Source organism: Drosophila ananassae, chromosome 2L, assembly GCF_017639315.1.
Source record: "Drosophila ananassae strain 14024-0371.13 chromosome 2L, ASM1763931v2, whole genome shotgun sequence".
NCBI classification, from domain to species: domain Eukaryota; kingdom Metazoa; phylum Arthropoda; class Insecta; order Diptera; family Drosophilidae; genus Drosophila; species Drosophila ananassae.
In genome coordinates, this window is record NC_057927.1 from 23,922,923 (window position 1) to 24,031,127 (window position 108,205).

General features: G+C 39.3%; 2 protein-coding genes and 1 long non-coding RNA gene across 4 annotated transcripts; 2 read left to right on the forward strand and 1 right to left on the reverse strand.

Annotated features, from left to right (window-relative positions):
* The first annotated feature begins 16,513 nt into the window (after positions 1-16,513).
* Positions 16,514-82,687, forward strand: LOC6503424 (ABC transporter G family member 20). The gene is made up of 9 exons (XM_001967418.4): positions 16,514-17,162; positions 48,628-48,874; positions 69,515-69,674; positions 70,171-70,433; positions 70,642-70,735; positions 76,052-76,479; positions 76,693-76,912; positions 81,116-81,293; positions 81,350-82,687. Exons 2-9 carry the CDS (start codon positions 48,639-48,641, stop codon positions 82,102-82,104), a joined length of 2,334 nt encoding a protein of 777 aa, XP_001967454.1. The 5' UTR covers positions 16,514-17,162; positions 48,628-48,638; the 3' UTR covers positions 82,105-82,687.
* LOC116656591 lies at positions 59,140-60,467 on the forward strand. 2 transcript variants are annotated; one of them, XR_004311551.2, is made up of 3 exons: positions 59,140-59,464; positions 59,525-59,663; positions 59,732-60,467. It is a non-coding gene; the product is annotated as an uncharacterized LOC116656591 (long non-coding RNA). The 2 variants fall into 2 exon arrangements; XR_006506904.1 differs by having other exon boundaries at positions 59,143-59,464; positions 59,539-59,663.
* LOC6503423 (protein phosphatase 1B) lies at positions 64,781-66,144 on the reverse strand. The gene has a single exon (XM_001967419.3). The coding sequence runs from the start codon at positions 65,937-65,939 to the stop codon at positions 64,839-64,841; it is 1,101 nt and encodes a 366-aa protein (XP_001967455.1). The 5' UTR covers positions 65,940-66,144; the 3' UTR covers positions 64,781-64,838.
* Positions 82,688-108,205: the final 25,518 nt, after the last annotated feature.

Sequence of the window (108,205 nt, forward strand, 5' to 3'; positions counted from 1 at the left end):
TAATGAAAATTAATGTTTGATTTTCCTGCTCATGCTCGTGGACTCACGTTTGCAAGGCCATCATAATGTGAGCAGGTCGAAATCCCTGACAAAGAGAAATCCTGTATTGTCCGTTCGTTCGATTAATTTTTTTGTTAAGCCAGACAGTTAATTATGTCCTGAGCTGCGAGCTGGCAACTCTACAAGTCAAAATTATAGGTAATGCCCTAGAAGTGAGTGTTAAGTGAGTTTTGAGTTCAGTCAAGTATTCAATTAATTAATTTTCACCGCCCTATAAAGTGTCAGCTGTGCCTCCCGAGTGCCTCCCCATTGTATTTGCTTCGCTTTCGGGATTATATTTAATAGTTTTTCGGGATTATAAATAAATGGATTACCATCTGGAAAGCTTAAGAGATTTGGAGTGTTTGCACCAAACTCTTTTTATGACAATTGAAAGCCTCCACTGGGCTTAGTTCAATTATTACAGTTTTTGCCAGCTGCCAAGAGGAATGGCGCCTGGCGAACAGCGTAAACAAATTAAACTCTGACAAGTTGGAACCATGGGGGATAGAAATTGCTTGCAATTGCAGTTCCCCGAACAAATTGCACTTTGACGGCAAAAGGCAAGTTTTAGTGCCCTAAAGGATGCCGAAAAGGGAAACGGCGGCCCTGGCATGGCCATGGGTGGGGGCATCACAAAAGTGCCCTCCAATGCATTTGACGGTTGTCCCGGGCGACCAACTGCCATAGCTTTCTTTTTCTTCTTCTGCATCTATATCTTTATCTACACAGAAATAAAATACTATAACTCCGTCAAAATGATTATTTAATTGAGGTATTTATTGATAAAAGATATAAGTATAGTCTTACTAGATACCATAGTAAACGGACTATTTGATAAAAATCGTGGTAAATAAATATATTTTTCACTGTAATCTTGTCTCTTCTGTTCATGGCAGGCCAAAAGCCAAAACCGAAAATGCTAAACCAACCTGAAGACGGGAGATGGATGAGTGGTAGCCGTTTTATGGATGCAGCGGCGAGGCAACTCCATGAACAACAAGGGCCGCTACAGCCGTAACAAAAGTCAAGAAAATGAAAACAGGGCTGAGATGAATAGGGGGAGTGTCCATGGGAAGACAGTAGAAATGAATTTCAAGTAAAACGAAATGAAATGAAACAAGGGAAATTACAAAGTTTTAATTCAAAAATTCGCATTCGTTGAAAATACTTAAGCTGCAGCTTTCCAGCCAGGGCATTGGCAAGTGGGCGGTTGGCTGTTGGCTGTGGAGAAATGAGGGTGTGGCACTGCTAGTGCATCAGAGTCTAAGCGGAATGTTTTCCTTTTCTAGGCAGCCGCATCCTTGACTTTCTCCTTCGAGCTCATCGTAACTTACCTGCACATACACCTGGGGCTCCCACCCTGATTCCTTGCGCCTCCCCACCCGTTTATCGTATGCCCCGACTGCACACTGGGCTGAGGCACCACCACCCTTCGTTGGCATTTTGATGCAAAGCTGCTTGTGGGCTGCATTTAATTGCAAATTAAAATTCTGCGCACAAGACTTTGTATGTAAAAGACTGACAGTCGCAAAGGATCCAAGTCCTTTGGGGTCTTCCTCGGCAGTAGCAAAATAAATAAATGTTGCTGGCTGTTTTTGTTTTTGGGTTCAACAGAGGCCCTCGCCCTCCCATTTCACCCAAATTCTGCCCCACCCGCCTCAGCTACTGTTTGTGAGCACTTGGAGCTTTTGTTTTGCTTCTGCCGAGCGCTCGGCAAAAACTTAACACAACTTTACTCTTAACTCGTTTGCCCGAATTAAATGTTCAGCGTTAAAATTTGCCAAGCAAAAAAGGGAAATAAAAAAAGTATGGCCAGGCAGAAAGAAACATGTCAGCTGCGCCAGCGACAGCCGCAGGACTCAGGATTCGGGCGGCAGGATGCGGGAGACGAGAGACGGGCAGAGTGGCAGGACGGGAGACCCAGTTGCACATGAGCAAATTAAATGGTTTTCGACTTCCGGCTGACAACAACAGCACAAATAACAATAACAGCCGGAGAAACGGCTGTTTTTTTCTCATTCATTTTCGTGAATACATATATGCAACTTTATGCTTTTATGGCCTTATTATTTTTTCTTTTTTTTGGAAGGGCATCTGCGGCAGCCTGTGGCGGGCTGTGGATGTTCGCCGAATATGGATTTATAGCTGACAGAGCTCCGAGAGCCCCACAAGCGACATATAAACTGTCACCAAGTTATAAATTAGCCGCCGAATAGACAAATGCCTAAAGGAATTTCGGCGCGTCTACATTACGGAATGGGTATCGTTTTGGGGGGGTGGTTACGCCCTAAATAACGCCCCGAGTACATTCTATAAAACAAAAATGGAAATCGGTCCCCATTATAAATTTTTAAGGGAAACTTTTCACGCAAACTTGAAGCGAATATTGACTATCCGTACATAGCATGTTTATGTACATAATGAATATTCAATATGGGGATACACAGCCACTCACACAGAATGGATTGTAGGTCCATCTTTGATGGCCAAATTGAATTAAATATTTTTGTGGTCTTGTATATTTTTCATTAAAAATTCGTTGGAAATTCTTGCAGCATCTCCGCTCCGCTCCGGCTAACTGAAATAAAAGGGAGTTGCAAAAAAAAGTGGATGACGAAAATCAACTGAAACTGCGGTGGCTACAATAGAGGGCGCCATGGCTAACGGCAAATAGCCACGTTTGCATATTGTAAAAAACCCAGCCAAAAAGGGATTGTGTGGTGGGTGAAAGTAGCTTAGAACTGCAGTTATGCGCTGACAAACTGGCCAAGCTGTGTGATGGAAAAAATTGCTGTCACAACATAAAAATGGGTACCCACCTGCGAATATGTGAATGCACGGAGGGAAATTGGGGACACCTATAAAAGCATATTTTAAAATTAAAAGGTACTGCCTTATCCCTAAAATTTGTTTCAAGATAGGCATAATTAAGTTACTTAGACCCCCAATTTTTAAAAATATATTTTTCTTACAATGCCTCCAGTGTAGTTGATGCATAAAACCGCTTAAGTTTTCACTCAACGAACTGTAAAACTGCATTTGAATAGCGTTTGCCCAAAAAAAAAGTTAAAAAGAAATGCTTGAACCCTAAAACCCAAAAAATAAACCAAAAACCATGAACTTGAGCTGGGGTTGGGTGTGTGGAAACTGCCTTCAATGTTTATAATAAAAGTGCGCGACTTGTCACACATTTAGGACGGTGCTCGTTTAGATTTTTTGCCGTAGATTAAATTTTGATGGAAAGCCGGCTGCAAAGGCAGCATCTGGTGCTGCCTGATGATGATTTTAGTGGCTGCCATCTGTTGTCAAGCCGCCAAAAAAATAGAAAATACCTTCCTTCGGCAATAAAAAAAAACTTAAAAACATCAAGCCAAAAACGTGAACTGCTGACAGCGGGAAACGAACGTGTAGCTACAGCAATAAAAACCGCAAATTCCGAACAAAAATGCTGCCAGTGACGTGACGTCGCTGCTGCCCAACTCTCAATTTTGATAGCCACCGCGGAGAACAACTAAAATCCTCGAGCTGGCTGAAGTTAGTTAGTCCTGTGGCTCGACTGGCAAGAAATACTAAATCAAAATTCCATGCAGGCAGCCGGAAGGGATCTAGGTGGCTTAGTGGGTTGATGCAGTGCGGAGCACATGGCGGATTTCTATTAAGTCAAGCGTAAGGAAATTACTGAAACTACACTTTTTTTATAGAAAACTCACAAAACAATTTTATACAGGTTTTAAAAAAATTTTATTTAATTTTCGATTGATTTATCTTAAAACAAAAAATCATTAACTCATAAATAAAATTATTTGACAGTTTCCTAATATTTTTTTATGCAGTAAAGTCAAGTGTTATATCATTTTTTAAGACCTTAAGATTAGCTTCTTTTATAATCCCTTCTGGCCACCTCTGGTAGTTTCGGTTAGTGGGTTTTTGGTGAGTTTCAGCTAGCCATTCAGTTTGTAAACCGCACAGCGCGTATAAATAAATATTTACAACTCGTTTGCCGCAGCCAAAGGCAACGCAGGACTGCGGAAAGGATACCAACGGAGACGGTGGAACAGCCGGGACCCGAGCTGCTGCTTCAGGTGTTGAAGCGTTCAAGGACCCGCCAACCGTCCCACCCGGCCACCAGGTAATCTGCGAGCTTGAACACCTCCTGCGTTCGCCGCTGCCGTTGCGTTAACAATGCAAACTCATTGTCAGTTTTGTTTTCTTATTTTGGATGGGGAAACGGTTTCTTTGGCAGTAGCTTTCAATGAATTTTTGGTGACTTGTTTAGCGACTAAGAGAGTTTGGGACAGCTATTGAGGAGACTTAAATTAAATCTTAAGAAGGTGGAGATTTTCAGGGAGACTTTATAAAGGTGTTAAAGCTTAAAGAGTTTAATGCTTTTAATGTTGCCACTTCTTCTTTTGAAGTCTTATTTTGGAAAGGATAAAATAATGCCCACAAATTACTGATTATAAAGCTACAAATGAGTTTCAAAGGCAGCAAGTGAAAGAAAAGAGGATCCAACACATTTAAATCATATGAAGAGAAGCAGCCAACAAAAAACAAAAGTGGAATGCATGCACGAGACAAAAAACTTGGCTTTATGAATTAAAGATGACTTCGCCACGCGTTCTGCTGCCAAGCCCTGACAGGGGGCGTGGCATCCAGCACCACTGACAAGGACATTGACTACGGCAAGAGGTGTAAGTGTAGAAGCCGGATCCCCCCGAGCCAGCCAGCACTTCAAAGGGAACGGGTCGTGGAGTGGAGCGTGGAGTCGAGCTACCGGAGCGTGACCAAGAACGCCCAAACCCTGTTTAATGTAAGGAAAAACGCAATCAAAATGCGACACTTTTTCAAACACTTGGGGCGCGGGAAACAATGAAAATTTCATTTCTTCATTTCAACGCATGCTATCGTCCTTAGTTTTCCATTCTATTTCGTTCCGTACGGATATCTCCTTGGTTTTTTTTTCTTTAGCATCAGGACACAATGGGACAGTCGTCCGTCACCAAAGAACAATCCTTAAATAAACTATTTATTGTGCTGCTTCTCTGTTGTTTCTGTCGGGCAAGGACAATGCCGACGCGGGCCGCAGGACTTGTCAGTCGAGTGAATGCAATTAAATTTTTGTGGGGCTTATAAATAAATGTGTTTTGTGTGGCAGTTGAGGGAGTTGCAAATAACTAACCACAAAAGAAAATCAAACAAATCAATAATCCGCAGGGAGTCTAATAGCTGTAGTATTTAATTTTTTTGTCGTTTCCAGAATGCCATCCCAGTAAAGCCATTCAAGCGGATTGTTTTTCGCCATTTGACATTTTAAATTATTTAAGGGAATTCTACGCTAGGCAATAAATATAGAAATATTTGTGTTTGTTTTGCATGTCGGCTGGGCTTCTTGTGCTTAGATTTAAATAAATTACAGCCGCAACTCCCACGCAAAGCGGTTTAAATAGTTTATGTGCAGCATTTGTGCACTTCTATTAGGTAAAATGCATAAATTTCATTTTTCATTGCATACTTTGCAGCGCACGAACAGAGCAGAGCAGAAACAACAACTGCAAATAAAGAAAAACAAGAGCACACAAGTCCCAGCCCATATGTAAATGTGACAGCCCGAATGGTCCACACCCACACACATACACACCCTCACCTCGCCCACACTCACACACACGCTATCGCACTTACACTCTCAACCTTGTGCTTGTATGTGGAGATCTGTGAAATCAGTGCGTGATGAGGGGGACTTGGGGATTCGAGGCTTGAGTCTGAATTATAAGCCCAAAGTAGGCGCGCTGCTTTACGAGCCCATAAACAAGATGAGCCAGGCTGGAATGGAGGGTCACAGAGTTCCTTGAGTGGTGGATGGAGGGGCGGAGAAGCGGAGCGGCAAGACGGTATGGGAGCCACCCATGGGAGGCTTGTCATAGATTGCTAAAGTTGTTCCAGATTTGTATTTCGCTTTCTATAAAGCCATACTAAGCCAAAGAACCTCATCTTTAAAGCCAACTCTTAAAAAACTACGTCATATTTACCAAATAGAAGTTAAAATATCAAAAAAATATAAAGTTGAAACAGCTCTTTGGAACATCCGTGGTTTTTCGTATTTTGTATTTACGTTAAATTTATTAAAGTCACAGCAAATGAATATCCTAGCCGATGAGGAAGCTAACACCCTGCTAAAGCTACTGAATTGCATGTATAAGTCAGGTCAGGTCGGCTCTAATCAAAAACATAAATTCACATAAAAATATCAAGGAGCAGCATCCGCATGGACATGGACATTGACGTTGAAGTAAGGACACCTGCATAATGTCCTTGACGGAGCTAAAGTTGAAGGTTTATGAGCTGAGCTGCACACAAAAATGGAAATTGTCTGCTCTAACTGCTGATGCTCCCTGTTGTATGTACATATAGTAGTAGTATTACTACCACTACTACCCGCCATACTGCCAGAGATAGTAGTTGCTGGGCGCAGACAGCTCGGCACTTAAGCAGACTGCTCAGAAATGGGCCTAACTGCCGGAGACACCAGACGACAGTTGACTCGATGGCTGGCTGGCTGGATGGCTGGCTGACTGGATGGTTGGCTGTCTGGATGTGTGTGCACATGTAATAAGCATAACAACACTAAATGGCTTCTTATGCATGCAAAGGCAAAACACTCGGCCCAGTGACAAAAATTGAGTGCATACGAGCACTACCAAGTGCAGTACCCAGTTGCCATAGCCAATTTCTCTGCTTGGCAAGCTGAAGACAGTCCCACGGCGAGTGTCTACCGCGCTTCAGACCTGCTTCGTTTTTATAGCTCATTTCCTAAATGGTCTGCGGCAGCGGTTAAATGACTTCTCCTGTCGGTCTTTGCAATGGGCCTGTACAGCATCCTTTAAAATTTAATTGAAAAAATTGCACCTCATTCCACCGGTTTTTCTAAAAAAAAAATTCAGCACAAACACAGATCTTTAAAGTTTTATTCGAAATGCATTTATTTAAGGATTTAATATTTAATATTTAAGACTATGCTTTGTCCTTCACTTTATTGAATATAAAATTCTTACCTAAATATCCTTGTATCCATGAAATCCTTTTACTTTAATTTTTAATTCCAGCCCCGTTTATTTGAATGGCTGGCATATAAATCCTTGAAAGCCCCATTTTCCCCATGTGAAATGAGAATAACAAGATACCCCAGCACAATATCCACGAAAATATTCATGTGGCACTGTAGCACTCGCTTATCTTGCAGCTGTAATTCTCTGACAGAGCAATTATAACCACATCTCTCGCGCTGTCTTTTTGGCCGTGGCTATCGCCAAAGGAGATCTGCAACAGTTTTTGGCAGCATTCCGGCTGCACTGGCCATGAAATGGAGCAGGGTTTCGGACCGTTTAGTTCGGTCAATGCGTGTGTAATTCCAAACCATTGGCTCTGCGGTCTGACATCTATGTGATTATATGACGGGATGCGGAGTAGTGCTTGGAGTTCCAGTTTGGGGCCCGGCTTTCGGGGCGTGTGTCATTCGAGGCCATTGTGCAATTGACAGTCGGTCAAATGGGGGGCCAAACAGCCAGCAGGCATTGGCGATTGCATTTCGACTCGCAGCATTTGCTATGAATTGGTCTTCTTGTTTTCGATCGCGAACACACATTGCGCATTTCAATTTGATGTCGTTGGTCGTGCCCGAAAGCTGAGTGATAGCCAAAGGAGGCGTGCCAGGCCTTTGTGGCAGAATAGTCTACGTGCCATTTAACCCCCACCTCCGATGGAGGTGCTTTGACTGAATGCTCCACATTGTTTGGCTCCCAGAGTGGCAACTGAAACGAGTTAGGACTGTCACGGACTGAAGCTTTGCACTGACTGCGTTTGTGCAGTAAAAAATCCATCTACACTGAAGAAGATCTTTTTGGAAACTTAATAAAATATAGATTGTAAAAGTATAAAGAATAAAATATTAAAAAAAATAAAATTGCGCATACGCCCCATGTCTCACAGTTACTTTGTAATTGCCAAGAAAAGTCGTTTGTAGAAAACTAAGCACAATTCAAAAGATCTGGGCATTTTTTTCAAAAACTACCTTATGTTTGTGTGCACATCTCCTCTTACTCTCCCCAAATTTCTTACAACCTTCAAAGTGTTACATAAGATTCCCCTTTCTTTGGATATTCTCCATTTGCAGTTATCTCATTTGTGCGCTTAACTTTTTGAATGCTTCCTTGCAAGGCAGCTGCCCTTTTAGCATATTGCCAAGCACTTGGCTGCCTGCCCAAGGTATCACTTGACACGGGCTGACCTCCGTTTCCCCGCTCACCAGATCTTTTTCGACCCCAACACCTTTTTTGCACACAAAAAACCCAACACTTTCACACACACACATGACAGGTGCACGTCTCTTGGATTCAAGGAATGCTAAAATGAATTGCCGCTTTTGTTAAGATTTCTTGCATGCTCCGTCGGTGCCTTCCACTTGTACTGCAGTATCTGAGTTTTCGTCTCCGCCATTCGCAGGAGTTCTTGTGTAACAAGTTTCACGTGCATGTTTCCAACAATGTCGCCATTGCTGCTGCCATTTCCGCTTCCGCTGGCGTCCTTGGCACCATCCAATGTTCGGACGCGCTTCCTTGGAAAATGCCATGCAAAAACATTAATGCTCCCACCTTTCAACTGCTACCCATTTGCAGCCTTTATCCTGTAGATAAATTGTTGCTCACACCCCAAGGCATTTGGGTACAAATTTTTGTATTTCCTAACTGGCGAGTGTTTGCGTAGCTTTATTCCGCAGAAGTGCAGTCCAACATTCATTCTTATTATTTTGATCATTACTACAAACTTTTTTATTCTGCAGTACGCTTACATGTTATACTGAAAAAGCACTCCTTCAGATTCGTCCCATTTGCGAACTTGACGCTAATGAATGAGCCAAAATTGCTGACTCAGCCATGACCGCATCAAGTGGCAATCGAAGCGCTGTCAATACCATTTTCCGGTCCTCATCCTATTTGGGATAGTTCCATTTTTTCCCTCCCATTTTCCCCACTGCCGAATGCATTTTAAAAATAAATTTTGCCCAACGGTGCAATTTTCGTGCTAACAAATTTATGTGCTCCACAATTGATTTTGCAGTGCAGAGCCGGTAGACGCCATGGGCAGATAAAATAAAAGGTGCTAAATTAGGGACGGAGTGGCCACAAACTGTGCTGCACTTCATAAAATATGAAATTAGATTTCCAGGCATCACATCCAACACGCTCCGGACAGCTCCCTAGGATATCCTTATATACATACCATCCATTCCATCTCTATCCGTTTGCGGGACAGTGTTCAGGGGCAAAAAATTGCTTAATGCTGGAAAGCCAAAGGACTAGATAGAAAGCGGAAGGCAAGTTGGAAGTGGATGCGGAATGGTCATGCTGGAGTCAACCAAGCGACCGACATTGACTTGAATGACTTGACATTCGATCAAAAGTTCGACGGGAAACACCACGAATAGCAGCGGAATTGCCAGCAAAAAAAAATTGAAAAATCAGAAGCCGGACTGCCGAGCGCGACTTGGGCATTATTGAATTTAAAATAGCCTTAAATTTAAGAAAATTAAGTTTTAAAACATATAAATGCAACAGATGCTTTAAGTATATAATGCAAGACTAATTTTATTTTTAATTAAGAAATATTTTAACCGGAACAGTATTTTTTCTAATACCGAAATTTTATTTATTTTCATGTTAAAAAATAACTAAGCCCCAAAATATGTAATCTTATATCAATGGGAATATAAGTTGATAGAGTCGACAATGCCCGAATCGTTGGTGGTGATTTGTAGCGCAGTGAATCCGGCCAAATGGAAGGAAGGAAGAGGTTTCCAAATCGCAGGGAAAGAAAGGAGAAGGTGGCTTTTGGAGAAAAATACAAAGCGCAACGCGCGGCTAATGCCGCTTAATAGTTTTTACATTTTTTTGCCCCGGTCTTTGTTCGCCTGCTTTTCCAGAGTCGCGGAGACATGCTGACTTAACTGGTTTGCCCCCAATCCTGTTGGTCTCCCCCAACACCCAACATCCCTCCACCCTGTCACGGCTCCTCTCCTTTGTTCCATCCATATCCTTAAGGCTGCTGCCGTCTCTCGTTTCCCATCGATATGCTCGTCAATGCTTTAAAATCCAACGCCCCTGTTCAATAGCTGGAAAATGTAAATCCCATTGACTTGGTCTCTGTGTTTTTTGTACTTTCTGTGGGTCCTCTGCTTTTACCATTTAAGCCCAACGCTTTTTGCTGCTTTCGGATCGAAGGGTCACGGAAAAAGCGGGAACTAATGCATAGAGGGCACTTAGTGTTCGATTGTGGCCGAATGTCGTTACCGGCTTGATTTTCAATTTGATTGCATTTAAGCGACAACCTGGCACAAGCTCCGAGTACTTTGTCCTTTGTATTAATATGAGTCGTTGCCGTTAAAATTTATCACCGTCTGTCTGGCTTTTGCTATTCTCGACTCGTCCCGGATCGACAATTTATACGATGATTGATGATTGCCGCCGTCGAATCTCGAATGCAATTTACACGCTTATCACTTGACATGGTCTTGTATGAATAATAGTCAGAGCACAAGCAGCAGAGGATTAAACGGTGCTGGGCAGGTGGGAAACCGAGTCATTCATTCCGAAATTCTCTCTTTGTGGAACATTGTCCAAGCTAATAAACATAAATTTGCGGCTGAAGGGAATTCAAATGTGGGAGCCAAGAGGAAAATCGACTCAACGTGTTGCGATTGTTATTGCCACAAAGGCAGCCGCAAACTGTTCACACCTCACACATGTACAGTGAAAATAATAATTGAAACAAGAATTATGTTTATAAAATCTATGGTAGTCATCCTTTTTGAAAATTTTCGAATTCTACATTTATTTAACAGATTTCTCTCCGTGCAAGCCACACATAAGCTGAATATGACAACAACATAAATATCGCTTCTTGTTGACAACAATCAATCAATATTTATGTCCTCCAGCAGGCTTGTAGCTGGCTGTCAAAACTTGCCTTAGTCTATATATAGACACGTATCTTATAGATACTTTGTTCCTCAAACCCACACGCAGCTGTGATTGTTGGTTAGCTGTTGTGGCCCACTAATGATAATGACAACGGCAATAATAGTCAGGGCACAACAAGGACGGCCAAGGACGAGGAACCTCCGCCTTTGTTCTTTACTTAAAGCCAATCTGAAGCCAGTTATATTTCGGAACTTTAGCCATTTACACTTTGCAGATTTATGTTTATCCGCTCCACGGACTCTGGCTCTTACACTTCGCCCTTTCAAATCCTTTGATTGATGTCCAGACTAAGCTAATTACGTGACTCAAAAAGTGGCCGAAGTGAAACGAACTGATGCCGGGAAGATTCAAAAACTTTTGCCTTGGCAAGTGGGGCAATTAATTGATTATTTTCAAGGGTGCCAAGCAAAGCACTCCACTCGAGGGTATAATAACAATAATAGCCATAATAATAGTCTTGAGGTGCTGTCATCATAATGTTTATAACATTTCTCTTTTTCTTGTCTGGTCTGGTGCTGGTGCTGGCGCTGGCGCTGGTAGAGATTACGCATTAAATAAATCATCAGCCTAAGGGGCGCGCGTTGATGTTCCTAACACTTCAATTTGGCCCAGAGCCCTGAGCTTCAAGCCGAGATTTATTGTAAATAAGCATGATTATCATAGCATCACGTATACGCCATGTTGAACGCGGTGGCAGGCAAACAATTGAGAAAGCCAACGGCAAGGCCAGTATTCCAACCCTAATTACACTAGTTTACAAATTTAAATGTAATCGAGTGAACCTTAAAATTGATGATTGTTTTATAGTAATTTGGGGTCGGAGAACACGAAAATGACATCCGTTTATTTTTCTTAAGAACCGTTTTTGAGATATTTTTGAAAATCGTGTTTTTGAGGTCCTTTTTCAGTTTTTTGGTAATATCTCATGAAAAAAACTGTTTACAAACAAAAAAAGGATATTGATTGACAGGTATTGAAGTAACGTTTACGTGGATATATAATATGTGCAGATTGAATCAAATCTCTGTAATGCACAAGCGAACAAAGTACAAAAATAGTGTCATTTTCGACCAATTGAAAAATTGAAATTTTCAAAATTGAAATTTTCAAAATTGGTCGAAAATTACACTATTTTTGTACTTTGTTCGCTTGTGCATTACAGAGATTTGATTCAATCTGCACATATTATATTTCCACGTAAACGTTACTTCAATACCTGTCAATCAATATCCTTTTTTTGTTTGTAAACAGTTTTTTTCATGAGATATTACCAAAAAACTGAAAAAGGACCTCAAAAACACGATTTTCAAAAATATCTCAAAAACGGTTCTTAAGAAAAATAAACGGATGTCATTTTCGTGTTCTCCGACCCCAAATTACTATAAAAAACACTTTTTTATGGAGGTTCATTTTTGGTGTAAACTAGTGTTATCAGCCCCAGAAAGTGATTATAAACTTGGCCATGTCTTCATTCATATATTTTTTTCCAAGGGACTTTGGTAAAAAAAGAATTTCTCTGTTTAGAGTTGAAGTGCATAAAGGATATGGCAGCAGGCGCAGGTAAATCCCTTACAAGGGCCATCACATATCAGGCTTGGCTTGAATCTGAGACGTTTGTCCCTCGCTTCACGTAACCCGCATCACGGCTTGCTAACCCATCCAATTCACTGGCAGTGGCAGTAGAAGTGACAACCCTGCAGTGTGTCCTTGGCATCCTGCGCCCTATTTCTTCGCGGCCGCCACATACCTCTCCCGTCGGCTTTCCGCATTCCCCCTAAATGATGATTTTAGACGCATTACTGTGGTGCTTAAAAGGCTAAAACGTTTTTGACTTTGAGAGGCAACGTCTGCAGCCACCAAGTCGCCAAATGAAAGCGAGTCTCGCAAATGAAATAATTCTGCGAGTTATTTTTTCAATTTGCGGCTGTTGTGTGTGTGGGTGGTGTACCATTTTAATTGAGCCAGCTTCTTTAATTAAACATTGAAATTTCAAAATTATAAAGTCAAACATTTTAACGTTGGCGGTGTTGGTGTAGAAAAAAGGTGTCTGTCTGTGGCCTTGGATTTCGGGTAAATTGGCTTTCATTTTCCTGCAAATTACTTAAAGAGAGTTTAAGAAATATTAGACTTTGAGGAAAATAATAAGCGGGAATTTAAAAAATACGGAGCTATTTTTTTAAATCTTCGTTGTAGTAACTTTTATTTTTTCTTTAGTTCCAGCTTCTGATTCCAGTGTGTATTCTAGCCACAAATAAATAATTTTATAGGGTGTGCCACATTTATTTCTCTGGGATTTTGTTTTGAGGCTTTGGAATACGAGGAATCCTGCGAATGTTGCGCGAAGGCCCATCATACGCAAATTACGCGCATTATAAGGCTCATCGGCCACCAAATGACCTAGACAAGACCCCAAACTGCTCGTTAGATGACCTGCCCCACGAGGACCGCCTCCCCTTGACCCACTCCACCGCCACAGTGAGCTTTGACGTCGAGAATATGGAACGGAAAACTAAAACGAGCTTCCCTCAAACTTGACCCAGTCCGGGCCGAGTTTTAAAGTCCAGTCCAGGCAGAGTTACCTGTTGCCAGATGAGAACTTTAAGACATTTGCATTTCGGTTCACCCTGCCTTGGTTTTTCTTACTTTTTAGGTTTCCTTTTCCCTCTCATCTGGGCAAACGACATTCATAATTTTTATTTACTCTCCTTTTTTCATTTTCGTTTCGCCTTCGGTCCTTCCCTTTGCATTTTTATACCTCCGACGACACAGCGCGTACCACACTTCGTATACTTAATGAGATTTTTCGCAGACATATTTGCCATTTGCTACGACGACAACGACGCCGCTGTTGGCCAGCGTGTAAAAGTTGAAACCGCAAAATATTCTGTGACGCCGGGAGAGGGGAAAAAAAAGGCGTGGTCGAGCCCCAAAGACGGAATCTTACTCAGTCTCAGTCGTCGTCTCAGCGCGGTTCAATTTGAAAGTTTCCCTTCAGTTAAACCCAACAGCAACAAAAACTAATTACAATCTCAAGTTGTTTTTTCAACACTCATCCACTCCCCCTCTGTACACCCAACTTAAATGCTTTGGCTGAGTCCGAGGGGTGCGGAGGGGCTTGAAAAAATCATATTAAAAAGTGCAGCAGAGCAGAGTCGGGACGCAAGTTTAATTTTAGTTTTTGCAACTATTTTTCGTTCCCAGCTCGTTTCTTATTCTTATTTTCATTCTTACTGCCATCGTCGTTTTGTCTTTATTTTGTACTTGGCACTTTGTGCGCGAATTTATTATTGTTGTTGGCAATTCTCTCAGCTCAGGGCTCAGGACTCAGGGCTCCTTGCAAATTGCACCTCTGTGATTATGGCTACTTGGCATCGTATTCAGGAGCTTTGTTACTCCATTTAGCTATTTAAGTGATTCGAGGGAGGTGAAGTTTTTGCTTTTTGGGTCACTTGTCTGTGTCTAATGACAGCGTTCTCCCTGGGAAATGCACTTGACAACACCTTGACATTGTTCATTAGTGCTGTGCTCGCTTGTTGTGCACGTTCCCAAGACTGTGTCGGCCAACTCGCAATTGGCTGAAGAAAAGACAGCACCAGGCGGTAGCAGCCAGTGGCAGCTTTTAGCCAAAACTCTGGACAGAGCTGGAGGCGAGCTGGGCGGAACATTCTTCAAAATTTGCAGCTAATCTCTACCAGCGGGCTGGCAAGTATTTCCCGCTGGGCCGACCGAATTGAAAGCTCCCCTGCTGGTGGCCTATTGCACTGAAATTTTGGTTATACACTAGAAAATATTATTTAAAAATATATTTTACATTACTAATGGCTATAAAAACTACTATTATAGTTGGTTTATATATAGAATTAAGATCTGAAGTGTTGTCATTTTTTTAATTAACTATTTCTTTCCGTGCAATTCGCATTCAAATTGTGTGGCGTCATTATTCAAAATGTCAATGTCATTTCATTTTTCTCGGGTTCTAGCTTTTCTTTTTCGGTGACACTGCAGACTCGTTTTTTGTTGAGTGAGGTCTCAACTCACTGCACTGACAGCTGATGATTGTCGAAGGATAATGGAGGGGATGCCCCAATGCCTAGGCGTTTGTCATGCTTAGCTGCTACTGCTACTACTCCCGCCTCTGCTTTTGAGGCCTTCTGACAGCTTTTAGGTTTAAACTTTTATCGAAAACTTTCCACAATGGGTCACTTGGCAAGTGGAGAGTGTGGGCGTCGGTTTTAAATTGTAGTCCTTAAATCATAAGTTCAATATTGGCCTGGTCAAACATTTTAGTCACTTCTGTCCCTTTTTGTATTTACTTGCTATTTGCCAAGAGGCCAGCAATGGCCATCAATTTATTTAACAAATGACAAACGTTTTGCAAATCAAACAACAATAACTAATAGACAGTTTGTTTGCCGTTCGCTCGTTGGTTCTTTGTTATTTCAGTTATTTAGTACAAATGGCCCTTCGGGCGCTTATCTTCGAGTCCAGGCCCAAACAAAAGCGGTGTGTGTGGGATTGGGCTCTATCTGTTGGACAGCAGACGGCCGCAGTAATGCACCATCAAAAATATGCGATATAGATACAAGTATATAATATGTATGCATTATAGCTAATAACCGATTTGCGTGCCCAACGCACATAACCAAAGCCGGAGGTCGCATCGGGCGTTGTTATCGTCAGGGCTTTGTGCTTGTGTGGGCCATAATGCACAGTTTGATTATCGTTTATTACATTTTGAGGCTTAAAATTCTTTCAGTGAACTTTGTTACAGTGCCAGGTTAAATGACACTAAAATAGTGAAACAATGTATTATTAAAATTTAATATATTTTAAGGTATAATTTAGATTTATATTATATTGGATCTACTAAAGGTTTTTATTAACATTTATTAAGGAAACTTTATAAGTATGGAGTTAAGTATGGAAAAATCTTAAATTCACCTTGGCGTATACGTAATGGCATTTAATATATTACGTATACGCCACCTTGGCTGGACATTTGTCAAAAAAATCATTATGTAACATTTTAAATTAAAAAATATATTAATTGAAAAAGCAAAGTATAAAAATATTCTTTAATAATTGAGGAATTAAATAATTTTACTAATAAAACAATTTTAAATGATATAAATGATCTAATAGCAGAGACAAAAACCAAGTCAAGCTTATAAAACTGGTCGTTGCTGGATAGCACGGACACAAACCGATCTCCCTCAACTGTTCCCTGCATTAAAATCTTGTGGGAACAGTTTTAGCAGCAGAAGGTAGACCACTCCACTTACTATTTTGATCTTTTAGACGGGCCGCTTAGACAACTTTAAAGTTGGCTTCGTCGGTTCAGCGCAGTCGCAGTTTCAGCCGACGTTAACTTCGGCAGCAATACCAGATGCTATTTTCGAATTGGACGATCTGTCAGCACACTGCCGAGCTGAGCTGAGCTCAGGCGGGCCAAGTCGATCAGTTGGATTCACGTCGTCGGCGAGTTGAGAAGCAAAACGCGGAAACGGTTGAGCAAGCTAGCCGAGAACCTGAGCTGAGTTTCAAGATACCTTTGTTTATGCGCGGGGTTTTTTCCGGCGACCATTGACCATAAATCAGAGCAAATGAGATCGTTGCGGTTGTGAATGAGCCAAGCTTAAATTCGCTGAGATTGCAGTGCAGCTTTCAAATTCATCTCAGTGTGGTAATTTCTGTGCTTCACTTTGTTGGCTAATTGTGCAAGTTATAAAAAAATAAAAATACAAAACAACAACAAGTACACTTCATATTTCGCATGCGCGACGTTTTAAAGTGTTTGTGAGGCGTGTGTGCTGGTGTACGTCTATCTGTGTCCGCTCAATCTTTGCTCAATCGCAATCTTTGGGCATTGCCAAAACTGGTTAACTTAAAGCAAACGTGTTCTTTACGTTTTTTGTTGACTTTGCCAGCGCAAAGCCAAAAGTTAGTCAGCAAATTACAGAAGGAAAACACAGCGGCAACGGGTAATAACAAATTGTGGCAACAGTTCCTGCACTCAGTTGTTTACAACTAAATCCACTCAACCGCAGTATCTGCAACGCCAGCCACTTTCAAGAACTTCAAGGAACACAGGTAATAACCGCTGGCCACTGGCCTCTTCATTACAATTTTAAAGGGCCGAAAATGATGCCCATAGTGGGTTTTCCAATGAGAATTCAAGGATGCCATAAGCCGCAAAAAGATAATGCAGGCCACTTAATTTCCAACCAACAAAACGAGAAAAAGCAACAACTTTTAAAGCAGCTTCGTCAACGACCTGCTCCAATTCGATTTATGCAGCCCAAGGTCAACAGCAACGGCTTTAAAATGCAAACTCAGCCGAAGCTGAATCTCCAAACGTATCTGATGTTGTCGCGTCTTTTGTTTTGCGTTTCTTGAACTTTTCTGCCCAGCACGACTTTTGTTGTGTTTTTTGTTTTCTTAAAGCGCACAGGTGAACAAAGGTGAACAAAAAATCTGAAGACTGTAACTCGTTGCCTTTAAAGAGTCAAGCTAAAGTAATTCTTCTGATACTATTCATATTTTCTATAAAATTAATAAATTTAATTAAAGGAATTACTTATTTATAAAACATTCGACGTCATTAATGAAGTTATTAAATGCTAATGTAATAACTGAAGATAACAATTTATTAAGCAAAACTATGCAGTTAAGGAACGTAATACGCAAACGCCGTAGAATCATTGAAAAACAAGCCTCTCCTACTTAGTTCATTGATTAAATTATAACTAGTTGATGTTTAGTAAATCCGTTTGTTTTCTTTTATATGTAAATATGCTTACAACTTCTGCATGTGTTAACGGGTAATTATTTAATTTGCTGCCTCTAACCGGGTACTTAACCTTTCCAAAATTTACCCACAAACCGCAACAATGAGAGTTGCCACAACAACAATAGCAAATGCAATAACAAAGCGAGCAAAAACAACAATCACCGAGGTGGCCGCATTACTTGGCACAATTAAAACCGCAAAACTCAACTCGTTAGTTAACTTTGACCTGCTCAACAAAAAACGAAAACCAAAAAAAATAAAAGAGTAAAATGGCTTCCCTACACACACAAAGTTTAGCACTGCCATTTAAAGGGCCGTAGCAAAATTTATGCTTAGGCCCTAAAAAAGAAGCCATCAACTTCTGAGTAATTTCTGGATTACTGTGTGACTAATTAAAAATTAGGCAATTAATGTTGGTCAAGGCGTGTGTTTGGGAGGCGTGGCAAACCTCCGCTGGCCCTCACCGTTTAGTTTAATTATTTCACATGAATTGCACAAAACTCGGAGGCAAGGGAGTCGCTTAATAAGGCCTTTAACATTATTGCCAATTTTTTCTCCGGTCATGAGGTAATTTCTGCATCAATAGGTATTACCCAAAGATCATAAAGTCGATGAAAGATATATGTATGTAAATCTTATCAAAAGTTCTTAAAAATCTTGCAAGTCACAGTGAGTGATACGAATTCGCATTCGCGCTTTATTAAAAAGTAAAGTTTGCTCATAACAGCTCAATAGCCCACAATGACTTCCCATTGGCGGTATTGGAGTATGAGTAATGGCATTCCGAATCATCAATGGCAATGGTATCAGCGGGAAATTAAATGAAAGTTTTCCCTTGTTTTTGTTATTTTTTTTTTCCAGTAAATGGAAATTATTCTGCTTAAATTGCTAATTGTTTCGGCCAAAAATTCTAATTAGTGCATCCGCGTTCAATTTGAAGAACTCGTTAGCTGCCAATTGCCGATGGCAATAAATTGCATTTAACATTTTGGCACTTGTTTGGGGCCTTTTAAAGTGCAATTAACGCCACGCTGATGCACAATTATTTATTTTCCAATTGGATATTTATTTTTGTAGCTGACATTTTTTTTGTCGCACTTTGACAACGCTTCGGGGGTTGACTGGGAGGCGGAGGTGGTATTCATTGAGTTGGTCAAGGTGATTCGGCGTTTTGGCCGTTTGTTACATTTGTAAAATTTGCATACCATCGAACGGATGCACTTGTAATGGCAATTGATTTACAAGCCATGTGAATCGATATCAGCGGAATAGCAAAAAATTATTTCCTCCTATATGCGCGTATATATAATTATTCAATTAAACGACCCCACATACAGAACAATTTGTAGCGAACCAAAGGTAACCGCCAATAAAAATATTCATACAAATAAATATATTTTCCTTTTCATTTATATCGGCTTTTTTTTACATTTTCCGGCATGAGACATGAAGCCACGAACGCAATCAAAGTAGGAGCTTTATGGAGCAGGAAAAAAATTAAACACGACCGCCAAAAGTCCGTGGCAAATTTAATTTATTTGTTTGATTTCATTTGCAAAAAGTGTCAGCTTTATAAAAGCGCCATAATAAATGAGCGGCACGTGAGGAGCCAACAGAATTCTCTTCTTGGGAGAAGAGGAGTTTTAACTATTGGACAAGGGACCAATTAATTGTTATAAAAATGATCACTTTTATTAATTGATTAATGAAATTTGGCTATTAATATGACTTGATGCCTAGCTCTTAGAAGGAAAAATACTATATTCATGTACTAATTACATTAAATTGCCCATCATTTTGGCCCGTTAATAAATATCAATATAATCAATTTACACTTTTTCGAGCCACAAATCAGTCAACTCTAATTATTGTAAATAGCATTTGAGCAAGCGCTGCATGCGGAGGAAGTTAAATCAATTATGTAAATACTCCTAACCAAGTTATGAAATATGTCGAAAACGGCCAAATAAAATTGAGTTTGATGCGAAATCAATGAAGCTGGCCATAAACATAAACAATCAGCAGAGGCGAAAATAGATTTTCCAACTCATCGCATTTTTATGCCGCCGAAAATGTTGATGGGAATATGCAAAGTTTCTTTTCTTTCTGTTCATATTTGCATCGTTTATCCGACTTCCTGATAACTGACAACTGACAACCACTAACCGTAATAAGCCACTTGTAAGGCGGCCATAATGTAGATCTATGGGCCAGATATATGCCCCCGTTGAAGCTGCTCTGTTTTCGTATCTTACGTTTGACACATTTGCATAATCTCGAGCAAATCTTTGGTAACAAGTAATCGAAAATAAATTTGCATAACAAATGCCAAGTAAGCGGACCAGCGTCAGTAGGAAAAATGAGCAATAATCTGGGAGCGAGGAGTGGGAAGACTTAGCATTGACGACAGCTCTACAACAATCAATAAAATATATAGATATAAATACACATTGAATATATCCTTGATTGTTTTTTTCATCGATGCGCACGGAAATTTAATCACAATTTAAATTGAAATTCCCCAAAAGCAAAAGGAGACGAAAGGTCGCTTCCATTTGGGCACAAATACTATATATGAAACTGAACAAATTTTTGCATACTTATTTGTATATCAGCAAATAGAACAAACAGCAGCCCCAAGGCTCACTGGCCGTAAAAAATAAAAGAAACAAAGTTACTGTTCTGGTGTATGGTTCTCTATACCGTTCTCCATACTTGGCTCCCGGTTCCGAGTAATTGCCAAATGTTTACGCACATATGTACGAGTAATATTTGCATATAAACAGGCATATGTAGCCGCTTTTCATTCCAACATTGCAACGATTTTTTAGGGCTCCCCCATTTGCATTTCATTTCAAAGCCTGTTTTTCAGAAATCTTTTTTCTTTTTTTTTCTTTTTTTGTGATTTCTGAAGAATCCTAGGGGCATTCAGAATATGAAGTGCCAAACGATGTGCTGTGATTTCATTTGGTAAGCTGAATTCGTTGATGATGGGATTTTTAAACGGCCCAGCAGGTTGGCAAGGTACAAAGTGACATGATTCTCCATGGACAAACAAAATACATATAGAGATTAAAAAAAAATGGATTGTAAACATCGAGAGGACTCTTTATGGATTGGATAGGATTGCAACACTTCAATTAATTTCCCTTTGTCTGCTGTTTAATTGAAAAACGTTCGTACCGTTCATCATCGTTCTGGGTGACTCCTTAAGACACTGTCGACAGATAATTCCGGGTTAATGACTCTTTCCAGTGACACTTGAACGCTTCGCCCCAAGTCAGCAGATGGCTTTGCTATGAGCTTCTGCCACTCTGCCATTCGGCCAAAAGCCGCTTACAGTCCCAGCCGGAGTCTGGCCTTTTTGGTTATGGTGGTTTTCCCAGCAAAAACAATAAAAACAAAAAAGATGGCCAAAACGAAGCGGACCAACTAAAGCAGAACTCAGTTTGCGATTACTCACCAAGCCAAGTTGACTAAGCAACTAAGCTGAGCCATCAGCATGATGAGCCGAAAAGGGCGAAGGAGGGTGGCAGCTTGAAATTGGATCGCAGTTTTTTCTTTTGGCTTTTTTTATTTTTCGGCCATGCTCGTGTTTGTTTTGGACTGAATGCGCTCAACTGTTAAACGGGATAAAATGCAATGCTAGCGCATTTTTAATTGTTATTGCTATTGTTGTTGGCCGGTGGTGTTGACTAAATTTAGTTGAAAATACAGTTGAAAATTTACTCGACTCGACTCTGTTGCGAACCTTGAATATCTGTGCATAATTGGTTGGAAAATGTTTGCACAACGCATACACGGCACTTCGCACATCAAACCGAAACCTAAACCTAAACCGAAACCAAAATCTGAGAGCTCGCATGAGGTCGTGTGTTAATTATTTCGGTGCAGCTTAAACAATAAACAAATAAATAATAATAATAATAATAAATTAAACGCTGGTGGTGGTGAATTAATGTAGGCAAGGCCAATGCATTACAATCGCTTGTGCAAATTTTGAAATCTCGTTTGACCTTCTTCCTTCCTATTTTTTGCTTTGGGTGCTCTCTGGTTCACACGTTAGTTAAATCATTGCCAAACAATTGCAGGCGACAGTCAATTGCCAGCCAACAAACAAATGCCCAAATAAAAGCGAGAAATATAATATTTTGTTCATTGCAGCATCCCAAGCGTTTGTCATGCCCCTTGCCGCAGTCGCCGATATCCATTTGTATATGAAATAATATGTAATACGACATACATAAAAATGCAATCAAATAAATTTGAATTTTCATTTTTATTGGACAACAAAATGGCTTTTGACTTCTGCATTTCATGTGCATTTGACGCTCGCTTGGCTGTCCTTTATTTGCTCTTTTATTTTGCAGTTTGTGTCAGGACCTCGGAGACCCTTTGTCTGAGCCCTGTTTTGTGAATATTTATTTTAGCCAATTAATTGCCATTCCGATTGAGCAACTTCCTTGTCCTCGCCCCTTTGTCCTCTGCCTTTTTTCTCCAGGGACCAGCCGAAAAGTCTTTAAATGTTAAAGGGCTCGTAATTTGCGGAATGCCTGCATATCCCATTCAGGAATATGAATGAAATTTTTTGGCCCGCCAGGAGAAAAAGCAATAAAAGCCTTTAAATATTTACATACTCAGCCAGAAAAGAGCAAACAAGCGGGAATCTCTCAGCGACGTGCGCAATCTCCTCTTCTCATATGCAAATAAATGCTAAACAGTTGAGGGCCTTGAATCCCATCGTTTTTGTGTGCTCGCCACGCTTTCGACTATCTGACGGAGGGCTTCAACTTTTGCAAGCTTACCACACGGCGTATACTTGATCGACTTACCAAAAGTTCAATGTATGCCAACCGGCGGCCGCATTCTTGCTTTGTTTGCTTGTTTATGTGTACTCCAGGGCTGAAAAGTGATTGTCGGTGTCACAGAGATTTGTTCTGGTCCCCCCGGATACGCCCGGATGTTAAAGGATTCCCTCAAAGCCACCATCCCCCTCAGCTTCCCGAAAGCAATGTTCTTCTGCCGGCTGTGTCTTGCGTTTGTCACACAAATAACAGAAACACTTTTGCCCCAGTGTCTATGTCGCTTGTGAGCAGCTGCAGCTGCATCTGCCATGTTATTTGCTGTCTACTGATATCTAGCCCAATCCCAGTCCCATTTTCCCACCCACGCCCACCTCCAGCCACGCCCACAAAACAAGCGAGCCCAGACGCAATGCACTTTATGTCTTGCTGCTGATTGAGGCGCCAGCGTCTGGAGGGCTCGCTGCTAGAACAGCTCTCACACGGGAAAAATTTTAAATAATAGTATTGTGATCCTCCAAACTTTTAGTTTTAATATATGTTTTCAGAAGTCTTATAGTAGAAAATTTTATATTTAAATAGGTAAGGTCAAAATAAGTGAAAAATAAAATTATACAGCGCAAAAGCGGAATATAATTATTTTTAAATGCCTTTATGTAATAAATATAATATTATGCAAATAAGTACGAACTGGTATGAATTTAGAAATTAATGCATAAGTTTCGTCACTTTTTGTTGTATTTCTATTTTGCAATACTTTTTGGTATTTTTGGCGAAAATTCCACCAAATTATAATTGGTTCCAGATAATTTGCATGAATATTTCATTTTATTTTCAGTCAAAAATTTAATTTTATTGATATTCATTTCGTGTCAGTGTAAGTAGGCACTGGTCCCGCTCCTCCCTGATTGTCGTCAAAGCATCACACCGACATCGTCATCATCATTCCCGGTGTCATCCCCGAAGGAGCACCTCTCCCCGGCGCTAATCCCTGTCATGCTCTAACGTCCTGGCGGCTGCTTCGCTTGTTCCTCCCTGTTGTTATTGTCAAGTGCAAGTGTGTCGGTGAAATATGCAAAGACATAAATATTTCAACGTGTTAGTGTGCCGGGCGGGGTGAGAAAAACTGCTCGGAATGTGTGAAAATCACCGAGTGAGGGCTGAAATCACAATGCAAGCTGAACAGTTCACTTTCCCCCGGCTCCCCAAAGTTGGCCAAAGGCGAGGTCGGAATCCTTTCGGCATTGAGCATTCTGTTATGCAATGGTAACTGACCTTAGCCAATTTCCCGGGCATTGTGCACAGAAGATTCAATGGGACGAATGTTGAAAGATTTATCAACTAGCCAGGTAGCTGGGACAGCTCGTACGGTCATAAATAGGAATCGGTATCGCATGTCGAAGCTTCTCGATTACCCGGTAATATATTGGTGTTTATATTTAATTTAATGTCTGTATATAAATTGCATACACTTTGGGTTAATTTGCATTTCGTATTAACCGGTATTGCATGCACAATACGTATACCTGCGCTGACGTATCTACGGCAGCCAATCGTATTTTCCATTTAGGAAAACAACGGTTGTATTCATTGCCAAGATTGCCAAGAGCAGGCTTCAAGTGTCGAGTCATAAGTCAAAGATACGGGAACTTAGCCACACGGGCTTAAGATGAATGGGCACTGGAAAAATTTACATGCTAAGTGCTTTTCGATTGGAAATAACATTAAATATGGAATTTATTAAAATACTCATGCGTTATTGTTTTCTAAATAATTGTAATTAATTTAAAGCTGGTTTTCTACATGCTAACAGCATTACTAAATGCGGTGATTTATTCAAATTGACATAACTGACTTTCAAAAACTATTAATAATTATGGACACTGATAGTGGCTTGAGTAATGGTCTTCGTGAATTTTTACAAATTCATTTTAGTTACTGTTTTCTTTTCGTGTATGAACGTTACCTGATGTTGAACACATTGTTTTGGTAGCTTGGCAATCAAAGTGCGACCTTAGCTGGCCCTCGTTTATGACATTTCTGTTATAGGCACGTTGATTAACAACAGCACTGACGAATTCCGGTTTTTTCGCACTAAGCTGTGACTAAGTGAAAATCGACTGTTGATCTATTGGGTGTCGTCAGCCCCTGCGCTTTCCCCCCCATTTGTTCCACTAATGCAGGTTCTTTGTTTGCCAATTGAGGATGCACATTCCTTGACTGGCCCGTTCCCCTCCCCTTTCACAACTAATACTTAGTAAGCCTCTAGGGGTCGTCTAGTGCTGGCACCCTTGAGTCAAGAGCTTAGCGAACAAAGTCTGGCGTTCGGCATTATATAAGCTGATTGCTGGCTCAATCATTGCACACGGCCAGTAATTGCCCGGCAGTTGCTAATTTTCTTCAGCTCAAAGTACACGAATCAGACACGGGGCATTTCAAGAGCGAAAGTTCACGTCGGGGTTGTCGGCAATTAGAAAAGGTAACAATTATTTAATATCGGCCCACTCGATTGGCTGCAATGTGGACTAAAGACTCTTAATTAACTGCTCAATTTGCACTCGGTAATTAAAGAGCAATCGGTTCACGAGAAAAATATATTTCCAATGTTAATGGAAATCTAAGCCAGACTTACGTGTAAAGGTTACCAAGCGGATCACATTGAAAATTAATCCGTCTAATAAAGTTTAGTGGCTTAATTATTGTTCGATTAAAGTTACACATAAGGTTTCCTTGGCATTAAAGTTGTCATACTGCTTCTGAATACAGTGTATTTAATGTTTTCTCAAATTCTGTTTGGAAATCATGTGAACAATTTTTTAATTAAGGCCGAACCATTCTGCTACCGCATTTCAGTTGCATCGATTCGCTTGCGTGATCAGTTATTTGTCAAAGAGGATTTCGATGCGGTTGCCATTGATTTTGCACGCCATTCCGATACCATAACGTCGCTTCGCATCGCATTGCCCTAAGCTATTGCCCAGGCAACTGTAAACTAGAATTTTGAATTCACAAATTTCAATTAACAACGCTGGCAAATGCGCTGACTCAGGGCCTGGCCAACATCCTAGCCAGAAGGAAGGAAATTGCAAATGCTTCGCTCCCACATGGAAGCTGAAAAATACCACTGGCAAATCGTTCATGACTGGGCGGGTTATGAAATGGCAGGCAGCTACATTGTGACAGTTTAATTGGGCTTGGCATGGGTGAGTGTGCAAGATTTCGCTGCAATGCACTGCACACTGTGTAACACGGAAACCGCTCAGAAGTATGCTATTTGAAATCGGATAGACTTAACCTACATACGCAGTGCTATCCGATTTGAAGCTTTCGGGTTAAAATTGTGCCTTAGTTACCAATTTATTTCAAGAATTTAAAGAGAACTTTATGCACATAATTGCCAATAAAAAATTAATTAATTCTTTTAGTGCTAATTTCAGAATGAATATTATATCCAACAACATCAGATGGCTATAAGTAATGGATTTACATTTTTCGTTGCTTCCATTTGGTGCAGTCTTGTCTATAAACCTTTCTTCATGCACTAGAACAGAATACCCCTCCTGGGCAAACTGGCAACTAATGACTCGTAATAATTGCGGTTCATGTTCGGCAAGAAAAATAGGCTTCATTAAATACAAATGCGCTTAGCAGGAGGCCTAAGGCCTACAACGAATGCGGCCCACAGCCAAGTCCCAGCACCACCGGGCCACCATCAGGCAACAACATCGCAAAACCGAACCAACGAGCATAACAAACGATCTATGAACATTTGCCTCCATCTCCATGTGTAGTGTTGGCCATTTGTGGAGCAACCCATGGCTTAAACATTTTGCGGTTACACCCAGGAAATTGTTTGTTGGATTTCTGAATTATATTTTGCTGGCTGATACAAAATGTAAACCTGCAAACACATATTCCAGCATGTGTGCCAGTCAGTCTGGAGAGTGTGTGTGTACACATGCTTCTGATTAAGTTGTGCCGGAGCTTTTCAATTTTTAGGAGCTTGAATATTATGTGAAAATGGAATTTAAACGCAAACAATTTGTTATTAAACGTTAAAGCCTGTTTGCCTATGCAATTTTCTTCGTCTGCGGCTGAGTACACGAAGCGTATACACAATGTGGCCAAGAGAAATTATGCTAAACGGTTTACGGCTTACAACAGAGCAGCATCGAAGACTGGCTTACAAGAATCCGCCTTTGACTTTTGCCAAATTATTTTCCCATTTGCAGCTAACCAAATAATGTGTCGAATAATTTGTGAACTATTACAGAGGCTGTTAAGCTATTCTACATAAGAGTTGTTACTTTGTACACATACATTCATGGAATCCTTTTTCCACTATTACTAACACATGAGCGCTTTTTTTGGCGCTGACCGGCGAAATTGTTGTGGTGCAAATTTATTGAGCGTGAAATTTTTTGCAAATTTGTGTTTTTTTCCCCCAACGGGTGTAGGGCATGGGCAAAACTGAAAATAAATATAAATATTTATTAGTGAGAGTAGGGAGTAAACAGGCGATCGGCTAATTTCGTGCTCGCGTGTGTGTGTGTGTGTGTGTTTGTGTGTGCGTGGGATCCTATACACATAACCAATCAAATATACATTTATATATATTCCCATGCCAGCAGGCATCTCCTGTCCTTTCTTGAGGCCTTGTCATAAATTTTCCACCTGAGTGTAACTGATAAAAAAGGGCCGCATCAGGTCGATCGTTGTTCCGAGGTTTTTTGTTGACCCTTCAGGTTTAACGGAATTTCACTTTCTTTTGACAATTTTTTCCTTTTGATACTTGTTTCAACCCTTATAAAATTTTATATTAGAAATTAAATTTCTTCGTATAACTCAAAAAATAATTTTTAAATATTTCAATGGTCTTGGATTGAAAAATCATTTAAAATGATATGCAATAACATATTCTTTAGTTTTCATAATTATTTTTTCCTTATGTTGTACAAATGATCATAGTGATTTGGTTGGATATATTTTTCTTAATCAATTTCATTTATTTTTTCACACACCTAATTTGTCTCATAGGTTGCCCAAGGGACCAAATGATCATGGTGAATTGGGTGAATATATTTTTTCCTGATCAATTTCATTTAGTTTTTCACAAACCTAATGTGAAAATTTTTGTGGCGCAAATGATCAATTGAATTGGTAGGAACTTAGGCAAACGGCGTAAAATCGGGGGGGAAAAATTAAAAAAAGTGTATACAGGCAAACGGCGTACGGAGCCGATTTACTAGCGCCACCTATGTGTCAAATGTAAAAATGTGGTGAATTTACTAGCGTCATCTACATGTCAAATTAAAATGTGGTGAATTTACTAGCGCCATTTACATGTAAATATTGACATGTAAAAAGATCGGCTAGTCCTGAAATTTGACAGGATCATGTAGAAAACTTGTGTCGAGTAAAATGATCTGTCAAAGAGTGCTAGCGTTCGCAAATATAAATACATGTAGAAAAAACTTGAAAGGATCATACCATTAGTTTGCCTGTATACACTTTTTTTAATTTTTCCCCCCTTAAAAAAGTGTATACAGGCAAACGGCGTACGGAGCCGATTTACTAGCGCCACCTATGTGTCAAATGTAAAATGTGGTGAATTTACTAGCGCCATCTACATGTCAAATGTAAAAATGTGGTGAATTTACTAGCGTCATCTACATGTCAAATTAAAATGTGGTGAATTTACTAGCGCCATTTACATGTAAATATTGACATGTAAAAAGATCGGCTAGTCCTGAAATTTGACAGGATCATGTAGAAAACTTGTGTCGAGTAAAATGATCTGTCAAAGAGTGCTAGCGTTCGCAAATATAAATACATGTAGAAAAAACTTGAAAGGATCATACCATTAGTTTGCCTGTATACACTTTTTTTAATTTTTCCCCCCCGATTTTACGCCGTTTGCCTAAGTTCCTACCAATTCAATTGATCATTTGCGCCACAAAAATTTTCACATTAGGTTTGTGAAAAACTAAATGAAATTGATCAGGAAAAAATATATTCACCCAATTCACCATGATCGTTTGGTCCCTTGGGCAACCTATGAGACAAATTAGGTGTGTGAAAAAATAAATGAAATTGATTAAGAAAAATATATCCAACCAAATCACTATGATCATTTGTACAACATAAGGAAAAAATAATTATGAAAACTAAAGAATATGTTATTGCATATCATTTTAAATGATTTTTCAATCCAAGACCATTGAAATATTTAAAAATTATTTTTTGAGTTATACGAAGAAATTTAATTTCTAATATAAAATTTTATAAGGGTTGAAACAAGTATCAAAAGGAAAAAATTGTCAAAAGAAAGTGAAATTCCGTTAAACCTGAAGGGTCAACAAAAAACCTCGGAACAACGATCGACCTGATGCGGCCCTTTTTTATCAGTTACACTCAGGTGGAAAATTTATGACAAGGCCTCAAGAAAGGACAGGAGATGCCTGCTGGCATGGGAATATATATAAATGTATATTTGATTGGTTATGTGTATAGGATCCCACGCACACACAAACACACACACACACACACACGCGAGCACGAAATTAGCCGATCGCCTGTTTACTCCCTACTGGAGGCGTCAGGCTCTAAGCACTATCTCGTGTTTCGAGTCTTCTGATTGGTTTTCCCAATTAATTGACTTGTGGAAATTGTGGGAGTGGTTTTCAGGTGTTTCCATTCATGGCTTCAATACATTCAAACACAAGAACCTGTTCTCATTTTTATGGATGAATAGGTTTCTATGATTATTTTAGAGATACAATTTTTAGTCTAAATCTCGCTTTGCCGGTTAGAACATTCTATACGTAAAATTTTATCTTGAATATGGATCCACAAGTAACCTGCGATTTATGCAACATCAATTACTCTCTGGAAAAATTTTTTGGTCATTATGAGGGGTGTGTTGGTATACCCATCCGGAACAAGAAACATTATTATTACAGATTATGTGATCTTGACATACATTCAGATGAGGAGTTGTATGATGAAGATGATGACATAGAAATCTACAGGACTACGAAACCTCGTCGTACTTCATGTTCATCTGATTCCTGGGTTGAGGAATACGTCATTATGAATATGTCGTTATTGAATAAATGAATATATGAAAATATTGAATAAAATAATCACAAATATATAAAAATCAAAGCATCTTGTTTCCTTCTCTTCACTTCTTCCTATCCTGTCTTTCATGGCTCCCAGGTCTTTTGATTGGTTTACTCAATTCTTTGATCTGGAAAATTAGGGGTTGTTTTCAAGTGTCACAACCTGTTTTCAGTTTTCGAGGATCGATGGGTGTCAATGATTATTTTAGGACTCCAATGGTTAGTCTAAATTTAACAGCCCAAGCAGGTTATTGAACTAAACCCTAAAACAGCAAAAAAAAAAAAAAAAAATATAAAAAACCATGAGTCAAATCAGTGTAATATTTGAAGACAGTCAATCGAGTGATGATCTTTTCCCATTGTCAAATCTCGGAGCTAAAACTCTTGAGGAATTATTTGATGATGTGAAAAATATTTCTTTCACATCATTTTATAATATAATCACACCCACATGGGACTATCCAGAACCTTCAAATATCGACCTTGATGATGATTGGATCGTTCCAAACACCCAGGACATTTCCATATTAGAAGACGATGCACCGAATACGCCATGTTTTATCCCAGAGACACAAGATGAAAATTGTGGCATTCCAACATTTCCAGATGACGATAACATTTTTTCGGAATTAATTCAAGATAAAGATTATTATTTAAAATTAATGAATGAAGAAGATGATGCAATATTAAATGAATATATGAAAAATATTGAATAAAACTATACATAAAAATGTCTGGCAAAATAAAAATTTATATAAAAATTTAATTATGGTTTTTTTATTTTTATCTCACATAAAGCATTAATCATTATATAAATGGATTGATGAATATTGATATTTATATGATTTATTTGGATGTTTTTATTCTTAAGTTAATTAATTCTATTAATATCTTGGGATGATGCATTAAAAAATGCAAATATAATTCATCTCGGAGCCAGTACTTTTGCACTTCAGGACAAAAGTAGCAGTTATAGTATGATGATCGAGCTTTTGTGATGCTGAAGTTATGCACTTTTAGAATGTGACGTTTTAATCCATAACGATATTTAAATGAGGGGCTTTCTATACAAAGATCACAAACGAATGTTTCCATTTCGATATTTATGTTATAAACTGATTTAAAGAATAAACTAGAACTCCTTTTATAGGATGTTATGAGGAAAATATTCAATATGGATACAATATACATAGATATAACAAAATGAAAGAATCATTCAAGCATCTCTTTCAGTCTTATTATCAAATGTTACATTAATAGTTGCATTAAAATTTAAAAATAATCATATTGACATCTCTTTCTATCATTTTATTTAAAAAGTATATAAAAATCCTTATACAATGAGATGGGATGGGGTTTTTCAATATTGAAAAGTATAAAAGAGCGAGATCACTGATTAAATGATTCAGTTTTCTTTTTTAATCGACTCCGGGAGTATATAATATTAATCTAATGGTATGTGGAAATATTTTTCATCCAATAAAAGAGCTCGATTCACTTATGTATTATGAACCAAAGTCTTTCTTAGATACTCTGAATGATCAAAAGCCTGTTATTGGCTACACAAAGATCGAGGACTTATGTATTAATTTTGAGTACAAGATCATTGGGTGTAAGATAAAGAAAACAACATATGGAACTAAAATCGCTATTTACTTAACTGGCAAGGATGACGAACCACTGTGGATATTTTTACCAAAGAGTTATGTAAATAAATTTTCAACTAAAACACCATTTAAGAAATTGAAGGAAAATGGAATAACGCATCTAGTATATAAAGGAAAAGAGATGACTAGATATAGCACTCCATTTTTACAATTTATATCAAAAGAGTAATGGTATAAAAGAGTCTATTCCTTATTGTGGATCATCAGTCTTGTGTCTTCTACATAATCCCAAACACCTCGAAAATGTATTCGGATCAAATCAAGCTATTTCTGCTGCAATTTGAGGATATGCTTTTTGAGGAACACCAAAAAAAACTTGAATATCTAAAAGCAACCCTGGAAGATTTGGAAGAAAAGGAGCTCCTGTACTCAAAATATGGATTTCACTACAAAATATGTCCCTGGAGTGATGATGACGCAACTGAGGGCCCCGACACTTGTAATTGCCACAAACTTCCAATATACATAAAGGAAGCCATGGATATTATGATAAGATATTATAAAATAACTAAAAGAATGTATCAAGAACCCGAAAAATAAAAATATATTTTTTATATAATATATAAAAATTTGTTTATTTTCATATTAAGATTATAAATTCATTTAAAACATTTACTAAACATTTTTGAAATTAGCTTATCATTATAGGCGAAATCTTTTGTTTTGAAAATCCTGATAAAACTCTTTAAAGTTTTTCGGTTGCTTTTGTAAAGAGCAAATAGCATACAGTAATGTCCACAGGTATTGGAAAAGTATCCTTGCAATTGCTGTTTGTTATAAGTATATTTTGATGCATTTCTCTTTAAAAATGTAACAAATTCTTTTTTCTGGGGATATTGCCCGTAAGAATCAAAAAATTCAGCCGACTTTTTGTTATAGAAGTAAAATGCAACCCAATGCATTCCTGGTTGGTTTGAATAATCAGTGTTAACCACAAATAATGCTGGGTATTCACTAATTTCTTTTGGTAGTTTATCTGCTGGAAAAACGCCTTTAAATATTTTTTTAGTTTGTTGATTGCTTGAAAGCAAGTTCATGATTTGTATTGTATTCATTTTTAAAGAAGTACCCGAATATTTCGATGTTTATCAATATCAATCATAGAATCGTATTCACAATAAACAAGACATGTTACAGCCTCATCAAGAGGTTCAGAGAATCGTCCTTCTATTCTTATTGTTCCTTGAGATATTAAGTTAGAACAAACACTTGAATTTGAGTGATCCGCAGTTAAATCAAATGCTAATATGAAACTATTTTTGTCAAACATTTCCTTAGAAATTTGCAGACCTCGATCATAATGTTTAATTCCGCATGCTCTAAATAGTAAATTATATGCTCTTGAACTTTGTACATTGTTAGAATTCGAGAAATCGAATTCAAGCGCCTGTGAAGGCACTTGTACTCCATTAACTAATAGATTAAATCGTTGAATTTTAAAGTTTTCAAATTTAAAAGGATCTAATCCTCTATTTCCTGAATATGCTCGGTTTTTTACCATACAGAAAACCAAAAAATTTGGAATTTGCCCAATGACAGCATTATCGATTGATAATGTATTATTTCCTGGGTATATTGTAAAAGATTTTACTTCAACTTTATTGTATGGGTATATTGCATTTTTTGTTTGTAAAACGTGGTGATGAGCTAATAAAATACTGGGGTTAACTACCACATGGTTCATAAAAAGCTGTGCTTCTAATATCTTAAGATTCGACTCAGTCCCGTCTTCCAATAAATAAAATGCTGTTTTTTCAATATTAAAAGTAATACGCAAATCAACATTATTTACAAGCAGCTTTGGTTGGTTGAAAATATCACCATGAACTTTTCCAAATAATTCAACTTTGTTACTATTTTGAAAGATATTTTTAAGAATTAGACAACCATCACTTTTAAATGGTGTTTGAGTTCCATAATTTGGAAAATATCCTTGTGTTGCTAAATGACTTTCACTTGCATCACAACCATAGTTTAAAATGGTTTGTAAATATGATCTATAATGATAATTGTTGTCACTTTGTGAAACCAGAGTATTATTTAAATATACCGATGAGCTTCTAAATATTGAATGCAAAATATTATTAGCAACACCAACAGCATTTCCTTCAATATTACTATTATCAATTTTTTTAAGTTGCACAACAAGTTTTAGGTAAACACTTGAAAGGTCTCTATATGTTTCACCATTTCCCAAACAAACGAATTCAATTGATGATGCACTATCCAATGAAGCAATAGGATTGTATGATACTTCTTCGGTTTTCAAAATACAGCTTTGAGTTGGGTGCGGTGCAAAAAGATCCAATTCGCTTTTCATGCATTCAATGTGGTTACTCATTTTGACTTTGAAAATATATCACTAATTTTAAATTTTGTTGTTGATTTTTTTCTTGATTTTTTTGAATGCGTATGTTTACGTCCTTGCTTAGATGTTAAATGACTGCGTTTTTTTCTTGGTCTCCTCTTTTTATGTCTTTTTCCTTTACCATTTTGTAATTTCGTAATTTTATTAATTGCTTTATCAGATAAATTATGTAGAGCTATTTTACTTTGTTCTTGAATTATATTACGTAAGGGTTTTCGACCTAAATCATTTATAACAGCCTTTCCAGTTTCTGCAGCTTGATTTTTCAATGCATTTATCCCAGAAATTAAAAGTGGTTTAATGTAATTAAAAAGTCCGCTAAAAAAATTTCCAATGCCTCGTCCTTGCTGAACAACTCTGGGTGAAATATATAGACTACCAATATGGCTTAGACCCTCACCACACTGATTTAAATAGTATTGATGATAACATTTCGCCATGATTGATAACTTAGTTCTAATTACTAGTTTCCAATATCGATTATATTTATAGAATTTTTCGTCTTTTTCTAAAATGCAGTGTCAGAAAAATTGGTATAGATGAAGTTTCGAAGGGAATTTTATATCCACTTGAATCTGTTATTAATATAGAAATTTCATTTGGTGAATAATTTTCAATAGGATAATATTCAACATTTCTGAACTGCATAAATTTTTCTCTTCCGTTTGTGAACAAAACTCTTAGACAACGAGGTCTTTTGCTTCCTACACATCGAGGCTTAATAATGTCCGTGTAAATAAAGATTGGTCCGTATTCAATCTCATCCGCTTTCAATGGAGCCGCTTTGTAACGGAATGTTTCAGAATTTACTAAGCTTATAAATTCTGATGAATTAGAGCTTGATTCTTCAGATGTATTTTCTTTTGTATCTCTCCGTAACTTTTTATGATTTTTTCCAAAACAATTATTTAAATATATATCAGTTATGCCAACTTCCCATTCATCAGACATTGTTTCTGGAATGTTTACAATATTGGTAAAAGCACACTTTACATTATCAGGAAATACATTTAAAGAGTCATTGCTGAGCACAGTAACAAAAAATTCGTTTTGAAAAAACATTTTAGAATCTTGACTTAGGAATATGAAATCCAATTCAATTTATTTTTACCAATTTGAATATTTTTTTCTTTACGGTTTGCTCTATGCAATTTTTCTAAGTCATTTATATACTTAAGATTTCGAAGTGGATAGGGTGAATCTCTATTCTTCTTAACCCTATTTCTCAGTTTCAGTTTCTTTTCAGTAGCAGGTCCTTTAATTATTTTTTTATCATCAACTAATGATTTTTTTACTACCTTATCATCTATGAAAGAAGTATCTGTGACGGTTCGTTTATAATCAATTGGAAATGTTGATGATTTTTCAGTTAAATGTTCCTCATCATCACTGGGTAAATCGGGTAAACCACCTCTTTTTAATGATGACTCGTTCTTGTTTCCTTTCGAAGTACTGGCAGCGGAATCTTGCCAATCATTCGTAATATACGTTTGAGTTTCTACATTTTGATTTAATGAAACCGGTGACTTAGATACCGATTGATGTGAAAAAGCTTTGTTTCTCTTTTTATTTTGGTATGCACATAACTCTTGTTGAATCTTAATCCATTTATCAAAATCACTTATTTTTTTATTATTTAAAATTGGTAAAAATTTTATATTTATAAGATCATTACCTCGATCATTCATTAAAAGTTTATGGTATGCATTTGGATGCATTAAAATTACTTTAGTTAGCTGATGCTTGCTTTTAATCATGATTCAATATTTTTCCAAAAATTCCAGAAAGCAATGAGCTTATTAAAATAGGTAAAAATCCTCCCTTTTGAATTAGAACTTTTCTCTTAGAATTTAAAGATTGTTTTGGACTGGAAATATGTCGTAATACATTTTTATACTTTTTTAATGAATTCAGGATATTTTTTGAAATTTTATGGTTTCCTTTTAAAGTATTTAACACAATCTCAGACAATACTTTTACAAGCTCGGAATCACTATTACAAATAATTGCTTTTCGAAGTTTATTATTTGCTTTTTTGAGCACATACAATAAATGTTTGTTCGCTTTCAATCGCCTTATGCTCCTTTTGCAAACCATTTTCATCAGAATAACAAACTGAATATAATGGATTAAAAATCTCAGTTCGAAATCTTAACAGGTCATTTATTCCTTGAGTAAGATCAATAAGTAAATAACCATGAGGTTCATTTGTTACTTCCTTATATATTCTAAAAAGTTCTTGCGGGTTTTCAGGATATATCTGTCTAGCTAAACATTGAAATTGTAATTTATCCCTAGGATTTTTAAACACCACAATGTATTTTGTATTTAGTGATATATCTCTTGTATGGGAAGATTTATGAAATATATTTTGAGTTACAACTATTACAGATAAATTTCGATGATGAGATCCTTTCGTAAAAAGTTCACATACATTTTTATTGAATGCACCCATCATCAAATCATCTAATACCAAAAGTATCGGTTCATTATTTTCATTTTCAATAGATTCAGGAACTCCATGGAAATATTCTATGTTACTAAAATTCGGCTTCGCTTGTTCTTCACCATAACACCATATTATTCGAGTTATTGGATCGCTTATTAGATCATTTCTATCATTTATTAAGTTTTTTAAAAATGTTGTTTTACCCGACCCCGAGGGCCCACAAATAAGCATCGTAAAAGGATGAATAAATTGCGTAAACATATTGATAAAAGTTTTTTATTTTTCAATGTTTATTAGCTACAGGTAATGATTCTATTGTTTTTTTTCCTGATCGCGTTTTTTAGCACAGTCCTTTTCAAAATGAGTATCAGATCCGCAATAGTTGCAGTATATAAGTTGACTGTATCCTTTTTTACTAGGATCATTCCCAAAGAGCCCATCCATTTTTCCAAATCAACTTCTCAATTAAAGATCCAAAATCATACTGATTCTTTATTTAAGTAATTTATACATATGATTCTCCATTAAAATATATATCATAATTGCAGTTTTCTAAAATTATAAACAGTCTAAATAAATTATTTAGAGCACATCTTAGCTTCACTTTTTTGTGAATTTTACAGTTGGTAAAAAAATTTGGATAACATGTAAGACTCTTTCCAATATATATATCGATAATATTATTCGATAGAAACTTGGATAAAAATTCCTTTTTTACTTCACCGCGTACAATTACATTGGCGAACTTGTTAAGTGGCGAAAGTATATCACCTAAGCAGTTATAGGGTATTTCCCCATCCATCCAGTCCAATCCATGAATGTTTTTTCGATGTATATTGTGTTGCTGCAAAGTTTCACTATCCAATTCCTTTAAGCTGTATGGGGGTTTGAAGTGAAAAAAGTTCGGTATTACAGTTCCTCCTGGCATGAAAGCCAATTCTTTAACAAATATTTGTTTGTTATTTCCAACAACATATTGAAAATCTACTATTACAGAATTGCTCCTCTCAAATTTGTTCATTTTAGCCAGAGTTTTGAACGTAAACTGTCTTTTAAGATCTCATCTTAGCTATTTATATACCACTTACATATATACTATATGTAGGTATTACATTATTTACTAGCATACATACCAATATTTATATATATATATATATTTTAGTATATAAACATTATGTATAATATATATATGTATAAACTGAAACCGGTATGCATATCCCCAATGCTTTATAAGGAGACTATTTCAGTTTTTCATTTTAGTTTGTTAATATCAATCGGTTTCAATGGATACGCTCCAAGCTAAAAGAGATAAGGCAACAAGAAAAAAGCAGGAACATGAAGTTATATTTGGTTTTGAATATTTTGTGGCTCAAAATTTAAAGTTAAAATGCGGATTTTCCACATCGAGAAAATTTACTCCAATGATCTGGATGCAGCAACACAAAAACAACTATATTGGCATTGATAAAGAAGAATGGATGCAGTTGCTCACATACAAGGAATTTATACAACTAAAGCTTGATCAGTATGATTTTCTTATGTCTGATACAATTTTGGATCATCCCACTTTATCTTCTATTAAATGTAGTTTTAGATTTAGAAAGTCAGATAAACAATATGTGCTGGTACTAAATCAATTCGGTAATAAAATTGAGATTGATAGTGAGTCTTGGAGATCATTAATACGTCTAGCAATATTTTTTACAACATTTTTATGTTGGAATACTGTTTTAAAACAACAAATAACCTATCTGTACTATAATCATATTATTCCTAAGTGTGTCTCTTTACAAAAATTTGATATTCAATTATCCGATTTAGAAGGTAATTATGATAAAAATGTTCAAATTGATTTAACTCGTTTATGCTTCGAAATTTCTAAAAAAATGACAAAAGAAATAAAAGAAGATGTACTACATTATAAGAAATCATTAATCTCTAAGAACTCAAACGTTAATAATAAAAAATAAGATTCATAAAAATATAAACATGAGTAAACATCAAGTTGTTGATGAAATACATAAACCTTGTAGAAAAAATTTCTTACGTAGAAGATTTGTTCAAAAAGGGATTCATGATACTTGGCAAATTGATTTGGTTGAAATGATTCCATATTCCAATCAGAATGGTGGTTATAAATATTTACTGACTGCTATTGATACTTTTTCAAAATACGCTTTTGGTAAACCTGTAAAATCTAAATCAGCAATAGATGTTGCAACAGTTATGAAATCTATATTAAAAAATTTTAAATATAAACCAAAAAATATACAATCCGATCAAGGAAAAGAATTTTTTAATCATCTCTTTAAAGAGTTAATGAAGAAAAATAACATAAATCATTATCACACATTTACACATCTTAAAGCATCTATTTGTGAACGATTCAACAGAACTTTAAAAAATAAGATGTGGAAAATGTTTAGCTTTAATGGAAATTATCGATGGATTTCCCATATAGATACACTTGTGGAAGACTACAACAATTCTTATCACAGAACTATAAAAATGAGACCAGTTGATGTTTGCAAACAGAATGAGGAGTTTATTTTGAAAACCTGTTATAACATTGTTAAGGTATTTCCAAAACATAAATATTTAGTTGGAGACCATGTAAGAATAAGTAAATACAAAGGTGTATTTCTTAAGGGATATGAGCCTAACTGGACAACAGAAATATTTAAAATTTCTAAAATAAAATCAACTTTCCCAGCTACTTATGAGCTCGTTGACTATAAAGGTGAACCTATAAAAGGAACATTTTATGAGGCTGAAATACAAAAAGTTAAAGACAAAAATGCATTCCTAGTAGAAAAGATAATAAAAAGGAAAAAAAACCAGGTTTTTGTAAAATGGTTAGGATTTGATAACTCACATAATTCATGGATAAATAAAACAGATCTATTAAAGTGAACATATACAAAATATATTTTATTTATTAAACTTAATTTTTTTATTTACATGTTTTTATTATTTACAAGTTACATCTTACAACTTAATTTAATGAATTTAGTATTTCTCTTAATAAATAATGACCGTATGCTAAAGTAAAAATATTATCAATTAATACATATCTTTTATCATCCTTATAATAAAGACTTATTTTATTTATTACTTCAGTGTATAATTGATGCCCTCTACTTCTTATGCATCTTTGTTCTCCGTAATATGTTTTCTTATGTTTAATGCATTCAATATAATCTAAATGAGAAAGTTTTTTTATTACACAATATTTAACCCCCTTAACTTTCTTTATATTAATATCATCATTGGTTGTTTCTACTAAAAATGAATATGCTTTAGCTTTTAAGCCAGCGAAAGAAGTCATAACTTTTCCAGCATTTTCATCTTTAAATAACCCCAATTCTTTATTATTTGCTGGAATTATATTAAATGGATTTATGTTATCATAGTTAGATGTATCAAATCGACTAGGGTTTTCTCTCATTATTTTATAAATATCTTCCTCACATGAAACTATAAATGAATCGGTGTCCATATATATTATTTTTGCTGATGGACATTTAACCAAAAGAAAGTTATAATAATAATCATACATTAACCACTTGGATAATTCAAGCACTGTAAAACCAATATAAATTGGTTTATCATAAAGAATTGAGGTCTTGGTTGATTCTATCGCTGCTAAATTTTCTCCAAATATTTCTAAGCTATGGAAATTATGCATTGCAACTCGTTGCCTAAAGCCTGGTGAGTTTTGTCTAGACTCATAATGAGTTACTAATGAAATATCCCTTCGTTTTTCAACGTTTTCCATCGTTTTTCCATACACCGCATTGTTCATCAGCTTATAAAAATTTTTCTCAAAATCATTTTTAGCTAATTTCCTATGCTTAGTATTCAAGTCAATATATGGTTTTAACCAGTATGATTGACTAAAAGACAGGATTCGATGTACTTTTTTTAATTTCATTCCATGTTGCAAGCATAATTGCAATTGTTTCAAATGAATGATATAAAGTTCCTTGTCAGTCAAATCTGCTATCAATTTTGGAATTTTTCCTCCAGGGGGTATCTTATTTTCAGGACAAAATGGCAAACAATTATGTTTGTCATGAATATCATCAGGATATTCTAGATCTACTTCTAGAACATATCCCGTATCTCCTGATGCATTAGTATTTCTTATATCAAGCAAACTAATTTCATTCTCGCTTAAAAATTCAAAATTAGCATATGGAAGCTTTTCGCTCATAGCCCACCCATATAAATTGTTTGCATCAATATATGATAAAAAACTTTTGGGTTTTGAATTATCATAATTTTTCATGTACTCATTATTTGCATTAGCAATTCTTTGAGTACACTGAGTTAGGCCACCGCGTATCCCTCTTTTTAAAAAATTGTACATGTTAGGATCACTTATTAGATCTAATTCTACTTTGGTGTATTTCATCATAGCATCCCATGAAATAGATGGTGCTGAAACATAATTTACAGGGTCTAGCTTATAAATGTTATTGCATATATTTCTAAAGTTTTCAAAAACATCTGCTAAAATCATCACGTCGCTTTCTAAGTATAGCCTCATGTAGTCTCTTAGATATATACAATTAAAAGATTGCCAAATTTCTTTAGCGAAATTGTAATCATTTACGCTACACTCTTCATCAGTCAGCGTATTGTAAAAATATTCCCTAGGAGGAAGCTCCGTTTCATAAAATTTATCGAAACTATCTAAATAATTATAGGGAAACACTCCTTTTCTCCTCATTTGATTGAATTTAACCCCGCTAAATTTAGATTTTAATATTTTAAAATCTTTGTCCTCCATATTAAGTGCTAATTTTTCTAAACTAGAATTCAAAAATCTGTTTGAATCTATATACCTAATTGAATAATTCACTACACCTTTTTCAAAAATTCTTTGGTTTAATGATATATATAATTCTTTTGTAGATGGTATTGGCTTGAGCTCCCCACCTAACTCATTTATAAATAAATGAATATCATACCTAGACAAGTTATGAAATATTACAGGAAAATATGAATTGCTTAACTTAAAACTATCTTTACATTTTGTATGTATTGGACCTTGATATTTACCAGTAAATTGATTGAAATATTGAACGCGATCGTCCATCTCGATGTGTTCTTCGCAGGCGTAACAATTTCCATGCTCCTGGTAATCCTCATCAGCAATATCAAAATCGTATATGGGGCTCTTGGGTTCCTTCCAATATTTTTGGTAAAGGTCCATGGTCTCCTCTTTTAATGTTTCTACAAACATCTTCATGCAGTCAGTTCCTACAAGTAAAAACAAGAAATTAATATAATTAATTAATTTAAACTTCTAATTTTATATTTGAATTTATTTACCTTCATAAGTCCATAATTTATTCATCTCCGGATTATACTTATGCACAACATAAAAAGATACTGCACATGCAGTATGTTTCTGAATGGGCACTGTGTATGATGCCTCTGGATTATTTGAAACCGTCTGATAATTTTCCAGCACAGCCTCAATATCTGCATAAATTACCACAGGAGGTGATAATTTTTTGCTAAACATTTTAAATGATGATTTTGTGTTAGGATCAGGGTATAATGCTGCCACTTGCCCACACTCCTTTATATTATGGGTCTTATTAGTGACGCAATAAAATTGAAGACAATTTCTACAAAAATATCTTTCCGAATTTGATTTATTAATTTGAGATTTGCATAAAGATTTTATGCTTGTAATGTATGCATAATGCATGCATTTCTCCTTTGGGTTATATATTCCCAATATATCAATATGATTGTTTTTGATCTCTTTGGTTCTAATAGTTGGTCCAATGATTCTACCATTTAATATTTCATAAATATTAATGCTGTATCCAGCATTATTTTTTTCAAAAATTTGTATCCCCTTCTTGGTAATGGGGAAATCTATTCCAGAAAAGTTTAAGTCCTCATGCTCATGCGTTATATGGGGTTGGGTGATATCAAAAACTCTATAAAACGATGTTCTTGTGAGTTTTTCACGAGCAGATTTTTTTTGTGCCGACGTATTAAAGTCTTGTTGAAGATGTCTCATATACGATAAGTGTGCTAAAACACACCACTTAAAACAATAAACGTCATTATTTTTTACGTTTATTAGAGCATTTCTTTTTCTTATGCATTGAGGAGCCTCAACATATCCTGAGCCAGGAAGGTGTTGTAATTTGATAATTTGAATTTCATAAAATTCAAATTTTTTTATCATCCAACCGGAATCCTTTTCCTGGAACTCATCGGTTCTTGCAATTAGCAATTCATTGCAATTATTTAAAAATGCTTCAATTTCATCATATTCATTTTCATAAATTGAAGAATATGGAGTAACAAAATATTTCATTGACTCTATAAATTTATCTGCTTCATCAGTTGGTTTTACATATAAACCATGAACAGATATCATCGCTTTTAGAGCTCTATGTTCGCTTATTCCATGTTTAATAATACTTAAAAGATTTTGTTTGCAACTATTGTAAAAATCTTTTAAACACATATCACTTTTTCCCAATACTTTAAATTTCTCAACGTGAAAACTAGTATTTTCAATTATTGGGAAAATGTTTTTATTTTCCCACACTAGTTTTTTTATTGCAGCTCTATGTTCAGCAGAAGTTAAATGCTCCATTTTATTATAGGAATTATAACTTTCCTTGCAATCCATACATATCGAATCATTGACGTCTTCTGCATTAGCGATTCTAGCTCTTTTTGATGTTGATGGTTGTTCCTCCCGATCGCTTCGTTCAACATCATTATTCACAGATCCATTCTCTTTTCCAGCCTTTCGTTTTAAATGATTGGATGACACGATTCTAGCTCTTTTTGATGTTGACGGTTGTTCCTCCAGATCACTTCGTTCAACATCATTATTCACAGCTCCATTCTCTTTTCCAGCTTTTCGTTTTAAATGATTGGCTGCTCCCTGTTGTCCATCCCCACGCATCACTGTTGCTTTACTTGAAGGTTGTTTAGCCTTTCCAGTATTATTCGCGGGAACTGTTGTTCGCGACCGATAAAACTTGTTACCCGAAGAATTTGAGGATCTCGGATTATTATTCATTAGAACTGCGAAGGCATTTCGCGGGCCTTCGCAAGAATCATAATGAGTGATAAACTCATTAACGGTAATGACCTTCTTGCATTGATCGCACACAATTTTTGATTCCATTTTAACGATAATGGGGTTGTTTTAAAATTTCCGAATAAAAATTTCGAATAAAATGTTCTAACCGGCAAAGCGAGATTTAGACTAAAAATTGTATCTCTAAAATAATCATAGAAACCTATTCATCCATAAAAATGAGAACAGGTTCTTGTGTTTGAATGTATTGAAGCCATGAATGGAAACACCTGAAAACCACTCCCACAATTTCCACAAGTCAATTAATTGGGAAAACCAATCAGAAGACTCGAAACACGAGATAGTGCTTAGAGCCTGACGCCTCCAGTAGGGAGTAAACAGGCGATCGGCTAATTTCGTGCTCGCGTGTGTGTGTGTGTGTGTGTTTGTGTGTGCGTGGGATCCTATACACATAACCAATCAAATATACATTTATATATATTCCCATGCCAGCAGGCATCTCCTGTCCTTTCTTGAGGCCTTGTCATAAATTTTCCACCTGAGTGTAACTGATAAAAAAGGGCCGCATCAGGTCGATCGTTGTTCCGAGGTTTTTTGTTGACCCTTCAGGTTTAACGGAATTTCACTTTCTTTTGACAATTTTTTCCTTTTGATACTTGTTTCAACCCTTATAAAATTTTATATTAGAAATTAAATTTCTTCGTATAACTCAAAAAATAATTTTTAAATATTTCAATGGTCTTGGATTGAAAAATCATTTAAAATGATATGCAATAACATATTCTTTAGTTTTCATAATTATTTTTTCCTTATGTTGTACAAATGATCATAGTGATTTGGTTGGATATATTTTTCTTAATCAATTTCATTTATTTTTTCACACACCTAATTTGTCTCATAGGTTGCCCAAGGGACCAAATGATCATGGTGAATTGGGTGAATATATTTTTTCCTGATCAATTTCATTTAGTTTTTCACAAACCTAATGTGAAAATTTTTGTGGCGCAAATGATCAATTGAATTGGTAGGAACTTAGGCAAACGGCGTAAAATCGGGGGGGAAAAATTAAAAAAAGTGTATACAGGCAAACTAATGGTATGATCCTTTCAAGTTTTTTCTACATGTATTTATATTTGCGAACGCTAGCACTCTTTGACAGATCATTTTACTCGACACAAGTTTTCTACATGATCCTGTCAAATTTCAGGACTAGCCGATCTTTTTACATGTCAATATTTACATGTAAATGGCGCTAGTAAATTCACCACATTTTAATTTGACATGTAGATGACGCTAGTAAATTCACCACATTTTTACATTTGACATGTAGATGGCGCTAGTAAATTCACCACATTTTACATTTGACACATAGGTGGCGCTAGTAAATCGGCTCCGTACGCCGTTTGCCTGTATACACTTTTTTTAATTTTTCCCCCCCGATTTTACGCCGTTTGCCTAAGTTCCTACCAATTCAATTGATCATTTGCGCCACAAAAATTTTCACATTAGGTTTGTGAAAAACTAAATGAAATTGATCAGGAAAAAATATATTCACCCAATTCACCATGATCATTTGGTCCCTTGGGCAACCTATGAGACAAATTAGGTGTGTGAAAAAATAAATGAAATTGATTAAGAAAAATATATCCAACCAAATCACTATGATCATTTGTACAACATAAGGAAAAAATAATTATGAAAACTAAAGAATATGTTATTGCATATCATTTTAAATGATTTTTCAATCCAAGACCATTGAAATATTTAAAAATTATTTTTTGAGTTATACGAAGAAATTTAATTTCTAATATAAAATTTTATAAGGGTTGAAACAAGTATCAAAAGGAAAAAATTGTCAAAAGAAAGTGAAATTCCGTTAAACCTGAAGGGTCAACAAAAAACCTCGGAACAACGATCGACCTGATGCGGCCCTTTTTTATCAGTTACACTCAGGTGGAAAATTTATGACAAGGCCTCAAGAAAGGACAGGAGATGCCTGCTGGCATGGGAATATATATAAATGTATATTTGATTGGTTATGTGTATAGGATCCCACGCACACACAAACACACACACACACACACACGCGAGCACGAAATTAGCCGATCGCCTGTTTACTCCCTACTAGTGAGCAAAGAGCTGTCCCTTGGCCTATTGAATATATGTAAATGCCAAGATCTGGGCTCTGTCATTGACCCATTTCTTGATGGCCCTCAAGTTTTGAAATCATGTTAAGTTGTCCCAAGAATCCTATTTTGTAGCCTTAAATGCCTTTTACTTGTTAAATATCTGAAAAATTTAAAAAGCCCTCCCATAATTAAATAGATATCTGGCTATAAGGTTAAATATTTAAATACCCGTCGAGTGTAAAGTCAGTCTTTTTTAAACAAGTGTATTGTAAACATGTTATTTTTTCTCATTACCGACCCCAGATCAGATCTGAAATGCTTAGCTAACTCTTATCCGGCCGGAAACACACCCACTAAATGCTACAAAGAACGGACCGTAAATTTTTGTGGCACACATTGTACGCACAAATAAAAACGCAGTAAAGCAAATGCCCGGGGAAGATGTGACTCGAATTCCGTGGGGGTTAAACAATTCGGTTATTTACCTGCCTAAAAACAAATCCCCGTATAGAGATACGTGTATCTATGGCTAGACAAGTGTCAGGCACCAGATAATCATTTCAGTTTACAACTTTTTTTGGCTCTTGTTCCTATTTTTGTTGTTGTTATTGTTTGTTTCGGCAAAAAAGTTTCGGCATCCCCCTCGACTCATTGTCGCGCCTGCTTTATGGGCGTAGCTATTGCCATTGAAGTTGCTATATCGTTGTTCCTTTTTATTGCGGCGTTTATATTTGTTGGCAGGAAATAGCTTTCGTGTGCTCACATTCGATAGATACAATCGCAACACGCAACAATTTGCACTTCTTTATGTTGTTGAACTTCAAACTTTGTTTGGGGTCTCCTTTCCGAATTCAGTCCTTTATTTATATAAACATATTTTACTTTTCATGCATGTGCGCACCTGTACTCCTCACTCTGCCCCAGCGGTCCTTCCTGGCGGCTTATCCCTCCATGTGTGCTATGTGTGATTTTATTTATTTCCGTCTGCCTGCCAAGTCGGCACCTGTCCCATTCCCTCTCTCTATCTCGCAGGTACAACTCTTACAAAAGCCCATAAAGATTTCCCGAATGCGGATACAAATCTGTGCAGCCGCCGGGGCTACACGTATCTCACAGATACGCCCCGGGCTGGGGCAAGTTTAAAGGTTTCCCTGTTTCCCTTTCAATCGGATCCGCATTGGGTTTCTGCACTTTTTATTACATTAAAGGATATTCGTGTCGGCATGAAAAATTATTGCACAAAACTTTTATTGTTAACTCCGAGCATCCGAGACACAGTCTCCATTCAAATTACAGAGGAAATGGAAGGTAGTTTGTTGTGGTCTTGGCTTTAAAGTTATTTGATTAAATGTACAAGAGGAGGAGGCAAAAGTTTTAATTAGAGCCTAAGACTAGTTCAACGTCCCTTGGTCATTGGTCGTGTGTCGTGCATATTAATTGGATTAAAATCAAGTTAATTAACATGGAAATCTGAGGGCGGTTGACCGATCACCAGATCCACAGACTCTTTGAGCCTGTGGTTCTCGATGGGAATCCCACATAAATGCAGTTATAATCAGCTTAGCACAAAAGTTGCTCTGACCCAGTTGGCTACCTACATGTTTAAACAATAATTCTTAATTGAAATGCTGCAGGGCAACCCGAACCCGAACGGGCAGCCAACATTAGTAGTGACAGGATTTGCCACAGCCAAGACATAGCTCATGAGTCGGTTGCCTTTGCCACAAAACAGCAACCCGTACCAGGGAATTGTCTGGCTCTTCCTCCGCATCTGCCACGGACCTCTTCCTTTCCCCTTTTTTTTGGCTGCAAGCGAACTGAGCAGAAATTAATTACATTGAAGTCATTTATCAAGAAAGTTTATTTCTTGCAGCCCGGGCAGAGCAGCCGAAAAAGCCAAACTAAAACCAACCCAAACCCAGACCTCCAGACCCCCAAGCCCCAGCCGAAACCGAACTGAACTGTACCGGGGCAAAAATACGAAATACAGAATAGAATCGAAAGCCAGGCCAACTCAACCACATCCCGTCAGTTGCTGTTTCCGTAACTCGGCTGTTGTTATGCTTATTTTTATTTATTTGCCTGAGCCTAGGCCCATTGTTAGTGCGAAGTAAATCAATAAATGGCATCGGGCTTTGGACTTTGTTTCATTTTCTTTCGAATTTTTATTTTTTCAACCATTTATTTTGAGTTTTTTTTTTTGTTTTTTATTCCGGTGAACTGTGCAAAATAATTGCAAAAGTTTTACCCAAGCTGGCAAATTGTTTGCTGCATTTTCGATTAGCAAAATGTCAATTTCAAATGAAAATAAAAAGCAACTACCAAAGCACTTGGCCAAATTGTCGTTAACTGGCAAATGCCACTACACCATACACAGGGGCGAGCGGTTGTTGGTCCGGAGGATGGCAAATACAGGATGCAGGGCATTGCTCCACCCCGTTCTCTATCTCTATCTCTGTCGCTTTCTACCCTATCAGTCGCCCTGTCTCTATCGGCTAGCGAAGCCATTTTCAAAATTTGATTTCGTTCGAGCCAAAAATTGGCAATAGCCAGCGACCAGAAAAGCGGGCAAGGGGTCAGGATCGCATCTACATGACAGCAATATCCATCACGAGGCTAAAGCTTCTGCCATGCTCTACTCGGGCTTGACGATATACAAAAATTGGTTTAATCAACTGTGAAACAACTGCAGCAACGGCAACGACACTAGCTAAAATAGCCAGAACAGCAGCCGGAGCTCCAACAAGGCAAGCAATAAATGTTACAACTTGACCGGGCCAAAGTCCAAGGGCTATGGTGGCCATAAGCGACTGCAGATATCCATAAACTAGCACAAAGGAAGCATTGCAAAAGGACTAAAGTTACACACTAAAAAAGCTTATAAAAATATTTAAAGAATTTAATAATATCTCCAAACTTCCATTAAAACTTAAATACCTTTCAAATACTGAACAGAAGAGAAGAACCTATTCAGCGCTCTTGCGTCGTTGTCCAGGGGTTAACACTATCGATATTAACTTTCCTTGTCAGTGCACAATAACAACTTCAGCAAGGAAGTCTGTGCCAATTTTAGTTTTGCCCGTTTCAGTGTGCGTTTGTGAGCAGAATCTAATATCGATTTACGGTCTATTTGCAGGCTGACACAAAATGGACGCCGCTGCCGACGGAGTACCGCCAACGGCGCCAGCAGCAACAGCGACGACGGCCAACAGTGATCTGGATTTGGCGGCCCGCCGCCGGCTCTTTACTTCACAGCCCTCAACGTTGGCAACACGACGCCAGCAGGCCGTTTGCGTCCGACGGGCCCACAAAATGTACGGCAGCAGCAAGAATCCCAACGTAGTGCTCGACGGCCTGAACATGACAGTGCCCAAGGGATCCATGTGAGTGCATTTCTACAGACAATCCTTAGCGCATCTAGGCTATGCCTTAATAAATCTCATAACACGTATCAGGATTCTTTAAAGGAAGACATAAAGCATAAATAGGTTAATCTTTCATACAATCGTCGAAAGTATCGACCAATTATTATATATATTTCCATTGAAATGATCAAAGAACGTTCTTCAAATTTAGTTTTAATGAAGTAGTGTCAGAAGTGTGACAAACATGGTTGTATTCCTATCTGAAAGGCCTTATCAACATATATAGAGTACTTATGCAATTATAAATACAAATACAAATATCTATTATTGAAAAATTTGCATATTTAAAATGATTTCAAGTCACATATGACAAAATAAACTATAATTAAAATAACACCTTAACCGAACAATATTTTAACCAATTATTTTGCACAAAATGTATTTCAATGAAATCTGGTAAATAATTTAATATTATTTTTTACGTTTTTCATAGCTAACTCTCAGAGTTAGTCTCAACTTAAATGGGCCATCGTAGGCTGTGATTTTATAAAATTTATTTAAAACAAAAGCGAATTTAATTTATCTATTTGGGTCCAACTACTAAAATATTATCCATTTAATTTTATAAAAATTAATTGCTGGAAGTGATTCCTTGTGGGTATTAGAGATCACAAAATGCGGAGACATCCCAAAAGTAACAACACGGTGCGACAGTGAAAAAACACTTGTGAAACGAGATAGTGTAGGTTGTTAATCTGGTCGAAGAGAACTCAAAAATATTTTTTTTATATTTTTGGAACCCTCCAATTTTTTTTTATTTAAAAAAAACCGTTTTTCGGGACTTTTTTGCGCTTAAAAATTCCTGAACGCGTTTTTTTCAACCGATTTCAAAATTTTCGGATGAACAAAAAGGACAAAATTTTTACACCTGAAACTAAAGTTTTCGACTTTTATTCGTGTTTTTCGGATTTTGATGCCAGTTTTTCGGCACAACTTACAAAAATTCGGCCATTTTTGATACATATCAATGTTGCCTCATTCATTCAGAATAAAACGAGACAAATTTCATCAAAAAATTATGAAAATTGGTGAAGTTATAACGCTTTTCCCAAAAAAAGTCAACTCAACCTAGCGGGCGCTTCGGAGGAACAATGTGTATAAAAATAAGAGTATATTGTTTTCTTCTGACAAAAAGTTTGTCATTTATGCCACATATTAATATTGTCTCAATAATACGGAATAGAACGAGATAAATTTCATTAAAAAATAATACAAATTGTTGAAGTTATAACGCTTTTCCCAAAAAAAGTCAATTCAACCTTGCGTGCGCTCCGGAGTACCTGTGTGTATAAGTCAGGAATATGCTCTTCTTCTTATAGTGCTCCCATGGTTTTATTGACTTTTTTTGGGAAAAGCGTTATAACTTCACCAATTTTCATAATTTTTTGATGAAATTTGTCTCGTTTTATTCTGAATGAATGAGGCAACATTGATATGTATCAAAAATGACCGAATTTTTGTAAGTTGTGCCGAAAATCTGGCATCAAAATCCGAAAAACACGAATAAAAGTCGAAAACTTTAGTTTCAGGTGTACAAATTTTGTCCTTTTTGTTCAACAAAATCGAAGATATATTTTTTTTTCAAAAGCTAAAACATTTAACTATTGAAAAACACCGAAAATTTTGAAATCGGTTGAAAAAAACGCGTTCAGGAATTTTTAAGCGCAAAAAAGTCCCGAAAAAACGGTTTTTTTTAAATAAAAAAAAATTGGAGGGTTCCAAAAATATAAAAAAAATATTTTTGAGTTCTCTTCGACCAGATTAACAACCTACACTATCTCGTTTCCCAAGTGTATTTCGTTTTTTTTTTTTGTCGCACAGTGCAATAGGTATAATTAATTAATTTATTCGAAATGAAATATTAAGCTTCTATAATCAATGCCAATTCGAAACAGTAAAGTTTTAAAAATAAATTTGTTTCTATACTGTGCGATTAAATGCGAAGAATTTCTTCAATTTCTATAATGCCAGCATATGTTAATTAAGTTTACGCTTTCCCAAACTAAGCTCTTTAAACTCTTCCCAACGTTCGAAACCGAGTGGGTGCATTCAAAAACAAAAGGAAAACCAAATCAAATGCATCCCCCACGAATACCCAAACATGTGCGGTGACCAAAATCCAAAATCGAATATGCAAATTTTAGTGGATCCGTAGGGAGTGAAATATTGGAACGGGTGGGGGTTAGACACTAACGAAATGCAAATGCAGTTTCCGAGATGGATTGAACGGAATGTGGTTGTTGCTGGGCGATTGCCTGAGTACTGTGTGAATGGCCGCGAAATGTTAGTGACCGCAATTAGCACTCAACACTTGATGACCGAATAGCAACAAACAAGTTGCCAAGCGGCAAATGAGGCAGCAAAGCGCCCGAAGACGACAGACAGAAACTGGGTCAATGTCAGCGCTTGAAAAACTGCCAAATTAACAGGCAGCAACAACAAAAGACGGCGTCCAAAAGCCCCAGCATCCATTGAAATGAAAACCAGTTTTTTTTTAGCCAAGTTCGTAACCAGTTAGGTGATCCCCAGAGTTGCCAGATAAGTTGATATCTTTATGTTTTTGATTTAAGAGCTATATATAATATATTAAAATATTTTTTCAACGACCTTTTGAATTTATTGAAAATAAGCAATATTTTCTTTTTTTTTTTTTTTTTAATAAATAACGTTGGGAATGGGATTTTAGATGGAAGTAACAAGACGTGTCTGAGAATATTCAGACCAGGAAATATATGGCCATGAAATATTATAAAGACAATTTTCAGAATCAGCTTTAATCCATAATAGTTCCTAGAAATAAATAAAGTTTAAGAACTGTGATGTTATTTGTATCAACAACCTTAAAATAAATTCTTACTAAGCGAATTATTCACCTTTTTTGCCCAAGTACTGAGTATATTTTTGTACACTTGGCCTATTCAAATTTGTATTGACAAATATCTTCTACCCAACCCAGGTAACAAAAAATAACATTTCCATCTCTTACAACCACAAAATCGGAGGGGCAATAGTCTGACCGTGATATAACAACTTGCCTTGATGTGGGTGTTTGTTTTGGCCATTTAGCGAGATATTTCACACTGCCTGAGCGACTGACTGTCACACTTGAAAATCCGTAAAAAAAAACAACCACAGGCGAAGACCTGGCTAACAAAAGAGGCAAAGCAGTGCCATCCGTAAAAAAAAGATACAAAAACACCGAAATGAAGAAAGAAAAACTGTCAGCAACGCGTTAGTGTGAACAAGAAGATTTAGCACAAAATATGTCGCCCGGACTCCGACCGGAATACGGAATACGGAGTATGAAGTAGGGAGTACGGCGTGCTGGATTCGGCCTCAGGACTACGGACTACGGACTGCGGATCTGTTTCCACTACCATATTCCCACCCGATTCTCGGAGCTTTTGGGGTGTTCTTGCTGTCAGTCACCACACCCAAAAATCAGGCAGGAAAAAAATTTGAGATTTGTGTTTTTGTTGTCGCCCAAAACTTTGAGCCGCTTTTGTAGGCCCAGCCCAGACACTTCCCCTTACTCCGCTCCACCTACCCTTGCAGACTGACATTTGTTTTGTTGCTGAGTTTCTTTGTTTGCTGGGCGGAAATGGGTGGTGCTGTGGGTGGATTTGGGTGGATGGTGGGTGCCGGTGGCCATTGAGAGGATGTCTGTGTGCTCCGTGATAAATAATTGTGTTTTTCTTGCTTTATTTGCAGTGAATTATAGTTATTTTTTTTTTACCCCACCCGCAGCCACACATATAAAACAGAAATCATCCATATGTATATGTATGGACAAATAAGACAAGTGTAGACAACAATGAACACTTGAAGTGATGTTTGTGGTCTGGGCCAGAGTGTTTGCAAATAAATCACGCCATTGATGCATAAATAAAGCGCAGAAATTACGCGGTCTCTGCAGCGGCTGAATTTATGGCCAACGGAGTGTGTTTGATTTGGCCGGATTGAAAGTCGCATACTGCTCGGTAAAATTGAATTGCGAAAAATGGCTTTTGCAAATGGCAGGCAAACAAAGCCAGAGAGCAAAAATTCAATGGATGGCATCAAATTTGAAGCCATGGAACTGACGAATTAATTTCCATATTGAGTTATCTTTATTGGGGGCTCTCGGGATTTAAAGTTTTTAGTTTTTATGCCAGTTTAAAGAATAGAAAAACAGTAATCAAGAAGCTTGAAGGCTTCTACTCTACTTATTGGGCTGTGTAATTCACAAATGGTTCCATAATCCAAATCTTAGCCCATCTATTTCCGCACTCAATTACTTAAAGACAAAGTGATTTTCTTGGCAAATTGATCAACTAATTGCCGGCCGTAACCTGCACGCTGTCTGGTGCGTGTAATTAAATGTTTTATTTCTCTGACCCGAAAAGCAAAACGTCCCTGAGCAGTAAATAAAACCACAAATTTTCTATTGAAGTCTCGCATCTTTTTCACTTGTTGCTTTTAACCATGATATTATTTGGCTTAACCTTAAGGTCATGGTTCCGTATGATATTACTAAACCAAATAGCAAAATAATTGAACTTTTTAAGAAAATGATTTATAAATTTATAGGAAAAACTAGTTCACAAAATTGGGTTGTTTTTAAAGGCGACTTATTCAGTTTTACAGCCAAACCGGGGCAAATCCGAATCGTCGGATTTCTGGGACTGCAGCCGCCGTTGGGGCATTAGGTGATGATTATGCCGCCAGCCATGGCCAGGTACAATGCCAGCTACAAGAACAACAACTGCAATTGCCGCAGAGGCCAGAGCAGGAGCCGCAACAACAACAGCAAAAGATATAACAATGACTGGCCGCTGCCGCCATTATTTTGACATACGAGAGCCAGTGAGCCAGCGAGCCTGCAAGCCTCGTGGCCTGCCACGGGCCTGGGCGGGAAAAACGGAGAACAATGGCGAACACGGCGATGTTTGGGCGGGGTCCCTGCTCCCAGAACCAAAAGCATTACAATGCTAAAGGCTCGGGGGATCGGGGGATTGGTGGCGCTTCGAGGGGTTGCAGGAAACATGGGCAACATGAAGAAACATAATGGCTGCTTACAATTTGTGAACGAGCATAATGCGAACATTACATCCGCGCCATTGTTCTTGGCCAGCAGCAGCAGCACCAGCCGCCGTCCCACCCATGGGACGGTGTAGTAGGGGACGGGGTCAGACGCGTCCTAAAAAGGGGGTAGGCTGGGTGGCTCAAATTAAATTAAAGCTGTTTAGTTGTAATTGGTCGTTGAGAGGGGTCGAGACAGTTAGAGGGTTTTTCGCCCGGCTGCCTGGAAGTGACCCTTTTTCTGGGTCCTTGATGGTGTCGACTTTTGGTTGTGTTTCGTATCGTTTACTCTCTTCTGTTCTGCTGATTTTTGTTGTATTTTTGGTTTTTTTTTTGTACTTTATTGCACCTACCATGAAAATGGTGAATTAATGGACCATGAGTAACGCTAAATTGAGTTCGGACATGGCCGCACAAAGTCTCATTCACTCGCACGTAATAAACTTGGCCAATGTCTGAGATTTTTTAATCTTTGCCAGCCATTTTAATTGATTGTAAATTGTTATTGAATTATTCCAGAGTCAGGGCCAAGGCTAAGATTGAGTGTCATGCTTTTGGCAGAGTACTTTAAAAATATACCTATCATTCATTGTCACAGTTTCTTGATAAAATATCTGCAGATTCAATTGAAACCAAATCATTGCTTACCTAAGATTTTAATTAAGGATCTTCATGTAACAATGTGCAATTTATCCTGCATTTCAAATCAAGAACAATTACATGTGTTCAATTTAATGGGCTGTGACAAGAGCTCGTTCACCTCCAATTAACCCTCCGGAGAAGCTTATATTAATATGGCTTATTGATTGCGGTATATATACACATATACTCCATGTGATATCATAAACTTTACGCAGGAATAGCCTTTACATGCTCAGTGCTTTTAGTATTTATATCTCAACTAGAGTCGGTAGTTATTTGAGGTCAATAGCAAACTCATTAGCCTATAATTACTGGTCGATGTATGCATAAACACAACCCACATCTAATTCAACGACTTTATAGTATTGACCATCATGACATGCGGTCATTAAGCTGAACACAAAACCTGCCAATCAATAGTTTGTTTTGCCTCATGGTTGGCATCGGCGGAACGCCTTTAGAATTGGATCTATGTTTGCGTAAGAAATTGATTACTTTGAAATAATTGGGTTAGTATCTATCGACGGTATGTGGTTCTACCTCAATTGCATTATTATTATTTTAGTGTCGACCAACTGATTTGTTTTCCCTTTCCGAAATCGACGTTCGACTGAATAATTTCAGCCCCTATCGGTGTGGGGCATTACTAAATTATTCAATGGCTTTCAACGGCAGCTCATACGCCATATTGACCTATCAATCGATGACTGCCTCAGCTGAAACACTTTGTGATTTGCGTATATGGCTATGATTTAGTCAAGGTAAACATAAAGTGCACTGCGGAAATAATATCTGCCTTATTTCATGCAAAAATAATGTAGTTTTAAGCTCAAAGATGTAGCTTCACTTTACTTTTAACAAATATTTAAATATTTTAATATATCTGTTATTTATTTTCTTCCGTGTAACCTTATTTCGAAGTCAAATCATTTAGCCCAACCTCTACCAATTGATAGACATATCACTCTGGTAATTTGTGCCTTGCCACTGGTGTCGTTAAGGTGTTTTCCTTGGCTTATTTGTCAAGTAAGTAAAATGAGTCTAATGAATGAAAATCATGTGGCACGTGGGAGTGGCGTTTTGGGAAACTTCACAATTCAAATTATTAAACCCTTTTCCAGAGAAAACTTAATCTTGACTGACAGCTCTTTGCTGGCGAACCAATTACGGCTTGCTTAATTCCTTAAAAATATTCAAAAGGCAAACAAAAACCCCAAAGAATGAAGCAAGGATTAGTCCCATCAGCCCAAGCCACAACGCAGACGTCTTGCCTATTAAAAAGCGGAAATTAAAATCTTTATGGCAAATGATTAACCAATAGAGAAGAACCAACAGAAGAGGGCCGAGTGGAAATCAGAGTCGAAAAGAAATGTGATGCACTCAAGAAAATATTTCATCCTTACATAAGTTGAAATAAATGGTAGCAAGGATTAAACACACTTAGTATCTTAAACTTACAATAACTACCTTTGTTTATAAATCTCTAATCATAAATGGAGCATAAATTTTCCTTTGATATTTGTGAGATTAAACAAAAATTTCCCGGAATTCCCCAAAACCAATCGCCTTTAAGAATGTTTAAAATTTGTTTGCGTGTGAAGGACTTGGGTTAAAGGAAAATGCCCAACAGCCGCTTCAACGCCGCTGAACTGTTTTGGCATATAATTACCGAAAGTGGCCGAAGGCTTAGCCATCCCGGCCACATCCCTCCGTCGCGCCGGAAGTTCAACAGCCGTTGCAATGGCCAGCTTATTAGTCAAATTAGGCAACCAACTGCGTGTGGGTCGAGGACAAGGGGAAGATACTCCTCTTCCTCATCCCCTCTCGCCCTCAACGAGAGTTTGTTTGCCCATTTAGACGAGGCCAATTGAGGCGTCAAGTGAGTGCCGGAAAACGGTAAGAAGGGAAATGTAAACGGGGCGAGCTCCAACGAGTCTGTAATGAAAATCGATTAAAAATGGCAGAGAGCTCTGCGGGCCCCTGGCCAAGACTCCGCCGTAATGGCAAATTAATTGTAAAGTATGCGTCCATTTCGCTTTGGTTTTTGCCTTCGCCCTAGGACAGGGAGTTCCTTTTCTTGCCTCGTCTTTTTTCCTTTCTCCTGCTTTTGGCTCTTCTGAAGGATTGAAAGCGGCATAAAACAATAATTAATTGATTGAAAGGGCACTGAAGTGCTGGTCGCGCCAGAAGGCATAATAATGTCGAACTCTGATGCCTCCACACTCCCGGTTAAGTGGCATAGAAAATTAGTTCTGCCCAAGGAGGTAAAATGTTAATTTCCCGCATCGTATTTCACTAACACAAGGCCCCACGACTATTGCGAGAAAATGGCTGTTGATCAATATTATTAAAATTTTATTTAATAAACTTAAAGTACGAAAAAAAATATACAGTTTTCAGCTAAAATAATATGTGTCTTTAAAATTATTTTATTTCGTCTTGAAAACATTATCGATTTCTTAAAGAAAAATATAATTGCCGACTTATCAGCTGGGAGGATATCCAATTTAAGCATATTCCGATAGCTGTTTTCGCCGAATTCCTTTCACTGGAAATTCAATTTGCATTGAGGCTGTGACAAGTGCAGGATAACTGAGAACATTCAGCAGAATTTTAAGGCTGCCCTCCCAACGTGCCGAGAACCTCTCGGTTCGAATTGAAATTCAAGCAGCAATTATCCAGAAATGAAACGAATTTTGCGGTGGTTGGGGAATGCTGAAACTGTAGACTGGAGCGTGTCCTGGCCATGGACATTACGTGGGTGGTGTTGGGAGCGCGGCATTTGAGTGTTGGCCGCAATTAGGAGAATGCGACGAATTCAATTTGCTTAAGCCCAGTGGCTGGTGTTGCCGTTACTGTTGGCAATGTTTAAATAATTGCATAATGTCCCCCAGTTCTCCAGGACCTCGTCGGAGATTTTCTTCTCCTCGGTTCTGTTTGCCCATCCATTTGGCGTCGTCAGGGCTGTGATTTTGCGCTTAATTTGCTTAAGCTGCGCTTCATTCTTGGCCTCATTCCTTTTTCCCCGCACATTCTGTGGTTGCATTCGGGTTGGTCGGCATCTGTCAATGTTTATCCGTGTTAACGCTTTTCCACTCTGCGGCCACGCACTTACAATGTCGGTACTTCGCAGTGCACAGCAATATCAAAATGTCAGGTTTCCTTTCTTCTGCATCATTCAGACAGCCAGTCTGGCAGTCATTCAGTCATTTAGTCTGTCAGTCAGTGAGTCGTTCCTCATGCCATGGTGTGCACTGTTGAAAATTAACAATTACGCACCGCAAGCCGAGGAGGAGGTAGTGGCTGAAACTGCGACAGCAGCCCCGTGTTGCGGGTTATAAAAATAAACTATGCCGCAGGCATTACAGCGGAAACGGAAGTGCGCATTAAAAGCGTGCGAGTGTGTGTGGACCCGCAATTAGCAACTCACACGTGCATACCCAGCTATGTGTGTGAGTAATTAAAACGGAGTGTGCGCATTTTGTAAGTTAAGCGCTCCCTCACCAAACTGGCTGAAACAACACACTTTATACAATGGAAAATCAAATTTTTATGTTTTCTTTTTGTTTAAAAACTACATAAATTAACTCTAATAATCACAACTTTAATTTCTAATTTTAAAAGTGCTATTCCCATTTTAATCTTTATAGAGAACTGCCTCAAAAAATAGTATTTATTAACTTTCTGTCAAATAAATCTGTCAGTCCTCAGCAGGTTAAGCACTCAAGCAAGAGATTTACAAAGTCTTTCAGACTCAGCTCTTAGACTAGCTAATCTTAGGATTCTGCCACTATTTTTTCACCCAGATGCCGCTATTATTTTAAGCATTAAAACCCGTATCCCTCGTCAAGCGCATAACTGGAGGCATTCTTTCGGGTTGACCTTCCACCAACGGGGCGTATGCGCAACTTCCGCTAGAAATATTACATAAATGAGAAAACTATAAAGCCATCCACATCCATAACCATAATGGAAAAATAAGCAATTAAATTACCTTGGCTAGCACCTTTATTTATATGCTGCATCGCCCCAGGGCAGCTGCGAAAACAGCAACGGTGTTAAGTATATAATTTGCATTAAATTGAAATTATGTGCGTCAAAACTGAATTTGCATTATTTAGCGAATGCATTTTATTCCCGCATTGTTATGCACCCCTGCTGAGCTGTATACTATGACAAAATGACCTCCGTTGCAATCGCTAAATTGTTAATTACACGGATGGAATCTACGTCGGCAAATTGCATGGGAATTTTCCGATTGCATTCGCATCCGCACGCACAGCTCAATGCGATAAATTTAAATAAATACGTACAACAACCAAATTGCAATAGCGGCATCTAACCGTTTAGCTTGTCAATAGAGCAACACCAGAAACTGGAAATAAAATCAGGGTTTACGACATCAAAAAAGCAGTAATTGGCATATGTATACAATGCATATACGTAGATATATGGCTGATTTTTGAAGCTGCCTCCATGGCTGCGTGTCTCTGGCAATTTGCCTCTCAGCTGATTTTGTTGATTCACGCTACAATGTCATGATTTCATTTAGCCAGTAAACAAATGGCCAAACAAAGTGCTACACCGTGATTTTGCTGTTGATCCCATGCAGAACAGAATTGAAAAATATTTGCCCTCCGTCCCAAAAGATAGCAGAACAAAAACTTTATTGTAATTAAGTGAGATGAACTGATTAAATTTTGAATATTCTCGCTCACAAATAACAATAAAGCATACCTTAAATACGCTTAGCGTCCTTGTGAATTGCAATGTGTGTTTAATTAGATAATAAATTAACTTTTATTCATGTAATGGAAAAAACGGCAGTTAAGTGACAGCTATTTGGTAAACGCTTTTTAAATTTTGATCGGCGCATTAAAAAAAGGTCAATTTAATGAATTATAGGCATTGTTTTTTAGATAGTACTTTATCCTATTGAGGGAGTTCATTTATGCGAAAATATTGTTCAAACCAATTTGAAGCATTACCAAATTTAAAGTCATAAATGAAAATGCCAATATGCGGTCAGAATCAAAGCTTAAAAGTGAGTATTTCAGCATTTTTGATTTGTTTACTCATCTGCTGAGTTTTCAAGGTGTTTTCGAATTTCAGATGACTTTTATGGCGGCTCATCAGCAACTACAAATACAGTTCATGTAATTTATATGGGCTTGGTGAATGGAATTTAGGGATTTATATGGAAGTTAGCGTGAAATTAATGTCTGTCCTTGAATTTTTCATAAAGTGCCAATTCAACAAAAAGTTTGCTCACATACTGGCCAGGACACGCGCTAACCCTCCGATACAGACAGCCACATAGTACATATAGAAAGACAAGGAAACGTCGAAACTTGGCGGAAAGTTCTCTTGCCAAGTGTGGGCAGTGAATTCGTTTAAAAAGCGTCTTAATCAGCAATAAATTCGCAACTAATCAGTGCTCCTATTGTTTGGTGTACTCCAATACCCTCTCATATTAAAGTGCCAGATAACATATTTATAACCCCAGGGCATTAGCAAAAGCCGCACAAAGAAGTTTCCTGCCGTCTTAGGGCAGTATAATAACAAGTCGCAAGAAGCGCGGTGCATATTAAGTTTTTACTGAGGATCTAAAATGCCAAGCTTTCATTAAATATATGGAAACCCACTAAATATATGGGACCCACTTCAAAACTATGAAATACGCATGGAGGATCTATATGACTCCCAGTTAAGGTCATATCTTCGCCAATTTTCATCCGATTCTTGACCGGAATACCTTAACCGACTCTTGGTGGGAATAACTTTAACGTACAAATTGTGAACTCAACATTAATCTCAACTAACATCAAAATAAACATTTTAGTTCGATTGGTTGAAAAAATTGTATTTGAATATTAAAACATATTATTTTAAAATAATTATTAAGGCATATAAGGACTATTTAACCCTCTAGTGCCCAAATTTTCTTTTCCAAGAAAAAAATTATTTTTGGATTCAGTATGTATCAAAATTAAATGTTTGTTTTAAAAAAAAATTTATTTTTGCTCGGATCGAGTTTTATATGACTATATCCTTGGACCGCCTAGAGGCGGCTTTGGGATGATAGGCCAACAAAAAATTAGGTAATCAATTCTTTTGTTGCACACATTTGTTCGTCCACAGATAAGCGTTGGCGCAGCGGAACTTATTGATACTTGTCATTGAAATGAGTCGCGAGCGGTCGTATTTTGTATAAAGGATCATGGTCGGCAGAATCCTTGGAGGGCAACTTACTGTTGTCATTAAAATGCAAATTTCTAAATTTTTTGTGGAAAACGAAGTATTGGATCCTTTTGGACAGCATACAAATTTGTTTGCTAAGTGATATGTTCAATAATAGTATAATAAAACAAGAAAGGAAAGCTAACTTCGGGCGGAGCCGAAGTTGATATACCCTTGCAGTTGAGTCGCAGTCCGCTAGGTGGCGCCACGCAGCTTATATTATTAGATATATAGCGGATCGTATATAGTCGGCCGATCCTTATGAAATTTGGCATATCGAATTATTTTGGCCAAAGAGGAACCCCCATTGAAACTCCCATCCTTTTAACTTGAAAAACAACGAAGTTATAGCATTTCCGATCAATCAGTTATATGGCAGCTATAGGATATAGTCGGCCGATCCTTATGAAATTCGACAAATCAGATTGTTTTTACCCTCTAACTTAAAAAACACCAAAGTTATGGCATTTCCGATCAATCAGTTATATGGCAGCTATAGGATGTAGTCGACCGATCCCGGCCGTCCCGACTTATGTACTTCCTGCAAGGAAAAGAAGGATGTGTGCGAAGTTTCAAGGATAGCTTTAAAACTGAGAGACTAGTTTCCGTAGAAACCGACAGACAGACGGACATACTTATATCGAATCAGGGGGGGATCCTGATCAAGAATATATATACTTTATAGGGTCGGAGATGTCTCCTTTACTGCGTTGCACACTTTTGACCAAAATTATAATACCCTCTGCAAGGGGATAAAAATTGAAAACACTTGAATGGCGTATACAGATTTTGAAGTTCTCCGAGGTCAGGCTCATTAAAGGATATTGCAGATATATCCATGAATAGGTTCATTTGGTACCACAACATCTTTTTGAAAAGCGGTGCTTTTGGATCCATAGTCCAAACAGATCCACATTCAGCTATTGTGCTTTCTTTAACATGAGCAGTATTATGATCAGCAGGCGCTTTACGTTTGCGTTTCTATGCTTGAGGTGAATTGGACGCAATCGAACTTGAGGGTGACCGTTTTGCAAAAGGAGTAGGACTTCCGCTTGAAGTTACACAAATCTCTCCACCCAACATAGACCAATGTCATGGTATCAATGCCAAAATCAATAGAATTTAATAATTTTTTAATCTCTACGTCTGAAAGAGCTGATAACTTATTAACATTATTCAATTAATTCATTATTCAAGCAGTTATTCGTACTTAAATATGTCATAAGTTACTTCCCTTTCTAAATCACTTTATAAATTTTTTTTCCCGAATTGTCCCAAGACCGCCTCTAGACGGGATATTTTATAAATGCAATAAAAAGCTAACGAAAGCTTATTTTTAGTGTGGGTTTCGTATTTTGCGTCCTTGAGACTATCAACAACACGGTACAATTTTTTATTCCACCGGCAAACTATTTATAATATTTAAAAAAAATATTTACATTTTGCACTTTTTACAAAATAATTACTTCATTCGAGTTTCACAAATTTTCTGCTTCAAATGAATACAGCAGCTTGCGCAAGCTCTAGTATGTATTCCAAAGGCAACAAACTTAATTTTTGGACTTTCCCAAATTAGAAACAATGCAAAACCGAGTCAAAAGGATTGAAAAGAATAAAATAAGGGTATTTTTAACATTACCCGTCTAGAGGCGGTCTTGGGCACTAGAGGGTTAAATTGCAGGAAAGGCCCAAGTATGCTCATACGTATGTCAATAAGATTCTTAAAATTTAAATTTAATTATTGTTTAATAAAGTTTATGGTCTTTGAGATAAACTTTTATTATTTGTTGGTAATTTTCAAACATTGTCTCCGTCACTAATTCTCTTTGTGACAAACAGCTCTTTTTCGAATAGCTGTTGAAGTTTTCCAATCCTTTCCACTTGACTGCAATTCAATTTGTGCTTGTTTTCTAGTCGCCATACCACGTAGTCTGATCTAAATGTAATTATTTTACAAATTGTATTATCTGCGGCCATAATTGGGTTTTAACGAAAATTAAGTTGCAAATATTTGGAATTTCTTTGTTGCGCAAAGGCGAGATGGTCCGGTGTCTGGGCACTCAGCGCATTGAACTTGCCATACTTTTAATTATACTGCAAGACAGCCATCGCTGGCCACATGGACACGGACATTGTTTGGGCTGTGCTTGGCTCTTGGCTTAATAAATTGCAATTGTTTGCGAACTAAACTTTGTTCGCCCTCAGCTTTCAGGGGCGCTCCGTTCTGGTGGCCCAGTTCTGGGTGCGGGTTTTGTAATTGGTTCGGTCTGCATTTGACAAAAGGAATGAAATAAAAGAGTCCGAAGAGTGAAAAAAACTGGAATCGGGCGCAAGAAAGTTTAGCATTATGGCCAGCGATGGGCGGCAAACAAAGTTTTTGCAAACATTCAGTCGCAGGGAATCTATGCTCTTGTTTTTCGTGTGCGGTTAACGAAGCAAATAGAAAAATGACCACAGAAAAATGTTGCAAGTGCTGTCGGGCGGCCCAAACTGAAGTCAAATATTTGCAGAAACTTCCATAAAGCCAAATAGCCAGACGGCCAAAAGTTAAAACAAAACTGTATTTGATTTTAGCATTTAATAAGGGATTGTTGCCCCGAAAACAAGGCCCGAGAAAAGTTGATTAAAATGCCAGAAACTAGTCCAGCAATGCTGCAGCAAACTATTTGAATATTCCTACAGATGGGTGGTGTTTGTTGGAAAATTGTCTAAATTATAGGAAAATAACGATATGTTGGTCACTGATATGCAATAGACACGCTGTCAGACAAAGCAAACAAACAAACTGGTAAGCAACAATGCACGAACATGAATGGAGCCGGACCAGGCGAAAGGTCTTCCCAAAAACAGAAAATCCAAGCCCGAAGCAAGCAGGATGCAGGACTGAATAAAGGAGCCAGGACCACATGTTATTGTTTGCATTTATTTCCCACACCCCTGCATACTCTTAATGCACTAAAAGAACGGCCAGAAATGATTGAACTCCAAGCTCTGTTTTATACTGCTGGTGGTAGTAGAACGTGAACTTGGCACATTAATTTGAATTGAAAGGAAATGATTTCTTTCAGTGTACTTTTTCAAATACCCAGTTCACTTGACCAGCAAAAATATTTGGTTAGAAGACGAAAAAGCAAAGCAAAAAACTAAAACGAAACAAAGCCAAACAAATTCTGACTCTGCAACCGCAAGTAATAGGCCATGGCTAAAAGGGAGTCGAGGTAACAAATAATAACCAAGCACTTCCGGATTCCACTCTGAACTCCCGCTTTTTCATCCTGTGCGACTGAGCGACTGGACATGGAATTGTTTAAATTATTTACACAAGCTGGAAAATTAAAATGGACAGCTGCTGTTTGGGGGCAGCAGTGGCAGTCATTGTTATGACTGTTGCAACTGCTTGGGTCAAGTGTTGTGTGTTGTGGCACGTACACGACTCGGAATGGTCTGGAGCGGTCAGGAGTGGACCAGTGAAGTTCATAACTTTTCATTCTCCTTTCGACCATCCTCCTTCGGACCAATTCTATTCCGTTTCCATGGGGCTTATCCTTTGTGGCAGGCGAGTTTTAATTATTAGCATGCAGCTAGAGGAAAGGTCTCAGCCCGAGTCTGAGTTTTATGAGTTTGATTGTTCTTTGGCCCATCAACATTGCGTATGCGTAACGCGTGCGTCTGTATCTAATTGAAAAAATCAAGCATACGCCATGTAGTCCTATTGTTTTTGACGAAACACAAGTCTGCAATCTGAAGGCCATAACGCACAGCTGCTGCCACAATTTCAGACAGTTCCGGCCCGACAGAGAAAAGTGATGATTATAATTATATGAATGGTAGACTGAAAAAATGATGTTTGATTCTAGAGGTGAGTGCTTGGTGGACTTCCTGAAAATGAAATTTCAATAAGTTTCCAATAAAAAAAGTCAATTCTCTTTAAATTATTTTATTCTAACAAAAACATAAATTTAGCGTTCAACATAGTAACTTAGATGGTGTAGTAGTCGTGAAATTCACGTGGCTTATTAGGATACGCCTCCTGATAGACTTGCTCAATAACGTGATATTTCGAGAAAATACCACCGCCTGGAGGTAAATTGTGAATATTGCTAGCCATTCTTTTCATAATATGCACCAACACTTCGTAGTCAAAGATTTCGTTTTTGGCCATGACTTCCCGAGCCATTTGGGCAATATTGTTATCCAAATTCTTATCGGCCGCCACCGCATCCTTATCGATCGTCGGTGCTCCGGGCAGAATCACTATCATAAGGGTCATATTGTCGCGACTACCTTTGTGCAAACAAATGTCTAGAACAGAATTGACAATTTCTGGCAGGTCCCAGGATATACAAAGTCTGGAATGGATAAAGGCGCAGAGGTCGTCATTGGATATCACATCCCAAATGCCGTCGCAGGCGAGAATAATGAACTCATCGCTGGCTAAGCGCTCAAGCACCGTCACATCCGGTTCCGGTGATACCAGCTGCTCGCAGCATCCGCGGGTCAGATCACCTTTGAAGTCATAGTCTCCCATGGCACGAGAAACGGCCAGGGTGCCATTAACCCGCTTTATCATCACACTGCCCCCAGCCTTTTGGATACGATCCTTCTCAATGGCGGAAGTCGGCTTGTGATCGAAAGTGGAAAAGGCCGCCCTTCCGTTTCGACACAACACAGCCCGGGAATCACCGCAGTTTGCAAAATATAATTTCTTCGGGGCAACGAAACAACATATTGCCGTCGATCCTCCGGTCTTTTCCACGCCCTTTCGCATCTCGTCGTCCAAGCGCAGGAAGCCCGTCCGTATCCCCAATTCGATTTGCATTTTTGAAAACTGATCGGTTTTAACGATGGTATTCAGCAAGTCTTCTGCGCACTGCAGTGCTATAGCTTTACCTGCATGTCCGTCGAAGACCCCAAAGTAGGACCAGCTCGGGAAGGCCTCATTTATGCCAATAGCCGCGGCATGTGTGTCCTCCATTTCCATTCTCCAGCCCTGCATGGAGCTGACACAGTACTGTAGACCATTTCCTGTGCCGACGTCGAAGTCCTTATCGGTCTCTGGTTTATCCAAAAAGCCACCCATGTGTATTTCTTAGCCAGCACTTCAAATTTCTTAGTTAATTGGTAGTTGGTTCAGGTCTGTTATTTATATTGACGCTTCTGATTTACACAATGTTAAAAATGTGAAAATGGTTTTTTAATTTTTGACATAAATTCTAAAGCAAATATTTCTTTTTATTTTTTTAGGTTTGGCCGAAGCCAATTAGATCTAGAAGTGATATATAGGCTTAACAATTTCTGTCAGTGATGGAAATATTCGAGCAAAGCCTCCCCTTTTTTCCCTCTTCGCAAATTATCACCCATCTTTGTTTCTGGCGACTGGAAGTTATTTCATTTGCCCATTTCAAGAATCGAAGGCGGGGCTCCATTAATCGATGACAATTCAATTAGCATCGAGTCCATAAACCCACAAAAGATCCCCCATTCACTCAAGGCAAAATAGGGAGATGTTGACTACATCCACCAAAAAATTCGGCTATCTACCAGCATCCCTGCCTTGGCGGACTAAACTGAACCGAACTATTTGGCAGATGGGTGGCTTGGTGTGAGAATTCAATGGCCATAAGAAAAGTTTACCGTTTAATTGGACAGGCAAATAGGCAGCAGGCAGGAAGATGCAGGCAGTAGGGGGCTGGAACTCGTTGAGAGTCTAAATGTCAGTTAGTTTCCCGGCTTCTCCGAGTCGCATTCTGCCGAACAATGAGCTAAATTTTCCATGGAAAACTACTAAGTAAGCTTGTTAATTAAATACGCATTACCGCCCCTGTAATTGCCTGTGACGCACTGCTTAGCAACAACTACAACTACTAATGAAATCCAAGGGGCCAAAAGGTGAGGGATGAGGTAGAACATGGGTGAGATTTGTTGGGGGGCGGACAAGAACTAATTGTTCAAGTCAAGTGCAAAGTTTTGCACACCCTTCCCGCCCAGACCAGCCCAGCCCAGTAGGTTCTGGCTTATCCTCGTTTAGTTTTCCCGCTGCAGTCATCACTACATCAAGGCGAGAGTAAACAACAAACAAAAAATAATGTGATATGGAAGGGACTCTGTTCGGAAAGAAACTTATGCGATCTATTGATTTTCCGGAACAAAATTAAGAACTTTTTCCCTTTTAAATAATACATCATGAAACAAAAATTAAATGTTGCTACGGAATCTGTCACTCATCAAGTTATCGGGTCATTTAATCATGGACAGAAATATAGTAAACAATTTATTAAATTACCTCATGACACATCCAACTGGGAGGAATATAAAAAAAGGGTCGAGTGAAAAAACAATTTAAAAATCAACTACCGACTACCGACTTGATGATGATAGCAATGCAAGCGACGTGCAATTAATTAGCGCATAATTCATTCCCGCCGAAATGCATTCCCCGACCTATTTACCTACACAAATCATCAATCACGGCCCTCTAGAAATGAGTTGCGGAATCCAATGGAGGCAGACTAAATGCGGGCAGGGCAACAGAAAAACAGGGGAAAAAAAGGTTAATGGGCTGAAATATCAACATCAGCCCGGGTCGTCAACGTCGACGTCTGCATCGGTGCTTATTGTTTGCATTGTTTTCCTGTTTCCCGACGAGCACAGCCCGGAGGTGGACAAAAACCAGGGCTTGCGGCTTACGGCTTCCAGCGGCTCTAAAATATGCGCACACCGCAGGTAAACGTTGGTAATTTGTGACTTGGAATGTTTTTCAGCGTCTACTTTAGCGGGTACTGCAAAGTTTTACGGCTCCGGCCATTTCTAACACGACACTCGCCCATTTAACGCTTTATGGCATTGGATTTATGCTATGCGATATGCAAAATGCAATTACATGCAAATGCCGTCTAAAGTAGAGGAATTTACCGCAGGAAACTCAAATAAAAATAGCAAGAAATCTTTATTCAATTCTCGGGCAATTCGAAGGAAATACTTATTACTTATGTAGGTATAGAAATTCAGGCCTTTTAATTCATTTTTAAAGGTACTAGATAAGCTATTTTTAAATCTCCGTTTATTTTTCTTCAAGTTTTTAACTCTCTTAGCTGGGTAAAATCTGTTTTAAATGTAAAACTCAATTAAAGCCAAAAAATTATTCACTTTGCGTTAGTTTTATCTGAGGGTTACAGTTTCATAGAGAGTTTAATCATATCTGGCCCCATTGTCCTACCTGATGCGGCACTCCGCCCCGATTCACCATCCCAGCCTCGGACCACTCGGGTGTCCTTAAGCCGGACAGAGCGGAGCTGTGCTTTTATTTACCCCTTTGGCTTTTGCTTTGGCTTATACAAGTGCAGCTCATCTCCCTGGCGCGGAAACACACACAAATACCAAGTGCAGTCGCTTCGAACTGCATGTTATTCATGGCTAAACACACACACATACGGCCACCTTAACCGACCTCAAACCGCGGCCCCGCACCGCTCTTGCCACACCACAGATACGCCCAACCCACACCCACTCAGCTAGAAACTGGCAACTGCCAGACCAACAATTTTCTAAACTCGCGCGTTGCGCACGTTATAAAAAAAGGCAGCTCGAGTGAGGTCCTTATTGCACTAAAATACTAAGAAAGTATTTAATTTAAAAAGTCTTCAGTTCTTATTTTAAATAAATTAAACTCGGCTAATTATACTTCTAAAAGAAATCATAGACCTATTGAACAATTTGATTTAATTAATAAATAGTTCGAATTTACCAATAAAATTAATTTTTGCAGTGCCATGAATAGGTGGTTTTGAAGTGGGCGGTGGGTGGCGGGTTGACTGGCGCGCTAAGCTGTGCTAAACATTCCCTAAATATATTTTGCAACAGCTCCTCCACACATGAGATAAGCGGTGCACATACCACACCAACCTGAACCCGAACATGAAGATACTGCGGGTTGAAAAACAGGTGGAAAAGTGGAAAGGGGCTGGAGCAGAGGCTGCAATAGGAGGGGCAAAGGTGAAAAGGTGGAACGCAGGGGCTGCCACCGAAGGGGAGAGCTCAGAGAACAGAGCGCACAGAGCAATGAAACTTTTTGCGCCGGAATATTTTTGCAAAACTATTCACAGTTGATTTTTCACCTGATGCTTTTCAGCCTTGTGCCTTTGCAAGTGTCCCTTTCGTTGTGTGAGGAAGGTTGTGTCTATGTGTGTGAGTGCAGCTATAGTGGTGTGTCGGTGTGAGTGCTTAAAATATTTGTACGCCATCCACACACAGAAGTCTCCTCTTCCTTAAAATATCCGCCTCTGACCACCAGAGCCTGGCCTTCTTGGGCGCCCCAACTTAAATACAGCCATCAGCCACAGAGGTTGAATTTTTCCTATAGGTAGGCTTAGTTCCCTTCCCTTTGAAGGACTTCCACCACAGTTGGTAGTTAAGGCTTAAACTTAAAAGCTGTATTTAAATATTGACACAAAAGATTTTAAGCTTCAGAAAGATCTGCTATGGTCCAATGGTTTTAAATGGATTTGAAACGAAAGTGGCTAAGTGATCTTCAAATAAATAAATAGGCATGCTTTATTAGCTCTTCAAACTTTTATCTTTATACACGCACTTTCTTGAGTCACATATACATACATTATGAAAATGACTTTAAGCTTAACTACCCGTGTTCAATTGCAGATACGGTCTCCTGGGCGCCTCTGGATGTGGAAAAACAACGCTTCTCAGCTGCATCGTTGGACGACGTCGCCTCAATTCGGGCGAGATTTGGGTGCTCGGCGGACGACCCGGTTCGCGTGGTTCCGGTGTGCCAGGACCCCGGATTGGTTATATGCCACAGGTGAGTTAACCCGGGCCACACTGCACCTGCTTGGATGGCTGCCTGACTACCTCGCCGCCTCGCTGCCTGGCTGACTGGCGCCCTTCACCTGGCAACTCCTGAATTTTTCATGCGCTTTTTATTGCCCCATGCCTGAGTCGACTAAATTAAATAAACGCAATAAAATGGGGAAAGCACAAAAGAAAACATATACGGTGAAATCTTTTAAATGCTCGATACACAGAACACAAAAGAGCTGGTAGTATGAAACAGGATGAGAAGGATAATTAATATGAAAAAACATATTTTAGAATTTTCAAAAGCTCTTCACTTTAAATTTTTTTAATAAATAAGGGAACCACTTCAAAGTCATCAAGATTTATAGAAAATTGGGGAACCCCTTGAAAGCCATGAAGATTCTGCTCTGGAAAGTAGGCAACACTTTTCTGTGGGCTTTGGGAAATCTATTGTTGCACTTCAGAAATAATAACCGTGCACCATTTTCGGCTTATTGCAGGAGATAGCCCTTTACGGCGAATTCACAATGCGTGAAACTTTAATCTACTTCGGCATCATTTCGGCCATGGCCCGCAGTGACATCGAGGATCGCACCGAATTCCTGCTCAAATTGCTCAATTTGCCAAATGGCTCGAAATTTGTCAAGAATCTGAGCGGAGGCCAGCAGCGTCGGATGAGCCTGGCAGTGGCCCTGCTACATGAGCCGGAGCTGCTTATTTTGGATGAGCCGACAGTGGGAGTGGATCCAGTTTTGCGACAGAGGTGAGCTTATTTTAGCATAGCATTTATTTTGTTTTTCCTATTTCAAGTTACTAACAAAAATCAAAAACTAACTTAAATGTGTCAAATAATAATTATGCTAAAATATATTTTGTTCGATAAGAAATAGTTTTCACTGTACCCTTGGCTATCATCTGATAGCCACCCCTGGAAATATCATCTGATTAACTCTTCATCACTTTGATTACAGCATCTGGGATCATTTGGTGGACATTGCCAAAAATGGCCACACGACTGTGATAATCACAACACATTACATCGACGAATGTGCCCAGGCACATATGGTAAGTAGTAATATCTTGATTCGGTGGGGAAGGGAACGGGTTCCTGGGTCCCAGGATCCCAGGGAGTTTTGCAACCAAGTGTCAATGGCTTTTGGCGCCCACGCATTGTTTGCCAGGGTGATTTATGGCTAGCTGGCACATCTATGTGTAATATGGGGCGTATGAGCAATATAATGCTGCCACTGTCAAGGTGAAAGTTCAGCTATCAGCTCCGCCGAGGGCTGTCAACATGCGGCGCTAAGTGCTTCCGCTTTCCCCTCTCGTTGGGCATGGCAAATTTGTATCCTGCGCTCGGGCGGATGGGGTGGACAGGACGAGGAGGCTGCAACAAATCCGTGTCCTGTCAAAAAAGGAAAAGTCAAAAAAAAAAAACAAAAAAATGAACGGCGAAAGAGAAAAGACCAGGACTTGAATATTACTGGTGGCTGTCTCTGTTGACCCATGGCCATTTCAGGATTTACGAGGCATTTCCGAGCGAGACACATTGCAAAATTTACTTCAGATTTATTTATGCGATGGAGAGAACAGATGGGCACCGTCCTTTGATCGGGGTAGGGAAATATAACTGCGTTAGTCATTTAATGCGTGCTGCAAACAATGAACTCGGCGAAGGAAACAACAAATATGTGTGTGAAAAAGAAAAATACAGGAATAAATCGTGACAAAGCTCGCAAACAAACGCCCATCACAATGGACATTTGGATAGACAGATAGATACACGGCCGGAGCGACAGGCTGAGATACAGACACTTGGCAACACGCACAGGATATGCACACATAAAACAAACAAAATCCTTGCCCAGGGACACACGCAAGCTCAAGTGAAGTGTGAGACGGTTGAATATATCAATGACAACGTTCTGGAAAAGATTGATGTGGAAAGTGGAGAAGAAAGTGCAAGATGAGCCGCAGATCGGCACTTGAGACACTCTACACATCAACTTGAAAGAGTGTTCGCCTACCGTTTAATTTGATTGATTGGATGCCAGGAATTAATCATCAGTATGATTGGATACGCGGAATTTTTTCTATTAAATATTTTTGGGGAATTTGATGTGCGGTAGTATGGTATGCCACTTATTATTATTAAAATTCAGTGAGTAGGTTTCTACCAAATTTCAAGATATTCAAGGTAAGCTAAGCTATATTATTGATTAGTTTTAAAACCAAAAATGAAATTTATCTCACATTGAAGAAGCCACACACTGTGATTGATTAGGTGTCAAAAATTATTTTCTCAAAAAAAACATCCATACTTTACGGTTTAAATTGAAAATGAATTTATGGCCACTTTAAATGCTCCATATCCATACATAATTCATACGAAATCCTTTGGGTCGGATTCCCATAATACAGAAACAATCAGCCAGGTCTTGAGCCTGGGCCCCTCTAACCCCACTTGACCCCCCAAGGACCTAAAGCCAGGCCTAAGGGCTCACATGCTGTGCGGCTGCCAATTGACAACACGTTTCGTGCCCACACTCCTTTGGAAGTCCTTCACCCCCTTGAACCATCCCCCCAAAGGAAAGCTGTTGTCACGCCGCCACGCGGCCAAAAGTCATTGCGGTAAAGAGTTATGGCCAATAAACAAAATCACTGCCAGGAATAGAAAACTCGCCTTTGTTTGCGGGCAATCGACATTCAGCACTTGGCACTTGGGAATGAAAACGGGATTGGGTGTCACAGGATTCTGTCTGACAAACAAAACAATCGACTGGCTCGCAGTCCATAAAACCTAGCACGAGGATCGAACCCATGCCACGGGAATCGAATAGAATCCTGGCTCAGTTAATCCTAGCGTCAAGCGTTGAAATGTGAATTTAATGCGAATTGTTAGATAAAATTTATGGTTTATGGGTTTCACTCGAGCCGGGACTATAAAAAGCTAACTTGCGGAAGAAGTTGCCCCACATCTCCTGTATCCTTGCATGCAAAGCCCGAGGGAGCAGCGGATTGTGGAGCTGTTGTGTCTCTTTAACTTCTGGTGACAGTGTTTAATTGCTCATATTGAACACGTGTCGGCCTGACTGCAGGGCAAACACAGCCAGCTAGTCTAAGCTTAGACTGCTCACGCCTCAGAGGGACAAGAATTCACAAAGAAAAATAATTGAGTCATGGGATTCTTTCCACAACATGCATTAATTATTAAATATTTATATCTATGTCGTTTAATTTTACTTTGATTAAAATATCTTTCTTGAAAATAGTTTTGGCAACTGTAACATTTTTTTTCTTACTGTCAAAGTACTGTGCCCGGCAGCAAATTGCTTTTTCAGCTTTGTCACTTTCTCGTTTCACGCTTTCGACTCAGTCAGCTCAAGTCGAATCCTGGTCAGGGACAAGGATGGACACAGGATAAAACTCCAACTCGGACCAAGGTAGTTATCTGCACATATTTTTCGGCAAAACACTGAGCGTTTTAGGGAGTCTTCTGGCTTTTGTTTTGGCCGCGTTTGTGTCCTTTTTTTCGATGTGCTGAGTCAACAGAATGGCTTGTCGCTGTGGGACTCTGCTGGCCAATCCCTGGCAAAGCAGAGCTCCACTCGACACAGACAGACGCATAAATTTTACTGCACTCGCAGCCTGATTGAGTGAGCCACTCCAATTGGCACCTACATGCCTCTTGATCTATTCTCCGCTTCTTCTACAACCCGGGCATTAAAAATTATTATTGCACTCTTGCCATTTATAAGCTGAAAATTCATGTGGCAATAAAAATTATACGTTGCATGGAGGCAAAAACTGCTATTAGTTTTTCTGCTTCTGCTGATGTTTTGCTCTTGCTCCTGCTCCTGATTCTGATGGGGATGCACTCAAACAAAGCAGGAGTATTAAACATAATCGTAAAATGCGCATTTACGACCAGCCATCGAGTGTGTGCTGAATCCTGCCAGAGTGTGTGCGAGTGTTGTTGAAACTTTGCCGTGCTTAAATTTGGTTATTGTTATTTGTATGGTGCGGCGATTAAAAGTTTTATTTTAATTGAAAAATATTTATGGACATTAAAAATTTGTGAAGCTTTTGCCGTGTCTAGCACTTTATCGTCTTACCAATAACTGAACAGCTCTTGTGAGATTATAACAATTTAATGTGCAAAAAATACATCCAATAAAATATTTCTATTTACTTGAAGAATAAAAGTTGTTTCTGCTTTATGGATAAATTCAGTAAATCACTATGAAACGTTGCGTTTAAAATATTCATTAAAAAACTATTACTGTAACTTTAGAACTGCGGGTAAACTTTTCTGGCAACATTTTTTCTCTTTAAAAATTAAATCCGCCCAAGCAGTGAGACCCACATCACATTTGGCATCGCATTATGACAGGATCAGCGCCTGCACTGGTGTCAGTATTAGAGCAGGACCTCGTCCGCATCCCACCACCGCCAGCATCCTGCGCGAGGTCAACCAACTTGGGCTACACAACAGAATCTCAAATGGCTTCCCGTCTCGCTCCTAACAGAGTGCAGCGCTTCACTTTTTTTTGACAGACATTGCTCCCCAAATTTAATGTCAGCGTTGCCTTTGCCTTTGCCATGGCTCAGGGGAAATTGTTGGTTCACACACAAAATGACAAAAAAAAATAAAAGAAAGTTGTTGAAACAAAAAGACAAAAACCAGGACAAAAAATATAAGGACACAGGGCAGGAAGAACACTAAAAACAAAAAACAAATCGCGTCTATTCCACATGGCCAAAATGTGAAGACAGCGAGGGCGTGACACGAGGGGAGTGTCTCTCAATGTCCCAAGTTGTACATGCAGCACTTTCTGCTCTAATAAATGAAATCAGGGAGCGTAACATTATGTGATGGATATATTGTTACGAGTGCTCTACTTTGCCATTTACTCCAATCCCCTTTGGGGGCGCCTTTAATAGTTAATATTGTTTCGGTTGCATTTCCCTTTACATTGCTGATTTGTTCCTGATTTTGTTCTTTGTTTTTTTTGTCGCGTAATTTTCCGCATGTTGCACTTGAGTAGTACCAGCCAAAAAACGAAAATCCAGGCAGCATGCAACACGAACAGCTGAATAATTGGTAAAGCTGATGAGTGACAACCGGATTAACATACGAATTAAGCTTTCATTAAAAAAGGAACTATCGAACGGATATGGTAGTTGATAAAAAGAAGGTATGGGAAAAAGTTTTCAATTTTTAGAATTCTAAAAAAATTCCTATATTATGCAAAATTATTTGAGCGTTCACTTGACTAGCTGGCACTATATATTCCAGAATAAATTTCGGCATAACCCTCGCCTCGTCGTTCATGGAAAATTCCACCCACAAGCCACGCCATAAATATCATGTGCATTTTTCAATTTTTCAATTTCCTCTGCGTGTCGGGTAGGAGGCAAACTGAAAATTATTTATGGCATGCAAAATTGCTGGCCATAATAATGCATATCACATAGTTGGCCAATAAAATTACAATTGCCTGGCTGGGCAGGAAGCCCGTAATTTAGTTTGCTATTGCAATCCAATTAAGACGTTAATTGGCTCTGAGAAGTCGAAAAGACATAGCCACAACTTGACCATATAGAAGGAGCGAATTAGCCAAACAAAACAGCTCAGGGCTGTGTTTCGGCCCGAGGAAATGAACGATTTCCTTGCTGGCCCCAAAATCAGGAACGAAGCCAAATCAAGCAGCAAAAGTTTGCTAACTAGCTAGTCGGGCTTGTGTGGTTTATTTAGCATAGAGTTTTCCTGTGCAGTCAAGGAAAGGATGGGTCAAAGGGCTGCAGGAGCAGCCCACTCATGTGCATGTCTAATGAAGCCATCCATTTCGTTCGAATTGACGAACAAGCATCGCCATAGTCCCAGTTCCAAGGCAAAGCGGCGGCAAACTTTGGCACCCAAAAGACACACACATAGAGTCCGCCAAAGGACTAAAGGGATGATGATATGATGATGCTTGGTCATGTACGAACACAGAAATCAATTAACTTAATTTTTGCACGTTGCGTGAACAAGGGATTTGGCGAAGGCAACTGCGAAGGCAACTGCGAAGTCAATAAAACTTCATCGACTTTGGCAACAACAGGATGTGCATAAAGAGCGCAAACTTTGACAAAGATTCGGCGACATGGACGAGGACAAGGACAAGGACGAGTGGCCACTCGCATCAAAGTCGAAAAGTTTGATTGGCTCAGCGACACTTTTCGAAAGAACACTTCGATTCAATTATCTTTTAGACAAACAAGGGAGACCGGGATCTAAGAATCTATGAAAGGATGGGACATTTTTCTTTTATTTACAATTTAAGAGAATTATTTCTAAGATTTTTTAAAAATGAATTGCCCGTTTGTCCTTTTCAGATTGGCTTGTTGCGCGGTGGCAAAATGTTGGCCGAAGAATCGCCAGAGTATCTTCGTCAGCAATATAACGCCGAGTCCCTGGAGGACGTCTTCCTAAAGCTCTCCGTGCTCCAGAATATGGGTAAACGACGTCGATCCTCTATTGCCCAGGAGATTGTCGAACAGGTGACCGTGCCGGCTATTTCCAATCCTGCTCTGGATATGTCTGATGAGCAGCATGCCGCTGAGATTTCCGGCGAGTTCGGTGACAACATTTCGATGTCCTCAGCTGCCCGGGATCCGATCAGCAGCACTGCCCCAGCAGCACCTCCGCTGCCCCCGGTCCAGGAGACACCCACTTCCTTTTGGTACAACCTTCATGTGATGCAGTCCCATCATCTGCACGCCCTTATTTGGAAGAACTTCTTGTGGATGATGCGCAACGTTGGGTAAGTGATTCCCAAAAGAAAAAACACTATTATGCCATTAAAACCCATGAATCCCAAAAACTAACCTCCGCACAAGTTCAAGGCGATTATTTCCCGATACCCATTCAGATAATTAAGCTGCTTATTTTGCTCTCGAACTAAGCTTCTCTTGTTTGTGCCGTGCAATTATTACGTACTTGTGCTTAACGAACAACTTTGGATGCCTTTCCACAGGGTGATGCTGTTCATTGTGGGCCTGCCCGTGGTGCAGATACTGCTGTTCTGCTACGCAATTGGCCATGATCCGACTGGCATCAAATTGGCTGTGGCGAATCACGAGATGAGCGAGGAAATGATTATGCAACAATTCTGCCCAGTGCACACCGGATGCAATCAAACGATGCTGAGCTGCCGTTATATCGATATGCTGGTCAAGAACAAGAGCATGGTTGTGGTAAGTGCAATGCAAATTACCTACTCGAGCTACCACCCCCTCCCTGCTCTTATCAACCTCTAGGGACGAGGTCGAACAGTTGCAGTTGCAACTCTCAGCCCGGGGGTGCAATATCAGCTGTCATTGGCTTTTTGGTTAAATTGTGCAGTGCGAAATTTACAATAACCACTCATGTTGCTTATTCAGGTCCGATCCCAATACGCCGGTCCAGTTAGCCGGACCTGCATGTCCTGCAGGTCCTGTCGGCCACTACTGTAATTTATTTCAATTTGTGTGGACAGCCGAGTGGCTCCCTCTGTTGGTCGCAAGCCGGAGCCAGAGCCAGAGCCGCTGCTGCTGCTGCTACTGCCACTCCTTCTGGGGGAGCTGCCGGCTCTTCAATCTACAAAGCACACATCATTTTGCTCCGCCACACTCCTAAATCACCACCTCCAACATACTTGGCTTTGTCTTGCTCCATTTTCCCTGACAGTGCTGGCCATTTGACCTTTTTCTGAAGTATTTCTCAGTAATTTATTAAAGAAATGTAGCTGGTTTTATGGAATCAGTCCAAAGTTGACTTAGAAAATTCATTTCATTATTTTATAAATATCTAAAATCCAACATTCAGTAATATATTCAATCAAAACATAGTGAATAAAATATATTTTTATACATAATTATTTTTAAGATAATACCATTATAATATAATGTATATGTTCTTGGCATCACTGCTCCTTTGGTCTCTACCCAGAATCCCGGCTCCTTCGATGGAATATGGACACTGCGTTAGTGTTGCCGTTGCCATTGCCATTGCCATTGCTGTTGCCGTTGCCCTTGGTGTTGGCGAACACAAATTACAGCTGCTTATCTTTGGCACGGCCAGTCGGTCGAGATCATCAATAAATTTACTGGCCTGCCATGGGATGCGATGGCCAAAAACAGTAGTGGAGTGGCAGTGGGGCACAAAAACAGCTGAAGGCTGGGCCAAAAGCCGCTTGTGGCAATTTATTGCAAATTACGCTTCAAAAGCAAAGTCGCCTTTGTTGCCTAATTTGAGTTTCGTTTTGGTTTGAGGGCTCGAGTCCTGGCTTATGATTCCATGCATTTTACATTGGACTCTGTAATAACAGTAAAGCAAGCCAGAAGTTCGGCAATTTTTACGATTAGTTTGCACAGCATTAGGCGACGATGAAACTTCATGCAAAATTGAAACATATTATCAGGTCGCAGGTAAAGTCTGGCATTTTGGGGAGACACCACTCAAGCGTTTCTGTGAATCCGCTCCAGTAATCAATTGTGTGTGTTTCGGGGAAGGGACAATGAAAGAAAATCAGCATTGAGATCTCAATGTCCAATAAAATTATCTCGCCGACGGACCGTGACCTCCTAAACTTGCCTTAATTTTCAAATAACAATATAATAAAGACCGCCGCCCGGCAACAACAGTAATAGGGCCAGCAACCGCCCGCATGCCTCAACTGGCAATTTGTGAAGAAAACTTTTTACCTTTGGAAATTGAAAAGCTGCTGGGGCAACCACTCCGCCGCGCCACCCCAACCACCGGCTATCAGGCTAAATTTGTATAACTTCGGACAATAATAAAAAAAACGCCGAAAAAATAATACGCGACGGTGTATCTTTACTCCGCATCAAAGGCCCCTTTCCAACGAAAGACGATGGGAGATGAGGCCGAGTTAATTTTGGTCAATGAACAGCGTATCAACGTGCCATCAGAACTTGGCCAGGTCTGAGACACCGCACCATCTTACCCAGTCCTCTTGCAAACGACGGCTTCGGGCGACCCTCGAGGGCGGGTCAACAAAATTTGAATTTTGGCCGGAGTATTGAAAGCGAGTCTTTTCGTTGTTTTCAATAACAATTCTATGTGCCATGCAGTCACACGGGGTATGCTTCATTTTGGGATACTTTCGAAGAGGTTTTAAACATTAATTAAATATATAGCCACGTGGCAAGGATTATTTATATCAAATGGACCTCAAATTTTCCTAAAACCTCTCACAAATATATACATGTTTTTATTCTGTCATTTTTTCAAAAGAGTATACACAACCTTAAGAGAATCTTTAAAGTTTCCTGCATATTTTTGAGATAAAGTCTGTTCCTCCTCCAATTATTTGGGGTTTTTGCCTTGTGGTTATATGTTTCCCTTTTACTTTTGCCTTCATCGTCGTCCAGATCAAACGCATCTTGGTTAGTAGTTACCCTTGTCTTAACGAAAAATTGGCCTTTGTTTCGTGGACAACACTTGGAACAGAAAAGGGAGACTTCAACCTCTATCTCCTGGAGGCAGCTTCGTGAATGGTTGCATTAATAATTTGCGAAAGTTCCCCTCGGCTACCAGCCCGGAAAAGGACTCTTAATTTATGGGTAAATTGAAAAACATATTGTGGTCAGCCGATGTCGTTGACTGTTGTCGTTGCTTCTAATTAAAAGTTCATTAGGCATGACAACGTGGCTCATTAGGGGAAGGGCGTAGTCGAAAGATTTCATGCTTCCTGAGAGACCCCTGTTCGGACTACGCTCCTGATGGTACTTGATTAGCGAAAAGCTTTAAGTTGAAGTTAGTGCTCGAGTTTTCCAGTGGCTTTTTTCTTCAGACCTTTAGCCAGAAGAATTTTATGAGGCAAGTTAAGGCAAAGTCGAAACAAAAATTGCCAAGGTAGCTACTAGCTACTAGCTGGGGAAAGTTTTTCTACCAGCTCCTTTCGAGCTCATTTGCGTTGAGCTTCTGACCAAGTTGACTTCATTTGCGCATAGTTTGTGGCTCAAGTTTGTCATAAACAATGTTGAAGTTGGGGTTAAATAGTAGAATAAAAGTTGTTCAAGTCCTGCAGTTTGATTGTCTCTTACCATGGCTATGGATGAAGGGCTATTTTGCATTATAATTTATTCCAAGTCTCTAGCGTAAACCGCTCACCCGAATCTCCGCTTCAGGTGTTCCGCAAAGAATCTACACCGTTCGCCCCAAAATCTGGGCAACAAACTTTCCTCTCCATCTCTGCCATCAAATCTAATGAGCCAAATTAAACCACACACACAATCTAGTTCGGATGTCGGGGCGGCAAATGGGTTCATTTGTATCGGCATTAATGTGGCAATTGCGTAAATTTCACGCCTGCTCGGCCTTATCCCCTTTCGGTTTAAATAACTGCATTTCGAAGCCGCAAAATTGCTCCAGCTTAGCCCAAACACAAATGCCAATACACGCTCCTGAGTCCCGAGTTTTGTGGCTTTGGCTGGCTTTTCCCCCTCAGTTCGGATACTTGCGGTTGTTTTTCGTTTTCTGGCCTAGTCGATGTCTGCCTAGTCTGCGGCCTATTGTGCCAACATAAGTGACTGCCAAAAGTTTAGGAAAAGTTTTCCCCTTCGAAGGCAACTTAATAAATGTGTAAGCACTTGCAGGGAACTAGCTCAAGATCCGAGGATGCTCTACATTTTGGGAAGCTGGCTTTCACTTCATTATTTATTTCGCTAGGAAATGAAATTGTTAAAGATAACACAAACATATTGTTGACAACAACAAGAACATGGCCCGCAAAAAAGTAGGCAACACGAAACGCTAAAGGAAGGCAAACGCCTCTCCTTTGTTGTTGATTTGTTTGCCTCGCTGAATTTATCGCTTGGCGCAAAGTACGCACATTAATTACGGGGAGTTACTTTTATTGTTGTAGCACCGAACTACAGCACATCGTCCCACATGCAGCAAACAATGCGACAGGAAATGAAGCGGGACGAGCGCCACAAAGAGACAGTAGCGGCAGCAGCATGAGCAGAGCGCCACCAACCGCTTACAAAGCTGCCAAGAAAGGAAGTGCCCTCGGGCCGGGATCCTGGCAGCCTGAATATCCTGGCATGCGTTGCTCAATAATTCAGCGGCTCCGATTTTAATTGCGCAACAACAACACCCATATCGGTGGCATCACCAAGAGTCGGAGCAGAAAAAGCAGCCACTCCTCCAAGTCCTTCGCCATCTGTCTGGCAGGTGCAATGACTTTTTAAGCTAATTGAATGAGTATTTGATTGACTGTTGGTATTTACCGCCCCACGCTTGCCGTGCCTGCTTCTTACTGAGAAATATATTGGGATTTCGTATAATTTTGATTGATGTTATCTTTTTAAGTACAGAAAATATATTATAGATAAAAAAAGTTGTGATTTTTCAATAGCATTCAATAAAAATATAACTAAATATACTTCTAGAAATATCTAAAAGACGACGAAGCCGCCTATGAGGAGGTGAGAAGAGGAAAAGCCTGGGCCGCCTTGGTAATCCAGCCGAATTATACAGAGTCCTTGATGGAACGTGTTGAAGAAGGGCGCTATGCGGAAGACGGAACCATTGAGTCCTCGGACTTAAACGTGCGGATGGACTGGTCAAGTAAGTGTTTGTTTCAAAAATTAAAACTCTAATACTTAAATAAAAATATCTTGCAGATCAGCAAATCTCGCAGATGCTGTACCGCGATCTCCAGTACACATTCTTTAGCTTCGTGGAAAATATGTTGACGGACTGCGAAATGAACCCGAAACTGGGACGAGTGCCTGTGGAGTGGGAGCAGCCCATCTACGGTTACCGGAATCCTAACTTTACGGACTTTGCTGCTCCTGGTGTGATCCTAACCATTATCTTCTTCCTTTCGGTGGCCATTACCTCGGGTGCCATGTTGATCGAGCGTAACGAGGGCATGTTGGAGCGATGCCTGGTGGCGGGAATCACGGGTCCGGAAATCCTTCTCTCCCAGGTGGTCACCCAGTTTACGGTGATGCTCAGCCAGACGATCTTCGTGTTGATAGTTAGTTTCTATTTCTTTGAGCTGACATTGGTGGGCGATATTTGGCTGGTGGTGGCCCTTTGTATCCTGAACGGACTGTGCGGAATGAGCTTTGGATTTGTTATATCCTGTGCCGTGGATACGGAGCGAACGGCCACATATGTGGCCATGGGCTCATTCCTGCCCATTGTGATGTTGTGCGGCATTATCTGGCCCATCGAGGGCATGTTCCCGCTGCTGCAGTTCGCCACCGCCTTCCTGCCACTCACCAAGCCCACGGAATCGATGAGGTCGATCCTGCAACGCGGCTGGGGCATTGACAATCCGGCCGTGTACAATGGCTTCATTTCGATTTCATCCTGGGTTCTGGTGTTCCTCATACTCACTATACTGCTGCTCAAGTTCAAAAAGGGTTAGGCTCTACGCACAGTGCACTCTACACAGAAAATTGTGATTAGTGATACGTAGATATTTTTCAACTCGAAGCATTTCACATGAAACATTTACACTAAATTTTCCCACTCCAATTTCAATTGGTAGATCATGGCCATTAATTATTGTTAACAGAAACTCATTTCAAGTTCAGTTGCAACTAAATACGAAATTCGAGACGAATCTTTAATTGGACTGGAACAGGTTAAATGGAATTGAATTAAAATGTCTAAGAATCAAAACGTAAATAAGTCAATAACATTGATTTTTTTCTGTGCACATTGCTTAAGATTTTATTAGGTTATAAGGGTAGTCTTACGCTAGATTAGCCGAATACTTAGTCCGTAGGTTTAGCCCTCTCCAACTGGCAAATTGGTTCCGGATCACCAATACTACCGAGCATGTAAAATTTTGTGCCTTGTAGTTTTAAGACCTTCTCTTGTCATATCACCACGACCATCACAACCATGTCACATTCGCCCACAAAGACATCCGAGCATTCTATATATTTATGTGTTAAGCTTGTGAACTAAATCAAAAACTTTGAATAAATTGATATGTAGAAAAACTTTGACGAGATTCACCTCAGAAATTATTGCAAAAAGCTCTGCCATGGGCAACTGAGATTCACCTTGGAGTTGGGGAGCTTCGGGGAGCTCCGTGATTGCTCTGATTGCAGCAGGTTAGCAAACTGGCCAAAATTTCGAAGCAAAAGCCAACAACTTTGCCTGCATTGTCCAAGTTGGAGCCAAGTGGTCCTCTGGTCCTTTCAATCAGTCATTGGTTTTGCCAATATTTATTTACCGAGTATCTGCAATCAAAGACCTCAAAAAGAAAGGAGTCCTGGGTTCTGGACACAGCTGCCCCTGCCACGCCCTTACCACACTATTTGGAGGTAAGCTGAAATGTCGGGGGTGGAATGTCAGGAGGACTCGTCTTCGACACATTTCACATTTTGTGGCAAAATCAATTAAACCGGAAATGCATGTAGACCACGGGTGAGTGACTGGCACACGTGCAGCGGGGGGTGGGCATCATCCAGCTTCCGCTTAACACGAAAATTCAACTTAACAAGCGGACAAAGTGCAGAGACTAAGTGGAAGGGGTTCTTTGTGCACTTGAACAAAAAGAGCACAATTTATTAAAGAATTTTTATAGAAAAATGTGTAATTGGCACCGCAATGCCACTCATGATTTTAATAAAAAAAATATAAATGATTTTTTGTTTGGCGGATAACTGAAAGTTAAAATCAATATTTACCTTGAAAATTAAAACATGGTTTTATTTGTACTTGATAGGTACTTGATGTATACATATATATTTATTAATGTCTTTAAAAAGATCAATTTCATTTAATTAAGGATACCAGAAAAATTCTAGTTCTCGTTTCTAGACAATAGATGATTCAATCAATTGAAACCATAAGTCGTTATTCTTAATAATTACTTTCACTAGTAAAATAATCTTTTTTCTGAGTGTCATTGACTGGCTGCCAAAAAAATGGAAAAAAGCATTGAAACACACACACACGGAACACAGACTTATGCTTTTAGGTGTTACATATGCATATGTAGGTCAGCCAGCATGGGGCGTTGCTGGAACAACACTAACTGGATCCACATGTCGTCCGGTTCCGTGACTGACGCTCTCCGTCGGATAGAATCGGTGACAAAGTCCAGAGTCGAAACTCCATTTAGTCACCCGGCCGTTCCGTGGTACAACCTGTCCAGTATGTGTAGATCCTTCATCATCGCCGATGGGCGTCGCAAATCAGTCAGACACTGGTTTCCATTGACTGCCACTTCCACTCCAAAATGGCACACGAGACGTGTGTATTTACAATTAGATAACCGTCAGGAATCGATAACATTTCAAAGCTCCAGCGAGGAGCGAGGAGCTAGGAAGGAGCCACATTTGCCATTATTTTTCTTTTTGTTGTTGTTCACATTCTACTTTAGATTGGATTGAGTCGAACATCAAGCAGTCTGGGATATATCTCGCCCATCATTGATTACTCGAGTGTAGCTGACGGCGGCACTCGAGCACATAAATTGGAAAATACAGAAGCCACGGGGCCAGGAAGAACCAAGGCAAAAATCTCATTTTCATTTTCATTTACCCATTTCCTTCGCGCTCTTCGCTTTCCACATAATTGAAAGTTCAAAGTTTTCGACTTGCCGCTGAATTAATTTTTCAACTTCATAATTTCACGTGCTCCGTAGAGCCTTAATAACCACCCCGCCTCGGCGGCCATTTCTCCACTTTGCATTTCCAGCCACCAGCTGTCTTCAATGGCTTTCTTTGTTTGTGGCTGGAGCAATCTGAGCCTTTTCCCGCCATCAAATGAAAGCCCTCCGCCTCCATCCGCCAGCATCCTCCAGAGCTGCCTTCTTCCTTCGTCTTCGCCCACCGCCAATGGTGTGTTAATTAATTGCTCAATTAATTTAATGTTCAGCACTCGAGGTCTCCTTCGTCCGCATGGGCCGTCTCTGTTGTTGCTCTTCAAAAAGTCAATTGTCTGTTGTTTTCAATGGTTTGCATTTTGCACAAAATGTCAACTTACCAGATAAGACCCTAATCCTTTTGCTCGCCTTAATTTCTGTTTGTCGGGGTCAACGTAAGCATGTAAATTAATAGCCATCCATTTGACAAGAGCTCTGGAATGTTTTTGTGTTGAACACGAGACCAGAAAAAAGTCCAGGTAGATTCAAGTAGGATGCCATCACACACTTGAGCCTGTGAAGGACCATCCAGTTGATTCATTGCTTTCGGTTCGTCTTGCTCTTTTTTTTTTTGGATTATGGATGTTCAATAATTAATATTCCGGCAGGTTTAAGTGGAAATATTTTTAATTATGCAATCCCAATTAAAACGGAATCACTTAAGGCACTTTTATGTGCAGTGCTCATATGCACTTTATTATTTTAATGATTGGCATTAATTATTTGCTGTGCATAATATGCATAATGTGTTTGCCGGCGACAAACAGGCGAGTGGAGAGGCCTTTGAGACAACCCGTCCCATTTCATTTTCATTACGGATCGGTTCCGTTTGGTTTGCATTGTCTGGCAAATTGTGTAATGAAAATGTCAATCAATTTTCCCATGATTTGCCATTAAAGTCTATGGATATATTTGTGCGAGGCGGCGAGAGTTTTCCGGACAAGTCTACACCTTGGCGCACACACAGGACATGCAAAGGTCTGTCGCACTCAATGCCAATTGCAAATTGAGTTCATCTGCTGGCGGCAAATATTGACATGACAGACACATTTTTATTTTATTTTATTTGCATTTTTATTTCGCTCTCGCCCGCCGGTAACGCCCCAGGCTCTGCCACTTTCATCCGCCAGTTCTGGTTTATTTTTCGCCTTTTTTTTTTCAATTTTTCTACAGCTTCATACTGTTTGCCGTGGGAAACCCCTTAACGTTAGCTCAGCAATTGCTTGGCTTTCCTCTCTGTCGTGTCCTTTCCACACTTTACGAGTGTATCCTGGGCCCCTTCCTTCCAAGTGTGTAGGTGGCAAAAATGACATATTAATTTCCAAAGGGGAAACGAATATAAATGGAGTTGTCGCTTCCAGCTTAAGCGTGTAAGCCGTCTCCTCAGTGTCTCCCTTGCCACCTGCTTTGCTTTCCCCACCCGGAGAGCACATTCACATGCAAATTGCATGGCGAAATCTAAATAAATATGATCAGGGAAATCAACACTTTGGGCGTGGCTGCCTAGGCAATTGTTTGAGCATAATATTACGCATACGCCGCTTATGCCGGAAAAATTAAACTGCGATGCGTACATATTGTGGCGGTTATTTTCGGCGATTTGATGAAGTCGTTGCTTCGCGCAGATAATACTGTCAACACGGCATGCCCCTCCATCAATCATACTTCGATTCGAACACCCGTTCCCTCCCAAAAAGCACACACACATGAATCAGCATCGCGGGAAGCAGAAAGGAAAACCCACACACACTTTCTTCGGCATAAGAAAGCACACAGGATATGACCGTCATTCTGTCACTCAGTCAGTTAGCCAGTCGACGGCTCTCCTCCTACGGGGCTCGGCGTTCAGCCTTGAGCCTCCAGCCTGTCCATACCTCAATTGAAAAGCACTTTGGAAAAGGATAATAACGATAAATTTTTTATTGTAATGTGTCTTGCAGTGTTTACATGCCGGCTGCGCCTTATGGCAGGCAGCGAGGGTGGTTTTAAGAGTATATACATAGGTACTAATGGGTTAATTTTTCAATTCATACAGATTAGAAACGAATTCGTGAATACATGTTATGAAACTATTGCCACATGTGAAGCTATAAGATAAAACCTTCCTAAAGAACGTTAAGTACAGTTTTTTTTAAATCTATAAGACCTTCTCAACCTACCCTCTCTCACCCATAAGAACTGCCAAAATAGCGTGTTTTGCCATTATTTTCCAAGCAGGGCCTGATAGCTTCGCTGATGCTTTTCCTAGTCCTTCGTTGTCTTGGCCCCTATACCCTACCTACCCTTCGACCTTCCCTTTCTCCTACCAATACCCTCCATCCTCCATCTTCTGAGGAGCTCCTTGTATGAGGACAATTTGCAGTCACTGCCGAAGTCGACGGCACTGTTTCATGCTGTTGCGCGCGCTTACGGGCAACACTTAATCGGCTTCCGGGGATATTTGGGATTTAGGGCGGAAACCTATTTGTGTCAAGACGCAGCCAGTGTTCTGCTCTGCTTATCCGCCGCTACCCACATCCTTGAGCACCCACCTTCCTCATTCCTTATTTCCCCAGCACCATCACCATCACCCACCACCCCATCATTTCAATGGGCTTTGTCGCCCGATTTTTCATTTTAGGCATTTCCCTTTGGCGGAATATTTAGTCTTTTGTTTTGCGACAATTTGGCTTGCTTTTTTACTTAGCCATACTTAAAATTTATAACAAAAGAGTCCCATCTTAAAATGAACTACTTAGTTCTCTTTTCTTCGCAGCGACTTAAGGCAAACATTACAACAATGAAGCCAATTCCGTCAACAGCCTGCGGGCTCTGCACATAAATATACTTTCTTTTCGCTTCGGGGATAGTACGTGCTAATGGCTAAAAAGCGAATGACACAACGCCGAAAGTCAGCCACAAGAAAAAGAATTGGCAGGCCTCTCATAAATATGAGTAGAATATTTCTTGTTGTTTCTGTGGGTCCTGGGTCTTGGGTCCTGCCACGCCCTGTATATAGGACTAATAACAGCCGCCAGCTGCTGCACAGGCCATTGAAAAATGCTGACTATCCAAGGGTACATACTCGAAGGGATTCCCTGAAGTTGACTGCACATCCTTCGGCTGCCATATGGAAGCCTGTGTCTGCCAATTCCCTGCTAATGGCTCTTTTGTGAGCATTCCCACAACTTGGCACAATGAAATGCCAACAGCAGAGCTGGTCTCTCATTTTCAGTTATTTCCTTTTAAATATTTGTGATTTTTGAAATGCCAGAGTAAACGCTAAATAACTCTAAGTATTTATACACTTCGACTCCGACTAGAGAAGAGTGTGTGAACTTTTTAATAAAAATTTCCATTGTAGTTTTTAGTGATTAGTATTTATTTGAATTCTAATAAAAATTTTAAATTCTAATGAAATATGTGCCAATATTTTGTCATAAAAATTATTTCAATTTTTTCCCAGCCATTTTCGCACCATTTTTATTCAAATTCCTTTTCATATTAAAAGAAAATATTTCTTTATTAATTTTGGCTAACGCATCCTAGCCCCTATCTGCCGCCTATGGCAATCATCTTTCATAAAACATAGCAGCATCGGCCGCTAAAAATCAATAAATGACACGTGTCTGGAACGAATCACGCATCCGCCATGTGTCACGTTGGCCTGCTGATGCCTGGCCCGAGGCCGGAGGCTCATTTATTAGCCAGGAGTCACCCACGGGCGTAGTTACTGGCACGTAACAATAAAATCGAATAAAAATTAAATAAAACGCATTGTGGACGTTTTTAAGTGTGTATTCACCATATTGGTATAATCAAATGTGTGCATTGGACATTATTCAATCGATGCAGCGAAATGTAATAATTTATGCGATAACAGAGACATCACTTGCTGCAACGACCAGAGCCAGACATAAAAGGGCAGTTTATATCAAAATCAGACTTTATAAATATAAACAATAAAGAATACCAGCACCCTACTCCCATACAATATCCATCTAGCTAGTTTAAAGAAAATATTGGAAATAAAAAAAAATGTTGCCAAACTATCTGAAAAGATTTAACTTACCCAATTTATACACTTTCGTTCGAGCAGCTTATCAAACTGCTGCCGTTTCTCATGGATTTTTAATGGTTTTAATGCCGTTTTTAAATGCATTTTAATTGCCACCACTTGGCAGAAAGGACGATGATGGGGCTTATCGATGCACATGATGCGCGTGCAAAGCACTTTTAAATTATCAACACAATTTTATTAATAATAAAAAAAAGAAGGAAAAACGAGGAAATCACTCGATGGCAGCAGCATGGGAAAATTAAAACTCCAGCATGTAGTCGGATGTGAAGGACGTGCCGTCGCGAGGACAGGCACTTACAAAACTTTTGATTATTAAAATGTAATCAAAAATTAACTTAATTAACGGTGCAGAAATGTGTGCGACAATTTTTTTATTGAAAGCCCATTTTGTTGTCCCAACAATGGCCAATAAGATGAGCAATGAAACTAACAAAGCCGGAGAGAGGAAAAGCAAGGCAAACTGATAATAAAAATCAAAAATAACGTATACGCACCGTGTGCCAGCAGCATGACAATGTTCTTGACGGTCGTGAGCGTGTCACATGCATAAAAATTACATATTAAAAGATATTAGTGTGAAAATTGATATAAAAATCAATGAAGCAGCATCGACGACAACTTTAAAGGGTGACGGGGATGGGATGGGCTCCTCCGGCCATTCTTGTGAGTCTTGTAAAGCGTCATGGCCGTGTACTGTAAGTGTTGACATAATCATTAAATTTTATTGCCGTTTTATAGTTGGTGCTGGCTGTAGCTGTTGTTTTTTTCCGCCCCACATCTTTTCACATACTTTGCACTTTAGTTTCCATGCTGCGAATTAACGAGCCGGTGGCCCCACCCCCCAATATAAATTAGTTGCCCATCCGCCCACACACACACACGAACACACACACAAAAACCTCGACACACGCATGACATTAAAGTGGCTTTGGCCAGGACATGTCTTGAGGCGCGTCCTGCTGGGCAATAAAACGTATTTTTACGAGTCCTGGCATTCGAGTGGCCCACTTTGCATGCAAGGCAAGCCGCAGAGATGCCCGGCCCAGCCCGTAAAGGGAGTCATATCAGCGACAAATAGTGCCACTAAATGGCCACGGATTATAATGATACAAAGGTTGTCCGGAGCCGGAGCCGGAGTCGGAGCCTGAGCTACAGCCTGGGCCGGAAAACAGAAAACTGAGAGGCTGAGGCACAGCCAGGGCCATTAAAAGTATGCCAAACTAGCCGTGAACTAGGCTCAGTCACAGCCAGAAAGTCATCAGCTATAAATGTTAGATTTTACGAGACACTGAGGCTGAGAGGGGCTTACATATACACAAACTGAGAGAAAAACACAGGAAATGTCAATATTTTATCAAAAAATAGAAGAATACAATATTTACCTTAAGACTTGAACTATGTAATCTCTGAGATTGATGACCTTCTAGGTCCTCCTTCCTCATTTTTAAATCATAAGAATATTTTTCTCAGTGAAGTAAAGAGAAAATGCGACGCAGATATACAGCGACGAGTCCCTGCTCGGGGCATTGAAATAGTTTTTGGTCTGGCGAACATCAATGTCAATTGATTGCAACCCTTTCCAGGACGAGAAGTCCTGCACCACTAAGTGTTTTGTATGCGGATCGATCCCATTGCCCGGCCCGGCTATTTGAGAGCAAGTGGAGCATGCCAGTTGGACGCTGATTTCTCTTTCTGATTTCCGTTCCTTTTTTCCCTCCCAGCGCCACGGGATGCCTAAATAATTGAGCAGTTAATCGCACCAAATTGCTCGAATAGAATTCCCTGCACTCTCTCTGTTCTGTTTTTTCTTCCGGACGGAGTCATGGGCGGCTCTGGCCACGTGCATGATTATGTGGCTGGCATTGATTGTATGCTCATTGAATTATGCAAATGTTGCATGACCTTACAGCAAATTGTCAATGCAGATACTGTTGCCGCATACACTTCGCCTCGAGTACGGCCAAATTATCCAAAGTGAAAGTGAATTGATTGCTCCTATTCAGCAGAAAATTTGCAGGACTTACGTGAGTGAGTTCTGGGTCAGCGCGCTCAGAAACAAAGTTTCGCAGCCAAAAGCCGATTAGCCAAGAAATCTATCTCATGCTCGAACTTCCTTTGCCAGATTTTACTCTAGTCTTTAGGTGCCAGACGTGGATTTTCGAGTTAGACTTTTCCAAAGCATAAATCATTGATTGGCATTCCCCTTTCAGAAGAGTGAGTTTTCGTAGCACATATGCTACAGCTACTCACTACAGCTGCCATTGTTGCACATTTCGTATTGGTGGTTGCAACTGTGCCACATACCCAGATTCTCATCCACCTGTCGTTCTTTGTTACGCACTCAGCAAAGCCAATCACGTTTTATGTAACAAATCCAAAACTCCCTGCCACACCGAGTTCATCGGCTACAACAATTCAATTGAAGCCAAAAATCCGACGCGCATTTGTTTTTTCAATGATGCCTGATTATTGAAAATCTAAATTCTACGCGCTGATGATGCTGCCAACGAGGATGATGAAGAACGCCAGGACAATGCAGCTGTGCAGGATCCAGGGTGAGCACACTCCCTTCCCCCCAAATCCCGCCGTTGGTGGCGTTTCTGTTTGTTTTGGTCATAAAGCTGAGCTGAGCTCAGCGTTAAATGCGTGGGGATTTGTCGGGTGGATGGAAAAGCGTCGTAGGTTGATTGGAAAATGGCTGCAGGTGATTGCTTGCCATTTTCATTTATGCGCCAAACAAACGAATTGAATACACAACCCCACCGTGTTGTTTGTCTTTTATGTTTAAGCAATAGTATGCATTCATTTAATAATTAATTTAAGGCCATAGCCACAAACTATTTCTTAGCCTGATGCAGTTATTAACAATAAGTTCTGGCAATGTGGCTTAGAAGGAAACAAGTTCCTAATTAACCAATGACTTTAAATAAAGGCAATAAGGATAGGCATAAATTCCACGAAGGAATAATGGCAATGGCCAAGTTTGCAGCTCCCCCCTCTGTAGCTCCAAATACAATATCCTGATTAGATTTCTGTCGTTATCTGCAGAGCTTTTGTTATCATTCCCCCGCTGACTTGTATGCAAATTTCGCCGATGCATAATTCAAAATTCCTGTCATTCACGAGCAGCCGCCTCGGGGCATACACGACTTTTCAACAGCCACGAAACTTCGTGCCGCCATAAAACTGCTCAGTTACAATTTATTACCAATTTAAATATAATTCTTAAGCACATCTCGAGCAGGGTATGTCTTGAGACTGGCTCATAAAACAAAATAAATGTCACAAGGAATTGTGGCAAGCATCGTCTTAATGTTGTCATCGCTCGTTGCTCCACCAGTTTCAACTGCATCTTCATATTCTGCTTATATGGCCGCCATGATGAACTGTGCAAGACAATGTTGGAATTTTTATTAACCATCAAAAAATCCGCGCTTTCGTTGTCTGCCAGCAGTCCTATGTTCGGTCTATTATGTGGGCTGCCCCAGGATCCAGAATCCTAGGCAAGAACGCTTGGCGTGTGGCACGCACATAGCTAGAGATTATCTCATGCAACGCGCATTCTGAGCGCAAACTACCATACTAACCACTGAAAACACTGTTAAAATGAAGGTATCTGAAGCATTTAATTTTTATATATTTTAATATATTTTATTTTTTTTAACTTGAAACTTGCAGCACCTACTGCAAGATTTTATATTCTGCCTCAAAGTATGCAACATATTATTATATTTAAAAACACAAGTTTTTTTCTACCACCATAACTTTAATTCTGTTTTTTTCTTCTTTTTGTTTTTAAAATATATATTTTTGTCAGTGCAATTCTTAGACTCCGAGAACGCTCTTTAGCAATCAGCTTGCCCTGCTAGTCATCATAATGGCAGCAAAGCGGTAGCATAGAGATTCTGTGGAAGTGGGGGCACAGGACTCGGGCTGGCATCGGGAAGAGAGCACGGCATGGTCGTGGTCGGGTTGCAGGCACTTGTGGTCTTAATATAAAAATCACTTTGTGTGTTGTGTTTGCCTCGCGCGCTGCTTTGCATTTCTAAGCAGGCTGAGCGCAGGCAACATTGTTGATGCCACACTGCCTGGAAAATATAGAGATGGAGTTGGGTGAATGGTGTGCGAAAGGAGCAGTCTTTCCTAGCTTTGTTCTGCTCACTTGGAACGGAAGCGGAAGTACAGTAAAGCCATACAGCAGCAACAAAAACAGCAACTGCTCCGAGAACTTGTTCAACATTGGAATGGACCTGCATGTGTTGCACTCTCTGCAGTTTAAGTGCTGGTCCTCTTCCGAGGAGACAGGACCAGAAGCCGAAAGAGCGAGATGGATGACTACTTGGTCGCCGACAATGCCAAAGGTCAACGAGGCGTATGAGTAATGTCATAAACAGCTGCCGCAATCGCAATCACAGCAGCAACCGAGCAAACCGAGCGACATTTTAAGCTCTCAGTGCAGTCAAGCGAAAATGTCGCCAGGCCACACAGACAATACACCCTCTCTTTCTCACTCTACAGCCCCGTCTCTTTCGGCACGGCTATCTTGCTCTGATGCTGTCGCTTGCTTGCAAGCGTCTTACCAGTTTTTTTTTCTTGCCATTTGTTTTCAGCTGCCTGCCTGCCTGCGTTGATGGCTTAAATGGATAAAAGTTAAGTAGCTTTGAAGTTGGCCAGATTAGCGGGCATATCGCCTTCTCCTGAAAGGGAACAGAGAGAAAAAAATAATGAAAGCATAAGGACCCGGGAGATGCCTTAAGTACTTGATGGTCCTCCAGATTGAATACCCTTTTTACATGGCAGCTAAAGAAAAAGGATGCCGGCATCACATATCTAAAAATAAAATTAACCATAATGGAAAAAATAAAGTAATTTTCATTTACTTTCTTAAATAAAAATACATTTTAGAGATCAAAATAATATTCAAAATATTATACCAAAAGTTTATAGTTTTTCTTTATTAATGAATATGCAATAACATGTGCGTGGAAAGCTGCATAAATATTTCGACAGCCCAAGCTGAATTTCAAAGAAGCTGCAAAGAATGAAAGTACGGCCAACTTTTAAGCAACTGAATGCTGGCAAATCCTCAGTTCATTCAGTTGGTCGATTTGATCCTTTGTTTCGGGCTGCCATACAACAAGCGAGCCAACATTTTTTTGTTGTTAAATTTTCATGAGCTCAATAAAGTTTTTCATAAGCTGGCGGCAGTCGGCAGCGTCAACAACCAAACAATAAACAGTACAAAAGGGCGACTCTCCGGTGGGAGGCTGTAAAAACTAGCTGAATTTTTAATTATTCGATATTTCCACTCCGAGAAACGAACTACTTTCGCAAGTCTGCGAGGCAAGACCTATCAAGTGGGGCATAAAATATTTTGAAAGGTTTTCAATTATTTATAAAAGGCAAAAAGTGATGCCCGTCTTCGCAGTCAATGTCGCCGTAAAAGGTTTCAAACTTGATATAAAGGAAATATATATATATATAAAACCGAAGAGCTACCCACCTTAGGTACTTGAAAATTTCTTTTAAATCATTTATGAACCCCATAACCATAAATGCCAATTATTAACGAATCAACTGTGTGTATGAAACGCGCATTGTTTTCGCTGTTGATACTGCGGCATTGATTTTGCACAAATTAATAACAATTTATTTATGTGAGCAATTAGTCGATATGTATAAAATAGCAAACAAAGTGAGGCAAAGCTCTCTGGCGCTCGGCGACAAGATTGGTTGAACAAATGCCCGTAATTTGCATATTTATGCACTTGCTGCCACTCGTAATCCCGCCAAACAATTGCTATGACCGTTATGACTATTTTTTGTTTGGGCTTCAATAAACAAACAAAGCTAACGTTATCGTGGCTGCTGTGACTCCATTTATTCTGATATTCCCTCTGATATTTATTTATTTGGCTTCTGTTTCGCTTTCAGTTGCCGGCCTATCTGCCTGTCAAATGATAAACTTTTTAAACGTTATGTCCGACTATGTTTCTGCCAAGGAAACTAGACAATCAAATTAAATAATTGAATAACTTCTATTACCAGCAATGCTTCTCCCCCAAATTCAATTTTTAATATAATTTTAATAGATATGTAGAATGGGCTTCTCCAGGAACACTCCAGGAATAGTTAAGAGCCACACTGAAAGTCTTTGCTTATTTATTCCCGGAACTCACACCTCTCAGACACCCAGCCACATCCTTCACTGTCGAGTGTCAGTCATGCTGTGCATAATATCCTTCCAACAATTTGTACAACTGGCAAGCTGCCGTGCCGAAATTAGCAGCTAAATGCTACAATTCATTAAGGTGCCACCGATGCCAGGTAGGGCTTAATGAAGTTGGCCTACAAAACACGAATGGCTCTCGCATTTGTTTGAGTTACGTGTACATTTCGAACAGTTCCCGTCGTTTATTTCAAGCTGCTCCTGCTTGTTCTGTGTTCTGTGTTTGGTTACTTATTTCTGCGTTTTTTCGGTAGTGCTTGCCCCTTCGTTTTGGCAGTTTTGTAATTGGACTGAAAAATGCTTGAACACCTGCTGCGAGCGTGTGTGTTCTGGGGGAGGGCGCGTTATGCCATTAAAAATGCTGAAATCACACGAGCAGGGAAGTAAATATTTTACATTTGCATTTTGGCGCTAGTTTTTATAGTTGGTCAAAAAAATTTGCATATTTTTTTGTGAGTGCCTTTCCTTTATTTTTTATTTCAGTTATTACATTCGCTCCAGTTTTTTTTATTATGTGCGCTTAATGAAGTCAGCAAGTCGCTTAAAATAAAATAATACTCTTAACGGAAGCAGCCAACAGAGTTGAGCTTACAACCCCTTGCACCTTTTTGTTTCGGCCAACTAAATATTTGCTACAAATTATGCTCGTAATTAAGTGACTCCGGGCCAGAGGCTATACTCACACAAGCGCTGGAGCAAGGAAACCAGAATTGGGTCCCGAAAAGGGGAAAAATTGGGCCAACAGCTACGTGGCAGATGCGTGACAACCGCACAAAGCGCACAGGAAACGGAAATAAAAACTGCAGCCCAATGGCTTAAGGATACAAGCTGTCTTTGGCAGAGTCCTTTGGACTTTCCGAAACTAGGTGTAAAATACAGTAATGTGATTAGTGGACAAAATGTGTGGACGAAGTCAGAATCTATGTGTTACTCTAAAAAAGAATAGATATATAAAGAGCATCTAGAGGTCCTAGATACCCAATATATGCCCATTTCGAATGCAGAATCGTTGTCGAATTGGCAGCATTCCTTGTTGTACGTGATGTAATGACAGAACTCCCATTTTCTGACCAGGGGATGTTAGCTCCGAAGGTAACCTCCAATTAAGCTCATCAGTTTAATGTACTCTCCGTCGCCGGGCGGCATTAATATATGTCACCCCTGGATCCTCGAACCATGACCCCTGAACCCTGAGCCCTGGCAACCTGGAGAGCTAGCCTTTGAGCCAACTCAGCCAGCCACGTAACTGGCATGTCGGCGCTCAGCTGTACGTGCCTGTGGAATTGGGCGGGCGTTTGGATAAAATGACTTAAATTTCAGTCGGACTGAGAGTCCAAGTCCAGGATACTATTGACACGTTTTGCTGTAAACTTGGCATTGCTCATAAGCCAGCACATGGAACAAGCATAATCCCCCTATATCCCAGGACACACATTTGCTTATGACTCATGCAAACACAAACAGACACCCAAGCGCACACAGGAGCGCCAGAGTCGAAAAACTGCATAATTTTTAAAAGGATTTATGAAAAAAGATTCAGTTTTATTTTTAATTTTATTTAAGTATATAAGTAATAAATAATAATGAAATTATTATACTTCAATTCAAGTTTCTTTAAACTATTTTTCATAGAACAACTCGCATTGCAATCTATTCCCAACAATACAAATAAGAATGGCAACAAGGCAATAAAATTGATTATTTTATTATTATTATTAAATAAATAATTAAAAAATATTCTGGAGAACATTTCTCCCAGTGCAGTGCTCTAGTGAGCAGAGAGAATCGACAGCTTTGAGGGCAGAATCTGGATTACGGGTCGTATGTGTAATGCAGCCGAATTTTCACCCTTTCCTTCTTTTTCAAGTCCTGCTAGGTCCTGCTGTGGATGTCGGTGCTGGTTCCTTTGCTCTTCCTTTCTGGCTGGCTGCCTGTTTATTTGTTGCCATTTTTAGTTGCTTTAAACTTGCAGCTTAATGGCAATTCTCCGCTTGGCCACCACTTGGTCGTCGGCTGGCAACCCTTTTTCCTTTTCGGAGCACTTGACTTGTTTGCCGTTCCGTTTGTCGTTTGGCCGCTGGTCGGGCGGTCAGTTGGCCAACCCAGACGTTCGGATGTATATATATTCATATATATATATAGCTCTACGTTCATGTTGTTTTATGTGGGCCAGCCCTGGCCACTGGTTCCGCCTGTTGCCTTTGACAGTTGTTCGGCTAATACTGCAACCCCTGCATCTGCTTGTCGGACTCCCGTATGTGTGTTACTTAAAGTGCAGCAGCAACAACTGGATGTAGAAGGCACTCAGAACATTTTGATTGGCCTCCAGCCGGCTTCTGTCACCCGATGATGAACATTTTACCTCAAAAAAAAACAGTAAACAATTTTGAAAACGTAAGTCCAGGTTATAAGGTACATCATTTGCCATTTGACTTTAGCTTTAAGTAAATGGGGACCTGGCCTTGGCAAATGAATGTCATTTTGGACAGATTCGGTTTCATTTGGCTTAAAAGGATGTTGGGCTAATGAATTTTCATTAGGGCCGTAGCACTTTCAAAGCTATTCTTTGCTAGCAAGGCTACTTTTCACAATCTATAAATACAAACTCATTTCAAGCTCTATTTTCAGCATGGGACTTGGATAAAGGCTCAGAAATACATCGTCCTTTTTAGATTACAGGACAAGTGAAGAATGGAGGAATCTTGCAGTTGGGTTTGAAAAAAATAGTAACTTAAATGAGAAGGATTTTAAAATAATTTCAATATAATCGGACGTTATTTAAATTTAAATAAAAAGTTCTTCGAATACATACTTATAATGTATAACTTCACTTATAATGTATTAAGATAACACTGATTACTTATGGTTTTCGAAGTACTTCTATTTGAAAGTATTTTGTTGACCGCAACTGTGAACCAAAAGATTTTCGATTCCCTTTGTAAAACGTGAGCCGGAGTGTTCAAGTGGCAGCTAAGCAACTGCACGTTATCGCTTTCAGTTTGCCGGTTGAATGTGCCAAAAATAAATATGTCATTGTCCCAAATACAAAGCGTCCCGAGGGTATGGGATCAGGGAAAGGGATTTTCCACAGGCGGGATTTTGGAGAAGGGGGAACTTAAAGCCGCGTAATTTGTTTGCTTGGGGCTCTATAGTTGGAGGGTCGCTTTGGTCAACAAACTGAGACTGCCATGGGGGCGCGGCCGAAATTCCCTTTGAATTCAGTTTACACACAGATTGGCACACACACACACACACCCACACGTACACCCACTCACACAGCTACAGGCAGGCTCTTTAACCTAATTAAACCGACAAAAGGGCCCCGAGTCCTTCAACATGCTGCAACCGTGGCAGCAAAAGCAGTGCGGCTTATGTCTTTTGAAATTTACTAAAAATTGGTTTATAATTTTATAAATTATTCCCGCAATGGCTGCATAAATTTTGGACAGAGGAAATTTAAATTTTATTCCGCCATGCATAGCGGAGAAAATTAGAATTTATGCCATTCGCCGTTCAACCAAAATGTTCACCGTCTCTGTCGCAACTTTGTGCGGCTTCTCTGCATTTGTTTATTTGGCCTCCAGTCCCCAAAAATTGTTGTCTATGTAATTCGCTGGTTTTCTTCTTTTGAACAATTTTTACCAGCATGCACTGGCCTTAGCCATTTATTAGAATTTTAAATATGTTCGCTGGCTGGGAATGTTTATGAAAATTTAATGAATTTAATGCGCAGCTCTAAGGAAAGTGCCCATTCGTGGGATAATCCGGTCTGAGAAAAGGGCTGCTTTAAGAAGGAAGGCGGGAAATTACCATTATTTAATTAGGGTGAGTTTCGTATTCTGATCTAAAAATAAGCTCGAATGCAGCCCGTGGCAAGCGAAGAGCTTCTTGAAATTCTTTTCCAAGAAAGCTGCGATAATGGCATGGAAAATGAAATAAATTATTGCGCACAAATATGTGGGATGAGATTCTTAAAATAAACATAAAAGTGAAGCGCCAGATTTTTGTAATTTTATTTGATATTTGATAGCATATCTGGTTATTGCCAGTTTTTTGTAAATTTTGTAGTAACTATACCGAGTGAAGAGTACTTCCTTGTATTTCCAAAGCCTTTCCAATTGATCGAGCGCTGTTAAACAATTTGATGCACTTAATTTGCCCATTGCCCCCACTCTTGATGCCCAATTCCCTTTTCGCGTCACGCGCTAACAACCTCAAATAGCCTCATGCCTCATGGGTCCAAAGCCCAGTCCATAAGGAGCCACCCGGCAGCTCGGGCTCGAGCTTGGCGACCATTTATGGCATTTCAACAATTTCAAGTAGTTGCCAACGACCAGCCAACCATCCAGCCACCCGCTAGCCCCCACCAAGAATTTTTGTTTATGTTGTAAACACATTCCCAGCATCTACTACAAGCCAAAGCTTTAAAATACAACAGACAAGAAGGCCAAGATGAAAATCCGAAATAACAACAGCATCAGCAGAAAGATTGGTGGGGGGAAAAGTGCTGGGAAAGTGCGGAGGAGAAAATTGTCCTTTTGTCAATGGCCGCGCCACCACACACCATCCGAGGGTGCTTCAATCCCACTCCACCCCGCTATGCCACTCGGTGAATCCTTGTCGCCATGTCCACGAAGTCTGTTAACTGTTGGTTAAAAATTTTTGGCATTTTAGGCGCCGTGGCTTTTTTCTGTGTTTTCAGAGCCGCACTCTTTGAGGAGAATGACGAAGACCCAAGTGTGTTTACCCTGTGATGGCACATCTGTGTTTTATAATCGAGCCTAAGCCTAGCCAGCCGCCAAAAGGAAAAGAGCAAAAAAAACACGTTGAATCCTGGCCAAAAGAAGAAAGTCCCCTTGGAGTTCAGCTTAAACTTGCACGTAAAAAAAAAAATTAAAACACTAAATCCATTATATTTTCATTAATGTCAAAACAATTGATTTTAAAATCATTTTTTTAAAGGATTTATTCAATAAACAAAGTTCAACTCACTCTTGTAGTTTCGATCTTTAATCTAAACTAAAATAATTGAATTTTAAATTGAAGATAATATTATGTTTATACCTATCTACTAGAACTAAAACCAACCTTTTTGGAATTCTTTCAGTGCCCTTTCAGAGCTAAAAAAACTAAAAAGAGAAAGTGCGAGGGGGAAAAAAGTAAATTAGTGTTTTGGCACTTTGGGCAAACAAAGCGAGCAACCCACTCGCTCCGAGTGACCCCGGGCCACCCGGTGACCCCTCCACTCAGGTGCTAGTTTATGCTGGACGTCCTCCACTGGACGCTGAGTTATCATCTGGGGCTGGCCAACGGCCGCCCCTCGCAGTTTTTGTCCGCCCTTTTCGGACCCTTCCTGTGCATTTAGTTTACTTTCAGTGTCCTTCAGTTTCAGTTTCTGGTCGGTTGTTGCCGTTTTCTGTTTGTGCTGTTTGCTTTCACCTTGTACACTTTGTTTTGGTTTTTCACGACTGCCTTTGTTGTTATTTACCTTTTGGCGCCTTTATTATAACGTTGCATCTTGCGGGCCAACAACACCAATCCAATAAAGGTCGCCAGCCAAGTGACACGAAGCCATTAAGCAATCTCTAGAATCAGCTGCAAAATGGCTAAAAGGATAACCTTTTAGCCTTTTTAAAGGATAACCTAAAAGGATAAAAGGATAAGGCTAATGGCGGAGTTTTAAATTTGCAACCAATAACGCATAAGCAAAAAAAGTACTTGAAAGATAAAGAAATAGCATCAGGACCTGTACATAAATTAATTAGCCAGCTAAAGAAGGCCACGGTCTGATGCTGAGCAGACAAAGGCTAAAAATTAATTTCGAATTAGCCAGGCGGTGAAACCGAAAACCAAGATAACCCAAACTCCCAAAATTGCATAAAAAAAGGAAAGCAACCAAGCCCGAAAATAAAATAAAGCCAATGTTTATGGCATTTTATTCTCCAGAACTTAATAAGCTTATATTAAACTCAAAATATTTAATTAAAAAATAATATTTACCTTTTAACATAATATAATATAAAGCAATCCGCTTAAATTTTTTATTCACCTTGAAAAATTCATGTTTTTTTTTTTAATTTTTTAATTCAAGAACTTTTATACAAATTTTTCAATTATATTTACGATTGGCAAAATCAACGCACATTGTTCACGAATTCGTTTTGCATAAACTCAATTAAAGCTAGAGATCGAGATGAGGGGATGGAGAGAGCAATTAACATGAAAGGTCCTTGGACTTTGGCGTTGCCTTCGCCTCGGCCACAATTAGCGATAAGCCATGGCCAGGACACAACTGACGAGGACAGTAGGGTAACCCGCCCCTTGAGGCAAACAGCTGCTCAAATTATGGATAATTCCACAGACGCAGACGGTGTCCTGATTACCCGATAAGGTTCGCCCTTACCCAAGGAAAATTAAGTGTAAGCTTGCCCTCGGATAGATAAGAACTGGAAAAGGACCTGGGATCTACGGATGTGGATTACAGAAAAAATAATGTGATTGTCGGCTGGGGAGGGGAAAAAATATAATGACTTTCAGTAAACTTGGTGGAAATATGATGCTAAAGAGTGGTTGAGAGACTAATTATAATGAATATTTGTAGAGAACATATCTATTTTTAGAGTGAGGAAAATTCTATAAAAATATATATATATTACAGCTTATGAATAAAACTTCTAAATAAGACTTATTAATTATATTTAATTGGTTTATTGAAAGTGCATCTGTTTTTCGGTGTTGGGAGGACTTTTTATTACAAAATTGTTTTTTTAATTAAATATGCAACGCAATGAGGCCGCAGTCTGCGTCCACATGCACATCCTCATCCACATCCACGTCCTCTTCATCGTCGGTGCGCGGTCAATGGCAGCCACAAAATGGCGGGAGACACTGGCGGTAAGGGCACTGTGCTCAGTGGACAGACCGCTTGACAAATGCCTTTTTAATCCATTTTCACAACAATTACGTGTAGCTGTCAGTTTTAAAAGCAGGACAGCGGGCAGAAATAATAAAATGGGGGTGAGAAACTGTGGGAAAATGGGATCAGAAAAGCATCAGGATCGGGCCAACGCTTCGGTCGGCCAAAACTATGCATAAACATAAATCCATGCATGACAAATCTGTACGCCGCAAAAGTGTCAGTTGCCCGATTTGACGGTCCGTCCAACTGTCTCTGTGTGATAAGCAAATGGCACACATTTATGTTGGCCAACGCCGTTACAGGCTTTTTCCTTGGGCCCATCCCCACACTGATACCATATGTACATATAGCATATACATACATATACATGTTGTGTGATACAGCTGCAGCCTCCCATATTTGTTTTTATATAAATAGCGTGGTTCGGTGACTGCATGACAGACTGTTAAAATGTCAAAATGACACATTTGCCTAGCGTGTCATTAATAAGCGACAGTTTCCCCATTTCCTCCTATTTTCCACCCGCAAACTTTTCCTTCGTTCCTGTGTGCCGACACTGTGCAGCAGCAGATGTGGCATTTTAATTTGCAGGATCGGCCGCCGCGCACATTGACTGCTAACCGACTGACACAGAAACCAAAGGACCCGAAGCACGAACAGCCACCGGAAAACTCCCCAATAAGAGAGAGTTTTTCCCAGCTCTTCGTTTCTCTTTTGGGGGTAATTTTTCCCCCTATTTTTTCACTCGTTGGCTTTCACTCAGTTGAGCCAAGTTTTGACATAATTAGTAGAGGGAAACTTCATCAACAAAAGCAAATGAAATTTGAAGCCTCTGCCTTTGCCTTGACTGTCTGCCTCCCGTTTTCCCATTATCCGCCTACCGGCACCGCCCAAAAGCTGAATTGACAGTTTCGGTTGTTGACTATGTGTAAACTCTATTACGTTACCATAAGTACATATTTTAAAATGCAATTGCAATTCACATGAAATTAGAAATTATGTCAAGACTTTTGTTTCCATTAGGAAGGCGCATTCCTTTCTTGACTGGAAAGTATTCAATTTAGCAAATGACAGCATCAAAATTTTCATTTGTTTCTGTCAAAAGTGTACACCATTCCTTTGACGGGAAATATATGGACTTTTTCTTAACACTCTAATTCATAGCAAGAAATTTTTGTTGGGGTATGCCAGGTTCGTAATTCTGTATTTCTTTCTTGAAACAATATTTATATGTGAAGACCCATTGCAATCGATTTTAACTTCTCATAAGAAGAACTTATTATTATTTGCGCTCTGCCAGTTTACTTAACCAACTGAAAATGTTGAAAACGTATTCACTTACTCGAAAGCATCCACATGGGCAAAAGTTTTCTCGCTTCCGTCGTGCAGGGAATGCTCGAAGTCTGGCTTTTCGCTACCCCAAAGTCTCAACGCAGACACATTTTCATTTCTTACAGCCATAATTCTTAACTAAATTGAGAACAAAAAAAAAAAGCATTAAAAAAAAGAAGAAAAGAAGGTAACAGCGTAGTAAAAGGTTGGTTTTCGGAATATGGGCTGGGGGTTCACTTGCAATTTCGACAAACGGCCGACTGCCAACATTTTAGCGTACTTTTTGAGCGCTAATAATTCATTTTTAGCGCAATTTTCTTTGCAGACCCCTCGAGTTCGAGTTCGGCAAAGCCGGCGAGGCGACTCTTTGATCTGCTGTCGCTGGCAGTGACTTGGTCGAAAACAGGATTACAATCTTTGGGATCCGTTCTCAAGGTACCTTTTCACACGTCTCAATGAGTTCATGAAATTTTTAAAACCAAAAGCGAAAACAATGCAAAGTGCGAGCGTGTTTTAAGCTCGTAAGCAACATAAAGCTTAAGTATAATGCATGGCATAAGTGTGCGTGCCAGTACCAGGGTCGCTCACAAGCACATATGCATGAAGTGGTGGGTGTAAGGACACCAGTCGGATACAAATTGCTTTTCAGCTTGTTTGTGCCTTAGTTTTTATGTTTTGCATTTGGAATTTTCATAACAATGCCCGTCATTATTATGATTATTTTTCAAAATCACACAAGCACACGAGACGGTTGGCTCAGGTGCTGTCTGTTGATTTTCCCGCTATCCCAGCACTAATCAACAATTTAAATCCATTTTTCTCGGCCCTTCCCCCAATCCTTATTCTGACAAAAGCACATTCAAGCTCACACGCGCCATCTCTCGCAGGATGTGTCGCTTTAATGGCTCCAAGAGGAAGTCACGCGTATTTTGTTTATAACCCAAAAACCTAGTCTTATGCTTAAAGCTGCTGTCTTGTCTACTGATGACAATGCACTGAAAAATTTGGGTTTTGCAATTGAAAAAAATTTATATAAATACCAATAAAATAGTAATATAAGTTATCTCATTAGCCTCATTTGTATGAATATATATCCGGTTTAAAGAAATAATTTTCAGAAACATGGTATCAACAACTTTTTCCTGTGTTCCCTGTGCCACCTGAAGAGCAGGATGTATACATATATTGTCCTAGCTGTTCCTTAAATCACGAACGGATGTACAGGGACAGCGTTTTCAGCTCTAACAACGTCTCCCGTTTCAACCCACCAACACCCCAGTCTATTGGGTATAATTAGTTTCAAATATTTGCTCGGAGGAAATTTAATTTTTCCTTACGCACTTTTGGTAATTTCAATTTTATGCGAAAATGTAACCTGACATCCCCGCCGCGGATGGAGTCGAGTGGCTTCACAATAATAGCACGAGCAGGAAGTTTCCTAAGTAAGATGAGGTCGATGTAATGAGCGGAATGTGGAATTCGGATGTGTGCTGGCGATGGCTTCGCTCTGATGTTTGGAAGTTTTCAATTACCCAGAAGATTTTGGTGACATTTAGATCCTGGCGATAGGAACGTGACCCGGCATGGACTGAATCGAAAAAATAAACCTAATCTCCGGGATTAGCCGAATAATTTCGTGTTCCCAAACCAAAAAAATTCGAACTGCGCCGGAGCAATGTGTAACCATTAGGAAAATTGTAAAACAAGTTTTGGGGTAAGCCAGATATTTTCATAGCCAAACTTAAGTTCAGAATCAAACCAAGGACACATGAGATAGGGGCTAGAGGCAGGCACGCATAAATATTCAATCAAAGACGAGGAAGAACTTTCCAGGCAAACTGCAAACAACAATAAAAACTCTATTAAATACGCATAAATTAAGGCCGAGAGTGAGGAATATGGTATGAGTGAGTTAGATCCAAAGACCAGGGCAGACACATACATACATGCGAGCAGCAGCGAACAGACACTTGAGAACTGAGAACTATTAGAGCCGTGTTCACCTGGATTTTATGGCCAGCCGGGTTTTTAATGCCTCCTGCACCGTCGCCTCTCAATCCGCAACGGCAAAAGTTCATGTGCGAACTTTTATGCCTTTTCTTTTTTTTTATTTGTGTCTCTCTCCCCGGAGACTCTGGGACTCATTCGCATTCAAATCAAATGAACACATCTAGAAGTGAAGCCGCAAAATGAAATGGAATTCAATGGGAAAGTTTTCGGGCTTACCGCAGAAGGACAAAGCCACAGCAAATCTAACAGTTTTTGCCGAGGCTTTAACGCCTTACCGTGTCGGTACCCAAAAGTTCAGACAAATTATGCATTAGAGCGTTAGTTAGTTAGTTAGTTGGCCAAGTTACCCTCACCTGTCCCAGACATCCGCCGTCGCTCAAACTCTGCTCAAAATTTTCGAAAACCCTATATGGTAGCTCTGATATGAAGTCTTTTTTCTTTTATTTGGCTTACACTGCAAAAATTGTAAAACATGAAAGCAAAAGTAGATTTATTTATATTTAAGGAACCAGAATCACCTATTTCTGCTAGTGCACAAAAAAAAAAACCAAACTGCCCTATCTAGAGACGTGGCTAAGCTCTGGCTCACCTGGCCAGGATGTGCTCTGGTTTGGCATCCCAATGACGATGACGATGACGGACAGGAACCTCCAAAGCGCCCGAGCGCAAGTTCAACGTAGAACAGAATTGGCAGCTTCCAGATAGTTGCATTAGCATCTGACAGCTTTTAAAATTCAGGAACCATGTGAGGGAGTAGAGTGGAGTGGAGTGGTTCGCAGGCAGCTCCTCTGCCATCGTGCCGTAAACATTTTCCTGGAAATTTATGCAAGAGCAGCTACGAACACAAATGAACATATTGCGACATTATTGGGGCAACGTTTTGTTTACAATTTATTTTTCGGAAATAACTTAAAATGTTGCACCAGCTCTGTGCCCTTTATGCGAAACTATATGAAGAATATGTTATAAAATATAAAAATTGAATCTGAAGTTAAAATTTGTAGCTCTGTAAATCAATGCACGCAGCAACAAAATAATAAATTTGGCTCAGCTCCGGGCATTATTTTAAATCGAATAAATTTTCAATATGTGAAGCATAAAAGCAAATAGCCCAAGGCCATTTAAACTTTATTTTGGAATAAAATGGCAAATATCGATCAAAATAAAACTTGCGTTAAATGTAGAGTTTAGATTTCAACATATCATGACCCAAGGTCCTCAAGATAAAATCACTTACAGACATACATCATAAAATCCTTACGAACCATAAAAGATTTCAACAATTTCCGACTCTGTGCGAGTGACACATTTCACCCAATAACTTCCCTTTCGTATCACTCAACAGGAAGATTTCCGTGCGGCAAGTTCATCCTGACACTCTCTATCAGTCAGCAGCAAGTTTTGATATAAATTTTAATTTTTCCGACTTGCAATAAGGATATCCTAGGCCCCAGGCCAGCACTAACAAAATATCATCCACTAAAAAGTTATCAAGAAATTGTGTGTGCCATTGAAGGGATTTATTACGCTTGTCCTTTTAACAAATTTTGCGCATTATTTACGGTTCGCCTTTACGCCCTCTTGCCTGCCACCCAAAGACCGCACTTTTCCACGTTTCATTTCACTTTTTTGTAAAGAGGAGCAAAAGCAGCAGAAGCTTAGACATTTTTTAAGAGTCACCAACACGCACACATTTGTCAATCTCTATCAAAGGGGGAAAAGGACTAAAAAAATAAGGGAAAAGGATTGGCAGTGAAAGCCTGAACTAACCCGCATGCTGACTGCCAATCCTTATTGACAGCCGCACTTCCGCATTGGCAGCCAAAATAGCTGCGAGCCCCATAAATTAAACCCGTGTGCCACAAATTCTCTTCTCTGCGAACTGTCTGCAAAAAAAAAAAGAGAAAAACTTGAAAGCGCCGTGCTGAGGGTGGCGGTGTTATACCGAGAAAGCCTGGCAGAGGACTTGAAAGGCCTTCAAGTGGCCAGCACCACATTCAGGACGCACTTGTTGTAAGCCCTCTTAGAGTTTAGTACGCGGTAATTGACATGTAATGCGGTTGCGATTGACAACACCAACAAAAGCAATCGCAGCTGTGCCACCAACAACCAGGACATGCAACAATGTTGCCCACTTCCGGGACGCCATTTTGACTTTGGAGCCCGCCTCCCGCTTCGCCCCTTCCTCCTTGGCCCAGTGTGACAAATTTCGAAGGCATTTCCAGGCCCCAAAGAAAATGATCCGCAAGGCGGTCCGAACCAAGCCGAGGTGAACCACAAAAACGTACGCCACGTGAAACTTGGCGAAGAACTTGCAACAGTGGGTCAAGTTTTAAAGTAGGTACTACAGAACTAATTATATACGAAGGCATCGAAGGATAAGTTTAATATTTATTTCTTTTAGATTCAGTTTTTAGTAGCGTAGTACAAAATTTCAAGAAAAAATAAAATTGTTCCGAAAACTTATACTATTCCCACCGTACCTTTAGGGTAGTCCCGATTCGCAATAAAAAGCAACTAAAATGAAATGAACCCCATGAAAAATGGCCGAGTGTTTGCCAAGAAATGTTTGGTTAGGTTTCTCTCGACTTTCTTACCCTCCTTTCCTTTTTTTTTTTGTTTTTTTTTTTGTGTGCCAACCACCTGACCATTGAGGCGTGCACTTGGTCTCTGGCAATCGAAGAACCCAAGCCCCGGCCAAAACCAAGACCAATACCAATGCCAATACCAAAAACAGCGAGCCAGGAAACAACAACCACAGCATGTCAACATAAATCAAAAGGCAGAAAGCAGAAAGCATACCAGACTGTATTCGATTGGCAGGATGGGGCAGGAAGCCATAAGAAATCATTTCTAATCCCAAAAGTTTTGTGCTAGCACATTCGACATTCATCGTCGTCTCTTGGCAAAGAAGCTATCAGCAAGCTGGCCATGAAATGTTTCTAACTAGTAACCGATCTAACATATTGTGCTAAAGTGTAACAACCAGGTTGTATCCTTTAAAAATTATTCAAAAAATAATGAAAATATCTTTTTTAGTCAAAAATGAAATAATATGAGGCGTTTTAATAAAAATATTTTATTTTTGGAAAATAAAGCAATTAACAATTACTATGTACTATTTTTAAATAATTGATAGATTATAAATAAAAACATTCCAATTACTTCTTAATAGAAACTAACAATTTTTTACACACCCGTAATACTACGTAAATAAATACTACCATTTAACCAAAGGGTCCAACCACAAAAAACCTCTATAACAATTTCACAGCATCTATTGACTGCAAAATCTGGCCAAAATGCTTCTTTT

Bases quoted from the DNA above. Each gene is read 5' to 3' on its own strand.
- LOC6503424 (XM_001967418.4), top strand. From the start codon at position 48,639: ATGGACGCCGCTGCCGACGGAGTACCGCCAACGGCGCCAGCAGCAACA. The intron at 48,875-69,514 runs GTGAGTGCATTT...GTTCAATTGCAG, and splicing joins ACAGTGCCCAAGGGATCCAT to ATACGGTCTCCTGGGCGCCT. The intron at 81,294-81,349 runs GTAAGTGTTTGT...AATATCTTGCAG, and splicing joins CGTGCGGATGGACTGGTCAA to ATCAGCAAATCTCGCAGATG.
- LOC6503423 (XM_001967419.3), bottom strand. From the start codon at position 65,939: ATGGGTGGCTTTTTGGATAAACCAGAGACCGATAAGGACTTCGACGTC.